Consider the following 144,179-nt stretch of genomic DNA (forward strand, 5'->3'; position numbering starts at 1 on the left):
TCACTGTGATACACGGCCACTCAAGTGTGGGTGGGACTCCGTGAGCCTTCCTGTCTCTGGGGGATTTGCATCATTAGCATGTGGGTTGAGGGGTACCACGGTGGTATTCGTTTCTGATTGCTGCTATAACAAATGACCACGAACTTAGTGGCTTAAAGCAACACAGGTTTATCACTTCATAGTTCTGGAGGTCAGAAGGCTAACATAGCTTCGCAAGGCTGTGGTCCTTCTCGAGACTCCAGGGGGAAGGTCCCTTTCTTGGCTTTTTCCAAGTTTCAGAGGCCACCAGTCAACATCTCATCACATCTGCTGTCATCACATCTGCTCCTCTGACTCGGACCCTTGCAATTACATTGGGCCTATCCAGATAATTCAGGATAATCTCCCATCGCCGGATCCTTAACTGAATCACATTGCGAAGTTCTTTTTGCCGTGTAAGGTAGCATATTTATAGGTTCTAGAGATTAGGACATGGACATTTTCAGGGGGCCGTTGTTCTGCCAATCACACTGAACGATCTACTGTGTAAGGAATCTTGATGTAATGGAAAGAGGTCTGGGGTAGGGCTCAGAAAACCAGGATTCCAGTCTGCACTGTATATAGGCTCACTATTGGACCTTGGACTGATCCTTCCCTTTCTGGGCTTTGGGTAAATATAAAATGAAGAGCTAGGCCGGATGGTCTAACTCATAGGTGCCTTTCCACCTCCACTTTCCATGATTCCCTACATAAGCTTTAGGCTTGGGGTTCTATCCAGCCTCACTTTTTATCTGCAATGTGGCCTTGCTTCCAGCCGGCAGGGTAAAGGTCACATGCCTTCTGAGGAGGCCTGGGAAGCCTGGAGCAGCTCACCCAGTGTCCACTCCTGTTCTCTTCTATCATATGGCCTCTGGGCCTTTCACCCAGAATGACTTTGAAACCCGGCTATTGATTTTCCTGTCATCTCAGGTCATACCTCCCCATTCTCCGTTTTCCTTGAAGTGGAGGTTTCAAAACCCAATTTAGGGTGGGGTGGAAGACTGCCCACATGATTTCAGGCGCTGGGCTGAAAGAGTAGCTCTTCTAGGAGGGCTGAGGCTGAAGTGCTTGGAAGGAAGTAATAAGGACGCCCTTCTATACTCGCTTCTGATAAGAGCCAGGCTGCTCTTGAATTTGTGGTTGATGGCTGTTCCAGCCATAGACTCCCAGCGGTCACTGAAAAGAGAAAGTGAGAAACCAAATGATTTTCTTTTTGCCCAAACAGGAAACCTGCTTTGTTGAAAGTGAACCAGCTGCGTGTTGGGCCTCCATATTATCTGCTAGCCAAGCAGCTGGTCTTTCCCAGCTGGTACTTTGTAACTGATCGCCTCCTCTATCTAGTCTCTCATTGATGTAATCACTTATCAGCACCTGCTTTTTCTACCGTGCATCATAGCTCGTGCATGTACTTCGAAGTCCAATGTCCATTCAGCCAATAAATGTCTGTTGGGTGGCTACTTTACATTGGGCACTTGGCTAGACACTGGGGAGAAAATGACAAGCAAAACAGATAAAGGGCCTGTCCTCAAGGAGTTTATACTAATGGAGGACACAGATGGTAATCATAACCCCACGGAATAAGAAACTACTATGCTTTTTTCATTATAATATGTCATTTACATAATTTAAAAACACGAGCAAGCAAAACTCATTTTACAAGGCTGTATACACGAGTACTTGAGAACCTGCATCAAATACACTGCAGTGCAGGCCCATGACAAAGGCTGGGGAGAGGAAAGGGAGCAGACAGCAGGGTTGAAGGACAAAGGGGAAAAAGTAAAAGTGACAAGAAATAACAAATAGAGGGGCCTTGCTTAGGCCAACAAGAGTGTGCTGTGTACTGAAGAAGGTGAATAACTTACATCTGAGATCCCGTGAAAAATGAGAAGGGGCGCCTGGGTGGCTCAGTCGGTTAAGCGTCCAACTTCAGCTCAGGTCATGATCTCACTGTCTGTGAGTTCCAGCCCCGCGTCGGGCTCTGTGCTGACAGCTTGGAACCTGGAGCCTGCTTTGGATTCTGTGCCTCCCTCTCTGTCTGCCCCTCCCCTGCTTGCTCTCTCTCTCTCTCTCTCTCTCTGAATGGATAAAGAAATTGTGGTTTATATACACAATGGAATACTACGTGGCAATGAGAAAAAATGAAATATGGCCTTTTGTAGCAACGTGGATGGAACTGGAGAGTGTGATGCTAAGTGAAATAAGCCATACAGAGAAAGACAGATACCATATGGTTTCACTCTTATGTGGATCCTGAGAAACTTAACAGGAACCCATGGGGGAGGGGAAGGAAAAAAAAAAAGAGGTTAGAGTGGGAGAGAGCCAAAGCATAAGAGACTGTTAAAAACTGAGAACAAACTGAGGGTTGATGGGGGGTGGGAGGGAGGGGAGGGTGGGTGATGGGTATTGAGGAGGGCACCTTTTGGGATGAGCACTGGGTGTTGTATGGAAACCAATTTGTCAATAAATTTCATATATATATATATAAAATAAATAAATAAATAAATAAACATTAAAAAAAATTAGAAGTCATACCTAAGAGTCTGGGCAGACCCGCAGCTCACTAGGCACCATGCAATCTGTTGGGGTGGATCACGGGGGTGGGTCATGGTTGGCGTTGGGGTGGGTGACGGGGATTGATCAGCGCTGGAAGAGTTAAATGCCATGAACAAAAAGCTGGGGAAACTATGAGACCTATTTACGAGAGAGCATGGCCTAGTTTGGGGGTTAGGAGGATGCACCTTGGAGAAAACCTCTGAGCCAAGAATTAACTGGGTGAAGGAGGGGGTGTGATGTAGACAGAGGAATCTGCTCAGATAAAGCCCCGAGGCAAGAGAAGTTGGGTCAGTTTGAGGGCCTTGGAAAAATGTGGGAGGTGAAGGGAGAGGGGAAAGAGAAACGACACACATGGGAAGGTTGGATTTACTAATGCTACACTAAATCTATGAGCAAGTAAACTTCCAGGGTCCCTGTCCAAAAAATGGGTATAGTAATACTTTCCCTGCAGAGTGGCTTTGAGGATCCGCTGAGATAAAGCATGCCAAGTTCTTAGCCCAGACCTTGGTCTATTATAATCCGGATTAAGTGGCACCAGCTATTTTTATGACTGCAAGGTGCACCGTTGCTGGGGAGGAGCTTGTGGGGGAAAAGAGGAATGAGATTTGGTGCCTGCCTTAGAACCGCTTCTCATACAGTTGAGATCAGCAAGAGCTAGTTTCGAGGTGTGTGTTGTAGACTTCCCCTGCTGACAGTGCTGGGGGCGTGAGCCCGGAGGCAGCCGCACCGACTCTGGCGGGGAGTCGGGGAAGGCTGCTTGGAGGGGGAGGCATCTACGTGCACAATCAACATGAAGCACACATAATTCTAGTCAAGTGGGAAAGCAAGGAACATCTCCGCTCCCTGGGAGCATCTGGGATGCAAAGAGAGAGACAGCTGTGTTTCTCACTCTCCCGCCGAAGAGAAGGAACTTGAAGGTGTTGCTTCTCTTATTAATCCAGCTGCGAGTGTGTTCTTAGACCAGCTGTCCTCCCCATCCTGAGACCCTGAGGAACGAGCAGCGAAGCCTCTGAACAACATCATTAAAATGCTTCCCGGGAAGAGACTCAAGCTGAGCCGGTGAGAAGCTCACAGCAGCACCACCGGTACCAAGGGATGTGAGCTCAGAACGTGAGGCGGGAGTGGCTCCTGTCTAGCTCTGTGCCGGCTTGTGGAACAGTCTCAGACGAGTCCCCTCACCCACGGGCCTAGGCTTCCTCACCTGTGAAACGAGATGATTGGCCTAGATGACCTCTTGATGACCTTTGGGCTTCTGACGGTCTGTGTTTCCAAAAGGAAACTAGGAGAAATGGCTACCCGCCTCCTTTGCTGAGATTTTGGGGACAATCTCTATGAAGAGCAAAGGAGGAAATGGATGCAATCTCCAGGTAATTCTGACTCCCTCTCAAGACTTTTGCACTGGTAAAATCTATGCATTTTCAGCCCAGGTGAATTTGGGAGCCTAAATATAAATCTGGCAAGCTCATTAACTTCTTTACTTCATTTTCCTAATCTAACCCCAGCATGGATAGTTCCAGGAAATATGTGAGTGTGAACAAGTCACTTAACCTTTTCAAGGTTTCCCGGCCTTAAAACGAAGACATCTGGGGGCGCCTGGGTGGCTCAGTCGGTTGAGCGTCCGACTTCGGCTCAGGTCATGATCTCATGGCCCACGAGTTCCAGCCCTGCATTCGGCTCTGTGCTGACAGCTCGAAACCTGGAGCCTGCTTCGGATTCTGTGTCTCCCCCCTCTCTCTCTGACCCTCCCCCACTCACGCTCTGTCTTTCTCTCTCTCAAGAATAAATAGACATTTAAAAAATTAAAAAAAAAAATGAAGACATCTGACCCAATCATCTCTGGGTCCCTTCAGCTCTCATTTTCCCTGGTTTTTTATTTATGGCTTTGACCCCTGTGCTGATCATTCATCTCCAGAACAAGTGAGACGCGGAAAAAAGCAACCCAGGTGGGCTACCGCCTCCCTCAACCTCAGCATTGTGATCCGAGTACAGTGATCTGAATACAGTGCTTGATGTACCCTTCGTAGGCCAGCAGAATAGAGAAGTGGTTATAAGCAGGGGCTCTGAGGCAAGGCAGCTTGGGGTCACATCTGGTCTCTGTCACTTGCTAGTTGTGTGGCCTTGAGCAAGTGGCAATCAAACTGAAACCTGCATGATTCTATTTAGAAAAGACTCAGTCTCCTAATCTGTAAAATGGGATTGAATATACTGCCTAATGCTTAGGAGAGTTGCTGTAAGAATTAAATACGCAGTGCTTTCCAAATTTCTATCTACTGCAGGGTAAAACAGAGTTTCCCTGCTAAATAGGCAACAGACCCTTGGCCCCAGGGTTTTGGCAAACAGGGAGCGGTGAGAATTGAGGCCAATGGAGTGTGTATTTTCTCTAAATTTAACAGTTTACTCCAGCTGACTGTAACGTGGTAGGTCTCCGTGTTGTCAGATCACATCCTTTTTCAAGAGAAACCAGAAACTTGGAATTTTATATGAAATTGCCTCATCTTAAAATAATCATGATTATTTTTCAGCACCATGCAGGTGAGATACAGGGGCGGCATGTGGCCCACAGTTTGCCAGTTTGTTACCCCCATTAAGTGCTCAATAAATGATAGGAAAACAACCCCATTTCACAGATATGGACACTGAGGCCAAGGCACAGAAAGGTGAAACGGTGGCCCCATGTTGTATGGCTGGATTATATTAGAGCCAGGGCTCTGACACAGGTCTTTTGATTCTTAATTTGGTGCCCTTTTGCCAACCACAGGAATCCTTCTAGAACCTCACAGCCTGGATGCTGAGCTGCCTGGGGATAACTGGAAGTCCCATGGGCACTCAGGCTGGAGACAAAATGTTCCCGGCTTCTCTCCCATCTCCTTTCCTGCAGTGCTCGCAGACAGCAGTGGCTTGAGACAGCACCGAGGACCTCAACCACTGTACCTGCTTGAAACATCTGTAGCCCAACGGTGGCTCAAGTCAGCAGGCGGGCGTGTGGTGGGGGAGGTAGGTGGTGGTGATTTGGAGCTTCTAGGCACCAGATTTGTCTCAGATGCTCACTTCTCACCCCAAGTCTTCCAGCTTACCCACTTTTCCTGAAATCAGAGACAGAAAGCGTCTTTTAGTTGCAAGGTGTCTTTTTAAAAAGTTTACAGATCAAAATAATCCTCAATACAAAATAATTATAAGATCTAATCTCCTTTTGTGGTTAAATACTTGAGCTTTAGGAAATTTTAAGCTAAAAATGGATGGCTTTATTTTTAATAAAGATTAGCAAATGAAAATCTACCATAATTCTTGCCAGAAAAATCTAAAGCATTTCTGTCTCTAATTGAGCTTTCAGACGCCCTTCCCCAACCTGCTTCCCCTGGGGCTTCTTCCCCCACTTTGGGGAGGCTAATGGATGTACCTATATTCCTGTCTAATATCTCCCGCTTGGGTCTCAATTCTCAACCTTCATTTCCTTCTCTTTAAATTCTAGTGCAAACCAGCTCAGCCCTCCCATCAGCATCCTAGGCTCTTCCAGTCTCTCTGCCCATCAGGAAGTCCACTCTGCTCTTTCTAAGAACCTTGTTAGGGGTGACTGGGATGTGTGTCATTGGCAAATCACTTCTGGAAACACAAGTTTCCCACTTTGGCAGGAGATGAAGCAGAGACTATCCCGCTGAGGGACCAGCATGGCTTATCAGCCTCAGTCCCAACTCTGTGCTCTCTACTGGGGTTTTCATAATTTCTTTTCCCTCAATTGCTTCCTCTCAAAGGTATTTGCATTTAAACAAGAGTTTGCTCCCCCGCTGATTATTTTCCCCCTCTTTGATTCCATTGCATAGCAGCCAGAGTTGCTGGCGTGTTGGTGTCTGGACGGGCTCCATGGCAACAGCTGGGAGTTGAATGGTGTGAACTTCACCTCCTTCCCTTTGCAGATATGGTTGGCAGAGTAGGCACACTTAGGAGAAATTTCAAGGAAGTGAAAACGGAACTATTTGTCACCTCTGGGTCTCCCGGGCCTGCATTGAAAACCTCTGGCTAGATAGCAATGGGTAAGATTTCTCAGAGAGGAGGGAAACCTCCTGGGCGATGTTTTAAAGTCAAAAGCACACAGTTCTATCTAGGGAGAATGGTGCAGGAAGCAGGAGAAACAAGGCTCCAGTTGTCTTTCCTGACACAGATCTGGAGCACAACCTTGAGCAGACAGGTGATCTCTGGTTAATTTGGGTGCTTTGCACACTGCCAGATGGGTGAGGACCCTCGGAGGCTGTACTCCAGTTCCTTGTACCCTTGGGGGGTTAGCTCACCTTACATTCAAGCAGAGGAGTTCATCAGGATAAATATACAAGCTTTGTTTGTTGTCAAGCAAAGCTGGGTCCAAAACCCACCTGCATCCCATACAAGGCTGTGACTTTAGACAAATAGTTTAACTCTTTGAAGCCTCGGCTTCCCCATGGGATAAAATGAGGTTGTTAGTGGATGAGATTGCTGTTCTCAATTCTTCACACCCCCCTTCTCCCATGTGACCTTACAATGCACACACGTACACAGGAGGGTGGTGGTGGCCTTAGTGGATGGTGCCTTAGCCATGTGACTTGCTTGGGCCAATGGAATGTTATGACTCAATGTGAGCAGAGGCTATAAATGTGCTTCTAAGGTTTGGTTTGGTTCTCACAAATATTATCTACCAGGGGAAGAACATGTACGTTATAGTGTCTGGTCAGAATAGAATGAGGGCACACATAGAACAGACTGGAACCCAGACATGAGCCTGGAGACAACCTATGACTTGCTGAGCACCTCCCAAACGGGTCTGCAGACCCATGAACTAGAAAATGAAGCTCTTTTATTATAAGCTACTGAGTTTGGAGAATAGTTTGTTATGCAGCGTTATTGTGGCCATAGCTGACTAATATAGAGAAGTTCCAACAGTGAGGATTCAAGAATAAGCATGCTTATGTTACCTGGAACATGGTGCCTCTGTGTGTCATTGCTTTGTTCAGTCTGCACCAGCCCCAGGGTAGGACTTTGACTTTATCAACTCTCCCTACCCTGGCTTCCCACCCCCACCCAAACCCAGTCCGTGACCTCAAGAAACAACATAAATTTTGCTAACATCTGGTCATCACTATCTATCTGCCCCTCAACTCTGTGCTCTCTCTGAGACCCTCCGTATCACCTTTTATTTTCCAGGCAGTTAGCTTAAGCCTGCCCCCCTCAGTCCTGTATCCTATGCCCATTGCTTAATGTTGTCTCCAGGCACACCCAAGACCATCAACAAGCAAGACTTCAGTTATCAGGACCCATCCTCTTAGCTGGCGTGGCAGACACCATCATTGCTCTGCCAATACCTCTTGGCACTCATTGTTCCCAAACCGCCACCTCTTGTACTCCTTTATGAATACACCTGCAGCTTCTTGTCCAGAGAACTTGCTCAGACTATGTGTGGGCAGGACAGAAATGCCAGGGCGTTGGCTCTGTTAGGTGATGCACAGGAATTGGTAGATAGATCACTGTTTCTTCATCACTTAGATGGGGCAACTCTGAGGTTTGTTCTACACTGTTTCTCTGAGAACCCCAGCAGGTCCGAGCACCATGTGCCTAACAGTGGTCACCCTCTCAGAACTCCCTCTGGTCTTGACTTCTTCACTTCCCTGCCTTTCTTAACCCACTCTTATCATCACTTCCTGGGACCACCTCCCAAATAAGTTACATGCACTCTGATCTCTGTTTTAGGGTCTACTTCTAGAGGAAGATGGGGGTGTGTGTGTACACACCTATGTGTGTAACTGTGTACAAATGCATAGATGATATAAAGAGCAGGTCATTATTACTCTTACTATAAATAATAGTTTTTCTTTCTTTAAATGCAATGCCAGGCAGTCAGGAAGTATTCAATCAATGGTAACCATAATGATAACGATGATAACTCTGGCAAGGGCAAAGCTCTGTGCTTTAGCTGGGGCACACTTGACATTGTTCCCCAGGAATCTTCTTGGTAGACTCTTGTTCTCTGAACACGTGAGCTCATGGATATCTGGTCTGGTCTGGTCTTAGAGTCCCTGGTCTTGTCTTAACAGTGATAATAGGGGTGCCTGGGTGGCTCAGTTGGTTAAGCATCCAACTTTGGCTCATGTCATGATCTCGTGGTTTGTGAGTTTGAGCCCCATGTCAGGCTCTGTGCTGACAGCTCAGAGCCTGGAGCCTGCTTCGGATTCTGTGTCTTCCTCTCTCTCTGACCCTCCCCTGTTCATGCTCTGTCTCTCTCTGTCTCAAAAATAAATAAATGTTTAAAAAATTTTTAAAAAAACAGTGATATTAACCCGTAACTTCTTTAAAAAAATTTTTTTTACATTTATTTATTTTTGAGAGACAGGGAGAGACAGAGCACAAGTGGGGGAGGGACAGAGAGAGAAGGAGACACAGAATCCCAAGCAGGCTCCGGGCTCTGAGCTGTCAGCACAGAGCCCGACGCGGGGCTCAAACTCACTGACCGTGAGATCATGACCTGAGCTGAAGTCGAACGCTTAACTGACTGAGCCACCCAGGTGCCCCTAATTAATTGCTATTCTAAACAAATATTAAAAATTTTTTTTCAATGTTTTTTATTTATTTTGGGACAGAGAGAGACAGAGCATGAACGGGGGAGGGGCAGAGAGAGAGGGAGACACAGAACCGGAAACAGGCTCCAGGCTCCGAGCCATCAGCCCAGAGCCCGATGCGGGGCTCGAACCCACGGACCGCGAGATCGTGACCTGGCTGAAGTCGGACGCTTAACCGACTGCGCCACCCAGGCGCCCCTAAACAAATATTTTAAAATACAATATTTTTCAAGCCAATAATTAAACAAGAGCTTCAACAGACTGTGATAAATGATACATAGAAAATAGAACAGATAGGAAGGGATCAAGAGGTACTTTTTAGACAGATGATGAGCACCAGTGGCTACAGTAGAATAGGTATCCAGGAGTTCAGGTGTTTAGCTAGAGTATGCAGATGATACATTTCATCTTGGAATCTTAAAACAACCTTGCCAGGTACCTATTTTCATTCCCCTCCTGTCCCAACGAGGAAATTGTGGCTCAGAAATCAGATTACTTGTCCTGTGTACAGAGGAAGAAACTGGAACTTGAAACTAATTGTTTGGAAGTTATTCAGACCTCATTGAGCAGCAGACCTCAAATGAGTAAGTTAGGACTCCAGATGATCACCCCATCCCACCACAACCCCCTAACTCCCATGTTGGGGTATGATTAAGCCAAGAGCCACGGATGACATCCCACCCATGTGCTCAGTGTTACCAGCCAATACATCCAGCAGGAGAAAGGCAACCCTCCCCAGTCCTTCTGACAGAGCCAGCTGGGTGCCTGGAGCAACAGACGTTGCCTGGCCCACCGTAGCAGCCAAAGATGCCAGCTGCCACCTGGCAGCCTTTGGATGATGCAGTGATTCAGGAAAGTGCCGTTGCTAACTCATTCACACCTTGCTGCATGTGGCAGCCCAGTACCACTGGGTGAGCACTTTACTTCCAGACACATTGACATGATGGGCTGGGGCTGGGCACGCTGGTTCTTGAATATATCTTAAGATGCAGGTCTTTCCACTCCTTGGGTTCTGAGCTCAGGATTCCATCGATAGAACTTTTCTGAGTTTGCCACTATGTGAAACGAGCCAGTGGTGGCTGCTGTCCAAAGCTTCCCTTCATGGGGAAACAGAGGCACAGACCAGGCAATGACTTTTTTTAATAGTCATTGCAGTCATGAGCTCTGGCTAGAACCTTCTAAGTCTTGGCCTACAACCAAGCGTTGAAGTATCTGCTATGTGCCAGGCATTGTGCTAGGTGCTGACAAGCTCACTTCTCCTGAGGAAGAGAGAAACATGTGTGATAGGATCTCCAGGGGGACCCCAAAGTAAGGAATTAACACGAAGAAGGCAGGCGAGGTGTGTGGGGTCTTGAGGGTCTAATACAAAGGAAATGCTTGAGCTTTCTTCTGCTCTTACCAGTAAAATTTGAGTTTTCCATGTGTCAAAACTCCATAAAATATTAAAAATAAAAAATCTTCAGGGGTGCCTGGGTGACTCAGTCAGTTAAGTGTCCGACTTTGGTTCAGGTCATTATCTCATGGTTCATGAGTTCGAGCCCTACATCGGGCTCTCTATTGTCAGCATAGAGCCCACTTCAGATCCTCTGTCCTCCTCTCTCTGCACCTCAGCCCCCTCTCAAAATTCACCCTCTCTCTGCACCACCCCCTTCTCTCAAAATAAATAAACATTAAAAAAAAATACTCACTTATTTACTTTCCGGTTCAGTTTTGTTTAAGTTTGAGCATTTAGTCATGAAGAAAGGAAACATTATCATCAAGGTCGGTGAGTTTTAGCAGGTCCCTAAACCTCTCTGTCCCTCAATTTCTTCAAAGGGTGCTTAGGAGGACTGAATGAGTCAAAATATATGAAGTGCTTAGAACAGGTCCCTGCATTCTGCTGTAATTCTTTCTTTCCATCCCAGAGGACACCATTACATGGAAATTGCATATGAATGAGAGACTGTAGCAATTCAGACACCTGCAATTTCCAAATCCTGCCCATGGGAGCTACAGGAGCCCCATCTGGCCTCAGTGAGCTGGGGTCTGTGGATGAAGACTATACCACAGTTAATCTGCAGCGCTGCTGTGGGGATCACTGTGGGATATCCTTTTGGTGTCTGAACATGATGCTTATTGTTTCTCAAAAGACAACTATGTGGCCTGTGGGTTTGTTGTTGTTTGCCACAGGCCAGTACTTGTCTTGTTTGCCAAAACATACATACCAATAATGCCCCCCCCCAAAAAAAAAGTCCACATTGCAAAACATTGCTATTGACAGGCAGAACACATGTTTAGGTAAAGCAGGGGATAGTAATGACCCATCACAGTCATTTTCAAAGCCTACTGAGCTGTGACTGGGCTTGGAGAGGTTCTGCAAAGAAAGGTCACCCCTAAGTGGGTCTTGGGTCTTTGATGTTTACTGGCATCTCAGCAGGGGGTGGGGCGCTGACAATGACCTGGACAGGTCAGCTCTGAGTGGAAGTTTGGCTTTCAGAACAGAGCAATAGATGGAAACTTAGAGCCCAAATCTCACTTCCGGGGAGCCTCTGGTGCATGAAAGACCCAACAAGAAGCATCTGGGGGTGGAAGGACTGACAGCCAGCTGTTCCCAGGTATTGGAAGTGGCCACTCCAAGCAAATGAGGGAAATAAGTAGCATTTGGTTGGTGCTCAGGAGACAGAATATCTCTACGTTCTCACAGCCTGGGGGAGGCAGGAGAAGCTTGGTATCTGGGATATGCCAAGCAAAAATGAGTTCAAAACTCAGTTTCAGTGCCCACTGGAGCACAGTAGACTCTGTAGCTGCTCTGTTGCTGTGTCTTCAAGGATGTCATTGTCCCTCCTTCTTCTCAGGATCTTGTTCTCCAGAGAAGTCCATCTGCCTGCAGTTACCCTCCAAAATCCTGCTTAGGACTTGCTAATTGAAGCATGCCACTATTCATAAGTCTTCAACAACTCCCCAGTGCATACAGAAGTCCAAATCCTAAGCTCGGCACCCACATTGTTTACCCTACTATGGCCCTTGTGTCCCACTACTTCCTTTGGTCCATTATTAGCCACAGCATATGTGCTCACTACAAATAAATCTGTATTTACTATCTTGGGGACTTTGCCAACAGTGTTGCTTCTGCCTGAAGGCCTTTCCTGCTCTTCCCTCATCCGAACCTCATCATTCATCTGACAAAATTTTATTTGGTGTGTCTAATATGTGCTAGACACTGTTCTAGCACTGTTCGAAATGGCGTCAGATTGCAAGAAAGGCCACAGATTCTTTCCCTCTTTCAATCCATGCCCTCTTGCTACGTACCTTTGAGTATTCTCCCATTGTGACTCTAGCCTAGGTCATGTGATTTGTTTTCGCCCATAGGATGTTTGTAAGTGCAAACCGAGGCCTGAAAAGTGCTTGAACTCTTTTTGTCTCTCTTGGAAACCTTCTGCCACCCTGTGAATGAGGCTGGGCTAGCCTGCTGGGGGCTGAGAAAACTTGAGAAACAGGGATGATGGCTCAGCTGAGACCAATAAGTCCCAGTTGACCCTTCATCTGTTCATAGATGCATGAACAAGCCCAAACTGATAACCATAGAATCTGGTGCTAAATAGTGATTATTGTAAGTTACATTTTTGGATGGATTCTTAAGCACGATGGTACCTAAAGCAGCTATCAATTGTTCTTGTCAATCTAATATCTCTTACCCTTCTGTTGATAAGATTAACCTGATTTTACACTGATAAATGACACTCTTCTCCATGTTCAGGCTATGCTACATGTTTCTGCTGAAACTAACCCACCTGTTCTCCTGACTCCAGGGACAGTCAATGTATTTCTGACCACCTGGATGGGCACATGGCTTGAATGGTCCAATAAGACTCAGATCTTGAATTTTTGTTGGAATTCTTGGAATAACAATGCTCTTTTCCCAGAAGGGTTGCTAAGTTAGGAGAATGTCACACTCAAGTCCTCACACCCAAGTTCATACAGCTCGCACAGAAGAGAGAACTGACAGATAGTAAGTCTTATAGGCATCACGTGTACCCCTGGACCAGTCTGTGCCTACATTTCCATCTCTCCGTGGGTTTTTCAGTTACACAAGATCAAAAAAAAATCCTCTATTTCTGTTTAAGCCTGTATTAATGAGATCTCTGTCATTTACATCCAAAAGTTTCTTGCTTATACACCACTCAAATGCTACCTTCTCAAGGAAACTTTCCCTTATTTCCCAGTGAGAATGGAAGTTCCTATAGACTTTTGCATAGGGTCAAGAACACCAATTTCAAATCAGACAGACCTGTCCTCAAATTCTGGGTTTGCCATTTGCTAGCTGTAGGTATCTGCCCAGACATTTAATATCTCCAAGTCTGGATGAAACAGCTACTTTAATAGTACACACCTCACAGGGTTGTTGTGAAGAATGAATGAAACTGTGTGTATAAATCACTTGGTGCACATTTAACAATGGCCATTATTATTATTTTTTTTTTAAGCAGGCTCCACACTGGGCATGGATCCCACAATCTGAAGATCAAGACCTGAGCTGAGATCAAGAGTTAGGTACTTAACCGACTGAGCCACCCAGGTGCCTCTTTTCTTCCCTCTTTTTATGCTGCGAGTCAAATTTTATTAAGGAATCACCCCTGCTCTGTGATATTGGAGGGACAGGATCTCCTCAAGCTCCAGCTGTGGGCCCTTGAATCAGGCCTGGCCAACCAGGGCACTCCATCACCCTGACAATTTGATTTGTAAATAACTTGTGAGCGATGCCAGGTCAATGGGTGTCAGTTCTGGGACTTTTGTTGGAACTATTAAGGAACAGAAGCTCTCTGTACTGGAGTGGCTATGCTAGAAGGATGAGGCCAGGAAGAGTTTGTGACCTCTGTCTTTTAAACAGGAAAAAAAAAACCCTGCCTAGGGATGATGATAATACAGAGGAAAACCAAGGTAAGAGATAGACATCTTTAAGCTGTTCTAACTAGCTGGACTTGAAGACCAATTTACCCCTGGACTTTTTAGTCACTTGAGCCAATATTTTCCCTTTTTTTACTTAAGCCAGTAAGAATTGTGTTTCTGACACTAAAAGAGTGCTAAGCAACCTCTTTCAGTTTCAGGTTTGTCCTCTGCTAAATGGGGTTTAATAATACCTCTCCCATACATATAAGGTGTTTAACACAGTTCTGGCATATTGGGCACTCCACAACTGGTAATAGTCCTTCTCTCTTTAAACTCTGGGAGTGAGGGTGACCATCCCCCTCTCTTTAAAGGCAGCAGCTCTTCCTCTGTTGGCCAGCTGGCTGGAAATTGCCCAGAAGGCCAAAGAGGGGCCAGCAGCCTTTTTTTTCCTTGATGCAAATAGCATCATTTTATCCGGGTGGCTGGAGGAGCTCAGTGGAATGTATATTTGTCCCTGGGCTCTGGTTTCTGATTGCCACCCGGGATGTACCCAGCAGGCAGCCTGCTGTATTCTAAGCACCACAGCCAGATGATAAACCTTTGATTTTTGCTCTTCTCTGCTTCTTGGGAATAATGGGTCCATAATGAATTACATCCCCAAGAATAGCTATAATTGTAACAATGCCACAGAGAGGGAGCTGGCATATCAGCCAGTCCCATGAAATGTGCCTACTTTGTTCCAATCACTCTCTTTGGAATGGGTACCAACTTTGTTTTTCCATCCCAAACTTTTAATAAGCAGTGGGCTGTCTGTGGGAAGTAGAGAATGAAAGTCATACATCTGGGAGGTTTTATTCTTCGTTTGCTTGCTTTATGCCCTGCCTGTACAATTTTCCTGGGAATTTGGTCTCAGGGAAGGAAGACTTCTGAACCCCTTCTTTCCAAATACCTTAGCTGTCACCTGGCATTGTGTCAAAGAATTAACATCTCCCTGATTGTTGGGAGATGAGGAATCATTTGTATGCTGTCCAAGGTGCTGATAAATGGTATTCTTATGGAAGTCTCAGGGGAGACATCTTGGCCCAACTCAAAGACTGCATTGTGCACAGAGAGATGGGTGGTAAAGGCTGTGTAGGAAGCCTGCAAAGGTTGGCAAAAGGGGAGGTCCTTGGCCAGCCTGAGTAATTTCCTGTCAGCATGCCTTCTTGGAATTCCATTGCTATCTTGGTCCTCTTTGAGACCCTGGGGTCTACACAGAACCATATGATGAGTAGTCAAAAAGATGATAAATATGACTCCCTAATATTCAACAGAGATTGTAGGTAAACATAAGAAGAATCAGTATTAATTATATTTAGTAGCTATAGTAACTGCATATTAGCTATGTGCCAACTATGGTATGAAGTACCTGGTATCCATTTTCTCATTTTTAAAAAAAAAAGATTTTTATTAAAATTTTTTTAACATTTATTTATTATTGAGAGACAGAGAGAGACAGAGTATGAGCATGGGAGGGGCAGAGAGAGGAGGAGACACAGAATCTGAAGCAGGCTCCAGGCTCTGAGCGGTCAGCACAGAGCCCGACGCGGGGCTCGAACTCACAAACTGTGAGATCATGATCCAAACCAAAGTTGATGCTTAACCGACTGAGCCACCCAGGTGCCCTCCAAAAAGGTTTTTATTTTTAAGTAATCTTTATACCCAATGTAGGACTCTACTCACAACCCTGAGATCAAGAGTCAAATGTTCCTCTGACTGAGCCAGCCAGGCAACCCCATTTTCACATTTGATCCTTACAACCCAATAAGTTAGGTACCATTATTTTCCCCATTTTTTTTTAGTCAAGATAACTGGAACTTAAAAGAAAGATGTATTGACCCAGGGCCAGGGCTGGTGTTCGGCCCCAGAACCCATTCTTTTAACCACCATGTTATGCCTAATGAACATGTTTAAGACCGGGTTCTAGAAGACCCAGGAAGGCCAGTCTCCAGCTCACAGGTGACTTAGAGCAAGCCACTTCTCTCATCCAGGCCTTGAATTCTCCATCTGAGTTAGTGGGTAGCTCTAAGGTTCCAATTAACCAAGTAGCCCTAAGTTAGTGGTAAAATCTCTGCCATTGGAAGCAAGCTTGAATACACCTAGCAAAGCACATGGCAGCAAAGTCACAAAAGGGGATTCACTCACTGGATGCCAATAGGCCCACATGACGTTTACAGTTCTTTTTTCTATATGAGTCTGATGCCAATATGTTCTTTCACCTATTTTCAAATCCAAAGGGCCAATATTTGTGCTCCCTGGGGCTTGGTCTTGCTGATTGCAAGGCAGCTCTAGTTGCCTGCTGCAATTTGCTACAGTGACTCAGCAGGAGGCAGGGGGAAGGCACCCATATACTCAGCCTTCCTCTTGAAGACCTCGCTTGGCTGAGCATGGGGACACTGGGTGGGAGGGCCCCAAGATAATTGCTCAAAATATATTTGTTGCTGATGCTCTCTTTGTCTTCTACAGACACCACATTTCCGCCCCCCGCCCCCCCTCAGCAGGGTTCTCACTTCATTGAATGCTGAATGCCCATTAGGGAAACTTGTCACTTTCTTATTTGTGGGAAATGTCTGACACAGAAGGGCAGGTACCACTTAAAATGTCAAGGCAGCAGTGCAGCTGGCAGGTAAATTTCTGTGTAAAAATCCACTTTCTTCCTTGGAGCAGGGAAATGATGTAAAATCCTGATTGCAGTTGGACATGAAGACTGCCCTGAGTCAGAGAGGAAGAGGCAAACAATCTCGGTAATCCCCCAGTTCTCTTCCCAGTTTATGATTCCAGTGTTGACTCCCTTGTCCTCACATTTCCAGTCTTCCTACAGGGCACCCAGTTCCCCTCCTAAGGCCCCTCTCTATATTCCCCCATTGAACCACTCCTCCTCCCTCACTACCTCTCCTCCATCTTTACTGCCATGTCTTCTTGGAACAATGTCCTGACTTATCTTCCTGCCTCTAACTTCTCTGTATGACAATCCATTCTGCATGTAGCTGCCATTTGAAGACTATTGAGCAGCAGCTTCTCCACATATAACATTTCAATAGTTTCTTAAGTATTTACAGAAAACAATTAAACCACATCTTGACCCCCCCAACCCCCAAGCTTAATACTTATTGAATGCTTGCTTACATGGTGCCAGGAACATCACCAGGCACTTCAGGCATCAACTTGTTCTTCACATCAGCCCTATGAGGTGGGTATTAATAGCTTCATATTATAGCTACGTAAACTGAGGCTGAGAAATTAAGTAACCTGCTCAAGAGCTCTCAGTTTTTAAGTGCCTGACTCAGATTTACACCAAAGTGGTCTGCAGTTTTTCTCTCTTTTGTTGTTACTATTATTAGACTTTAATTTTTAGAGTAGTTTTAGTTTATAGAAAAACTGAGTGAAAAGTGTAGAGTTCCCATATATCCCCTTATCTCCACCCCCTCCCTCAACAAGTTTCTCCTATTATTAACATCTGTATTATTGTAGTACATTGGATGAGTCAGTATTGATGCAATGTTATTAACTATAGTCCATTGTTTACATTAGGATCCACTCTTGCTCTTGTATATTCTGTGGGTTTTCACAAATGTATAATGATATGCTTCCACCATTACAATATCAAACAGGATAATTTCACTGCCCTAAAAATCCTCTGTATTCCTCTCTCCCTGCCAACTCTTGGCAACCATTGATCTTTTTACTGTCTCCAACTCTAGACCCAACTGTCTACAGACTCTCAGTAGTTTCTAGCTTCTTCGACTCCCTGGAGGGATAATGCAGGGCAGGATTCAACAAAGTCAGACCCCACTAGGACCACCATTGGCAGGAAAAAGCTTCTTCCACTGATTCAGCCTGGTTCTTATTAGACTTGTGAGTGTCTCAAAACTCTTCATCTGTTTGTCTCGGTCCACAGACTTGGCAGGTGGCTGAGTGTGGAGAGATTCTGACTGTCGGCAGTCAGAAGATTCAGCATAGGGAGCAGGTGATGGGTTGAAGCAGCAAAGGGCTGTTGGGTCAGGGACTCACTTGGGCTGTAATAAGGTAGTCCATGCTTATTGTACCTGTCTGTGGCCAGCAAATCTGTATCATGCTCTTCAGAAGAGTGTCCCCCACAACTAGATATGTAGAGCCATATTTCTGAAACTTTAATATGCCTGTGGATTTCCTGGGCATCTTGTTAAAGTGCAGATTCTAATTCAGTAGGTCTGGGAAGAGGCCTGATATTCCCCAGCATTTCTGCATTTCTAACAAGTTCCCAGGTGATGCTGAGAGTAGCAAGGATGTAGGAAACAGGAAATGAATTTATCTTGGGTGCACTGCCTGTTTTATCATTGGGCTTGCTGCCTAATTTCCTTAAAAGCTCTGATTGTTTTTTATGCTTCAAAGAAATCCTTGCATCTGGCTGAGTTCAATTCTAAATTCTACCATTAAATAGGGGCATTTTCAACCTGCAATGTGCTCAGATAAAGGCACCTGGGATGGAAAATGAGGCCAATTATTCAATAACCAGTTTTGTCTTTCAATAAATATCTGCTGAGCTCCTACAGTGTGCCAGACACGGTTCTCTTGGGACTCCCAGTCTAGCAGCCAAGGGGACGAAAACTAAGCAAACAATCAAAATAATTTTAAGTTGTGGTAAGTGCATGGAAGGATACTCACAAAGGGTTAAGCTGGAGACTGATGAGAGGGAAGGGAGTATTTTAGAATAAGTGGTTGTATTATTCTCCTACTGCTGCTGTAATCAATCAGTACAAACTCAGTGGTTGAAAAGAACACAAATGTTTCTCTTATGGAGGTCAGAAGCTCAAAATCAGTCTCACTGAGCTAAAGTCAAGGTGTCTTGGGGCAGCTTTCCTCCTGGAGGTTCTAGGGGAGAATCTGTTTCCTTGCCTTTGCCTTTGCCAGCTTCCAGAGGTCACCCAGAGTCCTTGGCTCATGACCCCGTCTTTGTATCATGACAACCTCTATGTCTGTTGTCACATCTCCTCTCTGACTCTGGCCCTCCCTCTTATAAGGCCTGCTATGATTACATCAAGTCCACTAGGATAATCCAGAATAATCTCCCTCTCTCCAGATCCTTAATCATACCTGCAAAGTCCCTTTGGCCATGTGGGCTCCAGGGATTGGGATGTGGACATCTTTGGGTGGCGGGGTTGGGGGCGGGGAGTAGATATTATTCTGCCTACCACAGGGGTCAGGAAGGTCTATCTGATTGAGGAAGTAATATTTAAGCTAAAGACTCAGCACAAATCAAACATGAGAAGCATAGAAGAATCGGCTTTCTCAGTGGGGGAAGCAGCAATATCAAAGAGCTTGAGAGGGAGAGAGCTCTTTAAGCCCAAACCCTGGAGGGAGCCCCAGTGCGGTGGAGCACAGGGGACAGACAAGATGGGGTGCAGCAGACGGAGGGCCAGGAATGTGGGACCTGTGGGCTGTGATGAGGACTTTGGAGTCTACCCCATGTGTCATTAGCAGCCATTGGAAAGCTGCAGCCAGTTTGTGATGTGATCTGTTTAGTGTCTGAAGGAGCACCTGCTACTCAGCTCCAGCTCATACTCGCCACGTGGAAATGTGCACAAAGCCCAGTGTGGCCAGGGCCTCTGACTTCTCAGGGAGAAAATGGAAATCTGGGTGTTTTCAATTACTGACAACCCATTGAAAACTTTAAAAGCACACATGCAAATGAGGTTTGGCCAAGAGCTGCCAGGCCACCATCTCTGAAGCACCTAGCTTGCTGCATGACCTGGAGTGAATGATGGAAACTTCTGGGCCTTGGGTTCCTAGTCTGTACAGTGGAGAGAATGATGGTGGCTCCTGCAGGGGGTTGTTGTGAGGATCCAGTCTGTTAATGAGCAAATCCATATAAAATACTTAGCACGGTGCCTAGAAGCATTCAGTGTGCACATATCCATGTGTGTATGTTTTTTAATTTGAGGGGATTAGAGGAAGGTTTGAAATAGATGACCTTTAAAATTGCTTCTGGCTCTGAGATTCTAAGACGATAAAAGATTCCTCATTAATCAGCCCATATATTTAATAGCAGGAGACCTGTGTTGTCTTTCCTCACTCGGATTTAATTTCCTTACCCAGTATGCATCTCACAGAATGCATGTTTTGTAAGATGACAACAGGCTCCAAGACAACTATGCCAATGGCCAAAACCATTGTGGTAAGGAACAAGCTTCCCTGTTGCTGACTATGCACAATGTTAAGGAGTTAGAGACTTCGTTAGAATTTTGAGATTAACACCTCTGGAGCTCCTGAAAATTCTCACTGTGGTTCCTTCCTTCTTTCTACTCAGGGGAGTAAAATCCGAGGAGGGGATGGGCATGTACACTTCATTGCCACTAGGTAGGTGAGCCTGAAGATTATAGGCTTTTGCTCTGCAAACGGCCTCCTCCCAGGGCCCAGGAGGTATTTTCCCACCCTCAGGGCCCTACACAGAAAAGCACAGAGTAGAGTCAGGCCAAGCCTCGTCCCAGACAAAGCTCCAGGGAGGTGTGGTTGTTACCAGGATCTAGAGGATGCCAGGGGTTTGAATTTTATCAACAAGAGCAATGCCTGCAAATGACAAATAAGTTGCACGCCTTCTCGGAATATCATCCAAGGACACTCAGCATATGCATTCACGTGTACATAGAACTTTGATTTCTTTCTTAAGCTTCAGAAGCAGCTTGGAGCTGGGAAGATAAAAAGCCATCTCTGATCACCAACACATCTCCCTCTAATTGAACATCCACAGCAGGAGACTGAGGTGACAGGGGTGGTCTGGGAGGTCCCCAGTTCTCTGAATAGCAACATTCAGTATCTCTATGGTAGGTAAAATGCTCCAACTGTGCTACTTTTCAGGAATGTATGAGGGAAATTCCCAGCACTGTATCAGCAGTAGGTATGGATTCTGACATTCTTCTTGCCCTGGGCTGGCATTCTTTTACCTTGGCCTGGTGCTCAAGGTTCTCTGTTACAGTTTTTTGTTTGTAAGCCACCAGACTGACTCAGACTCACTCAGGCTAACTCAGGCCCAAAGGGGAGCTAGTGGAAGGCTATGAGGCTGACAGAACCGAAAGAAAGGCTGAGGCCTTGGACAGGGTCAGCAGAGGCATCTCCAGGATCCAGGGCAGAGACGGACTCACTCCTTGGGGACTCCTTCTGGTGAGTTGGTGCCATGGTTTTCAGTCTCTGCATTACTTTGCTCAGGATTTAAAACCCTGAAAGATTTTGATGGTGTGGATCAGCTATCTCCTGGCTGGTGTGTGGTCCACCAGACTATATGCTATGGGGAAGCAGATTCCCCCCCTCCCCCCCACCCACCAAAATATTGCTGTACTGCTACCCTTGGACTCCAAAAGAAAGGAAGAAGGCAGGCAAGCAGAAATGGCAGTTGTCTATCACAGAGGTGCTATGGGAAGAGGTTCCAGTCCCTCCTGCTGGCCCATTCCTCATGACTCCCAACACCAAATGTCCCTTCTGCTTCACTGTATTCCCCATCTCTTCCACTTCATGTTCTGCTCTCTCTGGGATTCTCTTCCTGCCTATGCCTGCATGTTTCCCAGGCCCATGTCACCTGATGCCCCTTCATGCATCAGGGTTTGGATTGAATTACACATGGGTTAAGGAATAGGCTTCCCTGGGGAAAGGGAAAACTTACAAAGCTTAGGGCTGCCATACCCCACAGAGAGAAGTCTAATGGCCTCATAGTGAAGGTCTGACTTCAGGAGGCACCCACTGACCCCTGCACTTCTCCCATGTATGGAGCAAATGAGCAAAAAACAACCCTGGTAGAGGAACACACAGGCTGCTTGGTACCTTTAGTCCAGACATAGGATGCCAACCACTTATAGCTGCCCCAGACTTGAAATTGAGGTCCAGGGGCACCTGAGTGGCTCAGTCAGTTAAGCGTCCGACTTTGGCTCAGGTCATGATCTCACGGTTCGTGAGTTCGAGCCCCATGTGGGGCTCTGTGCTGACAGTTCGGAGTCTGGAGCCCATTTCAGATTGTGTGTTTCCCTCTGTCTGCCCTCCCCCACTTGCTCTCTCTCTCTGTCTCAAAAATAACTAAACATTAAAAAAAAATTGAGGTCCATAGAAGGATAGACCCCTCACTCCAGATGAAGGAAGCCATCAGTTCTGTGGGAAGCTGAGTTTGGGTGAACTGAGAGTGATCCTGGCCCTGCCAGCTTGTTACCAGGCAGCCCACATACCCAACTCCAGTGTCACTCCTTTCACAGCCCTTTCACTGACCCACACTCTCAACCCCCAAATCCCACAAACTAGATCTCTCTCATTTCTCTGAATTCTTTGATGGGGCTGCCTTGAGAAGTCGTCCTCTTTTTCATGTTTCTGTCTTTACTCATCTCTGCCCAGGCTCAGACCCTTGATTTGAGAGGTCCATATTCCTGCCTCCTCCACTAGACCAGGATCTCTTCAAGGACATCTCCTATAGGTCTCTTATCTTTGCATTCCAGTCACTAATGGGAAGCTTGGCTCATAGAGGCCCTTCATAGAACACAAGGCTGACAAGAGAATAAATTGCAGATTCAGCTACAAGATAGAAATCTACTTAGAGGTGAAATGAGGACAGAACATGGAAGTGGATCCCTAGAAACCCGAGGAGGTTGCATGGAAGGCCATACTACCAGGAGTGGACCAATGGGGAAAACCCTTTATGATATGGGGGTGGAGGTGATAGAGATGGTGTTAAAAACATTGATTCCTCCAACAAATATTCTTGAGCGTCCACTACATATCAGGCCCTAAGCCAAGCCAGGGAAGTCACCAGTGAATTAGACATTTAGGGCCCCCCTGATAGAGGTAATAGGATATTCTTTAACTTCCTCTAAATCCTGGGAGTGAATTTCCTTTGCTTCACTAAATCCTTAATATTTCAAGATAAGCGGGGTCCTCTAGATTTACTGGTGCGTGGCATTGAATCAGAGGAAAAACTGTACCAAAACATCCCCATATTTCTTAAGAATTAAAAAAAAAAATCCCCATATGTTCACATGGTCACATGGAAGTTGAGTCAGAGTTACCCTGCTTAAGCCAGTTGTTATGCCAGAGACACAACAGGGGGTGGCATTGTTTTGACAAACTTAAAAGGCTTCAAAACCCAAATGGCTTAAGTGTAACATGCTGTCTCTGTGAGCTGTCACTCAGAAATTGCTCCAACTATTGATCCTGCAAGAGTGAGGACAGATCAAGGTAAGGAGAGGTCTGGCTTTCAAGTTCATGTTTCTCTTACTCACTAGCTCTGGCCCTGGAGAGGAATGGGAGAGAGAAGGGACTGGTTTATTTTGAAAACCTTGATTTAATCACAAGGAATAAACCTTAGAGATTACAAAGCCCAGGGCCCTCATTCTATGCATATTATGGGTAAGGAACCTTATTAATGACTGCCCTAATCACGTCATTGGCTCAGTTCCCCACACATCTCCACCTTATTCACCCACTGGGATTAAGAAGTCCCAAAGGAGGGGAACATCTCCTTTTCCTACCGGGTCACTGACATATAGTGGTGAGAACTGAAGGCACACATCTGTCAAAACAATTCAGTCAGTTTAGGAATATTGGTTCTTATTTGACAAATCCATGTCAAAGTCACAGCTGTTTGAATGAGACCAAGAACTACAGTTGATTTAAAAACCTAGGCTGATTCCTTATATCTCAGGCCCAGTACCTACTCCTCTGGAATAGCTTTCTCTGTCCCATCAGCCAGAATTTGGCACTTCCTGCATATACCAACCCCATGAATACTTCTGGAAAAGCACCCCATGCATACTTCCGAAGCAATTGTAGTTGCACGCTGTGTCTATTGCTTGTTAGTCCAACTCTTTGAGAAAAAGAGACTATCTTATTCTCTTCATTCTCAAAGAGATAGACTCATAAGCATTTAGTAACTGTCTCGTGAGTTAAGCAGCAAACACTGATTATCACATGCACCCCCATATTAGAGCAGCTATGAGACAAAGTGATGGAAGTATCAGGGGTCAGGTGGGGGAGTTCAGAGGGCCAGAAGGAAAGAGGGCCACAGAAAAGAGAACAAGAAAGAGAAGCAGACAAGGAAAGAGAGGAGTGGAAGGTAACACTGCAGGAAGAAGACACAAACTTAGAAGGAGCTCAGTGGCTCTGAGTACGATTCCAGGAAAACATTGATCAGACCCTGCTGTTCCCTGGAGTTTGTTGCTGAGAGTGGATTCCTGTTATCGCTTCTCTCTGAAGTGCTAATTAGAAGATTAGCCATCGTTCAGAGCTCTTTAGCCACTCTTTATCTTCCACAGCCCCAATCTGAAGGGGAGGATTTCAGGGGAACTAATTTTCTGTACTGATGCCCAAAAGCCAGAATACTACTACAGGAGCTGGATGAAACCAGATTTGGCTCCTTCAGGTGGCTCACGGGGGTTTTCTTTGTTTCTCTGGTTGAAGAGCAAGACCCCTGCATCTACTCTGATCATCCATAGAACTGGATTTCATTCTCTCTGCTCAACCACATCTGTTGCAAAAAGAGAGATACAGAAAGGCCGAGGATGAGAAAGGGAGTTTTGGGTCTGCATCTCCAATTTATTGGACTTTTACCATGTGCCAGGCACTGTGCTCAGCAAATTACATGCATTGTCTTGCTTAATCCTCATCTTTGAAGTAGGCATTTTCATTAATCCCATTCACAGATGAGACAACTGAAGCCAAGAATAAATGGCTTGCCAAACATCAGATACCTGGTTCCCATTAGAGCCCATATTTGAGACCAAGATGGTCTGACTCTAAAACCCATTCCTTTTACCGTGATGCTGCTGAACTACCACCCACTGGGGGGCACAGAGTCACTAGTGAGTTTTGCATGATGATGATGGTGATGACACATGGTTGCTAAATGGTTATTATTGAGAATCAATTTTGTGCCCAGCACTGTACTAAGTGATTCAATAGTTCTATTGACAACCTCCCAACAACCTGATGAGGCTGGCTTTGAGGTTTATTTGTAGATGATAAACTTAAGGCCCAAAGAGACTCAACCAAGGGACTTATCCAAGGTTGCCTATTGAGTTGTGTGGTAGCAGAGCTCAAAATGGAGACAAAGTCTATCTGACTCTAAAGATGATGCTGCAACTCTGAAGAGTTAAACCAGAGGATTTCTTCACTGACTGGAGTTCACTCTGATTCACAAAACTTTCCTGGAGGAAGGGATCTCTAGTGTTCTTTTAGTTCATCCCTCTGCCTTTCGGCAGTTAAGTCATTTATTGTCTCCTTTTTTTGGGTCTTTTTTAAAATTTAATTTAGTTTTTTAAATTTACATTCAATTTAGTTAGCATATAGCACAACAATGATTTCAGGAGTGGATTCCTGAGTGCCCCTTACCCATTTAGCCCATCTCCCCTCGCATGATCCCTCCAATAACCCTCTGTTTGTCCTCCATATTTAAGAGTCTCTTATGTTTTGTTCCCCTCCCTGTTTTTCTATTATTTTTGAATCTTAAAGTCCTCATATGAGTGAAGTCATATTATACTTGTCTTACTCTCACTGACTAACTTTGCTTAGCATAATACCCTGTAGTTCCATCCATGTAGTTACAAAAAAAGATTTCATTCTTTTTGATTGCCAAGTAATACTTCATTGTGTGTGTGTGTGTGTGTGTGTGTGTGTATATACCACATCTTCTTATCTTCTTTATGCATTCATCCATCGATGGACATTTGGGCTCTTTCCATACTTTGGCTATTATTGATAGTGCTGCTATAAACATTAGGGTGCATGTGTCCCTTTAAAACAGCATACCTATATCCCTTGGATAAATACCTAGTAGTGCAATTGCTGGGTCACAGGGTAGTTCTATTTTTAGTTTGTTGAGGAACCTCCATAGTGTTTTCCAGAGTGGCTGCACCAGCTTGCATTCCCACCAACAATGTAAAAGAGACCCTCTTTCTCTGCATCCTCACCAACATCTGTTGTTGCCTGAGTTGTTAATGTTAGCCATTCTGACAGGTGTAATGTGGTACCTCATTGTGGTTTTGATTTGTATTTCCCTGATGATGAGTGATGTTGAGCATTTTTTCATGTGTGGGTTGGCCATCTGGATGTCTTCTTTGGAGAAGTGTCTATTCATGTCTTTTGCCCATTTCTTCACTGGATTATTTGTTTTTTGGGTGTTGAGTTTGATAAGTTCTTTACAGATTTTGGATACTAACCCTTTATCTGATATGTCATTTGCAAATATCTTCTCCCATTCTGTTGGTTGCCTTTTAGTTTTGCTGATTGTTTTCTTTGCTGTGCAGAAGCTTTTTATTTTGATGAAGTCCCAATACTTCATTTTTGCTTTTGTTTCCCTTGCCTCCAGAGATGTGTTATGTAAGAAGTTGCTGTGGCCAAGGTCAGAGAGGTTTTTGCCTGCTTTCTCCTCGAGGATTTTGATAGCTTCCTGTCTTATGTTTAGGTCTTTCATCCATTTTGAGTTTATTTTGTGTATGGTGTAAAAAAGTGGTCCAGGTTCATTTTTCTGCATGTCGCTGTCCAGTTTTCCCAGCACCACTTTCTGAAGAGACTGTTTTTATTCCATTGGATACTCTTTCCTGCTTTGTCAAAGATTAGTTGGCCATACATTTGTGGGTCGATTTCTGGGTTCTCTATTCTGTTCCATTGATCTGAGTGTCTGTTTTTGTGCCAATATTATTGTCTACTTTTGATAGTTGCAATGGGGTCAGGGACTTTTAAGGGGCTCCTTCAAGGTCACACAGCTTGGATGTTCAGAAATGTGTTTCCATCATCTCAAGTCCACCTATGGTGGTTGGGTAATTAAGAGTTGTCTGCTCTTGGGGCGTCGGTTAAGCATCTGACTCTTGGTTTCAGTTCAGGTCATGATCTCATAGTTCATGAGTTTGAACCCTGCATCAGTCTCTGTGCTGACAGTGTGGAGCCTGCTTGGGATTCTCTCTCTCCCTCTCTGTCCCTCCCAGACTCATAGTATCTCAAACAAACAAAAAAACAAAGGGAAAGAAAGAAAAAAAAGGTTGTCTGCTTCATCTTCCCATGCTCTCTTGGCCTTTCTCCATTTCATTTTCCCACCTAATGCCCAGTGTCCTTTTGATGGTGGTGGGGTCCTAGGCCTGTTAATACTGCCTTACTGTCTTTCTTGAATACCTTTCTCTCACTAGAATTTATCTCTTTGTGTCCCTCCTGACCCTGTCAGGTGGCTAAAGTCAATTTGATCAAACTCATTTGCACTAAAGCATTAATGGCTTATTACAGTGATCTTTCTGGGTAAATGCTGCATTTTCAAATACCTCATCTAAATCCTGGCCCAATGCTGGACACAGGCAGGCCAAGAGATATTTGGGTGAGGTGTTCTTTCTGATTAGGCAAAGCACTTGACCTACACATGAAGGCAAGTCTTTCCAGCATTTACCAGTTCAGAGAGGTCTTTCCCCATAAAGCTTCAGTTGCCTTAATCTGCAAAATGGGGATGGGGAATTTTGCCTGGAAGGAAGTTGTTGGGTTTGCTGCTCTCTTGCAGCATTAAGATCAGTCTAATTCCAGAAATCAAATCTGGGGAGGTGGCGGCTGTCAGGCAGCCAGCAAAATTAATGAGAAAATTGGAGTAAACACAATGTGTGTTTCATCGACTGAGGTTGGGAGAAGGTGACTGGGTGCCAGTCTGCAGAGTCGGGCTCTCCGGGGTGTATATACTCAGTATATGTGCCTCTCTGGAGATGCTGTGTGCTTGAAGCTAATGAATTCAAAGGCACGAATGAGGGTTTAGAAAAGAATGCCTCTACCTGGAAAGCTTCTGGAGAACCTTTCATTTACTTGAATCACGTCTTAGATCTGCCCTCTGTGATCAAACTAATGAGGAGTAGCACACACAATAAAGCCCCTCGGTGTGGGATAAAAAAGCCTTCATGCTCAATAGGAATTGCAAGAGAGGAAAAGCAATAAGTGATTGAAGAGCTTCTGTGATTCACTGCCTGGCACAAGCTTTACAAAGCAAGGTTTCTTTTCTCTGCATTGGTGGCTGCGAACATCAGGAACGGGAGAAAGTTGCTCTTTGATTGAATCTCTTGTAATGAGGAGATTCTTTTATAAAGGACGTACACAGGAGGAGCGGCCATTTCCTGACAATCCCCTGGCTTTAATTGATCAAATATTTTTTTATTCTCTGCTTATTCCTTTGAGGGAAAATTGCTTGGCAGAAAACAGGTACAAAATGGGTGATGGGGACCTAGTCCATGAGTCTCGTGCTCCAAAAGTGGGAGCTGAGAGTGAGGAACAAGTGTAGACAAGATAAGAGGGGCACAGATTGTCTTAGTGACTGCAGGGGGTTTCGTGACCTAGAAGGTGAATTAAAAGGGCACGAATTACCTATTAATCTTCATTATCAAGGAATCACAGCACAGTGCAAGATTGCATATGCGATGCCCACAGGGGAAAATGAGTAATATAAATAAGTAAATTGGGCTGTGTTTAGGAAAGTCAACAGGACAAGCCTAAGACAAACAGTACTTACCCTCAGTGTCTGGAATTAATAGGGAGTGGCAGGGACCATGGTGAACTGCAAAGCAAGCTGGCTGTTACCTCTGGAAAGTAGTTGAAAGCATAATCTATTCAATCAGAAACACTTGGATTAGAATTCCAGTTCTCTCTCTTCTTGGTTTTGTGACCATGGGCAAATTATTTAACCTCATAAAGTGAAAATAGGGGGTTAAAAAGCAGCATGAGAAGGACAATCCCTGTACTGGTCGGTTTAGGCTCAGAAGGTATTGTAATAAACAGCCATTGTGATGGATTCAATTGTGTCCCTCCAAATTCATATGTGGAAGCCCTAATCCCAGTACCTCAAAATGTAACCTTATTTAGAAGTAGGAATTTTACGGGGCACCTGGGTGGCTCAGCCCATTAAACGTCTGACTTAGGCTCAGGTCATGATCTCATGGCTTGTGAGTTCGAGCCCTGTGTTGGGCTCTGTGCTAACAGCTCAGAGTCTGAGCCTGCTTCGAATTCTGTGTCTCCCTCTCTCTCTGCCCCTCCCCCACTTGTGCTCTGTCTCTGTGTCTCTCTCTCAAAGATAAATAAACATTACAATTTTTTTTAAAAAGTAGGAACATCACATATATAATGAGTTAAAATGAGGTCATTAGTGTAGGCCCTAATCAAATATGACTGGTGTCCATATTGAAAGGGGGAGGGGTGCCTGGGTGGCTCAGTTAGTTGATCCTCTATTTCTTGATATCGGCTCAGGTCATGATCCCAGGGTCGTGGGATTGAGCCCCACGTCAAGCTCTGTGCTGAGCGTGGAGGCTGCTCGGGATTCTCTCTCTCTCTTCCTCTGCCCTTCCTTCTCTCTTCTCTCTCTCTCTCTCTCTCTCTCTCTCTCTCTCTCTTTCTCTCTCAAATTAAAAAAAATAAAATAAAAGGGGGAAATTTGGACACAGACATGCACACCAGAAGGATGCCAGGTGAAGATGGGGGCAGAGACCAGGGTGACGCTTCTACAAGCTGAGGAATGCCGAAGATTGGTAGTAAGTCACCAGAGTGTAGCAGAGAAACACGGAACAAATTCTCCTTCATAGCCCTCAGAAGGGACCAAACCTTGCTCACATCCTGACATCTTGATCTTGGACTCTAATCTCCAGAGCTGTGAGACAATATGTTTCTAGTGTAAAGCCACTGGTTTGCATAGATAGTTGGGTACAGTAGCCCTAGAAAATGAATACATCCACTGAATCCCGATGGCTTAGGACAACAGGTTACATCCTGTATAGGCTGCATGCCCATTTTGGATTGACAGAGGGCTCTGCTCTCATAACCTTTCAAGTACCCCAGGCTGATGGAGTAACCACCATCTCAACGTGAAGCTTCGGGGCTCACCTTATAGGGCAAGAGGGCATGGAAAGTAGAATGTCAGCTCTTAAATACACTGCTCGTGCTTCCAATCAAGTCATATGACCCTGCCTAATATTGAGGGGGAAGGGAGGTCTAATTGTACCATGAATCTGGAAGGAAAAGAGAACTGAGAGTGCTCTGAAAAAGAATCTGGTGAGAGGCAGGGTAGCAGGATGGGATGAGAAGGGACCAAACAAAAGTGTGATTTCAGACTCCATCAAAGTCTCATCTGTGAGGATCCCTGGAGTGTAGATTACACCTTACAGTTGGCCCTGATTTGAGGCAAGAGAGCCGGGTTTTCATGCTCCTGCCCTCATCAGTTGTTGGCTCTCAGGCACTTCCGGTGCTCTGCGAGCCAGGGCAGAGCACATCCAGCAGCCCAAGGAAAGGCCTCTGGAGTAAGCCATGGGGGTGAGTCACTGGAAGTTGGCTGAGGGATCACAGAAATGGTAAAAGGGATACGAGGGGCTCTGGGTGGAGCGCGGGCAGTGACGACTACTACTGATGGCGGCTCCTTGAAAATGGAGGCTCTGGCCCGTCAGACAACTTGAGCTGCAGAGACTGCATACAGACAACGTGGCTCTTAACCTGCTCCCTGCTGGCACCAGTGGGAGGCACCCAGGTGGCTTTTGGAGATAGCTCCATCAGCTGTCATTGGGAAGGGCTGGCGGAAGGTCTCAAATCTACATGAATGGCCGGGGGGAAATGTGCATTGTATTGACCATGTAGGATACCCAATGAGGAATGGAAAACAACAGTGTTGTTGAGTGGGGTCCGTGTCCTTATAAAGATGGACGGGGGCGGGAGGGGGGCAATTCCCCTTGACTCCTCTTGCTGTCATCTCCCTGGAATCTGCCTGCCTGCTTCTCTCTTTCTCCCTTTCCCCTTCTAAGTGCTAGAAGGCAAAAAGGCAGAGTTTTCCTGACACCTGCATGAGAAGAAGCACAGGAATAAGACTTGTGGCGTTACACTTGGGTTCAAATCCTGGCTCTGTCACTTACTAACTGAGTGAATTAATCTCCCAGAAGTTCAGGTTCCTTACATACAATATTTTTTAACATGTATTTATTTTTGAGAGAGAGAGCAACAGAGCACAGGCAGGGTGGGTGTGGGGGTGGCAGGGAGAGAGGGAGACACAGAATCTGAAGCAGGCTCCAGGCTCTGAGCTGTCAGTACAGAGCCCAACTCGGGGCTCGAACCCACGAACTGTGAAGTCATGACCTGAGCCGAAGTTGGATGCTTAACTGACTGAGCCACCCAGGCTCCTTACGTATAAAATAGGAAGCAAATACCTTTACTGATTAGGATTGCATTGAAATTGGAGGGGACTTTCAGAGTCTTAATTTCTTTGTCCATACACTAAATTATAATACAATTCATGATAAATGATGCTGGTGCTAAGAACCCCTGCCTCTCAGGATTGATGTGGGGGTTAAAGAACTAAATACAGCAGATTTTTAGCACAGTGTACTGCAGATGGGTTAAAGTACCAGGCCCATCCTGACTGCCTAGCACTCTTAAGTCTTCTTAGAGTTAAGAATGATCTTTCCAGTCTAGCCACTCCTGGTCAGGTTATTTTTCATTTAAGCTTGGAGCCCACTTGAAGTGCTGCATTGTGTATTTTCTAATAAAAATCCTTCTCTTTTCCTTCCAGCCCTCGTGAGCTTATGACCACAGGTGTCTCTGGGTAAACAGACACAGGCCTGTCCAGAGGGAGAGAAACCCCATCAGGCCCGGCCTGCTGGGCCCAGGGGGAGGAATAACTACAGACGAGAAAATGTCAAGGAGCTTCTCTTTCTCTTGGTAAATGCCCTGGACCAACCTGGACCTGTTTAATTTTGAGGCCAGAAGCACAAATTGAATCCTGCACCTTATGCATTTGTCTCCTCACCTTTTCCTGCAGGAATCTAGATGGGGATTAATAGGCTCACTCTAAGAGCAGAAGACGCAGGAGTGCCATCGAGTCCTTTGTGTTTACAGGGTTTGAAAGGATGGATCTAATTTAAGTCTAATTTAATCTTGGCTCTGTGAAAGTACGGTAAATTCCAAGCCGGGAAGAATAAACTGGAATGCCATAGAATGTTAGAGGTAATTTAAGTCAACTCCCTCACTCAGTAGATAAGGAACCCCAGGCCCGGGGTGGAGGGGAGGGGGCCCTGATGTGTCCACAGCCACATATCAAGCTGCTGCTGGCTGGAACTGGGGCCAGGCTGCCTGAGTCCTGGGCCAGTGCTCTGAACTGTCATTCATTTCTGTGCTGTTGTCATGATTTTGTCATATTTGCATGCCATCTGCACCTTTATTAACATGGTTTCTTTAATAGCTGAAAGGACTTTATTTTTTATCCCTAAACAAATTTATTTTGAAAGGAAACTGCTGTGAAGGGAGACCAAGGATCGTTGGCCACAAATAGAAGGCGACTGTAAAAATAAGTGCCAAGAAACGAAGCAATATTGTTAAATTTTAGCAAGGTATGTGAAGAGACCACCCACTCTCTCTGTTGAAAGGGAGATTCATAATGTTAATGAGAATTTTAAAATGAGAGCTTAAAAGGGAATAGCTTTCTTACCAGGGAAGAGGATGTTTTTAAGTGTGTTTGCGGACCAAGTCACATTGTCTCTCATCTCATGAGGGGCTAAATTGATCAGGAAATAAAGTAGGTGTGAAAGTTTCTAAGGGTTCAAATCCCCACTGTGCCATTTACCAGCTACACAGCCTTGAGCAAGTTACTTAACTGCCTTCTGCCTCAGTTTCCTCACTCATAAAATGGGAATAGTAGTGTGTGTGGACCATGGGATTGTTGCAAGTATTAAATTAGTATGTACAAGGTCCTCAGAACGGTACTTGGCACAGGGCAAGCACACAATAGTCTCAGGTATTATTGTAATTACCGTTATTAAAATGGAGATGGTATTTACTCTATGGCAGGATTGCAAACTTTCTTTGAAGGGTCACATAGAAAATATTTTAGTCTTTGTGGTCTATGTGGTCTCAGCTGCGACTACTCAACTCTGCCCTAGTATCTAGCAAGCGGCCACAAGCAGTACATCAACAAATGCGTGAGGCTATGTTCCAATAAAACTCTGTTTACAAAATAGGCTGTGGGCTGGATTTGGCCTGCAGGCTATAGTGTGGGATAGAGGCTGATGGGTATGGAAGACAAAAAGCCAAATGCTTTGTGGGCTATTTTGAATAAAATCTGCACCCATGTGAGGTAGCACCGTACCTCATACCTTTGCCCAAATCCCAAACTTTGGAAGTCACTCTCAGACACCTCAAATTTAGTTTCTATTCTTACTACCTGCCACCATCTTAACCATCCCCCAAACGGCCATGGGCCTGAGCAGCTCCTGAACTTGAGGTGGTCGGCGTTAAAAGCATGGCCTTGGGAGTCAGGATGACTTGGGTTTGTCACTCACCCTGCAAGGTGGTCATTTTCTTCCTGCATGTGAGGACGTTGCACTCAGCTGGGTGGAGTCATCTGCCCACTTTCCTGCAGCCAATCAGTTGACATCAATTCCACAAGCCTGAAATTTGACTCTAATCCAGAAACCTCAGGGCCAGGGTTTTCTGGACACTTTTCTAGTCTCCATGATAAAGGTGGGGAGGGCTTGAGAAGGATTGATATTGAGTTGGAAATGATGCTATGGCTTGGGTCACCAGACACCCCAGGAGAAAGGAGGGTGTTGTGCTCAGAGACCTTAAGAGAAGGTGGAAAGCCCGCTGGGCTGATCTGCTCTGTCTTTCAATGGTGACCCGTAACTGTGTACCTGGGGAGGTTTTCCCACCTCCTTGTGCCTCACTTGCCCCCAGTGTAATAATAAGAAACAGCATTTATTGAGTTCATACACAGGGCACCGTCCTTTCCAACACTTTATCTCATTTTCTCCTCACAACAACGCTGAGAATTTCAGCCCGGTGGCACTGATGAGTTAGGCGAGGCTCCAAAAGCTCATTTGAATTGCCCAGGGTCGCAGAGCTAGAAGTAGCCCCGCTGGGATTTGACTGCTGGTGTCTCTGGTTACAAGTTTTTTTCAGTGCAAAATATTCCTTAGAGGAGTCTATATCCTCTCTGAGGTGAGTCCACAAATGAGGAGGACGCACATGGACGTTTTAGAATTCTAGAAACAGAGCTAACGCATGTTGCACTCACTATGTTCTTGGCACTATGCAAGACTAGTCCTTCCAAATGACCCTATGAACCGGGGGCTAATAGTATCCTCTTTCAGCACATTTGGAAACCGAGGCTCATAGACTTTAAGTAACTTGTCCAAAGTCGCTCAGCTACTAAGAAACATGCTGTGGTTTGAATCCAGGTCAAACTCACTCCCAAACCCATGTTCTTTAAGAGTTTATTGTCCAGGCCAGAACACTTTTGAAAGTGAGTGTTAATAATTATGCCAGGACAGAGGCAGAAACAGGGATGTGTGGTCATCCCAGCTCTTGACCTCTTGGTTCTCCCCATGCCTCAGGACCACCGTAAATGAATCATCATGACACAAAGAAGAATCTACTACAGCCGGCAGCGCCACCATTCTTATTAACAATTAATACTTCTATTGATCTCAGGAAGCATTTTAGGAAAGAGGTAAAGTCCTGTGGAAGTGAGGCATTTGGGATTGGGTACTTAAGATTTTCAGGAAGGGGTGGTTTTAATTGCTTCTGGAGTTGCTACATCACTGAACAGCTGGGACCAACTCCCCACTTTCATTCCGACTCTGACTGCAGGCAGGCACCTGGTGAAAAGGATAGGTGGGTTAAAAGACTGCTCCAAGGAAATGGAGACTAATGACTTTAAATTTGGTATGATAAGAAGACCACGGAATTTCTTAGATCCAGAAAAGAGACCAGATCATTATCAGGCTATTGCTTGAAACCACACGGGCCTCTAACTCAAGGTGATTATCACATGGGGGTAAGGCTGGTGGCTGTCTCCTCTGGACACCTGGAGGCATGCTGGGGGGGAACTGTCTGCATCAGAATTTCCCTAATTGAACCATAAGGGCCTTATCCCTTTGGGTAGAAGTTTCATTCTTCTAGCAGATCAGTTTAAAAATATCCATAGAACCATTTGAGTTCATTATCAGTCATAAACATGGTGGAATTTATTACACAGCAGATTTTCCTTTAAAATTTTACAGGTGGCTGGGATGTAGGAAAGGTAAGTTGTGGTAGAGAAATGGATAGAGGGGAAGCTTCAGGACATGGGTTTTTGCCTGAGGAGTTTATCTTAGTGTGAGGCTCCTCGCAGCCAGGAAGAAGCAAAACAGGCTCTGGGGCCTAAGTGCTGAGGAGGAGACCGCAACGGGAGGGTTAAGTCCACCTCTGCTGCCTTGACCACGCTGGAGAGAATGGTGAGGTCATGGGAGTCAAAGTGGTACAAGGCAAAGAGGCTGGGGTGCTGTGGCGGCTCTACTAACGTGAGACTCCAGGCAAGTTAATCATCCTGTGACGCCTCATCTACCAAGCATGAAGCTTGGCTGAAAATGAAATAATCTCCGAGGGCCTGTGCAGCTCTAATACTGGATGGGGTTCTAGACTTTGTCACTAAGCGTGCCTAAGTAGGTGCCTTAGAGCTAAGAGGCATTTGATTGGAGTGCAGTTGTGACTCAAGCCAGTGTTCTCCCTCCACACTGTCCCTTCTCCTCACTTTAATTCTCTTGGTGACCAAGGGTGCTTTAAACCTATCCTGGTCCCATTTCTTCTCTTTGATTTCTGGAGAGGGGACGGGGAGGGAGGTCCAGTAAGAACGGAGGGTGACTGGGCAAAGGTTTCTGCTGGAATCCACTCCTAGGGTCCCACCCTGGGGGCATCAGAAATTGCCTAAGAGAGAGCTGAGAAAAGTAGTCAAGAAAAGTAGTCAAGACTACCAACTACCGCAAAGATAAATCGTATATGGACATGGCCCAAGGACTGACCACAAAGTGTAAGAGAACACGTTGGACAATGTCAACTAAGATTTAGCTTCTCAGTGCTTTGGTTTTTTTTTTTTTTTCCCCCATCTTTAATGAGTAATCAGGGTGGACTGTTAATATTAAATGGACATCTACTCTGACAGGAGCTGGCTTGGTATGTTATGTATTATCTCATTTAGTCCTTACAAGAACCCTGCAAGGGAAATATTATCTTCATTTTACACAGGAAGAAACAACAGCTGAGAGAAGATAAATCATTTGCCCAAGTTTATACAGCTCAGGGGCAGCAAAGCTGGGAACACACCAGGTCTGTCTGACCCTAAGGCCCAAGGTTGGGCCCCTACCTAATGCTACCATTTTAGGAAGGAGCCAGATTTCACTATCCCTCTAGCTTACTCAACAGGCTTTAGTGCAGGAGGAGGGGGAAGAGGGCAGACTGCCTGGGTCCAAATTTCATTTATTAGCCTGTTACTTGGGGCAAGTTACTTAACTTCTCTGAGCCTTAGCTTTTTTACCTAGACTGGAGGGATTAGAATAGCCCTCATCTCAGAGATGTGTTATAAGGATGAAATGAAAGTATGAAATGAATTTATAGGCCCATAGCAAAGGCTCCATAATTTTAGCCATTATTTTAATTCATGTTATTCTTTTTTAAAAATTTATTTTATTTATTTTGAGAGAGACAGAGACAGTGTGAGTGGAGGAGGGGCACAGAGAGAGAGAGAGAGAGAGAGAGAGAGAGAGAATCAATCCCAAGCAGGCTCCATGCTGCCAGCACAGAGCCTGATGTGGGGCTCAAACCCACAAAGACCTGGGATCATGACCTGAGCTGAAACCAAGAGTCGGATGCTTAACCGACTGAGCCACCCAGGTGCCCCTGATTCATGTTATTCTTAAACGGTACACAAATCAAACTGTGGCTTCCTTGAATTCTACAGATGGGTGGGTCTTCTGATAAATCCTGGCTGTTCTCAAGTGCCATTTGTGAAAGCTAAGAAGTCAGTCCCACCAGCGTCAGAAAACCCGACCTGACATGCGGATGGTTTACAAGGAGCTTTCACAGGATTTCATCAGCACAATCCACCCTCAAGGTAGGGAACACAGACATGCTGACCACTCTTGGCAGGTAAGATGAGTCACACAGCTAGAGGTGGGACAAGAGGCCTTTTTTTTGGATTGGTTTGTTTTTAATTCCCAAACCCAGAGCTTTAATCTACTGAGTCGTAGAGAATGAAAATGGATTCTCTTGGAGCCTTCAGGTGTCTGTAGGTGCACGTGGAAAGATAGATGGCTACATTAATGAGGAATGAGGAAAGAGGGGGCCCTGGGACATCCCAGATTTAGAAAAGAAAGGGATGTATTCAAGCTAGGCTCCTCACTTAACCCCTCTGGAATTCTTGGAAATTTGGTGTCTGGGCTTGCACTTGGAGTGACTACTCCACTCGATCTAATTCCCACCCTGGGCTGTGTCTACCCGGACCAGACTAAAGCCCCTCCCTCAGCCCTTCCCCAGGAGCTGGTGACTATCAACCCCCACTGGGGGCTTGTGGAAATGCGCACACCCTGATGTTTTCCCTTCCAAAAGCTTACTGGGGACTGGTTGCAGCTGATCTCCAGGAGCGGCCTGCCTTGGTGTTGGGCACTCGGGTTTAGGAGATAATAATGTTTCCATGTCTCAGCTGGGCCTGCTTGGCCACCCAGGTGCCTGTCTGCTGTCTTCCACTCAGGACTCTGTTATTAGAAGGGCGGGCTGTGGGAGGAGGGGCAGCTGCTGGCCTTCCTGTCCCTCCTGCAACCCAACAGCGGCCTCTCGTGTCCATCAACAGAACTGCAGGCACTCTTGTCTCGCTTCCTTCCTGGGTTTTCTTCAGTCTTTCTGATTATATTTATTGAGACCTACTGTGTCAGCCATGGTTCTAGACACTGCGGACACACCAGGGAACCAAGCAAAATCTTTTGTTCGTTACACTTTAACGTATCCGTTGGGGAGGCAGAAAATATACATACACGTATGTGCATATAGATGCTGGATGTTCAGAACTATGGAAAAATTAAGCAGGGAAGAAGGATCCTGAAGGGGAGCAGGGGAGCACTTTTCAATAAGGTGGTCAGGAAAGCCTCACTGATAAGGTGGCATCTAAGAAGGACTTGAGAGAGAGATGGGGTGGGGCATCCTGGTGGATGAAACAGCAGGAATGAAAATCCTTGAATGAGGGGGCTCCCTGCCTATTTCAGGGACAAGGAGGCCAGTGGGTTGGAACAGACTGAGTAAGAGAAAAGCAGCAGTCAATACTGTCTGAGAGGCTGTGGGGCCAGATCGGGTGAGGGTTGGGTCCCAGCCTAGCTTCAGTGTCAAGTGGAGGCTTATTAGAGATGCAAATTCCCGGGCCCTGACCCAGCCGTGCGTAGCCAAGAGCTCTGTGAGGGGGTTCCAGCGGTCCATGTTTTCTCACAAGCCTTCCGGTGGAGTCTGATGCTGCTGCCTCTTTGAAACACTGACTGTAGACCTTAGAGGCCATTGCTTTGTCAGCGTGGGCAGAGAGAGACTCTGAAGCAGGCTCCAGGCTCTGAGCTGTCAGCACAGAGCCAGATGCGGTGTTTGAACTCATGAGCTGTGATATCATGGCCTAAGTGGAAGTCCGATGCTTAACCGACTGAGCCACCCAAGCGCCCTGATTTTGAATGTGTGAAGTGTGAGATGTCTATTTGAGAGCCAAATGGAGATGGCTGGGCTGGACATCCAAGTTTATGATCCATCAGGGATAGATAACGTTTAAAGCCATACAGCTAGGTGAGACTTAGGGAGAGTATAGATAAAACAGAGAAGGTTGAGGAAGACCTAGAGGGACTCTGATGTAGGAAGGAAGGAAGTAGGAAGAGAACCCAGGAACCCCAGTGAGAAAATATTTCAAGAAGGAGAGCAAGGTCAATGGTCACAAGCTGCTGACCGTCCTACAGGATGAAGACTGAGCATTGGCTGCTGGACTTAACAGCATCTAGGTCATGGGGGTCATAGCAACTGGGAACAATGTCAGTGGAGGGGCTGGGAGAGGGTGAAGGCCTGTTTGTAAAATGGGAAGAGAGGAATTGGAGACAGAGGATAAGCAAGTCTTTTGCAAGATTTTGCTGTAAAGGGAGGGTGTCAGAGGAGAACAGGGTCAAGAAAGCCCCCCCCCTTTTAATATGAGAGAAATAACAATATATTTCTACCTTTGTTAGGAAAGATCTTCTAGCACGGGGAGAAATTAATAGATATTTTAATAACAATGAAAGTTTATTAAGCACAGTTTCATGCTCCTCGCACTGTGTTTAATGTTACACATGAATTATTTCCCATACAACATTTCCTCCTTGCCGCAATCCTAGAGAAGGTGCTGCTATTACCTCCAATTTATAGACAACAGAGCTTGAGTGCTGAAAAATGAACTAATGAACAGCCAATGCGATGGGAGACATCCTCGAGTCACCTCCAGAACTCAAGCTCTTTACTCCTGCCTGGCAAACCTAGCTGTCAGGCTCCCTGCACGTGGGACACCCTTGCAAATGCTTCAGAATTTTTGGTGCTCAACTAGAAGAGATGAAATGACTCAGAACTGCCCCAAAGAAACCCACAATCAATTAAAAGTCATCATGACGATAGCAGTATTGTAAAGTTTCCCTGCCTACAACCGAAAGAAAAGCTTCTGGATATCTTGCTCTTCGCTCTGTCATTCCCAACACAAGATTGCTGTTGCACAGAACTGCGTATTGCCTGGAACATCCTGGGTGTTCAGTCTGGCTGTGTGCATCCTGTTGCACTGTCTGCAAGACATAGTCTCTTTGATTCCTTTAAACATGCTCCCTTCCTTTGCTACTGGCCTTGATACTCAGATGTCTTCCCTGCCTCTTTCTCTTAGAGGGCCCCCCTCTGCACAACCGCTTTAGGATGCATGACCGGTCCAGCTCAGTATCTGCTGGTGGACATTGCTCTAACAGTCTGTATCCTTGGTAGAAGTAAAAGGAAATTGCTGAATAGTTTCCCCCCAAACTTCACATCCACCCCGAACCTTAGAATGTGACCTTATTTGGAAATGGGTCTTTGCAGGTAGAATGGCAAAGTTACAGATGAGTCATATTGGATTGGTGGGGCAGGGTGGTGGTGGGGCTACTCCAATGACTGTTGTCCTTGTAAGAGAGAACAGAGACACAAGACAGACCCTCAGAGAGGATACCATGTGACTATGGAGTTAGAGATTGGAGTGACGGACACAGCCACAAGTCCAGGAACACCAAGGATTTCTGGCAACAACAGAAGCCCAGAAGAGGCAAGGAAAGGTCCCTCTGTAGAGTCTTCAGAGAGAGCATGGTTCTGCTGTCACCCTGATTTCAGATTTCTAGCTTCCTGAGCTGTGAGAGGATAAACTCCTATTGTGCTAAAGCACCATTTTTCTGGTAATGGGTTATGGCAGCCCGAGAAAACTAATCAAGTACCCATTGGTCAGAATTTGGTAGCACAGCTGTGAGGTAATGTAGGTCAGTCAGTTTATTTTAAAGATGTGGAAGGTAAAGCCCAAGAAGGGCAAGGGGTTTGTCCAAGATCACACGGCTACTGAATTTCAGGCCCCGTGTCTGTTTGGTTCACACTGCATCCTCTGTAACCTGGAACACTGCCTGGTACCTAATAGGGTACAAATGTTGATTTGTTGAATGAATGAATGAATGAATGAATGAGTCCCTGGATCAGGGTTCCTTCAAATCATGTTCTCGTGACTTGCTAAGCTTAAAACCAACACTACTTTTTCTAAATTGGCAATTCCTTTTCTCCCAGTGTTCAGAATAACACCTATCAGCTATGGATTGATTTTTGTTGTTGAAAATATCAAGGTTTCTTGGAGAACTAGTCAGAGAAAATTTCTAATATTGAACCATAATGCTTTGTAGGTTTCCCTTTACTACCTAAAAAGGACTTTCCTGTTCTACCAGACATTCCTCTTAAATAAGGGCCCAAGTATCCTAAAAACAGTGCCATCTAAAATTTACTAATATTGTACCAACCCATTGAGTCTAGTTATATTTAGCCTAAGGCCTTGGGGATAAATTCTTGACTGGTTGTTCACAAGGATAAAGGCAATATGACTGATAGCCTCCATCTAAGGTAACCATGCTATGTCAGATATTTGTTAAGGACTTTGCTATGTTATTACCTATCTTCACAATAAAGATTAATGATACCTTTCAAGGTATTGATTGTACCTATGTTGTCCCATAAGACAGCCACTTCATGGAAGGAGCTCTTTTTGGAGGTATGGCATCAGCAGTGACAAGCTTATGGCTTTGTGAACATATAGGAGGATGCTATTCTGTGTTTTAAAACTCCTGAGAACTTATTTTACAGATAAAGTCCCTCAAGTGTGCAAAGATATATGTCCAGAGATATTTGTTACAAATATGTTATAAGAGCAAAAGCTTGGAAAAAACTAAGATTCCCATCAACAAGGAGTGGTTAAAGGGTAAATTACATTAATATAATACCAGAGTCATTTAAAAGAATGAGGCAGATCGATAGGTATTGCTACGGAAAAATGTCCGAGATATAGGGTCTGAACAGTTCCATTTGTGCATGGTTCTATTTTGGTAAGATAAACACAATGATATAAAATACAGATAGGAAGGAAGATGATAAAGAACTCTATAATCTTACTTGCGTAAACAAAAGACAATTATGTAGAATAGAAAGGGAGGAAGGGATAGAAAGGAAGGAAGGAAGGGATAACGTTTCTGGAAGGGTGTATAATATACTGCTAATATATGGGGAGTATTACCAGGAAGCAGGGTGTGGGAAACAAAGAAAAGATACTTTTTTTTTTAACTAAAAGGCTTCTATACTGTTCATATTTTAAAATAATATGCATGCATTAAACTTATCATTTAAACCACAGTTATTTGAAAATAATAAGAAAAATAGACAGTGTGTGACTTGTTATTAACACCCTCGGGGTCTGCAAAGAGAGCATGAAGAAACCAAGCAAGCAGATTTCTGCACTGATGCTCAGAAATGAAGACAACATTGGCTCTTAGCAGAATTTATACTGCTACATACAAGCTCAGGTTAATAACATGCTCAGAATAGATAGACCAGGGATAGCAGCACAGCATACATGCGAAACAGAGTCGGCCAAGCTGTTAGAGGAAAGATATTCCAGAGCACAAATGTTGGACAGATGGATGGTGCAAGATGCTTCCCAAAATGTTACTAAGTCTCAAAAGGATCCAGAAAAGTATAACATGTAGCATGAGTTCTTAATTCATAAGAGGTCTCTTTTTTTTTTTTCCAGAAGGAAGCACTCACACCCAAATTCTTTCTCCTGTTTTATTGGGCTAATGAGTGAGCCATCCGGTATTAAGCTATTAAGAGTGATCTTAATATTTACTGACTGCTTTCTGTGTGCCAGGCGTTTTAGCCATCACAGCCATTCCTTGAGGCAGGGTTTTCACAAATAGGTAAAGTGATGCCCAAAGGAGTTGAGTAACTTAAGGTCACTTGGTGAGTAGGTGGTGGGGACCCCTTTGGACCTCCTGCCCTCTAAGTTTTGTGCATCTCAGCATTCCCGTGGATGGAGGGCATCATCTTATTCTGGAGGAGAGGAAACTAAGGTCCATAGTAGGGAACAGAATTCCCCAAGGCCAGGGTACAGGTAGAGGCTGAGACAGGCCTGGACTCAGGTGTTTATTCCCAGCGCATGTTCATCCATCATCACAAACTTCTCCTTAGGCCTTAGGTAGATAGCAGATATTTCAGACAACGTTGAACGGAATTCAACTGGTCTCTTACATGAACGATATTTTAATAGGCTTCCAACAATGAGGTTCCTTTCTGAAACTTGCACCTTCCAAACCTGAATATCTACCTCTCGATTTTTGCACTATACCTATGACCCTGAACACTAACTGCTAATTCCATAGTTTGTGGAAGGTGGATTAACGGGGCACCACGCTATTTTAACTTCGTCTGAACCAAAAATATGTGTGAAAGCACAAATGGGTTTAGTGGTTACTTAATTTTCTTATAACACATATTTTGAAGGGTAATGTTGACCAGGTTTAAAAACACTTAATTTGTTTTTAGAAGGAAGACTCGAATTCCTAGCCTGGGCCTGTAGGACTCTCTCTGCAGCATTATCAGGAGCGATGCTGGTGTTCTTTTGTCTGCTCAAATGCACTTTGGCTCTCACCATTCACAGCCCCTACACCTGTTTCCCCATCTTCCAGCAACACTCTTGCCCTGAGCAGCTTCTTTGTAGGAATCCCCTTAAAGACCCTTTCTTTGGGGGGGGGGGTGCTTTCTAAGCACCAGGGGAAGAGTTTGAGACTCCTGTCCTACTTGAACTTACTTGATCACCGTCATCTTCCCCATCAGACTGTGGGCTCTGGGAAGGCAGGGACCACATTTATCTTGTTTATCACCCTGTGGGGATAGTCCCCAGTAACCAAGTTGCTGGTGCTAGATGTTGATTAAATCAGTGACAGAAGAGACAAAACCCTTGCAATACAAGAGATCTCAGAAAGCATAATAGTTCTACATTTCTGTGATTTTGGAGTATATCACTATTTTATATCCAAATATAATAATATAAGCTTATAATGATGTCCCCAAGTTAGTGACAAAAAAGGCTCTGTTTAGTGTGCTTACTGGAGAAAGTGGCACTGAAATTCATTTGAAGACTATTTCCATTAAAACAGTCAAATTGGAAAAACTCTTCTTACAATGGGAGCATTAACTATCTTAAAAAAAACCAAAACACTTAGCAAAATACCTATTGATGCCAGATAAACAAAGTATTACTCTACTTTGAATTAATGTAAGCTGTATTTATGAATTTTTATATTACAAATGGGTACATTTCATTTTCCCCCATCTTACGCAGTCCCCAGGAGGTTCACGGGTAATAAAACAAATGAATTACTTTCTCCATTAGGCTGTCATTGCCACGTTCAAATGGCTCCTTGCCCATACACTCCAACATTTTTCTCATAATAAGTGGTAAGGCCTTCAGCTTTCTCATTTATCTTAACCACCTCCTTTGTGTTTTAGGAGAGACAAGTAGTATAATACCTTCAATCTATATCTGGGAAGGAGGTAAGTTGAGTCAAAGATGCCAAATGATTTAACTTCACATAATCATTCAGTATTCACTCATCCATCTTTATCAAGGATGCAACAAATATTTAGTGATTGCCAACTTGGTGCCAAGCTCTGTTTTAGTTGCTGGAAATATGATAGGAAAGAATATACGTAAGGTCCCCGTTTTCATGTAATGGAAACTCTAGATGGAGGAAATAGATGATAGACAAGTAAACAAAGAAATGAAAAAAATTAATACCAAATAGTGCTGTAGACTGAATGTTTGTATCCTCCAAAATTCATGTGTTGAAAACCTACCCCCTAACGTGATCATACTAGAAGGTATAGCTTAGGGGAGATGATTAGGTCGTGAAAGTGAAGCCGTCATGAATGGAATTAGTACCCTTATAAAAGAGGCCCCAGAGAGGTCTGTCACCCCTTTCCACCTCGTAAGGACACCGCAAGAAGGCAACCATCTGTAAACAAGAAAGTGTGTTCTCACCAGACACCCAATCTGCTGGCACCTTGATCGCAGACTTCCCAGCCCCCAGAACTGTGAGAATTCCTGTTGTCTAATCCACCCAGATTATGGTATTCTAAGACAAACAATGATAAACACTGTGATGAAAATGAGAGTTATGTAACCCCAACTCTAACCCTAGCCCTGGGTGCACCTACTGTTACGGGGTCAGGGAGACCTCTCTGAAATGGGGACAAATGAGCTGAGATCTGAATACCAAGAAGAAGCCAGTGAAGGGACCATGTGGGGGAAGATCATTGTAGGTGGAAGGAACAACAGGATCAGAGGTTTGAGGTGGGAGCAAGCTTCGTGTGTTTGAGCAAGGAGGTCAGGATGGATGGGGTGTAATGAGTGAGTTGGAAAGTAGTAAGTGCTCAGCCCAGACGCATAGGAAAGACCTACCTCATACCAGGTCTATAGGCCATGGTAAGGAGTTTGGATTCTTTTCTAGAATTTTCTTCTAGTGATGGGAAACACAGTAAAATATAAGCAGAGGATGACATGGTGTAATTTATGCTTTTGAAAGCTCATTCTGGTTGCAGTGTGGAGAATGAATGGCCTGGGGAAAAGAGTAGAAGCAGGGAGTTCAGAGGGGCCCCAAATAGCACAGGCCAGAGTTGATAGTGTCTTGCACTAGGATGGTGTCAATGGAAGTAGAAAGTAGTGGGTGGATCGGATATATGTTTTCTGAAGTGACACAACAGAACTTGCTGATCTACTGGATATGAAGAGTAAGGCAAATTGAGTCAAGGATGACACAGGTTTTTGGCTTGAGCAAATGAGTAGATGGTGCCATTTGCTGAGAGAAGATGGTGGGGGTAGAAACTGATGTGTTCTTTTGTTATCAGGGCAGGGAATCAAAAAATCTGTTTTGAGCATATTAATTTTGAGATGCCTTTTAGAGATGCCTGGCCAAGTGGAGATGCCAAGTAGGGGGGTGTTAGATCCATGAGTCTGGAAGAGAGCATTGAGAGCTGAAAATAACCATTTGGGAGTCACCAGTGTGAAGATGGCATTTAAAACTTTGAAAGTGGGTGATGCCACCAAGAAGTGTTGGAGAAGGGGCAGGCACACCTCCCAAGCCCTCATCCCTGAGTCCCAAGCTGAACAATGGTCATGGTCAAACACCATAACACAAGAGTTTCACCCCTCCTGTTGCATTAAATTAAACATTTACTGTCTCTCCTACATGAAAGGTGTTACCCTAGGGAATAGGGGCTACAAAGATTGGTGACTAATACATGATGCCATCTCTCAAGTTGCTCACAAACTGGCAAGGAAAGAGTAACTATAATATAAAGGGAAGGATATGTTAGCGTATCTCTAAGGGAGTGGAAGGGTCCTTAAATGATAAAGGAGACAGATTGGGAGCAGATCACGGAGGGTCAAGAAATTGGATTTGTTTTCTGCTTAGATGATAGGACATCAGTAAAGATTTCTGAGTTCCACGATCATATTAATCCATTTCCTTCCCATCCTTGACTCCTTCACCCTTCTGCTTCTAGCCCAAATCTCACCCCAACCACCAAGTGCTGCCTGTCCTCCACTACCACTGACTTTTCGTCTTTAGCTCTTTTGCATTTCTTACCTGGTGCTAATCCATTTAGCAATTGATGACACACTCTCTTTCTGGTGGTTTATTGTAGAAACATCTGACCTTTCTACTGATCTTTAAATTCCTTCTCAATGGGATCTGTGACTTAGATCCATAGTTTCTTGCTCAGGGATAGGAACATAGTAAGTCCTCAATCAATGCCTATTTTTTTAAGTGTCACTTCTTTAGGGAATTCTTCTCTGACCTCTGATTAGATCAGGCTTCTCAGTTCTAGGCTCTCATGGAATCGTTTGCTAGCACACTTCCCAGTTTTTAATTATATACCCTATGTGTAACTATTTGAATAGTTTCTGTCTTCCCATGGGCTGAACTTCCCAAGAGCAGGGATCGTCTCTGATTTTGTTTATGGTAGTGTCCCTACTTTGTGTGCAACAAACATTTGTTGAAAAATTGAAGAGGCATGGCCTTTTGTGCCCAAGGGGTCACGGAGTTTGAGTAGAGTAGCCTCAGGCTTGGTCCAACTGTCTGCCTGCAGTTTCTGAAAGAGCAGAGATTCACAGAGCAAAACTGCTGCACAGAGGGAGTTTCTACTGATGAACTTCCCTTCTGCTTAGGGACAAACTATTTCCCAGGGGGTGCCTCTTCTATTGGAAGGAGGCCCCTCGAAGGCTGATGTATCATCACTTAGGGCACTTGAGTCCTGCTCTTGCACGGCTGAGCAGGAGGCAAAGCAGAGTTCCCAACTGTCAGGAAGAATAAGCATGCTGGCAGTGGCCACATATCTTCCAGGCAGATGGAGCGACATATGTATATTTACATATATATTTCCTAATCAATAGGTTCCAGCGAAAACATGAAAACTCAAGAACATGATTGGAATTTAAGGAACCCTGAAGGAGTTTGATTCCTTAAAGAAAATTAGCACAGTCGTTTTTTTGTTTGTTTTTGTTTTTGTTTTGTTTTGTTTTTAGCTGCAGATGACTTCAGGACAAAATAGTGCTATTGAATGATCAAACATTTCTCCCTAAATATGTAAAATCTCCTCTTCCAAATTAGGTACTTCTAGCATTTCTTCATTAAAAAATGCATTTCTGGGACCAGCCAAAACAGGCTTTGAAATCTAATCATATTTCTGGCCCCTGCCTTCTTCTTCTCTCTCTCACCTCACCAGCCACACAGGCCGGCCTATTTCTTCTCTTTCTCTAATAGGCCAACCTTGTTCCCTAGGACCTTTGTCCTTGCTTGTTCCTTTAGCTGGAATGCCTCTTCCACTAACCTTTGAATGTCTGGATCCTCATCAGTTGGGTCCCAGCCCAATGCCTTCTTTGGAGAGGGTTCTCGGACTCTGATTAAAGATACCACTTGCCAGTCACTATCATTGTGGTGTCTCTGGCCCCTGGAGGCGCTTGCAAATAGCAGGTAGTTTCAGTTAACATGTTAATGAATAACTAGATTAAGACAATTATGCCTCAGTAGAATCTTATAACTTGTCTGCCTGCCATTTGAGCCGTGTGTATTGGAGACAATATAAGTGATGGCTTGAAAGTTTAGACTAAGATTTACTGCTTCTGATTCTTGCTTTGTTGATGCATGTGAATATCTTCAAGGAACATGGCTTGCAACTTTATCCACTACAGAACCACATCTTGTTCCTGTAATTCATGGAAAGGTGACCTTGCCGCACATTACCAGCTGCCTACAGCTTCCATTCTTACCCTCCTTTCTTAGTAATAGAACCCTTTAAGGCAATGTATCCAGTTAAAAAAAAATACACATATGCATCTCCCCAGGTTTTCTGACAGTTATGACAGGTAGCCATGTAGTCCAGATCTGGAAGCTGAGTAACAGGAGTCAGGTGAGGAGGCTTCAGGAAAGCTGTCATCTTGATAAAAAGGTAGACTCACTGCTATGTGTCTTTGCCCTTTGCCCTTCTAACCTTCCCCCCTGCCTGCAATATAGACATGTTACTGAAGGTGAAGGAGCTGTCCTGTGTAGCAGGTGTTGTCAGTGTTCCATCCATAACCCCTTGACACTCACCATTCCTATATTCAACAGGATATTAGGTCTTTGCTCAAGTTCTTTGCCTCCTGAAAGCTCCTGTGACTCTACTGAGGGCTTTTGCTGGTTATAGGATCATGCCAGCCTGTGTGTGGCAGGTTGAAAGTGCCAGTTAGTGAACTTGGGAATAGCCCTCAATGACAGGTAGGAGCTGGTGCATACATATCTGAGCTTCTTGGCTTTCAGGTCGGAGCTTTGAGGCATGAACTACATACACTGGGGGCAGACAGAACTCCCTGAAGTCCCCAGTGGGACTTAACACCACTTGCCCAAATCAGTAACCCACTCAATGCACCCTGGATTGGCTTTCTTTTCCCTGTCTCACTTCCCTACTCTCCTACCTTCTTGGGATCACCTTCCAAATAAACTACTTGCAGATGAATCCTGGTCTGAGGCCCTCCTGGGAACCCAACCCAAGACATCTTATGACCATGTGGATGAAAGCCACATGCTAAGGGTGAAGAGGAATCTAAAACTAGCCTGAGTCCTTAGTGCTGGACTTGAGCCTTGGAATGACTTCGTCTGGACTTGTTATTTGAGAATAATAAACCTCTTATTTGGGTAAGCCACCACAACTGGTTTTCTATGGCATGCAGCCACATGTTAACTGTGACTGAGAGAGAACTGGAGGAATTTTTAGTTGAGTCTAAATGTAACCAGTCATGGCTACTAACAAGGCTGACACTCTGGATGCATGATTATTGGCCCCTTACACTCTATGGCAGGTTACAGCTAGCACAGTGTTTGCTTACATGTTGCTTTATTTAATCCTCATGTTAATTTTGTGAGCTAGGTATTGACAACTCCAATTCTTAAGTCCAGAGAGGCCAAATCACATTGTTACATGGCTAGTGGTGGTATCAGGACTCTAAGTCCAGTGACCTTTTGCCATGGGGAGGTAGGAACTAGGTTTTCATCCTAAGAGTGACAGATCTGTGGTATTTAGGTAGTGAGTCGACCTTTACCTGTTCCCTTTGCCTGTCTCCTGAGATCCTGTGCTTTTCTGTCATCACCTTTCACTCCCATGGGACTGCGGGCATTTGCCTATACCAGAGGTACCCCTCCCACGTGCCAAATCTCACCAGACCTTACATATTAATCATGTTTTCCAAAACGTGCTAAACCCTCTTTAGGTCTTTGCTCAAGCTCTTGTCTTTGTCAGGAATGCTTTATCTCAGAAGTGAACAATTGCTACAGTTGGTCTGGTAACTGCATCTTCATGTAACTGTGGGCAAGACACCCATCTCAATATGGCCCATAGTATCAAAAACATGTAGATGCATATTAAGTATTTGTAAAATTAAAATGCAGAGCCATGGTAGAATCCAAGTTGAATTCATTTTGACTCCTGTTTAAAATCATTAACATCAAGTTCCATCACACATAAAAATGAAGATCATGATAGAAGATTTCAGACAAATGAAATAACAGTCCGTTGAACATTTAATAAATTATATTCAAGCATGACTTTTTTTAAAGAAAGGACAAAATTATAATGTAAGTATTTATTAAAATGGTGACCATTCAAACATCATCTGAACCATACGAAATAATATGCACTTTTATGAAATGTTGAGAACATTGAGAAGCTAGGAGTTTATGTATAAACATGAGCATTTTCAAAATTCCCGACTTACATGAGAAAAGGCTGTGTTCTCTTACTGGTGACTCAGGAATTATGATATACTTGTGTGAGAAGTGCTGGTGTGTGGAGACAAGGCTAGCACCCATGACCGGCTGTGCTCTGGAAAACAAGCATGCCATGCTCCCGTGACACTCTGGGACAAGGGAGACAGAGTCTGATCTAGGGTGAAACTACATGCAGGGAGGACATGGAGAGGACTGCACCAGGGGTTCACTGAGGCTGGAGGACCACACAGAAAGCAGCGTGCTTTGACTTCAAAATGCATGCTAAGCGAGGCAAAGAAGCCAGGAACCTTTTCACCATTCCAGATCAGCAACTCCTAAGGTATTTATATCAAGGTAATTGGTAGTAAATATAAGTGCTCACTGGTTCTGAATCAAGAGTTTAACTATCAAAACAGATTCAACTTTGAGGATAGGCTAAAACTCAACGGGGGTATCAACTCAAAAGATGCCTGTCTGGTTTCAGCTGGCAAAGAATCTATAAAAATGTTGACATATCTATTTTTGGTAAATTTATTTCACAAAGCCATCCTGTCATTTCATAAGGACAATAAGGTAAGTCACAATACAAAATTTATAAATGAGATGAGAGAACTATTTAAATACATTTGCTGAGTAAAGACATTTTCACTAACCATAAAATCCAGTGAAACAAAAGATTAATTACACCACAGTTGTTGTCAAAAGACTTAGACTGTAGTTTAAGTTCAAAAGGTTAAGGATTTTATAAAAACAGAACATGAGACTATTAATTATATATGAAGAGTATTTGATTAGATACAGAAAATATTAATGTGTCGTTTTCTTCCTCTTGGAAGCTAGCTTTAGAAAGTAAGACCAACTCCAATTAAATTCTGACTGCTGTTAATTCTTTACCACTGGCACCATAATCTGGAATATCCAAAGTGATCCAATTACTTTGGCCACCAAATTAAATCACCACTGTGTTTCTAAAATAATCTAACCAGAACAAACTGGAGTAGCCTATACCTAATTGTTATACAGTATTTGTGTAAACATATCGATTTTTTTCATTATTTGTTATATTTTTCCAAAGTCCTGTTTCCCAGGGCTGTGACCATTAAATATGTCTATGGTTCCAGACACTCATGTCCATCATGAGAACAGGTGGTGGGATAAATCCATTCTCTTTTTTAACATGAGTCTAGATGACTGCAAAGTCGCTATACTGGGATGGGGCTGGAGGTACTATCTGAAGATTGGAGGGATGTTCAGGGAACAGACCTCAGACAAGGGACTTTTAGCATTTTTAATTTCTCAAAAGAAACAGCCTGGGAAGGCAAAAAGTGTTCTATAATCTAGAGTACAGTGAGGAGCCCTTGCTCTCACAGCCAAATGTATGAAAACAGCATTCCTTAAAGACATGCAGGTTTACGAGCCAAGGCAAGCTTTGGCTAAATGATTGGTAGCTTTTGTTTGGCTCTGGAGGTTTCCATGGAAACAGCCTGAGAGACAGAAAAGGCAGCATTATCATCTTTATCCATAATGCCATCTGATAAAACTACACATTGATTCATTCACGCTATCCAGAAGAGATGTATTACTTCCGATAAGCCCGGACAAAGGGAGGTATGAGTTCTATCTGGTTACGCTCTCTATCTCTTCGCTTTCCTCCATACGAAACCTTAAATTAAAATCCTGATAAAAACCTCCTCTGAACATTTCCCTCAGGAACCTCTAGTTCAAGGAATGCTTCGATAATCAGAAGCCAAATGAAGACACATGAAGCACCAAATGGAGCTCCACAGCCAAGTTCTTAAAAATCATATGACACCAAGCTTCCTGTAGCTGAGGAAATTATTCTGAAGAGTATTTACAATTCTATTGTATCAGGCCTCAGCCAGGCAAGAAATACGGTCTTAAGTGTTCATTATACACAGCTGAATCAGGTGGCCCCATCCATAATTTTTCTCCCTCTTTATATCTAGATCATTTGTGTGTTTGTATATATCTATACACTGGTACCTATATCTATGTCTACATATTTAATATACTCACAGATACCACACACCATTATCTAATCTTATTTCAGGTTAGTGCTTCTCAGAAAGACCACAAAAGCAGTCCTAGCTCAGAATTCTGTATCTGAAATACACAAAAATAAAAACATCAACAATATTAAAAAACAAACCAAACAAGGAGGCATGCAGCCTTTAGCACCATATTTACGATCAAGGAGGGCAAGAGTGTTGACAGAAGTCTCAAGAGGAACCCAGCTCTGAGTTTCCCCCTGGAATGGGATCCCAAATACAGAACCCTATTACAGAGTCCAGAACTTTCAAAAATGGAAAGCCTGAGAAATTCTATGAACAGAAATGTCAAAATCCATGATTTACCAGAAATAGAGGATAGGTGATCTGATGTTGTTCCTTATTCTAAAAGCACTGAAGACATTATTCCTTAAGAACAAATTGCTCACTTTTGGAGATCAGTTGGGAAATCACTGCCAGCTCAATAAACTAAATGCTGCTTCGATAAGTTAAAAAGACATGCTACACTCCCCAAAAGGACCAATGTACTCATGGAAAGTAGTTTATTAATGAGCAGTTAGCTCCCTAATATCTGTGTAATACAGACATGGGTGACACTAAAGAGATTCAACCTAGCACATACAATTGCACACTCCACATGGTGAAATATCTGAAAAACACCCAGACCTCTATGCGCCATGGCATCGGTGTGGGAATCTAAATCACAAAATAAAGTCTGAGCTTGGTCCTTTCCATAAAAAGGACTTAAAGTCTAGGGAAGGGTTTATTTAGAGATGTGCTGATAATTCTGTTGGTTTAAAGGGGACAGGTAAGAAGTTACAAATGACTTTAGATACCTAATGCAAATCCCTCGTCTTATTGGTGGGAAAACTGAGGCCTCAAGATAAGTGTCAGCCCTAACCGCTGGATGAAGCATGACCAGAAGAGAAGCCATGGAACTTTTAGTGTGGTACTTTCTCCATTTTGTTTCTCTCTCAGGCTCCTTTAAATCTTAACACGTGTCACTTAATCAAGCTCCAGAAACATGACTAAGAAATAGATATGAAAAACACAGAAAATTTTACAAAGATTTTGGCAATAGTTCACATTCTGATGTGCTTAATATTAACAAGAGGGAAAACCCCAGTCATCTTTTGGTAAAAATGTTACTTCCTGCATGAAACAAGTTCCTCTTGTGAGAGCAGTTTTCGTAGGTACTGGGATAGCTCACAGCTGATGGCTTTCATATGTCCCATCTTTGGAGTAAGAGTTCAATTCGGCAGATCCTGTATCATCAGGTGGGCTGAAATGACTGCTATCTTGGGAATCTGTATCAATACTTTTGGTTTCTGACTGAAGGTGGACAGAAACCTGAACTGCTATTTCCTGGCCTTGTTCATTCAGAGAACCGTCATCCGAGTCTCCTCCCGGTGAATTACTCCGGCCCATCTCTGGGTTAATGACATAGATGCCACCTTGAGCGTTCAAGGCAGGTCTCTCTTTAATTCTTTCTCCCATGTCATCAGGGTCGTCCACTCGCACGGCCTCGAACATCTCCTCAACGAAGGCCCGACAGTTTAGAATAAGGGGCGGAAGAGGGACGCTTCTTGCCAGCTCTTCGATATAACGGGCAAACTCCATGGTCTTAAATTGTGTGACTTTGGCGAGCTCCAGAGTTTTGGCTGACGTGATGATGGGGATGCGCTTTGCAATCTCAAAGGCCTTCTGCAGCTTCTCGGCCCCTTCAGTTCTGAAGAATTCGTTGATGGCCTTCTCTGTCTTACGAAGATGGCTGCTCATCATGCACAGCCGTGTGACGTTCAAGATGAGGGTGATGGTAAAGGCAATGAGGCAAACAACCATGTAGTAGACACTCATGTCTCCTGAGGTGAAGATAACGCGCAGGGTGACGGAGTAGGAGGCACGAATTGGAGAGGCAGTGAAACACGTGTAGAGCCCTCGGTCATCGAAGGCTACGCTGGTGATATTCAGGAAGTTATCAGAAACCAACCATTTTCCACCTGATAACCCAACAGACACAAAAAAATTACAGCATAAAGAATATTACTGCTAAATATGCCGACCACCTTACCAATACTCCGTCTCTTCATGAGAGTGCCTTAACTCAAGTCTTCTATTAGGTTCTGCTACTTGTATACATCACGTAAGAAAGGGCAGACTTTTATGTCCACAGTAGGAATTTAAACAGCCCGGAACTTAAAAAAGGGAATCAAAGTCTTCCTTCCTGACATGAATGGCACATCAATTAGTAAGCACTCTGGATTATGCCCATTTTTATTGTCATCAAAATTTATCTGAATTCTACAGTTACATTTAGGAGCCATCACTACACTAACATAAAAAAAAAGAGAAATATGTAGCTATGAATATATTCATTATTCCACAAGCTGCTGTTCTACGAACTTGGGAGCTATGAGAAGGATATCCTATGAATCCAAAGTATGATGAAGTACATACACTCCATTCATCAGCCACTGTACTACGACCACAATGTAAACTCTCCAGCTTACTTGCTGATAATAGCTCAAGATTTATGAACCTTATACTAGACTGACATGCTCTTTAAACTCCTCTCACTAGAGATTCATAAAACTTAATAAAATTTTCCAGGGCTGTTACTGAAAGCATCAATGATAGATGCTGGTGGTTTTCAAAGTAAAGGCAAAACAGGAAAATGAAACTGCCATTCCACTCGGCTGGTCTCCTGCTAACCTAGGCTTTGTTTATGCATTCAGGCTGTAATGATCACACTGACTGAATAATTCAAATCTCACACGCGTTTGGTCTGGATCCTAGAGCCAAAGGAAATAACAGTCTAGACGAATGGGTCCATATGTGAAACCCTAAATCATGTTCAAAATACACATTCTGGGCACCACTCTAGAGATCCCGATTCAATAGATCTACATTCTTCAGAAGCTGATTAAAAATGTTCTAACAGTTCAAACTCTTCAATCCCTTGGTGGCCAGTTATTCAGTTTATAGAAAGGTAAAATGTTTAGCGTAGACTTTAAAAGAAAACACCATCTGTCTCTTCTTCCATTTTCCATTCTAATATGAATAAGCAAATATCCTTTATATTCCAAGAGGTGAGAGTAGCTTTCTAGCAAAAAAGACAAGAAGGGCCTTTTCTGAAAGTGTAGCTTGTGAGTATCGCAGAATTTAATCTTTATCCCATTGATTTTCATGGTGATTTCTTTTTGAGGTACTTTAATGCAAGTAGTCTTTAAAAAGATCTTTCCAGCAGAATACCAGTTAAGGAAATAGTGCTCTAAGATGTGTTCACAGGTTTACTAACAGTACAATCAAATAAAAACCTGTCAAAAATGACACCTTGGTCGATTATGCTGTTTGGGCGATTTTTAAGACTGAGAGGCAAAAAATACAAGAGAAGTTCTCCTGTTTTCAAATAAATTAAGGTATAGCATGAAAAAAATTGAGCTGGAAGGGCTTACAGAGCTCCTCCTCAGTGCCCTTCTAATTCTCAGAGGGACTTTAAGTTTTATGCACAGAGCTATAATCTTAAAAAAAAAAACACCCTGGATTTTCTCTAAAATATTTAGTAACTCATTTCCAAACAAAATTTTAAAATTTATGACAAACTTACTTAAGCTTAGCCAACCCCCTTCCTGTTGTATGCACATAGGGCTACCACACTGTATTGTGCACAATACAGTCTAGGTCAACGGGGTTGTGCGGTGCGTAGCCTGTACAGCTGTCTACAGCAGCCCTGATGTAGTCTACCTTCAATGAATAAGGAAACCAGCTCAGCAAAAGGAGAGACAATAGCTCCTTGTCATCAAGTGAACACCTTAAAAAAAAATTTTTTTTAATGTTTATTTATTTATGAGAGTGTGCACAAGTGAGCATGAGCGGGGGAGGGGCAGAGAGAGAGGGAGACGCAGAATCTGAGGCAGGTTCCAAGGTCTGAGCTATCAGCACAGAGCCGGATGTGGGGCTCGAACTCATGAACTATGAGATCATGACCTGAACCAAGTCGGACGCTCAACTAACTGAGCCACCCACGTGCTCCACATGTGAACACCTTTTAAATTTACAACTATTCTTTCTTCTTCTGGTTAAGCAATTATAATTATTTTGCTTTCTCTAATACCTATCAGAAATACTCCAGGCCTTCCAAAAGTTTTAACTATTCCCTTGGCACCTCATCATTGAGCTTTCTTTGTGGAACATGTCATACAACCAAGAAGACAGAAGTAACAGGAAATGAGTAACCTTGATTAGTTACCTCTGCCTCTGCCGTCCAGTTGCTGTCCTTTTGAGTTGTACCAACGGACATCTTCATAGTGGTCGACTGTGAGAAGACACTCAATTGAAACACTAGTTCCCTCTTTGGCTATGATAACATCGTCTCCTGAGTGGGAACCTGCTGAGAGTTCAAAGCTTGGAGGAAATGATGAATTGAAAGAGCTATGATTTGCTCCCAGTGGGGCCATTTGGTTGAAGCCTACATCTTCCAAAACAAAAGCTGCTGGCACAATAACACTCGCCACTAAAGTGAATAAACAACAATGTGGCTTCATGGAAAAATGGGAGAAAATCCTGTTTAGATTTGGAGAACTCAAAAGCTTCTATACTATAACAAGAGCACGGTGGGTAATTTATGGCTTGGTATTGGAGTTTTCCAAAAAAGTGGGAGATTCCGCTGTATTTTGAAATCTTCAAGATTAAAAGATGTGAGTGGAGACCAACCTAAAAGAAAGCCAGATATAAAGTTTAGCCAACAAAGACTCACAACAGGGTGAAATTCTATGTTCTAGAAAAGAAGAGATATGAAATTGATTAGAATGATTGGCACTGACATCAGAGAGCAAAACAGAAAGAACACCCACCTAAAAATCTCAGAGAGATAGTAGAAAAAAGCACTGAATTAGGAAATGGCAGGCAGACCTAGATTCTGGTCCTAGCTTTGCTACTAACAAGCAATAAGACCTTGGCAAGTAGTATTCTCCCTCAGCCGTTTTCTCATCCGTCAAATCAAAGACTAGATGAGACCTCTCTAAAGACTCTTCTAGTTCTGAAAGGCTGTGATTCTATTTCACTCTGACAAATCTCAGGCAACAGGGAGCCAATGAAAGCTAAAATATTTAGCTTAATGATCTTTTATTTCAACCTGCGTCATTACCATCTGTTGTTATATCAATAATGTAAATCAACTGGTACATTATAATCATGAGCCTGGAGCTCAAAATTTGAGCAATCCAAGTACATAAAGTATTAGCTTTAAATAATGCAGGGATACTTAAGGTAGTTTTTTCGTTTGTTTTAATATTAGAAAGAAAACCGTACTACTACATACACAGTTAATGACTTCTGAGGCTTTAGGATCTCCCTCTTGAGCAAGAATGTTAGACAAAAGAATTTTCCATTAATAGTTTCTTTGATATCAAGAGACAAAATACAGCATATTTAACAGTTTGTGAGAATACGAAGTTTTAGCTCAAAGTCTGCCAAATAAGCTAAGGGAGGAATTGACATCTTAAATATCTACTTGGTAGAAATGCAAATATAAAGTACAGGGAAAGATTGCCAGACAAACAAAATACCATGAACAAAGAACAAAATATCCCAGTCTAAGAGTTTATGTGATTATGATCATCTTCCTGTTAATCTGGTTCCTCCTTTAAATCAATGACTCTCAAAGAAAAATTTCAACTTCTATTTCTTTAAAAGACAGGATGAAATGCCTAGCTTTATTTCTTACAAAGGCCCCAAATAATTAGTTTTGGAAATGACTCCCCTTTATACTTACACAAAGGCTGCTTGATCACAGAACATAAAAAGCAATGGATCATTGTATTTAGCCATTAAACTCCTCAAAGTCTGAATCATAGTAAGTTGTAAATGTCATTTAATTTTCATTAGCCCTTGAAAGGTTGGCTGAATAATAATAATTTTCTAAATCTTGCTATATCTTTAACATTTAAGAACGGACTATTTAGAGTAAAACGAAGGACTTCAGACTTTGCTATACATAGATTGAACACATGTGTTTACTTCTATTTCCTTCCCAAACCCAAGTAAAATGACACTAAAGGAAACACCTTGGGCATTGGAGGGGATTTTGGAAATTATGTGATTTAATCCATTCATGTCAGTGACATGCTCCTTTAGGCTATCCTATATGTTAGCAGGAGAATCCTGTTCTCTAGTGGGACAGAGTGGTGAGTAGAAACAATGGAAATCACATTTACTGAGTGACTGTCATAAGCCAGGCACTGTGCTGGGCCCTGACGTGTGAGCTCCCAAGCTCTTTTTCAGTACAATACATACAACAACCAGTGGACATGATTTTTGTCCTTTATTCTAGATGATGGGTTCTCAATGGTGATAGGAAACGACTGTGCTGAAAAAGTGCTCCAGTCTTCCCTAGGATTGTCATCAAGAGTTCCTGTGGCTGCATCCAAGTCAGCATTTTCCCAATTTCATTCCTTTCTTCTACTGGCCATTTCCAAAATGGTTTTTTTTTTCAACATCAGTATACAAAATTATTATTATTATTTATGCTTTTTCTTTAAGTCAACTCATTATTTTGCTTTCATACATTTTTTTAATTATTTTTTAAATTTTTTATTTAAATTCTAGTTACTATATGGTGTAATAATGGCTTCAGGAGTAGAACCCAGTGATTCAGCACTAACATATAACACCCAGTGCTCATCCCAACAAGTGCCCTCCTTAATGCCCATCACACATTTAGCCCATCCCCCCACCCAACACCCCTCCAGCAACCCTGTTTGTTCTTTGTATTTAAGAGTCTCTTATGGTTTGCTTCCCTCTGTTTTTATCTTATTTTTCCTTCCCTTCTCCTATGCTCATCTGTTTTGTTTCTTAAATCCTGCATATGATTAAATCATTTATTTTAAAAGGAGAGTCTATATCACATCTGTAAATAAAAGTAACTGTACACATAAACGTGATGAAAACAAAGCAGTGTTATTAACTGCTGTCTGCTAAAGGCTCTGAGCCAGAGGGCTCCTCTCTTTGTCAGGAAAAACAAAACAAATAAAACACCCACAACTCCACTTCATTCTAATACTACCTCATTTCTTATCCAGCCATCCTCCTCCTCTTTCCCACTGGTTCCACCACTGAGTTCAGAACCACAATTTTAGACTAGAGGTATACATTTTCATCTATTCTCTTGCATCCATGGAGCACTTTCTATGTATTACAGACACCACCTCTGACTTCATGGAGCTCAGTCTGGCAGGGGACATAGACACTAATTACATACAAAATATGGTAAATGTTGCCCAAGAGAAAGTACAGGATGCTACAGAAGTACCCAATGTGGGGAGCTAACCTTGTCACGGAAAGCCTTCTTGAGAAAGTGAGGTGTGCAACAGTACGTGAGGGATAAATAGGGATTGTGAATGGAAGAGAAGTGTCCTAGTAAAGGGAAAGGGAAAAAGCAGAGGGATCACTGGTTAGGAGGTGTTCAGGAGAAAGAGCTACAGGTGGTGTAATGAGAAAGGGTGGACAGTGTGCTGGGTCAGCTTCCTGATTCGGGAAGCAGTCTGGGCCAACAGCAAAACTGGAGGTGGACTTTGGGAACTGGAATAGGAGCCTGAAGTGAGTGAAGAAGACCAGTGTCCAAGATGAAGGGATCAAATAGCCTGGAAGCTCAAGAGTGGGGTAGATCACCGGTAGGAAAGGTCATGTCCGCCCAGGATCAAGGCAGCTAGAGTAGAAGACACTGGAACCAGAAGAAAATGGATTCCCTCTCCCTACTGAGATGCAGCAACTTTGGAAGAATAAATAGCCTCTATATGGAGGGCTGTGGGGCAAGCGGTGTCCTGGCAGTGTTATTGCTGCGTGGAATCCCTTCATGCAGCTTCCCTGGGTCTCCTCTCCAGTGCTGGCTCTCCATTCCACATGAATCCAGAGTATGCCTGGACGCAGGGTGGCTTTCCCCCAAGCCCCTGTAGCTCTCACCATTACACTACTCACCGGCTTTGGTATGTGCTGCTTGTATTGCTAGGGAGTCCACCCCATCTCACCTATGATTCAGTTCCTTAAGCAAAGGACTATATTTTTATTGCTATACCTTAAAACTAGCACATGTTCAATAAATATTTACTCATGGAGATTAGTTTAAATTTGATAGTGCGCGATGTATCTTTGTAAATTGAAGAATGTTATGCAACAGGGATAATTATTCAAACTGACGTGCATTTACTAGCACTTATTATATTCTGAGACGGCCGATACTAACAATGTCCAGACTACTTGAGAGGCATAGAGCCTAAAGGCAGTCCTTAGGTCAACCCCAACTCCCAAAGTCTTCATCGCCATCTTGTCCTAGGAGATAACAGTAGGGATAAAAGATTATAAGCCCACAGTATCTAAGCCAGGTTGACTACTAATATCCACAGAGCTTGTTAAAAATATAGATTCCTGGGTCCCGCCCCAGACCTAGTAAGAACCTCTGGACTTGGAACTTGGAATTTATGGTGTCTAATTAGCTCCCTGGATGATCTTGAGGCAGAGGATCCATGGACTGGCATCCAGAGACTAGGACTACACTTCCTTATTTCCTCTACGACAGCATTGCCTAATGGTGCTGCAGGCTGTTTGAACACTTCCAATAAGAGAGAACTATTACTCACTTTCTATTCTGGACTTAGGTTACCCTGGATCAACATAATTGCAGGCTTCTGAGAAAGGCAGGATAACAGAGAGAAGTTCAGAGAACAGTCTCTAGAGCCAGATTTCCTGGATTTGAATCCTGATGGACTCTAACCAGCCCTGCAACTTTTGTAAATGACCTAATCTCTCTGTGCCCCAGTGCCCTCATCTTTAAAACAGGGAAAATAATAGTACCTGTTCTTATTGGACTATTGTGAGGCTTGAAGAAAATAGTATATATAAAGCAGAGTCTGGTAGTAGCAATTACTAAATAACCTCTAGTTAATTTTTTTTAAGTTTATTTATTTATTTTGAGAGTTAGACAGTGTGCAAGTGGGCAGGGCAGAGAAAGAGGAAGAATCCTAAACAGGCTCCATGCTGTCAGCACAGAGCCCCATGCTGGGCTTGAACTCAGGAAACTGCGAGATCAGGACCTGAGCCGAAATCAAGAGTCAGACGCTTAACCATCTGGAGCTACCCAGGCGCCCCTCTAGTTATTATTACCGATTGTCCTTTCAGATACTGTGCTAAAATCTACAGCTGATGGTAAAATCATTGTTTAAGATAAATGAAACACTTCTACTCAGAATACTATGCAACCATTTAAAAATCTTGGAGAGGTGGGGCGCCTGAGTGGCTCAGCCTGTTGAGTGTCCCTCTGTTTTCTGCTCACGTCATGATCCTGCAGTTCGTGAGTTTGAGCCCCACAAGGGGCTCAATGCTGTCAGCCTGTCAGCGCAGAGCCCACTTTGGCCCTCTGTCCTCCTCTCTGCCCCTCCCCCACTTACGCTCTCCCAAAAATAAATAAATATTAGAAAAAATAAAAAAAAATAAAAATGTTGGAGAGGGGAAACATTATTATGTAATTTCAATCTGTAACTTTAAATTTCACATTTTTCTTCTGCTCATGGCAAATACTATTCTGCAATAATATGGCTCAAACAGGCACTGTAAACTGAACTTGGAGTCCAGCCAAGATACATTACATTGTTTTTATGCACTCTGAGTTTGTGGCCAAGAATCTTGGTTGTGATGTGCCTAGCTTACCCTTCCCTTTTGTGAGACCTGCCTCTATGTTCTGGGGCCCTGGAGGAAGTCAACCCTTCGGCTGACTAACTAACGAGAAGCTTTGATCTTGGAATTTAGAATTGAGACACAGTGGCCGGGTTAGGGCCAATGTGAGGAAGAGAAGGGGTTGAGGCAGTCCAGTTTGGGCCACATACAAAGAAAAGCAGAGAGACAGGACAACAGGGATGGAGAAAGAGAGAGATGGGGGAGTGGGGGGTGGGGGGTAGTGGAGGGGGAGGGGAAGGAGAGCAGAGGGGAAGAGAAAGAGACTGACTGAAGTGCTGCTCTGGCTTCTGACAAAATTCTGCTTCCTTCCTCCAATGTGACTTTTTTTTTTTTTTTTAAAGAAATAAACATCTTTATTCAGTTTCTTTCAAAATTAAATCCACAAAAATTAAGACTGAGTGTAAAAACAAGAAAGGAAATGGAGAAATGGTTAAGTAGGAGAAAAAAGATTAAATTCAGCAAAAGTGATTAAAGTGTGGCTGTGGCTACCTGGTAATCCTCATTGTGGATTTCCACCTCCTCTCCTCTTTGTACACCTGAGTGCAGTGCTCCAGCTGCCCATGTGGCCACGATTTATGGTTCTGTTCTCTACAGACACAACCATTTGCCTTTACTAGAAGTTTCAAGAAACCTACAAGACAGGGTTTAGAAAAACACTATGAACACCCTTAAACTGCCCTTAGGTCAAAGTCTAAGATGGCAGAAGTAGCCTGGTACGCTGATTTTGTGCCAGGAGAGCAATATGTCTGGTCAATAAAGGCAGACTCAGCCCAGGCACTTCGTGCTCCTACCATGGACATCCCGAACACAAAGTACTTCTAGTCTGAGCTACTAAAAGACACAACCCATTTGCAAATAAGATGCTGTTGAGCAGCTGGGAGAGAAAAAAGTAGCAAAGGTATGGATGGGTCCAAGACGGTGACAGAAGCAGAAAAAAGAGTAAAGGAACAAATCACCCTTAGGATCAGAATAACTCTTCATATTAAATTTCCTTTTACTTGTGTCAGAATCAGTCTGCTACTTTCAACAAAAATTACATTGACTATGACCATGCTACTCATTCTGGTGCATTTTCAAACAGCTAAATCACAGGCCCATCATGTGCAAGATGAAATACTGGGTACTGCAAGGGATGTCCAGGAATTTACGAACTAGTTTTGGGACTTCCCATAATAATATCATACTTGCTATTTCATTTTTTTTTAATTAAAATTTTTTTTTTAATGTTTATTGGGGGGGGAGGGGCAGAGAGAGAGGGAGACACAGAATCCGAAGCAAGTTCCAGGCCCTGAGCTGTCAGCACAGAGGCCGACGTGGGGCTCAAACTCATGAACCTGTGAGACCATGACCTGAGCTTAAGTCGGAGGCTTAACTGACTGAGCCACCCAGGTGCCCATGTCTACTATTTCTTAATGCTGCAGCTGACATTTGGAGGCTAAGAGGAAAGAGTTCAAAAAGGAAAATCAAAGTGTCACCTTCTTACAGTTAAAAAGGCCTATGCTATGCTTGTGGGTGAAGTCACTTGGTAGAATGTTTTATTACCTTCCTTCAGCATTAGTAAGAATAATAGAAAAGTGATACTCAAATTTAATCTAACTCCTTTTTCATCTTTTAGATACAGTAAAATATCAGCTTTTCTAGGATCATGAATAATCAGAAATTTAGATGATTTTACCTGACAGAACCATTCTCAATATGGCTATATCATAAGAAAGAAAAGAAAAGAAAAGAAAAGAAAAGAAAAGAAAAGAAAGCGTTTAAGCTGTCATGACTAACAGATTGCCTTGTTGCTGTTTCTGCCAGCTTCTGAGAGAAGAAATATTTCCATCCTGCTCCAATTCTCAACAGGAGTAAATAGGGAAGTAATGTGGCTGATTTCCGTTCTCGTGGCTCAATATTAAGTTGGCTGAAGAAACTGCTATTTGTACAAATAGTTCTGAGATAACACAAAGCAGGGAAACACTGATGCCCAGATGGTATTGATTTTAAGTATACGGAGATATTAATGCTTTATTCTCCATAATTAAATGTGCTCTAGCTTGTATTTACAGCTCATCCACTCTTCTCTGCCTGCACTGTTACACTGGAAAAATGGAGAAGTTCCCCATGCCTGGCACACAATGGTCAAAGTGGCATTCCAAATTGGCAAGGGGGAGAAAAAGCAAATGAAGAATAGATTTTTAGCACTCTTCCATCCTTTGCAAAAAACAAACATAAAAAACAGAGATCTGAACCATAGAAAGGTTAGTAATATTCAAACAGAAATCACCATGGTGAGGGTCATTTTCTGAAAAGTTCCTAATTCAAATGGCCCTTATGCTCCCAAGGATATCTTAGTGCCATCACACACCTCATAGCTAGCATTTGGGCACTCAGCTCAAACTTCAGCGTATTTTCTGGCCCACTGAAAAACACCGTCCTCTGTACTTATTGGAGCTTTGCTTTAAACCCACAATTATTTTCTGTAACTGTGACTTACATCCTTCTGCCGTAAGCATTTGCTGGGCTACTGGATGCAAATGACAAAGATCAATGTCAGGGGCCTAGATTTACGATCTCCTTACCCAATTTTTTTTTTCTATAGTCCAAAAAATCAAAGTCCATATAACTAAAATAGAACTTCTCATTCTCGCCCTTACATCTACTTGTGCAGTGTATACCCATTTTAGATGATAGCCACACAATATAATCCTTTCATTTTTGCAAGATCAAAGTTATAAGATCATCATGGCTCCTTGGTAGGAAGCATGGACTGACCTGCCTGATCTTATCCCTGGATGAAGCCATGGCTTGAGAGGCCTTAGTTTTCACATCTACAAGGTTATTTTAAGAGTAATGACCTCATACAGTAGTTGTGAACGAATGTGGGTATATTATAAATACATGCCATTGATATTATTTTTCCACTTCCTAGGCGTTTTTCAATTAAATCATACGGTGTCCCACCCAAGGTCACAGTCCTTTTACCTTACCTGGGTACCACACTATTCTTTTAATTTCTAAATGGGTCTCATTAACTCCAACCCTACCCCAAACACTGCTCCTCTCAGAACTGGTCCTGAACACACATCCAAGAAAGTCAAGATGATTTAAAAATCTATTGATTTTCCACTGCCCAAGAGATAAACTTCAAATGTTGGTCAGGCATCCGTAATTCTCCAGGAAGTTTCAGGAGGCAGAATAGAAGTTGCTGGATGGAGCCCAATAGTGCCTGTGTGCAGAATAATTGTTTGCTGAAGGAATGAATGGATCTAGAAGTCTGTTTTTTAGTTACACCTCTGTCACCAATCAGCTATGATCTATAGTGGTCTGTTTCCTCATCTAGAGGCTGATTATCACTATCATTCCCTTCTTTGCTTAAATCCTATTATCTTCCCAGCTTCTTGTCATGGCTCAAAGCCTTAACTATACTTGTTTTACTCTCCAACGTCTCCAAATAACTTTTTATTTTAAAGGTCTGGTTCTATATTGTTAAAGATTCCTATGTATTTTTTCTTTTTGATACTGTTGTAAATAAAATTGTTTTCTTAATGTAAAAAAAAAAAAAAGTTCTGGTTCTAATTGTCCCCTTTGCTTAAAATTTCCTGCCCCTCCTCAACAATATCTTCCTGCAGAAATTCCACCCTCTACAGTATCCGACTCCAATTTCACCTTATTCAAGAAGCCCTCTCACTTAAATTGTCGCCATTACCCTCTTAATTTTGGATGAATTCTTTTGCTCTGTAAGTCACCTACACACTGAGAGTATTCAATTGTAAGACTTATCAGTTTCCTTCTTCTATCAGATATGTATCTATCCAAAAGACTGTAAGCTTAAAGATGAGAGTCTAAAAACTTTCTCAGCCTTTGACATAGGATGGGATTCAACATTTTGAATTCCGATGCCCGATCAACTTGGCGGTCAGGAAGGTACTTGCTACAAATTTCGTAGTGACTTTCCAGAGTCCTAGACTTACGTTAAGTGACTTACTAAGTCACTTTTCCGTATGTACACCCCCAATTCCATGCAATTGCTATTGCCACAGAAAATCAGAGGAAACTACCTATTTTACACTTCTTTGGTTTTGTTTTTTTGTTTGTTTTTTGGTCTCAGACTCTGGGAAGCATTAATGGAGATTTTTGAAGATATGGAAATACAGCTTTTAAAATCTTAGTGGGGGAAACACTCTAGAGTGGATTTGGTCTTTAACTGGTTTTCCCAAACTGCGTTGAGAACTTACATCAACTTAATCTGTGGTGCTTGTTAAAGATGAAGATTTGTTGGTCCCACTCAGATTTACTGATTTGGCATCTCTAAGGGCAAGGCCTGAGCATCTGCTTTTTTTTTTTTTTCAATGTTTTTTATTTATTTTTGGGACAGAGAGAGACAGAGCATGAACAGGGGAGGGACAGAGAGAGAGGGAGACACAGCATCGGAAACAGGCTCCAGGCTCCGAGCCATCAGCCCAGAGCCTGACGCGGGGCTCGAACTCCCGGACCGTGAGATCGTGACCTGGCCGAAGTCGGACGCTTAACCGACTGCGCCACCCAGGCGCCCCTGAGCATCTGCTTTTTAATGTGCATGTAGTTTTAATGACTTACAAATCAAGCCCATATTTCCTTTGATTGTCCTAACAATATTGCAATCCAGTGATTCTCAAAGTGTGGTACAAGGGCCTCTGGGGTACCTAAAACTTCTCCAAAATGATTTTCATAATAATACTAGGATCTTATTTCCCTTTACATTCTCATTCTCATCCAATATGGTGCAATTGTCCAGAGGCTACATGATGAGTGCTATGACAAAAGAATGAACGCAGAAGGAGATATGAGAATCTAGCTATCTTCTATGAAGATATTAAAAAGAGCTGTAAAAATGTAAAGCAATGGCATTCTTAATGATTTTTTGTTTTGGAAAATATTGTTCATAGAAATACTATTTATTTTAACACATAACACATTTTTTTAAATATACTTTTGCGAGTTGTCTTGATATCTAAAACGGTGAATATTGATAGATACAACACACACAAACTCCTTGTTCTTAGTAAGTTTTAAAAGTGTAAAGGGATCCTGAGACCAGAAAGTTTGAAAGCTGCTGCTAAAATTATCAGTGGCAGCATTTAAAAATTTTTTTTAAATGTTTGTTCATTTTTTGAGAGAGAGAGTGCATGGGTGAGGAAAGGGCAGAGAGAGAGAGAGAGAGAGAGAGAGAGAGACAGAGACAGAGACAGACAGAGAGACAGAGAACCCCAATCAGCTCCAGGCTCTGAGCTGTCAGCACAGAGTTCGACGTGGGGCTTGAACCCACAGACTGAGATCATGACCTGAGCCAAAGTCGGCTGCTTAACCAACTGAGCCACCCAGGCGGCCCCCACCACTTTTTTTTTGGCAGCAACATTTTAAGTATAAGATTAAAGACATGGTTAAGTGACTTACCAATTCACTTTCGTACTTAAACCCCAAATTCCATGCAATTTCTACTGCCACAGAAAATCAGAGGAAACTACCTATTTTATCCTTCTATGGGTTTTTTGTTTGTTTTTTTGGAATAGGCATTTTTAACAAGCTACCAGGTGATAGCAATGCCCTTAAGTTTAAAGAACTACCATCAAAAGCAAAGGAATCTGAATGGTTTCAGGAAGTGACAATTATTATATATGGACATTGAGATGTTAATTCTGAAGGCAACAAGATGGAAGCTGGAAGACGGGTTGTTAAAAAGACCACATCCCTTCACCTTTCTGGGACTTAATTTTTCACATCTATACAATGAAGGTGTCTATAATGCTTTTCTGGCTTTTAGTCCCAGTTTCATGCATCCTCCCTGCTCAAAGACAACGGAAGAGATGTATCTTTCTGATGGTCAGTTATAATCTTAAAGTCATAAATCAGAGCATATCACTCTTCTGCATAGAAACCTTCAATTGTTTCCAAATGTTCTCCAAATAAAAGTCAAACTCCTTGTACTGGCTCATAGACACTACAAGATTTGGCTCATTCAAGTCTCTGGCCTCATTTTCCTTCCTCTTTTTGGGCCCGTAACAGTAGCCTTTTTTCTTTTCCTTGACCTTGCTAAGTTTGTTACCACTATAAGGCCTTTGCACTTGCTATTCCTTCTGCCTCAAATGCTCTCGAGATCTTCATAAGGATTACTCCCTTTGTTCCATCACATTATGCTGTTTAATTTTCTTTAAAGTACTCACAACCATCTTTCTATTTACTATTTTAGACATGAGTGTTGCTTGTTGACTTGTTTAAGGTCGGCCTCGCTCCAGAATGTCAACTACTAGGGCGCAGGGCCATAGTCGGCTTGAAATCCAGTGTGTCCCAGGCCCCCAGGGTGGTACCTGGCAGGTAGCTTATGCTCAGTAAACATACGGTGGCTGAACTCCCGCAGCTCAGGCCTGGCGTTCAAAAGGACGGCGGACATCCTATCCCCCTTCACGTCGGACCCCGACCCACCGGCTCAAACCCATGCCTCAGCACCTCCAGTACCTCCGTCGCACGACCCCGACCGAGCCTTCACTTACCAGACTGGCACTCAGCTTGTTCCTGCCCGAGCGGTGGCTTGACCCGGAAGTGCTCTCAAGCAGGCGGGACCAACTCCGCGCTGAGAGACTACTTCCGGGGCAGCAGGAGCAGCTTTTCGGCAGCCGTGGTCCGGGTGAGGGTGGCTGGGGAGTGGGTGTGGGTTTCTAGGGAGAAGGCAGGCGGGGTGCGGGGGTTGGGGGTTCGCGGCCGGGCGGTCTAGGTGGCTGGGTAGGGGCAGGAGGTGGCCTGGGGCTGGGCGGCCGGCCCCCCCACGGCTGGACGCGGAGCCTATAAAGCGCTTTGGTTGTTGAAGCGCTACGTTTGTGTGCGGAACTCTTCGTCGTTTTCAGCGTCGGAGAAGTTGGGAGTGCTTGTTGATCCCAGAGCTCCGGTTTGGGATCTGGTCTTTTGTGTGCGAACAAGTGAGGACGTCTGCTGTCTGTCCGTCTAGAGAAAGCTGTGTTAATAATGCCAGTAATGACACAACCACCGCCTCCGTCCTAATAGCAACAGTTACCTATGTGCCAGTCTCTGTTCCGAGAGCCCTTCGCGTACCCCGTGTGGAGGAACCTTTGTAGGAACCCTGCCAGGCAGGTGTTGTAGCTTGTGTTACTGTTGAGGAAACGGAGACGCAGCTAGCAAGGTGAACTGACTTTGTCGCAGTTCCCCCCCCCCCCCCCCCCCAAAGTTGGAAGAAAGTCTAATTCCGGAGCCCGTACTTGTAGCTGCTAAGCTAAACCCTTTCCATTTTGGTAACTGTGCGGCTGGAAGTTTCCAGGGAAAATGGGGAGAGGTATATATCTATATATGTGTACATGTAAATGTGTACATTTATATTTTTAAGAAATATGAGTCAGCCATTTAATTTTACTTGCAATGTTTCAGCTCTTGGAGTCTTTTCACTCCGCTTGAAAATAACACATTATAGGATGTTTGGAAAACTTACAAAAACATTAAATAGTGCAGTGCCGTATACCTGAAATTTATTCCCCCCTCTCTTTCCTGTTAGAGTATGAATCCATTAAGAACAGGGATAGCACAGCTATTCTAATAATGAAAGCGATGGTAATGATAATGTGAACAGCCAGCGCCTTTCCACCTAGCCAAATGTCTAGCAAATTCTAGGTGCTCATTAAGTCGTTGTGGCACAAGTGAAAGAATAGAGATAACCAGTATTTAATGTTTTGAACTATGTCTTTCCAGTCTTTTATAAAATCATATAAATTACTTATGTAATATGTTATATATACTGTATAGTAGTTGCCCCTTATCTGCAGGTGCCCTGTTCCAGGATGTGAGATAATAAAATGCCTGTGTGGTGAGGTGAGGTGAGGTGAAGGATGCAGGCACAGTGATGTAGCTAGCATTAGGCTACTATTGACCTCCTGACAACTCAGAAGGAGGAGCATTTGCTTCCAGACAGTGGTTGACCGCAGGTAACTGAAACCTCAGATAAGGGGGACGACTGTGTATGGTATACTATTTAAAAAACATATATTGTTATATGTTGTACCTTGGAAAAAGCATAAGGAAAGTGAAATGAATAGTGTAAAAAAGGTACATATTTAGGTACACAAAGCATTGAATTTTATGCAGCAAGTGTGGCATCTTTCCTGTTAGGCTCTTGGAGTAAATGGGGTAGAAACCGTTTTCTAAATTAATTCTCAGTCTCCAAAGCTTGGTACATAGTAGGTACTCAAAAAATGTTTGCAAGTGAACGAATGGTTATTTCAGAGTGGGCTTGTATGTGTGTGGGTAGTTGCATCTGAATTTTTTTTCTGTGTGTTTTGGGAATGTGTAATATATGTATATCATATACCCATATGATCTAGGCTCCATGGTGTTGTATAAATCTACCTTTCTAGCCTTATGCCTTTCCATCATTCTCCATGCTATATTAACTACTTTTTTTGTCCATGTTCCATGTCCATTCCGTTCACACTTCGTCCTGTGTGTTGTTTCCACACCCTTGAATTTTCTCATTGACAGCTTCATCTGTCACAATCCCAAGTGCTCTTTAAGGGAAGCGCTGCAAGCTCAGACGCCTACAGGGTCTAATCAGGTAACAAATGAGTCAAGTAGATTTAGGTGGAGATTGTAGGGAACTAGATAACATTTTGACTAAGAGGCTCAGCAACTCTTTGGCTTGAGCTAATTATTACCATGTCAAAAGTGGGCCCGGTGCTACCAGATATTTCAACTTTAAGGGAAGTTGAAAATCTATATTCATATATATATATCATATCTGATTTTTAAGTGTTAGCAATTAGTAGTACAAATGTTTAAACACTGTGCAGGCCAAATAAAAACATTTATAGGCTGGGTTTAGCAGTCATTCCAGTTTGTGGTAGAATACTACCACTATTCTATGCTTATTTCAGATACTTCGTACATGAATCATATTGTCTGATTCCAGCAGACTTTTTTTTCTCTGTTCTTTTAGTATTTTATGTGTATCTCCATTATAGTGCTGTTTCCAAGCTGCCTTAGTTCTTAGTATGTGTGTCTTTTCTAGCACATTAGAAATGTTTTGATGGCTTGGGTTGCGTCTAATTCTCTATTAGTAAATACTGGTATAAAACAAATACCTATATATGCCTAAGGCTTTGGTATGTGTATAAGTATGTACTTGTGAGATACATTGATTTCTCCTCTGGGAATATTTGGCTATCTTGGAAACCAGCATCTGCTTTTTGTAAAAATACCAGTAGCATCTTGGCTTTAATTGCCAAAGAGATGTACTTATGAAAGGGACTGAATTGGTTAACATTGCTATTCAAGAGCTGATTTGATTTAGATGCTGTCTGATGGCTTAAATTTCATCATTTTATCTCTCAGAAGTTTAAGTAGAAATAGTTAATACTAAGAGTTTTGAGTGACAGTCAATAAAAGGAAAAATTGATACATTGGATGTCATTGAAATGAAAAACATTTGCTCTGTGGAAGACCCTGCGAGGAAGATGAAAAAATAAGCTACAGGCTGGGACAAAATATTTGCAAACCACATGTCTGACAAGGGACTTGAATCTATAATACATAAAGAGCTCTCAAAACTCAACAGTAAAAAAAAAAAAAATCGAATTAGAAAATGAGCAAAAGATACAAATAGGTATTTCACTGAAGAGGCTATCCAGATGGCAAGTAAGCACATGAAGAGACGTTCTAAATCATTAGCCTTTAGAGGCATGCAGCTTAAAGCCACAGTGAGATTATTATTACACACCTATCAGAATGGCTCAAACAAAGATAAACTGCCAAATGCTGGTGAGAATGCTAAGAAACTTGGATCACTCACACATCACTGGTGGTAATGTAAAACGGTACAGCTACTCTGGGAAAGAGTGGCAGTTCTTATAAAACTGAACAAGTACTTAACGTATGATCCAGCAGTTGTTCCTTGGTCATTTATTTCAGAGAAATGAAAGCTTATGTTCCCGCAAAAAGCTGAACGTTGATGTTCGTAGCCGTTTTATTTGTAATAGACCCAAACTGGGAATAGCCCAGGTATCCTTTGATGGGTAAATGGTTAAGCAAACTGAAATACATCCATACCGAGGAATACTACTCAGCAAAAAAGGGAAGAAACTATTGACACAGTAACTTGATGGATTTTGGGGGACTTAGGCTGAGTGAAAACAATCTCCAAAGGTTACATACGGAATTAATCCATTTATATCACATCTTGTGTAGAGAGGGAGAACAGATCAGTGGTTGCTATGGGTTGGTGAGGGTGGGGTGGAATGTGTCTAAGAAATGATAACCTATGGGGCGCCTGCGTGGCTCAGTCGGTTAAACGTCTGACTCTTGATTTCGGCTCAGATCATGATCTCGCAATTCGAGGTTTCGAGCTCTGCGTTGGGCTCTGTGCTGACAGTGTAGAACCTGCTTGGGATTGTGTCTCTCCCCTTGCTCTCTGCCCCTCCTCTACTTGCTTGCTCTCTCTAAGTATATAAACAGTAAAAAATGGATAACTTGGGATCCTTGTGATTGAACTGTTCTGTATCCTGAGTGTGGTGATGGTCACACAAATCTGTACATATGATAAAATTTCATAGAACTGAATACACATACACGAGTGTCTATAAAACTGATGAAATTTGAATATGGTCAGTGGGTTGTATCAGTTTCCTGGTTGTCATATTACACTGTGGTTACACAAGTTGTTGCCATTGGAAAAACCTGGGTGGAGGATATTCAGATCTGTCTGTATTTTTTATACCTGCATGTGACTATGATAATCTCAAGATAAAAAGCTTAAATAACTTACACCAAAAAACCCTATAGAATTAATTTTTCCTTTGGCTTTTATTTTAGCAGGCAATGATCTAGTCATGTCGGATAAAAATGATATTGAAACTCCAGTGGTAACTGAAGCAACCTCCATCCTTGAAGATGAGAAGTATGAGCCAGCCAAGAGTTCTGAGTCTGCTGACCAAAGTGTTGAGCCAGAGGATAAATCGGAACCTGTAGTTTTCACTCGGAAAAGACCAGAATCCAAACCTTCCATCGATCTTGAGACTTCAGAAGTTCTCCCTGTTGAGGCATCACAGGCTGCAGGCAAAGTAAAGTGTTTATTAAAACATTGGAATTAAAAGTTTGGGTTAATGGGGCACCTGGGTGGCTCAGTCGGTTAAGCGTCTGACTTCAGCTCAGGTCATGATCTCACAGTTCGTGGGTTCGAGCCCTGCGTCAGGCTTGTGCTGATAACTCAGAGCCTGGAGCCTGCTTCCGATTCTGTGTCTCCCTCTCTCTCTGCCCCTCCCCTGCTCGTGCTCTGCCTCTCTCTATCTCAAAAATAAACATTAAAAAAAATAAAAGTTTGGGCTGAAAGGGATGTGGAATCAAAACCAACTTAAGATTACCTATTTCTTTTCTTTGAAAGCCATAAAACACAATTTTCTCAGTTTTATAAATACCTTTAGGAGTAGTTGCCTTTGCTACATGGTGCTTAAATGCAGGTAATATACATCTGTCAACCAAGCAATACATTTTTTTTTTTTTTTTTTTTTTTTTTTGAGAGAGAGGGGAGCACACATGTGCACAGCGGGGAGGGGTAGAGGGACAGGGAGAGAGAATCTTGAACAGGCTGCATGCCCAGTGTGGAGCCCAATGTGGGGCTCCATTTCAGGACCATAAGATCATGACCTGAGCCGAAATCAAGAAGTTGGACACTCAACTGACTAAGCCTTCCTCATTTTGCCACCAAGCAATGTGATTGTTTAGCTAAATGTTATGTATTTGTTCATCTGTATGTTGGGCTAATAATTAGATACCTTGCCTATATACTCTCTTATTCTCTACTTTTCCATTTTCTTTTGCCTTTTGTTTTTCTGCCTACTGGGAAGAATAGGAGACTGTTTGCAAAGATGTACCTCAGACTGGATGGGGATATTGGGGCAGCTGGGGCAAATCCTTACTCTCTTCAGCCTCAGCTACAGTAGCTACAGTAGGTAAGGTCATCCATCATTTTATTAATTTTTGCGTGTGTTTTGCTATAGATCTGTGTTAAAAATGACTTTATTGATAATTCCTCTTCCATCTTTAGTTAAGGGCTTTGTAGTTTAAAAATTGGTCAGGAAGGATAGGCTGGTTTATAGTACACCCAGAGTTTGCAGCAGCCTTTTCTCATTAGCATTCTTTACTTAGTTTTTCATTGACCAAGAATTGTTAATATGAAACTATCTGTGGTGGTACTGAATCAAGTTTGTCGTTTTGTTTTGTTTGTTTGTTTGGTAAGATTACACTCCCAAACATTAGTTACGTATGGTCAAAATAGCGTGTCTATGGCTATGGTGATTTTAACCATCTGCAGGTTTGTTTCTTCAGTTTTGGTGACTAATAGTAAGTAGTATTCAGGCATAAAAATGTTACCATTTTTCTCATTAGGCCAGGGTATTTCAAATGTCATTGAGAAGGCAGAGACTTCTCTTGGAATTCCTAGTCCCAGTGAAATTTCAACGGAAGTCCAGTGTGCAACAGGTCAGTATGTGGAAACATTAAGACCTAGAACCATGGGTCAAAATAGAACAGTTGAGCTTGTTCTTTGGTATATATTTATTGAGTGTCTGATATTCAGGGCATCATGGGACTGGTGAGAAAGGGGATTGGACTTTGACTAACAGGTCTGTGTTCTTTAACCACTTTGCTGACATGGGATGATATTTTATATGTCAAAGGATGGTTACAAACATTAAATAAGGCCATGAGTGTAGAATATAAAAGTTGCTTAGTGCTGTTTTTGGCACAGTTGAGTATGACCCCAAGAAGAGTTAGCTGAGTTGGACCCTGTTGTGGCACAAAAAATATTTTAATGTGTTTCGTTTGGGGATTTTTTTTTTTGTGTTTGAATATTTATGAGGGTGAAATTTAATTTTGGACACCTGTTTTGATCATTGTACTCTCACTTAAGCCACAAAGGGAAGAATTTTGAACCAGGGATCAAGATGGCCTAGGACAAGAAAATAGAAAACTTTTCAGGCCCTAATACTGCTTTCTCCATCTCTCAGGGGCTTTATTGTCTCCCACTCTTCTCTTTGATCATCTCATTTTTTTCTCCCAAATATGCATACTTTTCTAGGACAAAATTTAAAATATGCCATATTTTAGAAAGTTAGATTTATGGATTTTATGATTTATTTGTATGACTAATTAAATGTAAATTAGATGTGGATATATAATTTACATCTTTATAAGAGTAAAGTTTACTCTTTTTAAGTATACAGTTTATGTGTTTTGATGAACATACAGTCCTGTTTACACAATATACTTGCAGTCCACTGTGATATACAGTATAGAATATTTCCTTAATCTGTATAGATAATCAAAATATAAGAATATTTTCATCACTACCGAAAAGACTCCTCATGGCCCTTTGTGGTACTCCCATCACTTACTCTTGTTTTTGACAACTACTAATCTGTTTTCTGCCTAAAGTTTGACCTTGTCCAGAAGATCATACACATGGAATCATACAGTATATAGTGTGTTATGACATATATCAGTAGTTTGTTCAAAAGACTAGATTTTATTTTTTAAATGAAATGAAGATGAAGAAAAGCCATGTTAGCTTTCATTTAAAAATGAGTAGTTTAAAATAATAAAACAAAAAGGGCTAAGGCTATCCTGTGTGTAGGAAGCAGGATCTAATTTTTAAAGTCTCATACATGCTGATAAAGAAAAACTATTTATAGACCATCCCTTCTTGTTTACACATCCCCTTCCTCTTGTAGGACAGACAAATGCCAAAGACAATGCAAACTCCTCCCCGTTGACTGGGCCATTTGGTGTATTCTCAACCATCTCTACTGCTGTTCAGACCACAGTGAGTAAAATGCCTGGTGGACTCCACCTCTCTGAACACAGGGAGTTTCTGTCTCTTTCTCCCTCTTTTTCTTGAAAAGCCATGAGGATTGATTACTCTTAAATGAGTCCAAATTGCTGAAGATCAATTACTTTGATCTTAGAGATAGAGTGGAGCTACTTGGAAACTTTCTTTAAAGAAGTAAAGGACAGAGCAGAGGATGAAGAATAATAGAGAGACAATGTACATAATATTTTATGACTATGAATTCTGAGATTGGTGGCCTAGAAACTCTGCTTTACAAAAATATTCTTCCCGTAATTGAGTAACTGTAGACGATTAGAAACATTTTTTAAAGGATTTTATCGGAAACTTAATGTCTTTCTTACATGAGAATAGATAACTAGTACTTAATTTTAACTTCTTATTGAAGTAAAACATGTAGAAAAGTGGAATCCTAAGTGCTCAGTTGAATTTTCACAGCATGAACGCAGACTAAGGAACAACATGATGGTGCATTGTATGTTCCCCTTGTGCCCTCTCCTCACCATCTTTGATTTTTCCTTTGGCCCATGGTGACCACAATCCTGACTTCTACCATCACAGATTAATTTTGCCTGCTTTTAAACTTTACATAAATGGAATCATACAGTATAGACTCTGTTGTACTTGGTTTCTTTCACTCAACATTATGTTTGTGTGATTTCTTCATCGTGTAGTTTGTATGGTGTATTCCGTTTTCTTTGCTGTATTCCATTATGTGACTGTACAGCATTTATTTATTCCATGGTTGGTGAGTATTGTGGTTGTTTCCAGTTTTTAGCTTTTACAAATAGTACTGCCATGGACATTTTGCACGTCTTTTGATGAACCTCTGTACACATTTGTGTTGAGTACTGACAAACAGCTGGCCACAGTGGTTGTATCTGTTTACATTCCCACATGCAGTAGATGATTGTTTTCGTTACTCCATATTCTTGACAGTGCTTGGTATTGTTAGCCACTATTTTATATAATCAAACCATGCAGATGTCTTTTGTCAGTATTCTTGCAATGAAGTTGCATGTGTTTCCTAGGGAAAGAGCGTAATCAGTGGGGGTTTGGATGCCTTAGAATTCATTGGGAAAAAGACAATGGATGTAATAGCAGAAGGGGATCCTGGATTTAAAAGAACGAAGGGTCTGATGAACCGGAATTCTACACTGTCTCAGGTACCATTTGTCTTTACCTGTGTATTTAATGTGTCTGTTTTGATCTGTATTTTTTGCCTGTAGTAGACCTTGTTAGTATTTCTTTCCTTTTGAAAACTTTTCAATGATATGTTCATTAAGGCTTTTTTTTGGGTGAGGGGATGAGAGCTCTAATGGTTATAAAAATGCCCAGTTCTTTTTTCCCTACTCTTTATTTTCTGCAGGAGCCTCTTGTCACTGCAGTAGAAGATGACAAGCCCTTTCAGAGCTGTTGAGTAGATTAATATTTAAAGCACTTTCAAAGAAACACCTGGTTCCTTGGGTGTTATTTACCCTGTCCAGATTCGAATTGTGTGTGATCATTTTTTTTTTCCCAGCAGCTCCTTAGCCGATCAGATTTGAATTGCAGTGCCAGGAAGGAAAGGGCAGTGTTCTGTATGGTTCCCGTCTCAGCTCTGCTTCCCCCAGCTCTTGGAGCTCACCCTTGAGCTCTCATTACTTGCTGCAGTGTAATCCTCCATCTATTTGCCAGGTTTTACGAGAGGCAAAGGAGAAAGAAGAGCTATGGACCTCCAATGAGGTTGCCTTGGAAACAGACAAGAAAACTCATTATGGGCTACTCTTTGATGAATTTCAAGGCCTTTCGCATCTGGAAGCTCTGGAGATGCTTTCCCGAGAAAGTGAGATGAAGGTAATTCCAAACCCCACATTTCAAATGGTTGGTCTCCAAGCAAAGGAGTGCTGCATAGCTGCGTCTCTTTTTGCACAGTTGGAAGATGAAATGTATTTCACATGGAGGCTTGAGACTCTTTGAAAATACTATACCAACACAGACAAACAAACAATGTTTGAACTAACCGCTACAAATAGAATGAGTCAAGTGTTACTTTTCAAAATTTAAACAAAAGGAAGACAGATTAACAAAGAAGTTTTAATAGCACATCTGTTACTTTTCCTTTGCCTTGGTCTTTTTCTTTTTTTTGGTAGTCTCTCTGGCTTAAGCTGCCAATAGGATATGGTTACCTGTTAGTTTTTAATTGATTCAAGACTGTTTCATTTCCCCCTAATTTATCAGCCATTGTTAAACACTAATAATTTCCAGATGTTTCTGGCTTATATTATTTTGGAAGTATAAATTCTCCCTACCTTTATGTAATGACTAGCCTCTTGTATTATTCTTAAGGAATAGTTTGTATCAGCTGGTGTATCATAATTTTTATTTTAATTTGGCCTCTTCTCCACTTGAAAATGTTTTTATTTTTCTTTTGTAGTCTCACAACTTTTTATTTTATATCCATTCAGGTGAAATCTATTCTTAATTCTCTGAGTGGAGAAGAATTAGAGACTCTAAAACATGAGTTGGAGCAACTCAAGGAAGCATGTTCCCTAGCAGAGTTCTGTGAGGAAGAGGAAGAAGAGAAAAAAGGTAATATGAAAATCCAGCATTTGAGTGGAAAGCATGTAGCATGTTTATATGCAGTGTATTGCTCTTGAAATATATTATTTTCTCTCCAGTTATACTAGCCTGACTTTACTTTTTTGCTGCCTTGCCCCTGACCAGGCGTTGATACGAGCAGTCGGCCTTATGTGCATATTTTTGTCCCACTCCCCCTCTGCTCTGCCCTTGACCCCCAAGATCGTTGTGGCTTCTCCAGGTCTAATCTTGTAGCTCACATCTCTGCCTGCTTTTTTGTTTAGAGAGTTTCCCTTGTTAGATTTGTGCCTCAGTCTGGCTGGTCATCCCTATGAGTTTTATATCCCTAGATACTGCTTCTGTGCCTCTCTGACTCCTGTGATCCCTGTCCTCATCTTGAATTCAGGCATGTAGGTTGGGAGTTATCCAAAATGCAGGTGATAATTTGTCTTTTTATTTTCAAAAGTTTTTTTGTGTGTGTGCCATATTTTTAATATCTGCATATTCTCCAAAGTTTAAGTGTAGTAGCTACTCATTTTTGCAAAATTATCAGGAAACAAGTTTGTTTACGTAAAGCCTAATCTCTAGTCAACAGAATCTTAACCTTTGAGAGTTTTATTTTAAAGATTAGATGGAAATGTTTCTAATATGTCTTACATGCTACTTTTTTAGTAGAATCTAATGAGTGTAGGTTTTTGCCTCCCTGCCCCCCCTTTTCCTTTTAATGAAGCAATCAGTTAACAAATATTAAAAGTGAATAGAAAAATTCCCTCAGGGTCCATCAAGACACATGGGCCAATCACCCATGTGGTAGATTAAATCAGTGCTTTGGAGAGTGTGGTCTGCAGAATCTTGGGTCTCTAAGATCTCTTCAGGGAATCCATGAGTCAAAACTCGGCATGATAAATTTGACAATAAATTTCATATTAAAAAAAATAAAATAAAATGATTAAAAAAACCCTGCATACTAATACCAAGATGTTATTTTCTTTTCTGTTTAAAAAATGTATCATTTTGACATTTGCACTGATGGTGCAAAAGCAGTGGTGGGTAAAATTACTGGCTTCTTAACATAAATCAAGACAGTGGCACCGAACTGTACTAATACTGTATTTTCACCACCATGCATTCACTGCCAGTTTCCTTTAATCTTGTTCTCATGTAGCAATTGTTAATCTTATTAAGTCTTGACCCTTGAATATATTACTTTTCGTATTTTGTGTGATACATACTGAAGTCTCAAGGAAAAGCACTGGTATTGTTTAAGTTGTAAGCTGAAGTAGCTGTTTTTTTCATGGAACACCTTTTTTTTTTTTTTTTAAATATTGCAGTAAAAAAAAAAAGATTGCAGTCACAGACTGTTCAGAGTAGGATGTACTTAAAACAACATATCACCACAGATTAAGTGTAAAAGCAGACAAAAGAATCCAGTTGTCTTCAAGCTAGGCATCAAAGAGATTTGTAGAGATATAAAACAGTGGCATTCATCTCACTAAAAGTTTTCTTTTTTGGAAAATACAGTTTTTCTTAAAAATTATGTCAACAAGTAGTGGGTTTATTGTTGTTATTTTTAAACAATTGATAAGTATTTCAAACAATTTAATTTTAATTTTTAATATGATAAATGTTGAGATCTATAACTTACATTATAAAAAACTCTTTGGAGTTATCAACAAGTTTTGAGTGTAAAGGGATCCTGAGACCAAAATGTTTTTGAGAACTGCTATATTAAATTATCTAAACTGCTTTGCTTTTGGAAATGTCTCTGTTACTTTTTAGAATTGTGTGCATCTTTATTTTCTTCTGAATGTCCATCTTTTAATTCTCTTCATTATCAGTGAGCTTGTATTTCTAATATCCTTTGAATCTCATTTTCAGGTTTTTTTTTTAACATTTGGTTTTGAGAGAGAGAGAGAGCACACGTGCACATGCATGCACACACAAGCTGGGGAGGGGCAGAGAGAGGGAGATAGAGGATCTGAAGCAGGCTCCACGCTGTGAGCACAGGGCCCAATGCAGGGCTCGAACTCACAAACCGTGAGATCGTGACCTGAGCTGAAATCAAGAGTTGGCTACTTAACTGACTGAGCCACCCAGGCACCCCTGAATCTCATTTTCTGTGTCTAATCTGGTGGAAAACCGTTAACTAGCCATATTCAAGCTGTGTACTGAAAGCAGGGCACTTTGAGTGAGAGTCTTAGGGTCTTTCTTTTGAGAGAAGGAAGTAAAGTGGAATGCATGATTTTATACTGAGTGCCTTTTTCTTTTTTGTTCCCATTTGTGTTCTGCACTGCATTCTAAGAAGTCGAATTGGCTGGTTATATAACCTCTTACTATACACTCTATGTAAAGATACTGGTCCTGATATGAAATGGCTCTTGAATATAAGTTTTTAAATCTTACCTGCAGCATTGAGAATTCAGTATAGAATGGTGGGTTTATAAAGGATGGGTTTTGGAGTTAGATCTGGGTTCAAATTCAAGATCTGCTGTTTCCTAAGCCGTGTGACCTTGGAGAATTACTTAACACTGAACTTCTGTTTTATCAGCTATAAGAGGATGCTAATTCCTCTCAGCTTGTTATAAGGCCTAATGAAATATTTAATATATGACACATAGTAAGCACTCAATAAATGGTGGCTGCAATTTTCATGATTAGGATGGCATAAGTAAATAGATGAAGGTCTATACTTAGCAGGAAACCCCTAAATTAAACTTGATTTACTTAAGTTGCTCTGTTGTTCTCAACTAAGCTCTAGAGTGACAATCCCCAGTTATTTATAAACTTAATTTATTTTTACATAGTACCATTAACAGTATTTGTTCAATTTAGTCAACATCTGGCTTTGCATAATAATCAGAAAACCTGATCTTTAAATACCATTCTGAGGGCTCTAATGGAGTTTCTGAACAGATGGATTTGTATCTATGACTTTTTTTTCCCCTACCTGTTTGCCAGAGATCAGGACTCTGAAAAGAAAGCAGTGTAGTGCTATTCCCAACAGCTTTCTCCAGTGATTTTGGATGAAAATGCAACACTGTCCTTGGTATTTAATTACAGCTCAATGAAGATGTTAAAAACAACAACAACAACAAAACCAAAATGGTGGTAGCGGAGGGGAGAGAAAAACACAGAATCTGGTTCTGGTGACATTGGTCATTTTCATTTTCTGTCAGCATCCTTAGCTCTTGCCCCTCTGTCTTATGCATCTGATCCCTTTGCCTCAGTAGGAGAAGACCCCAGCCTCTCCAGGGTCCCTCCAGAGCACTAGCCCTGCCTCCTTCCCATCCTCCCACTTTTATTCTAATGCAGCAACTACTTTTTATACTCAGGTCTGTAGGGAGTACATGACAGGATCTCCAAATGTTTGTTTATTTTTGAGAGAGAGAGAGAATGAATGTGAATGGGGGAGGGACAGAGAAAGAGGGAGACACAGAATCTGAAACAGGCTCCGGGGCCTGAACTGTCAGCAAGGAGCCCGTTGTGGGACTCGAACCCACAAACAGAGATCATGACCTGATCTGACACTTAACAAACTGAGCCACCCAGGCGCCTGTCCAAACATTTTTTATGTATTTATTTTTTATCGGTAATCTCTACACCCATTGTGGGGCTCGAACTCATGACCCTGAGATCAAGTCACATGCTCTACCCACTGAGGCAGCCAGGTGCCACCTCCAAATGTTTTTTGATCAACACTTAGTAAGCAGTAAGTTTTTTTGAGCACTTAGAACTAATGTATGCATATTTGATGATTATAAATTATACACATGTAATACTGTAATAACATATTTACATTTTAAAGTATACCCTCAAATAGAATTAAAAAAAAATGAGACAAATATCTATAAATAAAAGTTCTGTTTTCCCCCTGTACTCCAATTGGATTATTTCTTGAACCCCTTGAGATACATGCATCCTAGCATGGATTCAGAATCCTCTCTTGCTCCCAAATAATTTAGGAGCATTGCTAGGAAAACAAAATGCCTGTCAGACTTTAGGTTTTTAGATAGTAGGATTTGATTAGGAGTTGTGTAGAGGACTTACATAGGTTACAGCTGTAATATTTAGTGAGATCAACTTTCCTCAAACCATAGTGTACCTGGGATCACCAGACAATTTGCATTTTCTGCCTTGAACACCAAGAAGACAAAAGGATAGCAGATGGAGATAAAAGAACCAAGATGGAATTTTTTTTCTAAGGGTTTTGGGGAGAAAACAGGTATGAAGAAATAATGATTTGCCCTAGTAAACCATGAACTGGTGACTAAGAAACACTTCTGTAGATTGTAAGTGCTAAAAGATTTCTATAAATAAGAGTTCTCCCCACATTGTGTGGTTACAAGAAGCTTTGGTCTGAGAAAATGAAGTAGGATTTAGATGAGTAGAGCAGAAAATAGCATTTCCTGCCATTTGGATGTGTTGTTTTTCTGTTTTTTTTTTGTTTTGTTTTGTTTTGTTTTTTATATATCTTACGTATTTGCTCGTATGTTTCTCAAATATAAGTATTACGTGTTCCCCATCATATCTTACCAGGCTTATTTAACCAACAGCTTTGTTACCATCCTTCCAACATTCTGGAATCCCTTTCCTCTTCCCTTTCTTCTTATCCATCATTATTTCTTACGTGGACCCTGGATTATTACCTCAGCTTTTCTGCCTTCCTTCTTATTCCCACCTCCACCCGGGAGCCAAAGTGGATCTTTCTAAAATTTAAATCGGACATAATCTGTGTCTGTTTAAAATCATTCAATGTCTCCTCACTCCCTCAGTAAAAAGTTTGATTTCCTCTCCATAGGTTTTAAGGCCCTCTTTTGCCTAGATCCTACTTAACTTTCTAGCTTCACTCTTATCTCTCTTCTCTCTCTTCTCTCTCTGAAATTAAGACTCTCCCAGATATATTAAACGTGTGGTCATGATCTTTGTATTTGTTTTTGCTACCTGAAACTCTTCTTTTTCTCCTGGCTAAATTGTACCCATTTTTTATGTCCTGACTTGAAGTCCACTGTCTTTGAAGCACATGCATGGTACCTGCTTAGTACTCTGCTTTCACCTGTTCTCATTCATACTTCTGGAATAGAACAGAGAGCACTGGATTTGAACTGGGGTGGGAAGGCCAAGGTTTGACTCTTAGTATTTGCTATTAGGAGAAATAACCCCTCCAAGTCTTAGTTTCTTTATCTCTAAAATGGGATGATGACCCTCTTTACAAGCCCATTGGGAGAATTTGTTGGTGCATGTAGAAGGATTCTGTAAGCACCAAAGCACCGTGCTCATGTAAATTGCTGTTGCTATTCCTGGTGCTGCTGCGGCTCCTCCCTTGCCTCTCCTCTGCCTCCCCCTTTCCGCCCATCTCTGTCAGTCTTTCTGCAGGGTTTTACATGGCTCTGTGTTTTTCTTTGTTTGTTTATTTGTTTAGGGGATGAAGACTTTACCAAAGAGATAACAGAGCTATTTTCCCAGCTTCATGTCTCCTCCAAACCTGAGAAGCTTACCAGGGTAAGTTATGCTTGGTGATTTTCACTTTTTTTACTTGTGTCAATTTAATGGATAAAGAATGTAAGGTTATAACTTTCTGGCAAGGATGTCACCAAATTGGGACCTGTATTCTGAGTTCTGTGCCTTCTGCCTGCCTCCTGCTCTCACAGGTTAACATGCAAATTTCACATCTGCCCTGCCTGCCCCCCACATCTGCCATCCTCACCTGTTTTCATTTGGAACGCTTGCTTATTTGAAAGCTCAAATCAGGTCACAGTGTTGGCAGTACGCACCGGCCTTCGTGATACCAGTGGGTTCGCCTTTATGGAGGCCTCACTGTTGTCAGGGCTCTGAGTGATCCAAGGATGATGGAATGTGGCCTCTGCCCTTATAGGGCTGGATGGAAGGTAATGATTTCCCAGAGCCCAGTGACCAGTTAGCATGTGAAAATGAGCCTCCCGTGGCCTATGCCTGGGTCTTTGATGGTGATGCCTGAGCTGTTTTTACACGTATGAAACATGGAGGGCCTTTAGTCAAAGTGGGTAGGGAGCGCCTGTTTCCAGAGCAGTACTCATAGAGCATACTTGCCAGTCCAGCTCATGGGACACTATCCACTTGGTCTCGGGCTGCTTGCCATCTCTTCACCCACCTCTCCCAATCTCCAGAAACATCTCTGGACCAGGTAGCAGCAGATGCACATTGCTTCCTGGCCAGGATAGCCACCACAGTCACCTGCATACCGTAGGGTAAAGAATGTGATGCTTGATTTTGTTATCTCACTCTCCTTGCCCAGTGAAAAGGCTGCACTCCCCAAGCTATGCAGTCACCCGCCAGGCAGCTCATCTTCCTCATCTCCACTACAGCGCTTGACTATAGCACTTTTTAGCTTGTATCATAGTGTTTTTTTTTTGAGTTGGAAATAATATCAAACTTAGAGAAAAGTTGCATAAATAATGCAAAGAAATTCATATGTCTTTTATGCAAATACGCCTATTATTAACATATATATATATACACACATATATATATAATTTATACATTTAATCATTCGTGTTTGAGCATTTGTTCTCTTGTTACCTCTCGCTCTCCTCCCCCCCCCCGCCCCCCGTCCTTTCCCTTTCTTTACATACACATGCACCACATGCACATACACACGTTGTTATTATTGGGACTATTTTGGGGAATAAATTGCAAACATGATAGACCTTTACTCATAAATATTTCAATATGTATCTGCTAAGAATATGGATATTCCTGTAGGTAACCGTAGAAATTATCACCTGCAGTAAATTTAACATCGATAAGATATTTTTATTTAATCTCCTGTCCACATTCTGGTTTGGCAATTGGCCCAACAATGTCCTTCATATCCTATTTTTCCCTCTAACGTTGAAGCCAGAACATAATCACGAATTGTATTTAGTTGTCATACACTTTGAGTCTCTTAATCTGTGGTAGTTCCTCACTTTTCTTTGTCTTTTGTGATGAGAAATAAAAACCGCTTTCCCCCGTATAAAAACGGAGTATTCCTGATTTGGGGTTTGTCTGATGTTTTCTTATGATTAAAGTCATGTTATGCATTCCCAGGCAAGAGACTTAGTAAGCAGTTTTATATCCTTCCTAGACTACACAATGTCCATCTTCCCCTTAAAATGATGTGTTGTCTGATTTCTCACTGTATGGTTACGAATTTTTTACTGCTAATAAACTTTCTGTGGGTAGACATTTTAAGACCAACAAATATCCTGCTGTTCATCATAATGTCCTTCCAGATTTAGCATCTATCCATGATTCTTGCTGCACCAGTGTTTACTGTGATGGTTGCAAAATGATGATTTCTCTTAACCCCAACACTTGCTCCTTATTTATCAGTTGGCTTTTGGCATTCTACTATAGTTAAGAGCTCTTCCTTCTTCTATTTATTTATTATCTATTTGTTATTTAATATCTCATGGAATTCTGTTTTTTCCCTTTGGTTTATAGTTCATTACTGTCCTTAATTATTTTGGGATTCAAATTGACCTTCAAACTGACTCTTGTGTGACATGCACTTACCATTTTTTGGAGTATTTCCTTATTTTCTGGCATAACGATATTCTGGACTCCTCTTGTACCTTCTGTACTCTAGCCCTGGAATCAGCCATTTCTTCAGGGAGCCATAGCTCCTTTTTAGTATTACAGGCTAAGACATGGGTGCTAGGTGTGCTCATTGATATTGGGGTATCTTTGCCTCCAGGTCCTGTGGGCAGAGCTAGGAAATATACTTAATACACACACCCCCATATTTGCACATGTGCACACATACATATGCTAGAGATCGTGAATTTATGCTGGTAACTCCAGTTTCAGTCTGTCCCTACAGGAGTCTTCCTTGCCTTTCCTCATTACAGATTTGTATCTCCCATCTTCCACAATAATAACCCTGTCTCCCGACATTAGCACATTCCCTTATTTCCTCAATTCTATAATGCATCTGAAATAGTTTCATTGCTTTGCCCATGCCTACCTACTATAAAGCTAACCTATGAAAAGAATTTATGATTTATTTGCTTTCCCCCTACATTAAATATTTGAATATATAGAGGCTTATGCTTCTAAAAGTCAAAACTAAACAATTCCTATCCACTCCCTTTTCCTTTCTAATACTAACTTTCTTGTTTTCTGGCATATCCTTCTTGTGTTTCTATTTTTAGATAAGTAGATAGATTTTGAAGATAAGCAGATCTATTTTCTTCTTATATAAAAGTTAACACACTGTCTATGTTCTTGAGCACTTTGCTTTATTCACTTAACCTTATACATATGTATTTTTATAAATTTATCACAGGTTATTTTTGATTTTTTTTTTAATGCGTGTATCTTACTTCCCATCCTAAACCTTAAATTTCTTCAAAGCTGGATCTGTGCTTTATTGGTCCTTAAAATCCCAGATCTACTGTCTCTTTGTGGTGTTGAGCAAGTTGTTTAACCTCTCTATGCCTTGATTCCTTTAGCTGTGAGATAGGGTGATGTGGGGTTCTTTTGAGGATTTAATGTGTTAATGCATACAAAGGTCTTGGGAAGTCCCTGGCTCATAGTAAATGCTCACCATTGATGGTCCTATCTATAGAAGCTAGCCCAATATATTTAGGTGTTTGATAAATATACATATGTTAAGTAAACTTTATATTGCTAAGTGTTGGAGAAATACTAATGAAAAAGACCTAGTTTCTGTGCTCAAGGAGATCGTAATAATAAATAAACGATTTTAAAAAGGCAAGTAATCCTTATCTATTTGGTAGTTGTAGTCATTCTCTGCAAGTTGTGTTCACATTGTTTACATTTCCTGTGTTGAGTCATAAGATATAGAGTAGTTAAGGAGCAGGACCTGATTATTCCCAAGGATTTAATGGGAGGCTGTGTGATGTAGGGGAAAAGCAATGAAGCAGGAGTCTGAGAAAACAGGTCTGATTCTTACTCTGATGCATGTGATGTGGGCAAATCCCATTTCTTTTCTAGGCCTTTTCTCCCCGCTGGCCCCCCCCCCGCCCCCCCCCCCCCCAGCTGATGAAAACTAAGTGGTTGGAGAAGCTAAGCTCAAAGGTGTCTTTAAAAATTTTTTTTTTAATGTTTATTTATTTTTGAGAGAGAGATAGAGTGTGAGTGGGGGAGGGTCAGAGAGAGAGGGAGACACAGAATCTGAAGCAGGCTCCAGGCTCTGAGCTATTAGCACAGAGCCTGATGCAGGGCTTGAACCCATGAACTGTGAGATCATGACCTGAGCTGAAGTTGGATGCTTAACTGACTGAGCCACCAGGCACCCCTCAAAGGTGTCTTTTAATTCCTAAGTCTCCAGGTCTCACCAATGGGAAGTTCCAGACTGAATTCTGGGTGTGAGGCCTGGGTAGTGTTGCCCAGTTTTCAAAAGGTATGATAAATTACCTTGAGTTGGCACAGTAGTTCATAATGACTTCACTTAGTGTATTTATTATAAGAAAGATCATTTTGAGTATGTTTTATGCCTACTAAAATATCTCCTTCAAGTATATTACATTTATGGTATCAGTTTTCTTTTGCATGGCCTTATGTCTCCCCATTTTTCTTTTTTTAATTTGAGATAAACCAATCCCTGGTTTTTCTCTCATTTTCTCTCTTCAAAAGCTTTGCAGAGAATTTCACATACTATGTAGACTGTTAGTCAACTGTTAGGATTCTTTCCAGCTTCATCTCTCACTATTCTCTTCTATAAAAATCTCACCACTCCAGCCTCTTCTCCCATGCTTCTCCCATATTGGTCTTCATTCTGTTCCTTGAGTACACCCACCTGATTTCCCTCTGCTTACAACTCTTGTCTAAATATTTGCATGGCTGACTCCTTTTAAACTTTAGATTTCAACTCAAATATCACTCCTCAGAGACCCCTCCTGACCACCCAAACCAAGTCTGCCTTCTGCTCATCCAGTCCACACTCTCCGTCTCTACATTTTATTTTCTTCACTTATTTGTTTCCTTATTAATTGTCTTTCTGCACTAAAGAAGAGCAGGGCCATGGTTTATATAGGTACTTCCAGCACCTGGACAATGTGTAGTAAATATTTGTAATGAATGAACTAATTAATAAATGTACCCTCTGCTCTGGTCCTACTAGTTGCTTCACAGTTTTCTCAGCATACTTTGAGTTTTCTGTTTCCAGCCTTTTATATAGTTAATTCTTTTTTTTTTATTTTATTTAATTTGAGAGGCTAATGTAGTTAAAGATCAGAGCCAAATTATTCCTGAGGGTTTTTGTGAGAGTTCCTGTGGTAGGAGGAAGAACCTTGAGATGAATGTCTGGGTACATAGGTTCTGCTGTAGCTTATTCACGTTGGAGCCTCGGGTGTAGCCCCATCTATTGATCCTTAAACCCTCAACCCCAGTGCTATATTTGTAAGAAAACCTGTGATTCTCACTTCTTAGCTGGAATGGCTCTCCTAGTCTTCTCTGAATTCGTATTGCCTGGTTACAGCTCTGAGAACACATTCTGTCTATATAAAGTTTCTCAAGTGGATGTCTTCATTTAATGACAATAAACCTTTTCTTAGAAGTCGGGACAGTCTCAGTGGCAAATGACAGAAACTCAAGTCAGACTGGCTTAAGAACAAAGCGGCACTCATTAGCTCAAGAACTAGAAAATTAAGAGCTTCAGGCATGGCTCTCTATCCAGGAACCCCACCTACTACCCCCAACCCAATCCCCACACCAATCTCTTGACTCTGCTTTCTTCTGTTACAGCTTTATTCATAGAGAATCTTTTCCACATGGTGGTAGGATGACTACTGGCAACATCAGGGTGACTTTTTTCCAGTTGAGTAACTCTAGCAGGAGGAGGGCCTCCCTTCCCTAGTAGTTTCATCAGATGTCCTGATGCTGATGCCCATTGACCTGGGTTGGGTCACTTTTTGAAACATCATGAAGTAATCCCTGTATGGAAGGGGGATTAACATTCTAGTAACTAAATCTGAATTGTTTGCCAACCCTTGGAGCCAGAGGATGGAAGCAACCCTACCCAAACCACATGAACTAAGAAAAATCTAGAACCCACTACCAAAAGAAAAGAGATAGGGATGCTGGCTAGGTAAAAACAGTAGCTGCCCTCCATAGCATGCCAGGCACAGGGTGTGCAAATCCAAACAAGACAGTCTGTAGCTATCCTATGGTAATGTTGTTCATGTATAGGAGATAGACACATTTAATTTCAGTGTCTTTGGTAAATACTAAGTTGAAGGGGTGCTCAGGGGACCATGGACATACAGGGAAGGGTTGTTTACATGCCTTGTCTCCTGGAAGGTCTTTGAAAGTTACTTGGAAGAGACAATGTCTGGGTGGATGATTGAAAGAAAACTAAGAGCTGCCTTTATTTAGAAAAAAGAAAAGGGCGGGGAAGGGCATTGTAGCCTAAGGGAATAGCATGAATGAAGAACAGGCATTTATAGGCCATTATTATCAGATCTTAAAGTGGAAAATGGTAAGAGATGAGGCTGGAGAAGTAGGTAGGGACTAGGTCATGGGTACTTCTTCAGTCATGTAAAAGACCATCATCTGGTTGAAGGGAAGCCATTGAAGGGAAGAGGAATGATCAGCCTACAAAATATCTTGATATGTATGTCCAGCAGGCAGTTGGGATACATTGTTTTCAGGAGAGGTGAGTGCTGGAAATAAGGATTTAGGAGCCAGCAGCAGGTAGGGAATACTTAAAATTACAGAGACAGGATGGGCTGAGGGAAGAGGGAGTGTGGTGAGGCTAGTAGAGAGCCAGGCTAGAACCCCAGGTAATGCTGGTGTTTAAAAGGCTGAAAAGAGTATCAATACATACAGAAGCCTGAGGAGGAATGCCCATAAGGGTGGGGGGAGAACTGGAAGAAGGCGGTATTTTGGAAGTCAAAGAAAACTAAAAACAACTCAAAGGCCCATCATCAGAGAATGGTATATGTATAAAATTATGGCATATGTATAAAATGAGCTACTACATAGCAAGAAATAAGAATGAGCTACTGATATTTGCAACAACATGGATAAACCTAACAGACACTATATTGGGCATAAGAAGCCAGAAACCTAACAGACACTATATTGGGCATAAGAAGCCAGACACAAATTAGAATGGACTTAAAGTTTCATTTGTGTGCATTTTAAAGGCAGGTAAAATTAGTTGAGACAGTGAGACAGAAGACTGGGTTACCTTTGGGCAAGGGAAGTGTGACTTGGTTTGAGCAGTATTTTTTTATTTTATTTTATTTTTTAAATTTACATCCAAATTACTTAGCATATAGTGCAACAATGATTTCAGGAGTAGATTTCTTAGTGCCCCTTACCCATTTAGCCCATCCCCCCTTCCACCACCCCTCCAGCAACCCTCTGTTTGTTCTCCATATTTATGAGTCTCTTATGCTTTGTCTCCCTCACTGTTTTTATATTCTTTTTGTTTTACTTCCCTTATGTTCATCTGTTTTGTCTCTTAAAGTCCTCATATGAGTGAAGTCATATGATTTTTGTCTTTCTCTGACTAATTTCACGTAGCATCATACCCTCCAGTTCCATCCATGTAGTTGCAAATGGCAAGATTTCATTCTTTTTGACTGCTGAGTAATGCTCCATTGTACATACATATCCCACATCTTCTTTATCCATTCATCCATCAATGGACATTTGGGCTCTTTCCATACTTGGGCTATTGTTGATAGTGCTGCTATAAACATGGGGGTGCACGTGTCCCTTCGAAACAGCACACCTGTATCCCGTGGATAAATGCCTAGTAGTGCAATTGCTGGGTGGTAGGGTAGTTCTATTTTTAGTTTTTTGAGGAACCTTCATACTGTTTTCCAGAGTGGGTGCACCAGCTTGCGTTCCCAGGTTTGAGCAGTATTGACTAGGAAGGGGCAGGGGGGCACCCTTTATACTGATGGGAATGTTCTGTATCTTGATCTGGGTCAGTTACAAAGGCATATAGATGTGTAAACATTTCTTGAGTTGTGCTCTGAAGATTTGTGCACTTTATGTAAGTTATGCCTTAGTTTTAAAAAAGGCAGAAGGGTTAGAGAAGCTCAAGAAGGGGAGTGAGTGGATGGCCGTGTTAAGTGTTGTAAAGAGAAGTGGTAAGGTAAGTAGATGGATGTACGGTAAGTGTGTGTTCGGGTGAGACTGACTTACATGATGCTAACGTGTTCCTGGTAGGTGCACAATATGTATGATAACCTTTTGGTGAGCTGAATTGAATTGTTGATGGGCAGTAATCGTCTTCTTGTTTAGGCAAGAAATAATGCCTATGAATGGATGAGTGCATCTCTGGCCAAGCCATTAGAAGAGAAGGAAGAAGGAGAAAAACAGTTGGAAACAGAAAAAACTGAGCAAATCAGTAAAAATTCAATAGAGGTACTAAAGCAACTAAGCCTTTTTTTTTGAAATGGTTTTGAGATGTGAGTATTACAATCAGGGGCGTAGGCACCTTCTGTTTTTTTGTACCACTGTCTGTAATGTCAACCTTGTAACCCAAGGTTATAGCAACCTTGTTCCAGACTGTAGGGTGAAAGGAGTGAAGAAAAAGAGACTAAGGGTGTTTGTGTGTTGTATCATGAAGAAAGTTCCCAGAAACTGCTACAAGACACTTTTTATCTAAATCTTTTGGCTCAAACTTAGTTATGTGGACACACCCGACTTTAGGGGAACTTCTGTTTCTGCAGTTATGAGCCCAGCTGGAAAATGACATCACTACTGTGGTAGAAGAGGAGGTGTATTGAAGGGCAGCCATTGTCTCTGTTGCTTTCACGATCTGGAATCCTCCAGTATGCGAGAAACAAGGAATTCTTCATTTCCTCCGGGATAAAAACAATAATAACAATGCTTTGTTTTGCTTTTCTTTTCAGGATATCCATGCATTTGCTATCCGGAGCCTAGCAGAATTGACTGCCTGCTCAATTGAACTGTTTCACAAAACAGCGGCTCTGGTTCTGCATGGCCAGAAGCAGGAAGTGACAGCCTTAGAAAGGAGCAGAGCCCTTTCCCAGTAAGTGTAAAGAGTATCCCTGTAAATGATGCACATTAGTTCAAGAGTTTTCTCAGCCTCTTTTTACTCTCAGCCTCAGAGTTTTAAGAAACTTTCCTCTCAAGAAGATGCCATTCACATTGTACCATTCACATGTTAGAGGTTTGTTCATTTTGGGTTTTAGTTATTAAGTAGTCAGAAGTGTTGTTTCTTTTCATGGAGCCATAAGTCTACATTATAAATTTTTTTATTAACCGCCTGGTTGTTTTATTAATTCTTTTTTATTAATTGGTAATCTGAAAACTAGTTCTCAGGTTATTGGTTTTAATAAAAGTAGAATTTTACATAAGTAAAAATAGAGAGTAGTTCTACGAACCTTAGTTCTTAATAATGGTGATATTTGTTAATGAGTGCAAATTTTGTGCCAGGTACCATGCTAAGGGACTTACATGTATCACTTCTAATTTTTACAACTCTGAAGGTAAATGATTAGTCCAGCTTTAAAAAAATGAGGAAACACAGACTCAAGAGAAATGTGATAATCTGTCCAGGTTGTGCAGACTGGGATTTAATCCCACATCAGGCTAAGTCCCCAAACCCCCCTTTCCCTCTGTCTTGCTGATTTTGAATAAAATTTCAAAAATATTATAAAGTAGATAGTCATAAGGGACAAAAAAAAAAGACCTACTGCTTTCTGCTTTCTAAATAAATCTAATTAATGAGAATGTAATTGGGAAAAATTGTGTGGGAGTGTCTAATGTGTTAGGGTTGGGAGGGGCCCTTGATGTTTTCCAGACCTCCTCTTTACCTGCAACTTCACCACCCCTCCACAACATCCCACAGAGGGGGCTGGTTTTGTCTTCACCATCCTTAGGATGAGGGACTCAACCCCAAAGTAGCCTGTTCTTTGGAAAAGTGGCTCTTTCCACTTTCCATTTATACATCTGTGTTTATACGTATACCTACGCATATATATGTACCTGTACAGGAGGGGTGTGTGTGTGTATGTGTATAAGCATACACATATATATAGTTTCCCTGTTAATTATCAAGTGAGTTAGAATCCATGGAAACTGGGCTTTTGCTTGTGTACTGATATATCCCCAGTGCTTAGAATAGTACCTGGTACATAGAAGACTTCCAGTAAATATCTGTTGAATGTATGAATACATACTTACTTTACCTACGTTTGTAAATGGAATGTAGGATTTTTAAGTACTGTCTTATCTCCTGAAAATGTACTTTAGTTATTTCCTTTAACTTGGAAGTCTAGTACTTTCTAGAGGACTTTGCAGTAAAATGTTTTTCCAGGGACTGAACCTCCTCTTCCTGTAACATGAATGTCTGCTCAAATGGGTCCGCAGATGCATTAGGTAGTTGATGAAGACATATTTACTCCCTTAAAAAAAAAAAGCTTTCTCCTTTCACATTTACTACCAAGAGTGATTTGTTTTCTTCCAACAGTTGTTAAATATAGCTTATTTTTAAAAAAGAGAGAAAGAAAAACAAAAAGAGGAGCCCTCCTGACTTGCCTCACTTCTTTCCTAGGATGACAGTTGTACTGTGTAAGGAGTTGTCTTCTCTGTCTAAAGAGTTCACCACCTGCCTAACAACTGCCGGGGTAAGAATTCATGCCTGTTCTTGCGCTGATGTCTGTTCTGTGGGGTGTTTTTTAGAGAGTTTCACTGAGGTAATTTCATACCATAACATTTTCCCATTTCAAGTATACCATCCAATGGTTTTTTAGTATATTCACAGAGTTGTCCAACCATAACCATATCTAATTTTAGACCATTTTCATCATCCCCCAGAAAACCTCCCGCCAGTGGCAGTCATGCCAATTCCCTTTCCCTCCACACTCTCCTAGCCCTGAGCAACACTCACCTATTTTCTGTCTGTAGATTTGCCTATTCTGGACATTTAATCTAAATGGGATGTACAATATGTGATATTTTGTGTCTGTTGTCTTTCAGTTAGCATAATGTTTTTGAGGTTCATTCACATTGTAGTATGTATCAGTACTTATTTTTATTACCAAATAATGTATTTTAGGGATCTGTACCACATTTTATTTTTCTGTTTATCAATTCTTAGACATTTGGACTGTGTCTAGTTTTCAGCTATAATGAATAATGTTGCTACAAACAGGCATGTGTGTTTTCATAGTAGGAGTGGAATTGGTGGATCATGTAGGTGACGTGGGCCTTGGAAGAACTGCCAAACTGTTTTACAAAGTGACTGTACCATGTAACATTCTTGCCGGCAATGTATGAAAGTTCCAATTTCCTAAATCCTCATCAGCACTTGCTATTGTCTGTTTTTTTTTGTTTTTGTTTTTTTGTTTTTTTTTAATTAGCCATCCTAGTAGTAGGTATGAAGTGGTATCTCGTTATGGCTTTTATTTGCATTTTCCTGGTGGCTAATGATGTTGAACATCTTTTTACTTACTGTTGGCCATTTGTATGTCCTCTTTAGAGAAATAGCTTTTCTAGTTTTGCCTCCTTTTAAATTGGGTTCTTTATTTCATTATTAGTTATCTTTTTGTCATTTATTTATTATTTGCCTTTTTACTATTTACCATTTATTATTGAGTTGTAGGAATGCTTTATATATTCTGGGTACAATTTCATTATCAGATACCTGATATGCATGTATTTTCTCCCAGTCCATAGGTTGTTTTTTCACTTAATCTTGATAGTGTCTCTGCACAAAAGTTTTTTTTTTAAAAATTTTTTTTTTTTTTTTAACGTTTTATTTATTTTTGAGACAGAGAGAGACAGAGCATGAACGGGGGAGGGGCAGAGAGAGAAGGAGACACAGAATCGGAAACAGGCTCCAGGCTCTGAGCCATCAGCCCAGAGCCCGACGCGGGGCTCGAACCCACGGACCGCGAGATCGTGACCTGGCTGAAGTCGGACGCTTAACCGACTGCGCCACCCAGGCGCCCCATGCACAAAAGTTTTTAATATTGACTTGTCATTGTTCTCTTTTATGACTTGTACTTTTGGTATTGTCTCTAATGAATTATTGCCTAACCCAAGATCATGATTTACTCCTACGTTTTCTTCTAAGAGTTTTGTTGTAGCTCTTACCCTTAAGTCTATGATCCATTTTGAGTTGATTTTTTATGTAGGGTATGAGGTAGGGGTACAACTTTATTCTTTTGCATGTGCATATCCAGTTTGCCCAGCATCATTTGTTGAAAAGTTTTTCCTCATTGAATTGTCTTTGCCCTTTTGTCCAAAATCAATTAGCCATTGATATACGGGTTTATTTCTGGACTCTCATTTCTATTATTGATTTTATTTGTGTGTATCCTTACGCCATTGGCATATTGTCTGGATTACTATAGCTTTGTAGTAAGTTTTGAAATCAAGAAGTGTAAATCTTCCAATGTGGTTCTTCTTTTTCCAGATCTTTTGTCTTTTTGGAACCCTGTGCATTTCTTCTGTGAATTTTAGGATCAGCTTGTCTATGTCTAACTGATTTTTACACCTTGTTTTTGTGTTCTTTTTATGGAGTCTGCAGTATATTTTATGCTGCCCTCTGAGACCTGTGCTGGAAATTTAGACCTTGATAAAATAAAAACTGCACAGTGACTACTGGTTTTAAGGAGCAGCGCCGTACTTAGACTATGGTAGTCCTCATATTCTGCGGTTGCCAGCCGGGAGCAGAGTTGTAATTAAAACAGCTAAAGTTCTTTTTTTTTTTTTTTTTCTTTGAGGAATTGTAAAAATGTACTTAAGGTGTGTAAACTATGGAACATGATTCAGAAATCAGTAATCATGAATTAGGATAGAATCAAGGGCATTTTAAATGAGCAGATAAAAATCACTTTGTAGTAAAACCAAGTTCATAGATACAGAGAACAGGTTGGTGGTTGCCAGAGGTGGGGGAGTTGAGGATGGCTGAAATGGGTGTAGGGGATTTAAAGGTATAAATTTCCAGTTACAAATAAGTCATGGGGATGTAATGTACAGCATAGTGACTGGTTAATAATTTTGTATTGCATATTTGAAAGTTGCTAAGAGAATAGATCTTAAAACTTGTCCTCACAAAAAATTTTTGTAACTGTATGGTGACAAATGCTAATTAGGCTTATTGTGGTGATCGTTTTGTAGTATATGTAGATAGCAAATCATCTTGTACACCTGAAACTCATATGGTATTGTATGCCACTTATACCTCAATTTAAAAAAAATCCCTTAGTAGTAAGTATTTAAGGGTCAATGTGGCAGCAATTTCTGGGCCCTTAAACTTATTTTAGTTAAGAGCATAGCCCAAATTAATTTTTCTTAGTCTATGAGTTTAGATTATTCCTGTAAGGGATAATCCTGGGATTATCTCTTTTCCCCTTAATATAGTCTTTTTTTTTTTTTTTTTTTTCAACATTTATTTATTTTTGGGACAGAGAGAGACAGAGCATGAACGGGGGAGGGGCAGAGAGAGAGGGAGACACAGAATCGGAAACAGGCTCCAGGCTCTGAGCCATCAGCCCAGAGCCCGACGCGGGGCTCGAACTCACGGAGCGCGAGATCGTGACCTGGCTGAAGTCGGACGCTTAACCGACTGCGCCACCCAGGCGCCCCCCCTTAATATTGTCTTTAATAGAGCTTCTGGGATTCTTGAAGTTAATCGTGGGAGCTGGCTGAATCTTTCCATGTGTTTCATAAAGATACTTTAACCCAGCGAGTCAAATATAAGGTGCTAGCACATGCGAATATTAAATTTGCATTAGTTATTTCCATGTTTTACAGACGCCCATCTTAAAAACCATTGAGTATTTTGAGCGCATGTTACATATGCATATCTGCATATTTTGTTTTAAATTTGTTCTAAAGTTTTCTGGTCACATGTTTCATCATTTCTACCCTTTCTTCCAAAATGAAGATACTTTTTAAAGTCAATAAAAAACTACAAAGGAGTAAACTCTCAATTGGATGGCACGGGAAGATATAAAGGAAATTAAAAACAAATTTTTTTTCTAATGTTTATTTATTTTTGAGAGAGAGAAAGAGACAGAGCACGACCGGGAGAGGGGCAGAGAGAGAGGGAGACACAGAATCCGAAGCAGGCTCCAGGCTCTGAGCTGTCAGCCCAGAGTCGGATGTGGGGCTCGAATTCATGAACCGTAAGAGATCATGACATGAGCTGAAGTCGGATACTTAACTGACTGAGCCATCCAGGAGCTCCTTTAATTTTTTTTAATGCTTACTTATTTTTGAAAGAGAGACAGTGCATGAGTGCAGGAGGGGCACAGAGAGAGGGAGACACACGATCTGAAGCAGGCTCCAGGCTCTGAGCTGTCATTGCAGAGCACCATGCGGGGTTTGACCCCACAGACTGTGAGATCGTGACCTGAGTCGAATTTGGACACTTAACCCAGCCACCCAGGTGTCCCTAAAGAAGGAAATTAAAAGCACTTTTAGAGATGATATTTTGCTCTTTCTCAGTCCAGACATTTTCTATACTTATGTTATGGGTGTGTATGTATACGTGTGTGTGTAATTTTCAAAGTGGGATCACAGTCTGCCTACTGTGTATATATATGTGTATATATATATATATATATATATATATATATATATCTTTTAATTTGCTGTGCTCACTTAATACTGTATCCTTTATTCTAGGTCCAAGAAAAGGCAGACATCCTTAATCCCCTAATCACTGCTGTATTTCTAGAGGTTAGTAGTAATTATGTGTAAGTCTCTAACTTTTAGGGCATTATGTATTATTAATCCACTCTTCTTAAGTCTTTATTTTTTGGCATTTTTGTTTTTTTCACCAGATTGGTAGTTTAGCCATGTTGATACAGATATGACCAAAATGGTGTTGATACAGATAGGACCAAATGCCTATCCCTGTTCATTATTTACAAAGCATAAAGATGAAGCTGCTGTGTAAAGTTCAAGGAAGCAGTAGCCTGTCATTATTTAGTTTATCCATTGGCAGTTGATGGACAATCCTTAGTAACAAAACACCTTCTCTGGACCAGTGGGGTAAACTTGAAGGGCTGAAAATTGCAAACAGGCAAACACTGCTTCTCAAAGGACTAACATTTATACAGGGGAGATTTGTTACAAAACAAAACATTTTGTTGTGTCGTTTCCTTGCCAAGAAATTTGCCTTGTTTTGTCAAAGGTACCTGTGTTCACATAATCCTCATCAGTCTATTCGATTTAAGGAGGTGGGTGGTTTAAGTCCCCTGGGAAGGGGTTTGTCAGAAGATCACATGATCGATTATTGCCTGCTTGTGTGACACTTTCTGTATTCCATGTGTTAAAAACTCTATTTTGTAAATGGTGCCAACAATTTAGACATTTGATGATCTGTTTAAAATGTATTTATGTAAGTTGGGGGAGATAATTGGTTAGGTTTTAATCATGTATTGAAAATAATTTTTAACTACTAGACTGTTACTTCTTTAGTTTTAAATTCTTTTAAAATTATCACTCAGGAAATGCTTTTTAATTCCTTAACTACACAGCTTTTCTTGAATATCAGAGTAATTATTCTGCTCACTTAGTTGTTTTTTTTTTTTAAAGTTTGTGATTTAGTAGATGGGAGAGTGGTATAGGTGAGAAGTTTGCAAACCAGGAGTCTGGTCCAGGATCTTTCCTGATTTGCTGTATGACCTTGGACCAGGCATTTACCTTCTTGACAGTCTTCTTATCTTTATGTGCATTGTAAGAGATTTAACTAGATGATCTCTGGGGTCTATTTTGGTTGGAAAATTTGGCAGCAAATGTCACATTAAAGTTTAAATAGGAGTACATGCTATTGATAAATCCAAAAAAAGGTAAACTCATTTGATGGGTGTTCCTTATTGCTATTTGGACTTGATTGTTCTTGTTTACACATTTGAAACACTCTTGTCCTTGAAATTATGCGTCTTTATCTTAATGTGATGAAGTCTCTATTATTCTGGAAGATCAGAACTTGTCAGATACAAGTGAAGTCTGGCAAACTCTGAGCATGGTGATTCTGTAATGCTTCTCATAAATATGTCTCTTGTACTAGATGGAAATATATCTACACTGTATCATCTTTAAAAGCAGTTTCAAACTGAACAAATAGGAACATTTTTTTCCTATTTGTAGTACCTATCTTGTATTCATTAATTGTGTTGAGTCCACGAAAGAAGAGCTGTCATAATGGACTGGAAATCTGATTGGTGTAATATTCAAAGCCTTGTAAAATCCACTGAGGGATTGACTAAAATGCTGTGACAGAATCTGCCCAGTTAGTAAAGGAATAAATAAGCTTCAAATGCCGAATTGAGCAGGATGTCAAAAAACAGCTACCATTTCTGATGGACAAGTTGGACAGAAATGCTAACATTGTTTTTTGGTACTGTCATATCCTAAGACCTAGATCGTTCTTTCTTCTGTGGCTTTTATTAACGTGGTTAGTTTGTGCTTTTATTTGTCAGGCTACACATTCACTTAAATTGTAAAAGTGAATCTGTTTTCTTGTTGTCTTTTGGTATATTTTCCCTTTTAAGCGACTGTGCTATTTATTTATTTATTTATTTATTTATTTATTTATTTATTTTTCAATCTTGACAGGCATCAAACAGTGCTTCCTATATTCAGGATGCCTTTCAGCTGCTCTTACCTGTGCTGGAGATCTCTCTCATTGAGAACAAGACCGAATTACCAGAGGCATGAGCTGCAGGCTCAGGACCTTCGTCAGAACGTTGAAGAACAGAGAAGACTCAACCCAAAACTTGTAATGGCCAAGAATGCCACTCTCTCTTGGGTACCCCTGAAAAAGCGAAAGAGAAAGGATTATTTTTAGTGTATAGGACTTTGGCAGAAAAGCAAGTATTCAAAGGTTTGCTGCCTTCCCTGCTTGGCTGAAGTATTCAGGTCTTCACACTGCTCTTCCGAGCTGTTACAATTATTAAATTATTTGAAAATAAACTTTTATAGAAAGTTTAAGAATGATAGCTCTAGATAAAGGTTAATGGAATATTCAGGCAAAAATATTGGTCTTTCTTGGACATGATGCGAAACACTAATAGTTTTGTCATGGTTATATATGATTTTGCAGCCCACGGATATAATTGGTTTGAAGCAAGAGAAAGAACAATTTAGTATTCTAGAATTCATGTGCTCGATCTATTAATGCCATGTCCTTTCTCCTTTCTATAATAAAATCTGTGGCTTTGAGAAAACGGTATATAGAAACTGTAATGATCACCTTTAATTGCCTAAATTCTTGGAATTTGTTAGGAAGTTTCACGTGCTCTTGAATTCTCAGTAGGTATTTGGTACTGAGGAAATGTACTTGAAGCCACATGAATTAACTACAGCAAAGTGCCCTTTGGCTTCAAATTGTTCTCCTACCCTGAGGTGACAGGCTTCAGTTATAATTGAGCCCCACTCGCCTGGGTTCCAGACCAATAAGTGCACCTTAGAGAAACAGTTTCGTGTTTGCAGGGATCGGTATTCCGAGTCCCTCCAGGATGTTTCTCACGCACACGTTATGTGCAGGAGAAATTCTGTAATGCCAGCTCCAAAGGAGTATGGAAGTTCTTTCAGTAATGGGGTTTTCATTATTTGAACATTGCTGAAGGGGACTATACAGTCCCATAGAGATGATGTTCATTTATAACAGGATTTAACCTGTACGACACAATTTGGTTTTCTTTAATCTTTTTTGTTTTGTTTTAATGTGTTCCTTAGCATGTTTATAAATACAGCTTTTATCCTTCAGATCTTAAGCCTTCTTTTGCTCTCTTCAACAATGTAAGAGGCTAATACGGTGTTATCTTCCTAAAAGTTATTTGGTGTCCACTCTTTTTAAAAAAGAAGTCTCCAGCTTTGTGGTTGGAGGTAATTTTTCTGAGTGCTACTGCTCATCTTCTAAAACCTTTAAATAAAATAACTGTGTTGGTCAGTCATTTCACTTTTCCATACATGAGCCCCAGTATCTTTTTCAAACCAAAGAAATAGCAAAGCAAAGCTCTTATTAGCGCTTGATCTAATTAGAGTTGACTGATCTCAACACTGTTTCTGTATAATCGCTGTATTTGGGGGTAGGAGGCAGGTTGTAAGTGAGGAGGAAATAGACTTGAGCTAAAAAGTTACACCAACAGCACTAAGATTTTACTGTGCTTATATTCTGTTCTAACATGATCAGAAAAGTTTTTGAACATTCCTTTTTTTAGATAAATTTCACCCTTCCCAAATGTAATGCTGAAATTTCAGAAAAACAAAACAAAAAACAGTTGCCTGCAGCTAATAAAGCTGGTGTTCCCAGTCCTGGTTTGTTGCCTCAAGCCCAGTTGCTGTGTCTGAACCTGGATCCTCTGAGTAGGGTATTCCTTGAGCGAGGTTTAGGAAATGGCCACACTGCCAACCACCCATCCGTACTCTTGTACAATGGCAGTTTACAGTTTTTACTTCCCAGTCTAGAAACCTAGCTAAGGATTTTCTTTCAAGAAGAGAGATACAGATACGGGGGACAGAGCAGTGACTCTTTGTATGTGCATATCCTGATTTTGACCAGTTTTAGATTAGACCTTCCAAAAGGCAGATGTGACTATTTGCCTCTTTTTTCTTACTTATCCCTTTCATCAGCTTCCCCCACCCACCCAAATGTTTTTTAATGGATTTAGGGGACCATCGGTGAAACAGTGATGAAAGGACCAATTAATTCTGAGTAACAATTGCCTTTCACCTGAAATATAATGAGAAAGAATGAAAGTTCATTGATTGAGTACAGACAGAAAAATAAGAGCATAAAAATTCATTGGCAGGTGAAAAGGTAAATTCAGGGGATACTTTGGAACCTATTGGATTATGGGGATGATTATTGGATGGTGTGTGCTTCATTATTCTGTGATGATACGTAGTCTCTTGGTGCTATTTCTTTTAAGTTCTTTGGTGTCTAAGGTTCACTGCTGTGTCTTTATATGTGCTATGCTCCCTCCTTCCCAATTCACTGAACACCGATGTGTAGTTATTACTGGGGTAAAGTGCTTCTTTTCCTAGTATTGGGATCTTTAAAGTCTAGGATTAAAAGAGACTTCATTAATTTGGTCCAAAAGAAATGAAACGTCTACCAACCAATTCTTGTTTTTTCTTTATATAATACCTTGCAGATGTGTTAACGATAAGTTATATTTACCTTACTTGCTGTTGATAGTTTTTGGTTTTTTTTTCAAGGCAGAGATAACCTAGATTGACGGGCTTCTGAAGTCTGAAACTGTAATCATATGGCTGGCATTCACAGAAGTCTGAAGTCAGTGTTGATGCACAAATGTGGATTTTCTAGTCCTACAGTCAGGGAACAAGTCTTGTCTGTCCTACCCCGAATGAGGACCCTCTCCTTTGTACTTGTTTTTAATCTAAATTTCTATTTGAAAGAGAGATGTTTTATAAGTAGTTGCTATTGATGTCCTCATTTGAGAGAGATAGACATCTTTTGTATTTTTAGATGTAGTCTGAATTTTAAAGGTGGGACTATTCCTCAGGTTGGAAAAACCCAGATCAAAATCGTGGGTAAAATTATACCCACAGGGGGCACCCAGCATGGTATTTCACAAATGTCAAAGATTGAAATCTCTTACTATGTCTTACCGACATAACACGATGTTCATTTTCATAAAAGACTTAAAATGAAGTGTTTGAGAAACAAAGTTCTAAAAACAACAAACCTTAATGTGTCATCAGGGTGTGTGGCTAATGTGAGAATTTTGAAAACCTGCCCAGTAATATCATTTTGCACCTAATACTCTGTGAGTACCGTGCACTCATTTCCCCATTTTACTTGCAGCCCATCCTTGATTGTTATTATGTCATCTGGCCAAACCCCAAAGTCCCTTCATGTCTGTCGCTTCCCCGATCAGCTCTTTAGGAAATATTTTTTTAACAATTGAAGTATTCTCTGAACTCATCGGTCTTAGAAGCTTACACTGGTACCACTGTCGGAGCAAAATCTCTGCCTTTTAGCTGCGGAGCTCTTCAGGAAAGGAAGTGGGGCCATTGCTCTGTTGTAATGAATTCTGGCTGAGTTGGGTGGACTTATCTCAAATCTAGTTGTAATTGTTGGGTCTTCAGCTTTGCAGATGTTTGCCAGATGCATCCATCGAAACTCTCAAATTGCTCCTTTTGGTGGCTCGTGTTTTAAGGGGCCAGTTTCTGCCATTTACATAACTATAGAATGGTCTATTGTTCGTCAACTATGAGTACTTAGAAAGAGGAAACCAATGTGTGGAGCAGCTTGAGTACCAGACACCATGGAATATACTTTTGCTTGTAATTCTCACAACTGCTATGCCCGGGGTAGGCCACTGGCACCCTAGTTTATGGGCCTGCGGGATGGTGTAGAAGTTAGGAGCAAGACAGACTCCATCAAACATGGACCTCAGCTCCCTCATGTTCCAGCCTGTGGTCATGAACAGGTGACTTTAATCCCTTAAACTGCAGTTCTGTCATCTGTAGTCGATCTCAAACAGCACTTGTATTCTAAAGTCGCTGACAGGATTAAATAAATGATCTGGATACAGTGCTTCGGAAAGTGCCTGCCACATGGCAATACCAGCCGAACGCACATTAGCAGGACCCTGTTCTGAACGTTTTACTTGTACTAATTGAATCTGCACAACAGCTCCACGAGCTAGGCACTGCTGGCATGCCCATTTACGGATGAGAAGGCCGAGGCACAGAGGTTAACTAACTTACCTGTGATCACATAGTCAACAAGTGGTAGAGTCAGGCGTCAAACCCCGGGCAGCTTGGCCCCAGAGTTCCATTTTCAACTGGGGCGCCACACAGTCACCGTGACCTGCCAGCACAGAAAACCTTTAACAGAGATTTAGCTGCTTCACTATAATGGTTAGGAAACAGACTCAGAGGGTTAAGTGACCTGCTCAGGATGTGGCAACTACGAATGACAGCGCCTGCAGGGTGAGCCCAGGTTGTTTGGCTCCCAAACTCAGGTTTGTTCTATTTTATTTTTTTAAGGGGAAAGGCTTGGAGGTGCCTGTCTAGTGAGAAATACCTGGGGCGGGCATCTGGGCACATTATCTAATGCCCACCAGGAGTTGGCACGGAAAGGATAGTGTGCTGACAAGTCATGTTTGCCACAGCAAGAACAGAGATCGCCATGAAGTCAGAGCATCTGTATCAATTAGTGATCAAAAAAGGAGAGAGGAGTATACGGATGGTCATGGCAGTCTGATTTTGTAACAGCCCCAAACTGGGAACTGTGCAGATCTCCTTCAGTGGGTGGATGCTTAAATGGTGGTATGTCCATACCACAGATAACTACTCAATAATTAAAAGGAATAAATTATTGATGCATGCAAGAACTTGGGTGAATCTTGAGGGAATTATGCTGAGTAAAAATAATCCCCAAAGGTTACATTCTGTATGTTCCATGTATATAACATTGAAATAAATTTGTAGAAATGGAGACCCAATTAATAATTGCTGTGAAGTTAGGAATGGAGATGAGGGAGGAGATAGGTAGGTGTGGCTTTAAAAGGGCAACAGAATCATATGACTTCACTCATGAGGACTTTAAGAGACAAAACAGATGAACATAAGGGAAGGGAAACAAAAATAATATAAAAACAGGGAGGGGGACAAAACAGACTCAAATATGGAGAACAAACTGAGGGTTACTGGAGGGGTGGTGGGAGGGGGGATGGGCTAAATGGGTAAGGGGCACTAAGGAATCTACTCCGGAAATCATTGTTGCACTATATGCTAATTTGGATATAAAATTAAAAAAAATAAAAATAAAAGGGTAACAGAAGGGATCCTTGTGGTGATGGAGTACCTTGACTGTGGTGGACACAGACCTACTTGTGATGAAGTATACAGAATTACACACGAGTACAAGGAAAACAGGAGTCTGAGTGAGATAGGTGGATTGTATCATTGTCAATATTTTGGTTGTAAAATTTAGTTTTGCAAGATGTTACCATTGGGGGAAATTGGGTGGATGATCCACAGGATCTGTCATAATTGCATATACATCTACAATGATCTCAGTAGCTATTTCAATTAAAAAAAAAAAAAAAAAAGGAGGGAGAGGGCTTTGGGTCCAGGGAGCTGAAGAGTGAAAAAAGTCTGGATTTAACAAAGCTCTAGGGCACCTCTCTCTCACGTGAGCATCCCTATCACAGGCACTCCACTCAAAGCAGGGATGGTGGCAGATGTGGTTCTGTCAGGCTCCTCTCAATAGGCAGGCACTTTGGTAGCAGGTGTCAGGATGTATTGAAGTCCAAAGTGGGAGAGAGAACTAAGATCCAACATGAGAGAAAATATACAATAGCAACCAATCACAAATAAATGCTGCTGAGTTTTTCTTCTGCATTTTGTAATTCTTCGGGATCAGAGGAGACCTTTGGGGTGGTTCTTGGTTTTCGTAAGATTAGGGTTTGCATGGCTTAAGACGGGGGCTGCTCAAATGGAATTGGGATGGGGGAACATTGCCACCTAGTGTTGGTGGGCCCCTCAATCGTCAGTGGCCGTTTAAAATCCACTTCCGTTTGTGATCCTTCCTCTGCTCATTTCCCCTGAGAAGGCAGAACAGCAAAGCATTTTAAGAGCCAGGGCGAGGCTCTGGAGTCAGCCAACCTCTGTTCAAATCCCCTCACCGCCTCTTCCTGGATGGTGGAAGTGACCTGCAGAGCTGGCCAACCTCTCTGCACCTCGCTTTCACGATCTGTAAAACGGGGCTGGCACCTGCCTCACGGAGTTGGGTCAGGTAAAGTCCTCATGTGCTTGGCACAGAGCCTGGCCACAGCAATCACTCCATACATGTCAGTTCTGAGGATTGTGACTCTGAGATGTCAGAGGATATTATGAGGCTCCAAAAGCTTTCTGACACTCTGCAAGCCAGATTTGTTTCTGTCTTCATGGTGAGACTCTGGGGCCTCTCATAGGCTGAGAGCAGAAAAACTGGGCTTTTTGCCTTAGTCCTTTGGCGTCTCTTTTTGAGTCTCTGTTTCCTCACCCACAAAATGGGAGTAAGTAATTACATCCGCCTCTGTTTGCCTCATGGCATCTTCTACATGTGTTAGGATAATGTATATGATTGCACTTTAAGGAGAATAGGCACCATAAGGCCTAGAATGTTGAAAGATATTCTGGAGTAAAAACTTACTACTCTGAGACTGTGTAATGTAAATAGTGTCTATCTTGCAGAGTGAGGATTGATGTGGAACACAGTCTGGCATCTCCTCCCTCTCTACCGCCTCCCCTTCCCCCCCAGGGCTGTCCTCACCATGGTCACATGTCCTAGCTACAGAATCCTAAGTTTCTGGTCTGGGAGTGTGAGACCCAACAGCAGGAAAGGAATGTAGTCGAAGGGGGAGATAAACCCCATGACCAGCTTCATTCTAGCCCCTCCCCCCAGCCAGTTTGAACCTGTCAGATTCTGCTTGTTTCCTTCATCCTGGAGTCAAAGCTATGGGCTGGGTTTAATTTCCCCACCGCACCCGCATCCCCTTTGTGACTAATGAGCTCTGCTTAGAGAGTTACTTTCGAGAATGGCAGGAAGGGGTCTGGGATCCTGAACAGCTTGGAGGCCTGGTGATATTCCTCTGCGTAGTTGGTTTCTCTTGGGGCTCTTTCTAGCTACAACCCCACAGAAGGCATGATTGCTCACATTTCCAGTGCCCAGTGCCTATAATACGTCAGCTCTTGCATAGACAAGTCAACAGTATAGTAAAAGGAGACAACCGCTGGCCTGTCCTCTCCAATCAATACAGGTAAAGTCCGATGCTGTCTGCGGATAACTGTAAGATGGGGCATTTGAGGTCTGAGGGAGTCAAGAGGAGTGTCCAATCAGCTGGTAGGTGACTCTAATCAAATGTTCTCCCTGTGGGTCTTTTCTGGGGCTGCTCAGGTTCTCGAGAGAGTGGCACCCCTCTTCCCAGTGGATCAGGTAGGCACCTCTCAGCTGACAGAGGAGATATTTCCTAATCCTCTCTAAGGCCTTCTCCATGCAGGGGAGAGGCTGACCCTGGTGTGAGTCGTAATAGCCCTGATCGTGATTGGAGGGCGTCTGGAGCTACTACTCTGGAGGGAATACCCTGACTGTGCACTCACCTGACTTCCTGTAGCACAGTGTTGAGACCACAGACTTGGGGGGTCAAATTGATCCGAGTTCAGTTTCTGCCGAAGCCACTTCCAGCTGTGTCACCTTGGGCATCGTACCTTTTAAGCCCAACTTCCCTGCCTGTAAAAAGGGTTAAAATAAGCACATTCCTTGTTGGGATGTTTTGAGTTTACTCAGGATGGGCTATTCGATTTGCAAAATGAAAACGCAGGGTTCCTTCTTCAAAAAGCAAGAATAAAGCTTATCTGCTTCCCCCACAGTCCCTCTCTTGGCCTGTTGCAGTGTTCTTTATTTGCTTTTGAATGTTGTGCTTCCTCAGGCACAGGGGTACTTTCCGGGTAAGTGCAGATCCTTACAGGTGCCCAGGGTCCCACCCCGAGGGTGAGTGTAAGCCAAGGCTCCAAGCCCCCAACACATATTTCACTGTCCTATCAGACTTTACTTACTAAAGCTAAGTTCAAGGGAAAATCATTGGGCATTTCAAGGTGGTGACCACAGAGCTTTAAACCCCCAAATGTAGGCCCTTCTGAGTGTGGGCCTTATGTGACTGTATCGGTGGCAGGTCCTGAATCTGGCCCTGAACCCGCTTGTGAGCATTTAGCACAGCCTCTAGCCCGTAGGAAGGACTCAGCACACGGTCAGTAGAAAAAGCCCTAGCTTTGCTCACCGGTCACCTCAGGAACCCCACAGCTCAAGCCTTCACTTGAGCTTTGCATCTGCAACCTGGCTAATGGGAGAGTCAGGGAAGGTGTTAGGATCCCCTTCATAGCAAGGGGGAAACCGAGGCCCAGAGAAGAGATAGGACTTGGCTATGTTCACCCTCTAATTGTTTTCAGAGTCAGACGCGAGTGATAATTTCTAGACTCTCAACCAGTGCTGAGCATCTCAAGTTCAGTGTCCATGCTGGGCTTCCTTACGTTACCTGGCGTACACAGCTACTGCCCGTGCAACCCCTGCCCCAGGCCCCAGCACAGCTTCCTGAACCTGCTCAATACCAATCTCCTCCAGAAAGCCTTCCCTGCCAAAGACCACCCCATAGGACTTTTTCTTTCATGTGCACACTCGTCCAAAATTCAATCACATGGATTATAGTTTTATTTTCTGTGCTTTTAAAGTTACCAAACATGATGAGCATATTTCTGGCTTATGAAATATTTTTCAACCTTATTTATAATAGCTCCATAATATTTCATTTTAGGGAAGTGCCATAATTTATGGGACCAATCCACTATTATTGGACACTCAGGTTATGTCTAATTATTTGTCAGTTTCTGAAAGGTGATGTGTCTAGTTCTAAACAGGACAATCATCGTACCTGGATCATGGGTCATTGTGACGATTAAATAAATACGGGAATAGCATTTAAGAAATGAAACAAATCAGTACTATATATGTGTCACTAATGTTCTATTATTTGGATAATGCTACAGTTGCTACCATTTTATGCACATCTTTGAACTTGTAAGTGATAATTTCCTAGAAGGTGCATCACTGAGTCTGAAGGGAGAGCATTTCAGGGCTGGCATGGAAGGTGTCCACAATTTATGGAGGGTGTCCCCTGCAGCTGGCAGGGAGAACAAGGGGATGGAGGGATGGTGGCATTGAGCCCCCGGCTTTGGCTGGAAACATTTGTCATGAACTGACTGTGGTGCCTGACGACATGTAGACAAACAGTCCACTTCAGAGCTGAAAACAGAAAGGTCCACAAACCCGTAGGGAGGGACCCAGAAAAGCTCTGCCAGCCCGGCAGAGAAAGAGAAGTCTGCCCTCCAGCTCCAGAACATTAAGTGAATATTTTCCTGTGTTCTCTTCCTTGGTTCCTGCGATGACTAAGGAATTTGGGCCTTGGGTGCAAGGGAGTTGAGATGAAATTGGATGGGATAACTGGGTCTTAAATCACCAGGGATCTGTGATAACAGGCTGTCACTTCAGGTCAGCACTGGGCAGAGGAGCAAGGGAGGATTAACAGCTGTCTTTGTGGTCTGCCCGCCCCCAGATATCTCCTGTCAACTGTCTTCCATCATGGGTTTCTGACTTTGTAACTTAAGAGTAATTGTCAGGGTCCCAGGGTAGCTCAGTCGGTTAAGCGTCTGACTCATGATTTCAGCTTAGGTCATGATCTCATGGTTTATGGGATCGAGCTGACAGCACAGACCCTGCTTGGGATTCTCTCTCTTCCTCTCTCTCTGTCCCTCCCGCACTGTTGTGTGCGCACGCTCTCTCTCTCTCTCTCTCAAAATAAATTAATACATTAAAAAAAATAAAAAGGTAGATTCCTAATTAGCCACACTCACAGTTTAATTCTGTGGGTGTCTTGAGTGGAATCTGCCTCTTTAAGAATCCCCTCCCTTCCCACCCCAGATCATTCATGCTTATTCAGGGAAGCTACACTTGGAGGAACTCTGTTCTATAATATCCCTAGCAAGTTGGTTGCCTCTAGTGTTGAGGAGCTCACCACCTGAGGAGATAGCCGGTTCCATTTTAGAACAGCTCTAACTGTAAGAAAGTTCTGCTCTGTGGATCTGGAATCTGAATCTGTATAAATTCCAGCCACTGGATTACCCACCAGGGCTATGAAGAGGAAGTCCAATTCCTCCCGCCTTTGATGGGCAGTTGGACTTGATAATTCTGTGACCATCAGAGTCTGTGAGTCAAGGTTGCGTTGGCAGGGAACACCTATGTCTCTGAGTTGGCTGGGCTTTTGGAAACTCCTGTCTCCTTCTTGGTGGGGTGGATGCCCCCTTACGTTGAAATGGTTTTCAAACCAGAAGGCAGACTTCCTGGGGAGCAGGAAGGGCGTCGTTGGACCAGTCAAGGGGTTGTGACAATGAGTTCTTGTGGTCATGGAGTGGGAGGTGGGGGGGCGGAGCAGAAGCCTGGCCGGACATCGTGCTTGGAGACCTGGCTCCCATCAGCTCTGCCTCTAGCCCCCCGGCAGAATCTGAGCAAGTCCTTGTCTCCCCCATTCCTGGCGGCGGGGGGGGGGGCACAGTTTTTGCATCTGCACAGCCACCCTTTCCAGGCTTCACATCCTGGGGTCCCATTTTCAAAGCCTGGCTTGCTCTGATCTGGACTCCTCTTTGCTACTCCGGCAAGTTTTCTGGTGGGGGCAGCAGGAGGGGGGTGGTCCGCGTTCTGAGGAGAGAATCACTAGACCAAGGCTGAGAAGGGGCACATCTGGCTCATCCAGCAGCATGGCTGTCATTGGTGCAGGGCAGGAATGGAGTCGGAAGCTTGGAGGCGTGGGCCATAGCAGCTGTTGTCCCTGCTCTGCTATAGGTGTCTGGGGCCATGGGTCCCTGGGGCCTGTGCTGTGGGCCTTGCTGAGGGAAACAAGGAAGGTCTGTGGATTGTCAAAGGGTCCCTCCTCTGCACCCATCCCGGGTCTCCTCCTTCTTTAGTCAGGAGACACCTGAGGTTTGAGGCAAAGAGAAGGCTATGCGTGCGAGCACTGACTCTCTGTGGGTTCTTGGGACATTCCTCTCACTTCCCTGGGCTTCTGTTTCCTCATCTGTCCAATGGGCTAACAGCGCCGACCTCCCAGGGCTGATGTGTGCCTCATAGAGGACAGCGGCCCTACCTAAACACGCTCTGTAAACTGTAACATGCCAGGAAGAGGCGACCTGCTGTTACTTGTTTGTTCTCAGGTTGGTGTGACAGAAGCCAGAAATCTCATCAAGATGGTTTCTGTCCTAAAGTGTGAGTTCCTGGGCTTCTGCGGACATGGGCTTTTCCCTTTGTACCCGGGCACCTTGTTGAGGAGGCCATGACCGGGGGTGTGATGGGAAAAGGGGCCAGCTCAGCAGGAAACTCCCCCCAGAGTTGCCAGAGAGGTCTGATCAGTGTTTACAGAGAAAGAAAATATCTCACAGGAAACCTGCAGGAACCGACCGACGATACTGGGGCGAGAGGCCACGCCAGCTGTGGGCAGAGATGGCCACTGGGGAGCTTACACATGGGGGTTGTAGAAGCTGGAAAACACGTGCTCTTTCATGCCTTATGCACATACCTCCCACGTGGCCACTCATCATTACCCACACCAGGCGTCACGCATCACTTCCCACAGCCCACACAAGCCCCAAAGGCTGACCCCAGCCTATGTCGTGCTTAGTAGAGGCTCCAGGTCTTTCCTGGAGGGCCACCATCCAATGTTGATGGGGGAAGCTAGGATATTTCCTTCATTGATAGTCATGCCCTACTTGCTTGGGGAAGGACTCTGAACCAGAATGATGCAATCCCAGATTCTACTGCCCTCATGGCACTGACTTTCTGATATATTTTTAGAGGTGCCCTTTCCTTCTCTGGACCTCAGCCTCCTCTGTAAAATGGGTCCATAATCTCTTCCCTACCAGTTCCGAAAATGGCAGTAGGGTCCAAGTGGAAGAATGGATGTGAACGTGATTTCCATAATGCCTGGGGAGCTTGAGAAAGCTGGAAAAGCTTTGCCATGTCCTCTTTGCTGGCCTTTGCTGTACCAGGTTGTATTTGTTCCCCAGCACACCCCATGGCTCATCTTGTTTGGTGCCCTATGCATATTCCACACCTAGCTGAGGGGATGGAGGAGGGGGAGGTCCTCTGAGGGCAGTGAGAGCTCTAGACAATGTGGAGCCCCACAGTGACATCGTGTCTCTCTGACAGGAGGGCGAAGGCAGTGAGTGTGACAGCAACAGTGATGAAGACCATACAAATGCCTGTCAGAGGCACCAACCAGACTATGGTCTTGGACTCAAGCACCGAAAGCACCAGGAGAACTGAGTCCTGAAGGGGAAGGGACTTGTCAGAGGTCACACTGAGAATCAAAGCAGAACAGGGTTGGTCTTCAAGGCTGCTGAATCCCAGAGCAGAAATGAACTCTGGGGAGGCTCTGACTGAGGGCTGATGTCATCTCAGGGTGGCAGAGGCAGTGCCCAACATCAGGCAGGTGTCAGAGCAGGGCCAGACCTCAGCCAGGGTCTTTTGACTCCTAGTACAGTGCTCCCCCCTACTGACCTAAGCAGCCTGAGTTCCTGGCCTTGAGCCCCAGGCAATATGGAGACAAGGAAAGAAAGTGACTCCTCTGTCTCCAGAAGGAACTTTCAGGTCTTTCTGTGAAGCAGAAGCCAGAGAATCCTCCATGGGAAGGCGGGGATTAACGCGGGCTGTGAGGAGACAGGAAGTTCTCTGGCTGGGTCCTGAAAAATGTGCAAGAGAGGGTCAGAGGCATGGAGGGATGAGAGTGCCTCCCCGGGAGTGGAGAGGGATATGGAAAGAGGGACTAGCAATTGAATTCTAGAGAAATTCAAGGTGTGAAGAAGCAGGGTCTGAGGTCAGGGCTTGGGACCCCTATGACCAGCCTGGGAGCTCCCCCGTGCTCTGGCCACACAGCCCCTGCCACCTCCCTTCTGTCTTGTCTCCTTGGCGAGATCTGACTTCTCCTGTCACACAGAACCAGGAGGTGATCACCGTGAAAATGAAGAAATGCTTCAATCAACCGCAGAAACTGGCTGACAAGGGACCCAGGAGCTGGAACCCAGGAGAGATGGGAGGGAGGGTGGTGGGAGGAGCCTCGGTGAAGGCGGAATGTCACAAAATGGAACTGCCCTCTTACACTAGTAGAGCCTTTCGTGTTCGTCTTTGTCATCTCATTTAGGTCATTTTTGACATAAGCGTCCTCACAGCAATAAGACCCTCGTATTTCCTGAGCATCTGCCATACCAAGTCACGGTGCTCATTTATTTAATGCAACCCTGCAAACAACCCAATAGGTCTCTAGCATCATCACTGCAAATTACCGACGAGGACCCAGGTCTAGAGAGTTTATGAATCTTGCAGAGAGTAAACATAGCGGTGGGGTAAGTAGGGTGGGGATCTTGGACCGTGTGGCCCGTGCACACGCGGAACACATGAAAGCCCCGCCCTCACCCACTTAAAGGCTCACTGAATCTCCCTCAGGGTGCTCCTCAGCCCCATCAACCTAACCAGGTGAGCTGTAACTAGATCAGGGCATCCTGGAACGAACTCGGCTTGAGCGGAGTCCTGAGGCATAAGCAGGGAGGAGAGTGGAATAGAAGGGGGCTTGCTGGCCCCAGGGGCAGGAGATGGGGTTTGGTTTCCAGCCTGAACACGGAGCACATCTCTTACCACCTCTGGGGTTTAGTTTCTGCCCCTCTAGCCCCGGAAACAAAAACTCACAAAGTAAGTTTCAGTTTCCAGGGTATTTGGCTCCATCTTCTGGTCAGTTCTTATCACTGCAGCTTTTTGCAGTGTTACTCTCCACCGTGGACCGCAGGTAATTTTGAGGCTTCTGGGAAACTTCTGGTCGCCGTGGGAGTTGGGGGGGGGGGGCAGGGTGGTGGTGGTGGTGGGGCAGAGCCAGAGCTGACTAAAAATCCATGTGGTCTCTGAGCTGCATTGGCTCTCTGCTGCTAGTAGATCAGTGGAGACTCAAGGAAGAGCCCGTGAGGGGGAAGCCCCAAATGCCAGACTAGGATGGGACATTAGAGACCATAGAGTCTAACCCCACCAAAGTACAGAAGGGGAAACTAAGGTCCGGGGAGAAGCAGGGACCCACTCCAGGCCACACGCATAGGCTCCAGATCTTCCAAATTCCCTGGCCTCTCCTCTGCCCCTCTGCCCAGTTGCCTCCCCTTTCTCCAAGGTGTCCATCCTAGTGGGTCACTTCTCCCCTTGCCTCTGAGACAGAACCATCTGCTTAATAAGTCACTGCTCTGTCCACCTGCTGCCATAACAGCCCACCCTTTCCTGGTCCTAGCTCCAGCCCTGATGCAGTGGGGTGGTCCCTACACCTCTCAAAGCCAGGACTTTCCTGAAGGAACGGAGACTTGGAAGGAAGAAGGAGGTAGAGACATGCACTGTCCTCCAGCCCTGCCTCTCTCCCAGGCCAGCCTTCTGAACCTCAGTTTCTCCATTTGATACACAACAAATCAGCCCTACAAGGTGGCTGAGAAGATTAAATGGACAGGTTGTGTGAAGGTGCATTGTGAATTCTTGAACCCTCTATTAACGTAGTAAATTTCCAGATGTGTCTGGGTCCCCCTCAAGCCGCATAGGTTCCCACATGTTTGCCTGGCACCCAGTGAGTCCACAGGCTGAGGGAGATGCATGGAGAGCTAGAGAAATTTGAAAGTTGTTGATGCAAAAGCAGGACTTGATCTTCCAGCACTGATTGGGGAGGACCCGAGGAGGCCGTTCTTCTCATCCTCTGGCTTTGGAATCTGGGGTCTCTTGGCAGAGTCTAGAGGTGAACTCCCTCCTCCTGCCCAGATCCCACTCATTTCTGGAAGATGAGTGAGCTCAAGTCCAAGAGAATATCTTGGAGGCACTCCTACTGACCCAGAATCCAGCCTTTAAAAGCCCAGGAGGTGTAATGGGGGAGGCAGAGGAGCATCAGTTTGCTCTGTGTCTTCTCTTCCCTTGTTTGGACATCAGATCCATGGCCTCTAGTGTACATGAATAAGGCCCAGAGAAGCAGCTTGAAGAGGCTGTAACCCTTCCCTGCTTGGGTCTTGGGCTCCCAGGGCAGTCTTGATTCTGTTTGAACTTCTGAGTGTTGGAGAAACAGGAGGTGAGAGGGGTGGTTGGGATCATCCATAACAGCTTGGCCTTTCTTGTATGGTCCCAAAGCTGCGGGGTCACCGCCTTTCCTGGGAAGCCCTGTTCCTCCTGAGGCAGCTCTTTGAAGAATTGCCCTCAGTGTCTTCAGAAGGTGGTGTTGAGACTGCTTGCATCAGAGTCACCCGGGGTGAGTTGTTGAATCAGACCATGTGGGATGGGCCTGGGAATCTGAATCTACAACAGCGTCTGCAAGTGAGGCTGATGCTCGGAAACCATTGGTCCACTTCTGTTGCACTGGGATCGACACCCCCCCCCCTCACCCCCTGCCCTGGGGACAGTTCCACCAACTGTTTCTGAAAGGATGTGTTTTTCTCTTTTCTCAGTATTCTGCTCCTTCGCCACTTCTTAGGTTCTCTCTGGTCTCCGTGCCTGTTTTGTAAACAGAACATCATAGAATTTTTGGGCTACAAGTGTTCACAACAGAATACCTCCTCCAATTCCTCATTTTATAGAATGGGGTGTTTGAGACCCAGAGAGGGGAGTGTCTGGCTGCAGGCCACACTGCTGTTCCATGAGAGCTAGGAGAAGATACAATGCCATGACTCCTACTGAGTACTCTTCCCATGGTGCAGTTCTGTTCTGCTCTAAAAGCTGCCCTATAGGATGAATGCCCATCCCAGGCCCCTTCTTAGATGAAATCACCATACTGTCATCACATGGCTCTCCCTGGCCAAACTGATGGGACCAGGAGTAGTCATCTGACCTCATTCTTTCTCTCAAAAGAACGTTGTTGCTGAGGTCCACTGATGCTATTAAGCACTGGGGCTAAGAGGTCAAATAGATTCCGGAGTTGGGAGGGCAATTTGTGTACCATGCATGCTGAGAAGCCAGCAGAGAGGGATGACCGACAGAGAGAGATGTGGGAGATTGTGCAATGAGAGAGACACTCAAAGAGGGAGATTGGAATAAAGGACACAGAGAGACAGATACACCCGGAGGTAACATATACACATACATACACAGAAATGTGAGAGACAGAGGGATAGAAATGCAGGAGACGCATAGACATAGAGGGAGAGTGGGATAGAAATTGGAGAAAGAGAGAGAGAGAGAGAGAGAGAGAGAGAGAGAGATGTTTAAAGATACAGAGATACAGAGATAATGAAAGAGAAAAAGGGAGACAGTGATAGCGCCCCTGCCCTGGCACTGGGTATTCCCTCACTTTTTCCCAAGGTCCAACTTGACCTCCTTGCCCTTGTCTTCCCAGAGATATCACTGAATTTTTCCCCCAGCCACCTCTACACTTGAGCGAACTTCAATGGGTCCCTGCTTCTTGCAAGAACCGGTTCCCAGCGAAGCCTGGAGGAGGATTTGGGGAGGGGGGAGGGGGCCCGCAGACCTGCCTGAGAAACACGTTGCAAGCTGGGGAAGCAAGCGCTCCTTTCTGCTCAACAGACCATCTGTCACTTCTAGTTACCTCCAGGACCTGGAGATGACTCTATTCCTCAGCAAACATCAACAGAGCTGCCAGCTCCCTGTGGTTGGCCGGTCTCTGGCTGGTGGAGCGGACTCCCTGCTCACCCGGAGCCGAGTTAATGAGGCCCTGGCTGTGATCGCTGGTACCTCCAGGCCTGCGTTCACATGATGTTCTTCCCTTGCTGGGACTGTCCCTGCCGACCTCTGCTCAGGCCAAGCCCCACGGTTCCCCTCCTTCAGGATGCCGTCCTAATGACCGACCCTGCAGCGCACACAGATCCTTTCCTTTCTAAACTTTCTTAGTACCTATTGTCTCTCTTTTGTCCTTTCGTGCATATGTCATGTGCTTATGTCACCTAAGAGGCTATTACGCTAAGTTATAAGTCCATGAAGCTTGCCGTGAGAGAGGAAAAGGAAATCACTAAATCCATATTGCTTCAGGTAACAAGAGCTCTTCGTGATGTAGAATGCTATTTGGGTTCTGGGAATCTTCCAGGTGCTATTCTAAGTGCTCATTATCTAGCAGCTCATTTGGTCTTCACGGCCTCATACAGAGCAGGAACGTGGGTGCAGGAAAGTTGTCTCATGCTAGAGGTCATGTCTATGGTCAGACAAAGGACAAAGAAGATTTTGTGGCAGATTCCTTCCCCTCCCACTCGGCTGGCCAATGCCTAACTGTCCACCATTGGAAGTTTGTCCTGTTATCTTAAGGCTGTGAACCCATAAAATCAGGATTTTTTTTTGGCAGAAGGAAAGCTGAGGAAGAATGAAGGAAGGCCTCCCAGACCATCCTAAATGACCTCCTTGAGCCAGAACATTTGCATGACCAGCACCCTTACGTTTTCTAAGTGCATCCTTCTAAGTGCTAGTTCCTTGGGATATTAAATACGATTTACTTAAAAAAAAAAAAGGGTTAAGTATGGAAAGCCTCAGGTTAAACAGTTGTCTGTGCAGCATGACTTCTCAGAGCCTTAACATGCTGGGGAGCACTGAGCATCTAGAAGAAGAGGAATGTGCTGTACTCACTAAACAAATTTGACCAATCGGTTCTCAAATCAGGCTTCCAAGGACACTTCTTTGAGTAACACTGCCCGTATCCACTGCATAACCATATCACCACTGACCCCAGTTACTCGTATTTTTACTGCTTCCTGTGGACATATAACTGGCTGCTTTTCATTTGCGTTTGGTGGCCTTGCCTGCCAGTACTTTCTCAGGTAGACAAGATAGACTGGCCCATATGGCCCACCTTTTCCTTCTTCCAGGATTTTAGGGTGCCCCGTCACTAAGGAGCTGCATTTACAGGGTCAGGAGCATGGAACAGCCAGCTCTCTTAGTCCCAGGTCCTTGCTTGGCCTCGCTCACTTATCCACTCACTCGCTCAACATTTTGGAAGATGTTTCTAGCACCTCCCCGGTGCCAGGCTCTGGAGGGTTCCCTGGGGGAATCAGAATGTGCCCTGGTGTAGGGTCTGTTTGGGTGGATCACATGGGCACACAGGGAAGGGGACAATGGGCAGAGGGACTGCAGAGGAGGGACAGTTTATGTTCAGCTGGGGGCAGAGTGCTGTGGTCATAGAGATGGGCCCTGAACGGTGACAAGAAGTGACAGGTGGCGCTTGTGGTTGAGAGTGGGCAGAACTATTGGGGCAGTGGCAGAAGATCAGGCCCTGACAGGTGCCCGGACCCCCTTCACCACTCTCTCACTGCCTGCACAGGGGCTGCTCTGACCATCAGGATCCCAGGCTGGCAGGTGCCCTCCCTCCGTGGCTGACCCTCAGCGAACTTGGGAGGGAGGAAGCATTTGTGCCCGGGACTCCAGGGGGCAGGGGCTGTGTTTGTCCTGTTCTCACTGTACCCCCAACACCTGCAGGGGGACCCCCAGACCTTCGCTCCCTCTTCTGAGCCCTTGTCTTCCCACTCTGCGTTCTGTGTGCCCGGGACCTTGTTTTGGCACCTGTCCATGAATCTACCGAAGAATGAGCCACTCTCGAAGCAGGTTTATTTTCAGATGGAGCTCCTGGAAAGCAAAGGAACTTTTGAAAGTTCACGAGTGATTCTTCACGGACTCCAGTTGTGGAATGTCAGAGTCAACTGAGAATTGAGAGGGGCTGAATGGTGGCAGGTCCGGCACTGTGACAAAGGGCCAGGGCAGGAGCTGAGGGAGCCTTTGATGTCAGTATTTCTAAGTAATGTGGTAAATAATCTGTCACTTGTGTATTAGAAAACACACAGATTCTGGAATCCAGCTTTCTGCCCGTCGCAGTCCCACCTCGGACTGTGTGCCTTCGTCAGGATTTAGAGACTTTGGTTCCTTCCCCATAGAATGGTGCTATTGTCTGTCAAAAGGGATTATTGCATTAAATGAGACAAGGCTCGACGAAGTCCTGCGTTCGTTAACCGACTGCTGTCACACAAGGGAAATGACCCCCCTGTGGGTCAATCTGAGACTGGTTTCCGCACCTGTGAGACGGCCATACCACCAGTTCGTGCCCCACAGGGAGGCTTCAGAACACGCGGGGGAATGTGTGTACATGAGCACAGTGTGCAGTGCTTGGCATACATGCTCATTCCATGGCTGGCGTTTCTGACCCCGCTGCCCTGGTCCACACCAAGCCGGCACTATTTCTCAGGGCGGGGATTAGGCAAGGCTTCATGGACCAGGTGGGAGTTGAGCTGGGCTTTGAAGGACAGGAGCATTTTCACAAATATGCAAGAGTGGGCCCGAGATTGGATGGGGTGGAGGGGGGTTGGGGCCAGAGAAGAACATGTGTTGAGGCTCGAGATTTGCTCAGGAGTCAGAGAGGAGGCCATCTTGTTTCTTTCTTTCTTTCTTTTTTAATTTGTTTATTTTTTAAAATTTACATCCAAATTAGCCTATAGTGCAACAATGATTTCCGGAGCAGATTCCTTAGTGCCCCTTACCCATTTAGCCCATCCCCCCTCCCACCACCCCTCCAGCAACTCTCAGTTTGTTCTCCATATTTATGAGTCTCTTCTGTTTTGTCCCCCTCCCTGTTTTTATATTATTTTTGTTTCCCTTCCCTTATGTTCATCTGTTTTGTCTCTTAAAGTCCTCATATGAGTGAAGTCATATGTTATTTGTCTTTCTCTAACTTATTTCACTTAGCATAATACCCTCCAGTTCCATCCACATAGTTGCAAATGGCAAGATTTCATTCTTTTTGATTGCCAAGTAATACTCCATTGTATATATATATCCCACATCTTCTTTATCCATTCATCCATCGATGGACATTTGGGCTCTTTCCATACTTTGGCTATTGTTGGTCGTGCTGCTATAAACATGGGGGTGCATGTGTCCCTTCGAAACAGCACACCTGTATCCCTTGGATAAATGCCTAGTAGTGCAATTGCTGGGTCGTAGGGTAGCTCTATTTTTAGTTTTTTGAGGACGGCCATCTGGTTCCTTGGGGAAGCCAGAGGGAGACAGATCTGCAAGAATAAGGCAGGGCTCTGGAGTCATAAAAGGTAGAGCCGGAGGGGCCACAGGGGTCACCCGGCCCACTCTCTTACCTGCAGTGGGAGTACAAACATGTGACTTGGTGGCAATGAGAGCCTTGGTGGTCTGAGGCTCTGCTGTGTGTTCTTGAGTAAATTCTATATCATCTCTGAGCTGGATTTCTCTTCTGTGTCATGAAAATACTAATTCTTGCCCTGCCTACTGAAGGGGAGCTGAATATGCCACTCCCAATTATACACCTTTGGCCTCTGGATTACCTTGAATTAGAATTATTTGAGAAACAGCCAGTACAATAAGGATTCTCTAACCCTCCTCTGTCCCTCTGAAGGCAGGAACTAAATTTCCCAAGTTAAAGCTAATCTCCCAGTACCAGGAGGAGGAGAGACCTCCTCACTGCCAGAGATAGGGAATTCAGGGCTGCGGAGGCTGTATAAACAAACCTTGTTATTTCCTCACTAATTTAATACCTCAAGCCCAACCTTCTCTGCCTTGCGAATTCTTCAAAAATTTATTGTTTCTTTGTGTAAAAGGTATAAACGCTGCCTGCTTTGGGCACTTCTCTGAGTCTCCTATTTTCTCTTTTTTGAAAAAAAATTTTTTTAAATGTTTATTTATTTTTGAGACAGAGAGAGAGTGTGAGCAGGGGAGAGGCAGAGTGAGAGAGGGAGACACAGAATCTGAAACAGGCTCCAGGCACTGAGCTGTCAGCACAGAGCCCGATGCGGGGCCGAACCCACGAACTGTGAGATCATGACCTGAGAGGAAGGACACTTAACCGACTGAGCCACCCAGGCGCCCCCTGAGTCTCCTATTTTCAGTCAGGCTCTGTCTGGTTCCTATGAAATTAAATTTGTTTCTCTCCTGTCAGTCTGTCTTATGTCAATTTAATTATTAGACCAGCCAAAGCACCTAGAAGGGAAGAAGGAAAAGTTTTCCTCCCTTACACTATGTTGTAGTTGTCCTGAGGCTTTTGTGAGCCTGGGGGTTAAAGATCATCTCCCTACGCAGGGGGAAAGGGATCTTTTCATGCAAATCTCCTTTCCTGCCAACAGGTGGCAGTGCTGGACTGAGTACGTGTTAAAAGGCGGGAGAAGCTAGTTGGACGACTGTGATCTTTCATTTTCCTCAACCAGTTTTATAGGCTCTTCCCCTCCCTCCTGCTAGCCATCCTAGGCGGTTAGATTTGCAGTTGCTGAACCGGTTCTGTTTGTTCAGTTCTGAGCTCCGGGGCTGGGACGCCCCAGGAATGTCAAGTCTCCCAGAACCGCAGTCTGGTGGCTGGCTGGAAGCCTGTAGGTTGGTTCTTGATGCCCTTAGGTGCTTCCCATGCATGACCTGGTTGGGGCTTCCCTACTCCCCAAACCCTCTCCAGGTTAGGTGCGATCGTTCCACCCACTTGTTCAGAAGAGAAGATTGGAGCTCTGAGAGGCTAAGGTGCTTGAATCTAGAAGTTTCTGGCCATAGACCTGTGCACGTAACATTATCATCTCATTCATATAACCCTTTAACCATTGTTATCTCATCTCTACTGGCAGGGAAACTGATGTCTGGAGAAGGAAGGAATTCCCTCTTGGGAATGGGAGGAAGTGTTGGGAGGAGGCTCCCAGGCTTCTCAGAATTTGGGGCAGCTACCTCATGCCCTGGAGCAGCAGGGAATCTTCAGGAAGCGTCCCTCCTTTCCCGGCTCCAGGCACAGGGCCATTGGTGTGTGCTGTGCTCAGGGCCAGGCTAGCGTGGCTGGGAGTGTGACAGTGTGTGTAGGGCAGGAACTCTGTCTGTCCTGTTACCATGCGGACCCAGCTCCTCGCATGGTCCGGTAGAGAGCTGGCACCCAATTAATACTTATGGAGGAAATGGACATTCTTCTTCTTCATCTTCTTAAGCTCTCTTCCTTGGTTGTTCAGCCAGCAGGCATTCCGCATCCTCGGGATCCTCTAACCTTGCTGGGGACAAACTTTGAGCTGCTTAGCACAGACTGTCTGCTTGTTCTTCAGCATTCCAGGTCGGTCCTTTATCTGTCCTGCCTCCACTCCAGATGGAAAGACCCTAGGGGACAGCGTCTTATGTTCCTGTGCATGCTTCGTGGTGTTTATCTCAGGGTTGAATATAAAATAAGCTCTATATGAACACAACAGTCTACCGTTTTATCCAAGCAGTTGTGAAATAGAAAATAAGCCCAAAGAAGAAAATTAAAATCATCCCCATGATAATAGCATCCTTTTCTTCAATGATATTGAATGGAATTGAGTTTTCCCCTTTCTCCTTTTATTATGCAAGAAATACGTATTTATTGTACAAACGTAAAGAATACAGAGAAGCAAAAACATTTTAATTCACTGGAAATACCACTTCGTAAGGCTGTCGACAATTCCATTAGCAATGATAATGGCAATAGCCACCTCCGTGTGCTCGCAGCTCTACGTAATTTTTTAAGAACTTTATTGAGGTATAATTTATATACCATAAAATCCCCTTGTTTTAATGATTAACGAATCATTTTAATGCAAAGATTTTTACTAAATCTACAGGGTTGTGCAACGATCGGTATAGTTCAGTTTTAGATTTCCATTGCCCCTGTAAAATCCCTCGGGCCCATTGACGGTTAATCTCCAGCCCCAGGCAACCCTAATCTATCTGCCATCTGCACAGTTTTGCCTTTTCTGGACATTTCATATAAATGGGAGAATACTCTAGGTGATCTTTTGTGTTTGATTCATACACTGGTGATGGTAGGCACAGCTTCTCATTTCCCGGCGAGGAAACTGAGTCTTTGCGGGGGTAGGTGATTTACTGAAAGTGGCCACCTGGGGAGTAAGTGGAGGGAGTAGCCTGGATTCAAAGGAGGTTTCCATCATCCTTCACCACCTTGTCATTGTGACACGGCTTTTCATGTCCCGGCCTCTGCAACTACTTGTTTATGTGTGTGTGTGTGTGTGTGTGTGTGTGTGTGTGTGTTTCTCCCAACGGGACTGCATTTTATGTATTCTTCTGCCGCTTTCTTTTCACTTAATAGGGGACTGTGGGCCTGTTTCCATGGGGTTAAGTATACATCTACAATAGCCACAGCAGATTCTTGACAAGTACAGCGCAGCATTTAAGGCTTTGGGGGTCTCACTGTCCCGACGTCAATACCAATTCTGCCATTTACCAGCCATGTGACTTTGGAAAATTTACTTAATCGCTGTGTGCCTCAGTTTCTTTGTCTGGAAAAGGGAAATGGTAGTGTTGACCTCACCGGGCTGCTGTGAGGCTATGAGCTGATACAGGCAAAGCAGCTGGCCCCCAGGCACGGCTCAGCCAGCGCCAGTGTGTTTGCTGGCAGCTGTGGATGAACCGACAAACCCCCTGCTTTTGCACGTCGGTCTCATCTTGGAAGCCGGCATCCAGGATGGGGCGTCTCTGCACTTGGCTGACCAGCTGGAGAGGGTCACGCTGTCCGTGTCGTCTCCCCCACAGCTGGAATCTCGCCCAGCTCTCTGTGGATTAGTGGAAGAAGGGCCTGATGGGGTCCGCAGGTTGACAGCCTTTTTCTGGCTGGAAGTCCCTTCCTGGGGAGTTTGGGAACTGAGCTCCAGGGCGGGGCAGAATGCTGGAATCGGCCCCAGGCTACAAGGGCGCAAAGGACCCCAGGTTCGTGGGACCGGAAATGGGCTTGGCTCCCCACCCCAGCCCGCTGGGGGCTGAGGCTCTGGTGTGGGTTCTGCTTGCAGGCATCCTGGAGCCAGAACGCAGTTCCGGCGCCGTCAGTCAGCCTGCGATTAGTGAGATGGAGGCACACAAGCTGGTTTACAGATTGTGGGTGGGAGGACGGGATGTGGTGGGAAGTAGCTCACCGACTCCAGGGGCGGGGGTGGCATTTGTCTCTGCTCCCTGGTGCTCTGGCAACAGAGGCTGCTGGGTACTCACAGGGGGCTGGCGGCCTTTGAGAAACCCTGCCAGGGCCCGAACCTTTCGCTCTGTCGGGTCAGAGGTAGGGCCACCAGCGTGCCCTCTGGGCGGCAGGGTCAGCAAGGCTGGAGCCGGAACACTGGGCGCATCTCGGGGGGGGGGGGTGCAGCGTGCAGCTGAGGAGAGGCGCGAGGAAGGTCAGGCCTGACCTTGGGTGTGGGGTGGGGACCGGGAGCCGGGCGAGGGGCGCGAACCCCAGAGGGGAGCTCAGGCTGCAGTGGATGGAACTCAACCACAGGGACTCCGAGGAGAGATCTGGGCAACCTGCGGGTGCCTCTGGCAGTGCGTGGAAGCTGATGCAAACAGTCTGATGAGTTTCGGTGGAAATTCAACTCTGGCTTTTCTTGGTCGACTAGAGTCTCAGCAGCACAGCTATCTTCCTGCAAGGCAGCGCCCCACCTGGGGCTACACAGCAGCTGCCTCCTTTGGGTGGGACATCCACTTTCCAGTCGGATATAGTCATCCAGCCCGGAAGCCAGTCCCATAGCTATTCGCCCACCTATGCAGTGTGGGTTTTAATTCTTTTTTTCTGAGTTTGTGACCTTTGGCTTGGCAGTGCTGTGCTCAAGGTCTGGTTCCCTACTTAGGGTGGTCAGAAGGCCCCAGAGGTGGTGACGCCATGCTGAGACCCGAAGGCCCAGCCTGCTTTATGATGAGAGCTCCAGGAAGAGGGTACAGTAAGTGCAAAGGCCCTGAGGCAGGGAAGAGCTTCCTGTTCTCTTGGTACTCGTGGAATGGAGTGCTCAAGACAGACTACACATTGGGAAGAGGAAAGAGAATATGTTGCAACCAGCAGGAAAGATATCCCTGCTGGGGCAACCAAGAATAGCCCACTGTGGATGGCCAACAGAGGATAGAGCTCTGAGAGGGTGAATGATCGGGGCAGCCAAGAGCTCCCAGGGCATTTCTGCTCTGAGGCTGACCTGGTCCTCGGGGATAATGGAAATTGCTGGGTGCTGCCCACACCTGTTTCTAACCATAAAGGAAATTTCTACACTCCCCTCTCAAGGGAGCTCTCAGTAAATTGTCCTCATTCAGTGGAGTCTGAGCCTCCTTCACCCGTTCTCATCTGGACTCAGGAGGGGCAGGTGGGGGGTTCTCCTGGGCTGGGACCTCACATCAGGGCAGGGGCTGGGATGCCTTCCAGCCTTAGGGCTGGGAGGGCAGATCCTACAGAGCTCACTCCTCCACAGCCTGACAGATCTCAGGAGGCTGCCCACCCGGTGAGCCAACAGATTCAGGGCATTGGGTCTGAGGGTCTGGTGGAGGGAAAGGAACACTGAGGAGCTACCTTTTGGAGTCCCTTTTGGACTCTCTGACAGTGGGGAGAAGGTGCCTCAGCTAACCCCTATGTCTGTGTGGCTCCCTCCCCTGAGCCCCGAAGAGGCAGCTGGGCTCAGTCCTGCTGGGTGAGAAGCAGGGTCCGGAGCCGGCCGGGGGCTGTGCTGCAGGAGGACTTACTGTCCTTCGGGGGCCCCTCTGAGCTTTGGGAGCTTCTCAGAACCTCAGGGAACACAGAGGCCTTTCTGTTCCGTTTTAAACACAATTTTGTTTTTTCTAATTATGAAAGAAATGAGTGTTAATTGCAGAAAAGATGCTCAAGAATGCAGAGCAAAATGATCACCACCAAGGGTATGCTATGGAGATTTTAGGACATGTTCCTCTGGATGTGTTCTCTGCGCTCACACAGTGTGACATGGGCAGTGGGGGCTGGGGAAGACGAGGGACACCCGGACCTGGATGACCTGGATTCACACCCTCATTGTGTTGCTTGTGAGCGGCATGGCCTTCAGGGAGCTGCTTGGCTTCTTTGTGCCTCAGTTTCCTGCCCTGGAAAATGAGACTGGGGGCACTGCCTTCCTTATGAGTTGGTACAGACCACACCATTTTGTGACCTGTTTCTTTTCATGTTGTTCCTCCAGTCAGTGTGGGTTCCGTTCCACAAACCTGTCATGGAAGAAGGGGCAGATTCGCTCTAGAGATCAAATGTTTCTTCACTCTGTGCATCCCCTCTGCCTTCCTGGTGGGATCTCACTAGAACGGGCCTGGAGTTAGTGACAGCCTAGTCTCAGGGCCTATGCACGCGCCATGATGTGAGCTCAGTGCCACTTGTGCGGGGCGCCTGCTGCAGGTTCTTTGTCAGGTTGGGGAGGGGCAGGGGCTGCCTCTTGGGCAGAGCCCCCTGGGACAGGCCACTGCCCTTCCCCTGAGGACCACCATCTGCCTCGGGTGCAGTCTGGGGATGGACCCAGAGAGGGCGGAGGGGCAAACCGTTCCCTCAGACTTTCTCAGGCCTGTCTCTTCCTTCAAGTCTTTCTCTCCCCATCCGTAGCGTCTCCCTTTCCCCTGAAAATTGCCCCAGTGAATTTAGAATTTAGAACCAAAACCCAGAAAGGAGTTCGCCGCGTAACACAAATCTCCCCTGAGGCCAATGAGCACGGGTCCCGGGTTGTACGGAAGGAAAATGCAACAGCCTCCGTTCTCCCTGATTCTTCTACGCAGTGACAACAAACACCGATGAATATCTCAACTTACTATTACACTGTGACTGTTTTCTAAATGCCATTATGAATTCTTTTCCAGGATAAACTTCATTAGCTGCAGGAGGTCCCAATGCATAGATATTTCCGGTTTTCTCAGGCTTTCCTATTGCATGTAACTAGAATAAACTTTCTTATGCCTACATTGCAGATGGATCTCTGATGTTTTCTCAGAGTTACTGGAGGTGGGATGACTGGGTGAGAGGGTCTAGGTTTAAAAATATATGTAGGGGCGCCTGGGTGGCTCAGTCAGTTAAGCGCCTGACTTTGGCTCAGGTCATGATCTCACAGCTCGTGAGTCTGAGGCTCACGGGTTCGAGCCCCGCGTCGGGCTCTGTGCTGACAGCTCAGAGTCTGGGGCCTGCTTCAGATTCTGTGTCTCCTTCTCTCTCTGCCCCTCCCCTGCTCACGCTTTCTTTCTCTCTCAAAAATAAACATTAGAAAAATATATATGTGTTTTATTTGTTTAATTTTTTTCATTGTGCTAAGAACAGGTAACGTGAGCTCTACTCTCCTAACAAATGTTTAAGGGTACGTATGGTGGTTAACTATTGGTCCAGTGTTGTACAGCTGATCTCTGGAACTGTTCATCTTGCAGAACTGAAACTTTCTGACCTACGGAGCAATACCTCCCATGTCCCCATCCCTTCAGTCCCTCCTCTGACCAAAGTATTTGGTCTTTTTTGTCCTCCAGACTGTTGTGCAAATTCCAGGTCAATCAGCAATACATCAGAATCCTAAGTTCTTCTCGTGGACAGGAGGGGATTTTTGATTGGCTCCAGGGTCTGCACCAGGGCTCTTTTGGGCACAGCCGTTTCTTTCTGTGGGTTCCCTGAATGCTTCGTGGAGCCCAGCAGTAAAATCCTCCTGGGCACGTAGCCCCCGCGGAACATGCCTCCTTTCCTGGATGGCTTTCTCTGACGAACTACCAGGAGCTCATCTCACTTGGGTCTAGCGATGGGGAACAGACACACATTAGGTCCCTAGGAATGGATGCTGCTGGCACAGCTCTGGGCTGGTTTCCTAGCCAGGGGAGAGGCTCTTGAAGGCTGCGCACGGATGCATAGGAGCCCGTGTCCATGCACGCACCACAGACTTTCCTGGTGAGGCTGGCAGAGGATGGGTGACAGGGATTGACATGGCAAAGATCTCTGGAACATCCTAGCAGTGCTGTGGGTCTTGTGGAAGAGACAGTATTTGCGAGAGGCAGAAGTGGACAGAGGTTGAGTTGGTCCCAAGAGACGAGAAGCCTGAAGGACAGAGGCTGGAGGGAGGGGTCCACGCTCTCTGATATCAGCGAGTCTAATGTCATGGGTGGCAGTCCCCAGGGGGCTCCTCACTTTCACTTTCAGTGGGTCCGTCACAGGCTGACGCCATGGGGTTCCGATGGTCAGTTTGGGGCTTTCTGGGAAGAGGGGAGGCTCTCTGAAAAACAGATTCTCATTCCTTCATTCTTAGAATTAGGTGGCTTCTTCTCTTCCAACAGTTTTTTTCTTCCCCCGTGGTTGCTTCCAAATGCCTATTTTCAAAGTGTGTGTGGAATTTTCATTTGTCTGTGGCAAACTGAGAAAGAAAAAAAAAAACAAGACTGACGTGAATTTTTAACAAGGCTAGATTTACTTAATTTAAGGACTCTCCTTTATTCTGAGGCGATGACCTTCCTTTCAGTGTTAATGTGTTCTTTCTTTTATGAAATGATAATGGAAGTAAATGGCATTTTCTTTCACTCTCCTCACTTAGCAATTTAAAAAGCTGGAAGTTCAAAAAAATAAAAAATAAAAAGCTGCAAGTTCTATGTGGATACCTTTCCATACGTGCCCTCCCCACCCCGCTTTGCATTGGTGTGTGAATTTAGTCAATAAAAATCCAAACATGTAGGGTCCACTGGATAAGTCCTCTCAAGAGTGAAAGTAGCCCATGGTTTTATTTGTCATAATGTTTGTTTCTATCCAACAAACTTTTTTTTTTTTGACAAATATCAAGAGCCCACTCTGTGCCAGGCGTGGTACTGGGAGCTATAGTGGTGAGCCTGGCTGGTGGTGGGGTGGGTCCCACTTGGCCAAGCTTCCCAAGGCCTTGACCTGCCCGTGGTAGACTGCAATGCCTCCCCAATGTCAAATCTCTGGAACCTGTGAAGGGAACTTCGTTTATAATCACTGTGACTAAGTTTGGATTTTGAGAGGAGGCATTTATCCTGGATTATCCAGTGCATCCTAAAAGCAATCACATGTATCCTTTTCAGATTATCAGCACCTTGACTTTGGATTTCTGGCCTCCAGGGCTGTGGAAGCAAAAAATTCTGTTCTTTTCAGCAACCAAGTTTGTGGTAATTTGTTATTGCTGGAAATAAATGTGCCTCCAAGCAAATCAAGGAGAGAGGCTACCCAGGGTAAATTGCTAGGATTCGGCTGTTGAGAGGGGGTCGGGACCAACTACGTTGCTTATCAATACAAATCCTGTGTGAGGAGTGTCCTTGCCGGGAACCTGCAGATCTTTTTCATCCTGGCTTAGGCTGCCCCCTCATGGCCTTGCTGCCCACTCTGCTCCACATGACTATGTACCTGCCCATAGCAAGTAGCATCAGAGCGTCAGGTGAGATTGACTCCCAACACAGGTGCATGCCATAATTATTTTATTTCTCTAAAATAAGTTGAATCTGCTGCAAGGTTTCAGTTTTCTGGGTGGCAGGAAATTCAATTTCAGTCGTCCCTGGGGTTCTTCCTTGTCTCTGAGCATGGGGAAATGTCTGAGGTGTTGTGCATTTGCTGGCTGGCTCAAAACTTGTTTCCACACCGTTGTAGCAGATACCTTCCTTGTTCAAGTCTATGCGACCTTGCAGGCAGAGGGCTCTGTACCGTCTGTGCCAAACTGGTCCTTGGAAGTCACACACAGCGACTGCACACAGCCTCTTAAGATGTGCCCTTTTGATTTCCTCCAAGGCAACCCCTTTGATTTCCCAGCAAGAGGCTGGAGGCACCTATAGACTTCTGTCCTTCATTCCCTCAGCCCTGGGGGAATTTACTATTGAGTCCCCCTCTGTTTTCAACTCTCAGACTCCCCCCTCTCCCTTCGTCTCTGTAACAATCCAGAGGAATCCCCTGAATTGTGTCCCGCCCCCCGCCCCCCCAACAAACATGCAGGTTGAAACTGTATTTGAAATACGTGTGACTGTATTTGGAGGTGGGGCCTTCAAGGAGGTAATCAAGGCTAGATGAGGTCAGAAGGGTGAGATTTTAAGTGGATAGGACTGGCGTCCTTCGAAACACCAAGGATGTGTGTGCACGGAGAAGAGGCCATGAAGGCAGCTATCAGCAAACCCCGAGGTGAGGACTTACCAGAAACCAGCCCTTGAACTCAGAACCTTCTGAACGTAAGAAAGTGAGTTTTTTTTTTTTTTGTTTAAGCACCCCAGTCTGTGGTATTTTGTTTTGTTTTCTTTTAATGTTTGTTTGTTTTTGAGAGAGGGAGAGACAGGGTGTGAACAGGGGAGGGGCAGAGAGAGAAGGAGACACAGAATCCGAAGCAGGGTCCAGACTCCGAGCTGTCAGCACAGAGCCCGACATGGGGCTCGAACCCATGAGCCGCGAGATCATGACCTGAGCTGAAGTCGGACGCTTAACCCACTGAGCCACCCAGGCGCCCCTGTGGTATTTTGTTATGGCAGCCCAGAGTCATTCTTCTGGTGACTTCCCTGATCTTTTTATCCCCAAACACCCAAGGCTCCCAGGAAAGGGAGTATGCATTGAGATCCTCAATTGGCGATGTTCAGGGATAGGCATCTTGTAGCCTATGGCACAAGAGCACCCAGACATAGCTAATTCATCCTCCTGCCATTAGCCCTAGTTCTGTTTGCAAACAGATATCCTGGGTCTGACTGCGTGCTGTCCGACGTGCTCCCTTAAAGACATGGCATGCCCAGAGCCTCCAGCTCCCAGGTGGTGCTCTTCAAGCCCTGACATGACTGGGCAGGAGAGGCCCATGTGCTGTTAAAGCCCCAGCAGTGAGAAGGAGGAGATACAGAATTTTTCATGTCAGTGTTTCCCAAAATATAACTCTATGTACATCGGTAGTACATAGAACGAGTTCTGTGGTGTCAGATGAGGGGAATGTTGGGTTAAGCTATGTTAAACTTTAAGGGGGAGTCCACATATGAAGCATTTCCCAAACCTCTGGGACCCCTGAACTGTCCTTTCACCCAGCATCTGGTAGGATTAGTGTTTGGCGGATCCCCTTTTGCAAACTGCTCATACTCATTGGAGAATTATGAAATGTGAGATCTGGAAAGGACTCCTGAGGTTATATGGTCTGAAGCTCTGGGGTTTAAATTTGGGGAAACTGAGGCCCAGCGTGATGAAGTGACTTGCCCGGGCTGTCGGTGGAAGAGCCAGGGTTAGATCTCAGGTCTCCTGATTCCCAGCTTGGTGTTATGGGAGGCCCCTTGTTGGAAAATGCTGGCTCCTGGGAAACTCAGCTAGGCACTCAGCCTTGATCTGACTCCTACTCAGGGGCAGTGCTGGCTTTAGTGGGGCCTAATTCTGACAATGAATGGCCTGGGAAGGTACTCAGCATCTTACCTATTTTCTTAAAAGGAAGAAAAACATTTTGCATTTGATAAATCAAATACGAATATATTTTATCCAGCACATTTTCTGTAAGATTGAGGGCCTCAGGGAAATTTAATCCTATGTTTCTGATTCAACTTCATTTGAACTCATCTATTTTCCTTCTCTACTTCATTTTCCTGGCCCTGCCTCTCTGAGCTTTCCTCTGAGCTCTCTTACTTCAGAAACAAGACATTCTATTTGCACAGTTGGAAAGGTTCCCTACCCCCATTTATCATGCCTCCCCACCCCAACCCCCCAAAAAACAGCCTAGAAATTCATAAGTACCTTTCAAAATGGAGAGAGCATGCCAGAGGACTGCAGAGAATCAAAAAGTGGGATAACAGAGTGGAAGTGATTAATGGCCCAGAAAAATCCAGGCCCAGGAAGGTCTAGAATGATTCAACCTGAAAAAGAAGTCAAGGGGCGATTTACCAGTCTTTGCAGAAAAGTAATGATTTCGAAGTCCAGGACCAGTTCTTCTAAGAACAGAAAAGGAGGAAAGGACCTGAAGCTGCAGCATGAAGGAATTAAGTTAGACATATGGAAGGATTTCTTGATTGAGATGGTCTTGAACACACCAGAGTGGAGATAGAGAATTTACACAGAGGCCCATAAGGTGGTGGAAAGATCATAGGCTTTGAAGGCAGAGGTTCTATGTCTGGTTCTGCTACTTTTGAGGTATGGAACCTTGGGTCAGGTACTGATCTTGAGATCCTGTGTCTCTACCTGAAGAGGTGGAGGTGATATGCCCACCTGACAGCATTGTCAGGAGAACTAGATAATGTATGCCATGTTCTTGGCTCACAGGAAAGCCTCAAAGCTGGTGGTGTTTAATATGATGATGATCCTGATGATTATGACAAGTGATCAGTAATCACTGGTTCTCCTTCTCTTACCTTTATGCTCTCAGTGGGGGTAAAGCCCTATGCTTGTGAATTACTCATAAACCAAGGAAGTGCCATGGCTACCTGGGGTGCTTGGAAAGAACTACTATGCTCCTCGGGAACTCTTGGGCACCGATTCTACTTTTCGCCTTCACCGGTGAAGATATGGCCCCACTGATGCTGAGATTGTTTCAAAGACCCAGAGGGCCTAACATCTAGAAATATTCCCTCGTGTGCACAGCATATTTGAGTAAATTCTTCCTGAATGGTGATGGAGACTGTAGTGCAATAAGACTTTAATATAGCTAAAACAGGTTTTTCAGATCAGGGAAGATTCTGGCATTGGTGGAGAAAGACATGGGTACCTGAGGGTCCTCCTTTAGGGGTCATTTGGGGGTCATTTGGAAGATGCTGCACTGTGTGGCCACTTTCCTTTGGCTTAAGTTTCTGATTGATGTTAGCAAGTATTCAGAAGTGTTCAGTAGGTGTCACTGTGTGGGGTCTTCCAGCCAATAAACAGCCCACGTGAAAAATGTTGTCCCAATTAGCTAGAGAGCTTTGCAAGGTAAAGGCCAAGGTGAGGCACAGGCCGTATAGACTGAAATAGAGAAGGATAAAATCAGCATGGCCAGAGCAAGCAAAGCAAGCTTCTGAAGGAGTGGGACTCATATCTAAGCCATACAAACACTGATAGTTCTTAGAGAGGCAGGGTGGTGGGTGAGAGGCCATTCAGGTAGGGAGACAGGCTGGACCAAGGTTTGAGGCTGGGGATGAACCACTGGCCAGGAATGAGCGTGTGGGTACCATTGGGGAGAGGAGTAAGAAATGAGGCAGGTCAGAGGGTTGAGAGCCACTTGTTGAGTCTTTGGGAGCCATTTGAGCTTGATATCCTTCCAATGAGGAACCAGGGAGAGTTTTTGACCAGAGAGCGACATGACAAATTGGGCATGACTATATATGATGAATAATATTTAAGTGCTGAGTAGAAAATCTACCAAACCTAGAGAAGAAAACTGGGGGGGGGAAGGGGGATTCAACTATAAAAAGAATCTGTGTTCATGGTTCAACATGTAGAAAATACAGAAAAGTGTAAGAAAAAAATTAGTCTGAGTTCTACTACTCACAGATAATTTGTTGTAATTTTTCTTTTTATTTTACTTAGTTTTTGCATATATATATTTACATAAAACTCTTTATAAATGTAATATCTAATGTCTTACAGTATTCTAAGATAGACCAAAGTATTCCCTGGTTGGTAGATTTTTATTTTGTTTTAAAATTTCTATTTATAATAAATGTGATTTGGTAAACATTTTGTGTGGGGGAGATATATGTATATGTTTAGATTTGTTTGTTTTAAATACTACCCAAGGTAGAAATATTGCATCAGAGTATATGAATAAATTAGAGAATTAAATGAACGATTTTTGGAAAATATTGCAAAATTGCTTTCTGAAAGGGTGATACTACTTTACATGTCTGTTAACAGTGTCTGATTGTATTTGTTTAAGTAACTCTAGCCTGCACTGTGTATTCTAAATTAAAAAAAAATTGCTAACATGAAAGGTGTAAATACTTTAATTTTCATCTCTTTGATTCCTTGTAAAGCTGAATATTTTTCAATATGTTTGTATGCTCTGCTCTTTAAACTTCTTCTATAAATTTCTCACTAACATCCTTTGGCCAACTATTTCTATTGAAGTTATAGTATTTTCTCTTCTTTTTTTAAAAAAAATAATGTTTTAGAGTTTATTTATTTATTTTGGGAGATAGAGCAGGGGAGGGGGCAAAGAGAGAAGAAGAGAGAGGATCCCAAGCAGGCTCCACGCTGCCAGCCCAGAGCCTGACATGGGGCTCAAACCGATGAAGTGTGAGATCGCTACCTGAGCTGAAACCAAGAGTTGGACGCTTGACTGACTGAGCCACACAGGCTACCCTATAGTATTTTCTTATTATTGAATGAGCTCTTTATGATGATTTTTAATAGCTATTTTTTCTGTTAAAAAGGTTTCTCTGAAAAATATCGGAAAATGAAGATACATGTTTAAAAAAGAAAGTAAATATCAATTATAATCTAACCAATCAGAGATTAATATTGATATTGTGGTGAATATCCACACAGGTTTTTCTCTCCTGATCATATATGTGTATATATATGTGTGTGTATATGTGTATATATATATATATATATATATATATATATGCATATAAGTAGGGATATATGTCAAAAATGAGAAAAACAGGGCCACAATTTCCATATTATTTTGTAACTGCTTTGTTTCATACAGCAGGTTACAGACATCTTTCCCATGCTAGTAAATGTAATATAGACTTATCATCATTAAAATTTGGGTAGTATTGCATTGCATAGATATATAACTTGTTTATTTGATCAATATCCAATTGATATATTGAAATATTGAAATATTGATTTTTTTCTATAGTAAAAACATTTACAATGAATATATTATAGTTGTAAGTAAGTGCCACTGCCCTATCTTCTGGAATAATTCTAAGTGGAATTTTTGGGTCACAGAGTGAAAATATTTGTTTTGATATATATTGCCAAACCATTCTCTGTGACATGTTAATAATACTCCCTGTCCACTGTGGGGTACTTCTCACCATAGCACTAATGCTGAATATTACTGTTCTTTTACAACTTTGCCAATTTGGTAGGTGAAAAATAAGTGTATTTACCTTTTATTGTTGTTGTTGTTGTTCTTAGAGGGATCAAGAGACTTAATTTACCAACAGGCCATTTTATATTTCCTTGTCCATATGTGGTCCAGTTTTCTTCTGGGATGTTTATACTGAGATGTTTATCTTTTTCTATGAACTCCATATACTTTTCTTTTTTATATAGTCAGTTATATCAGTTTTTCCCTATAAATCCCTTATTTTTTTCTGATTTTCTAATTAGATCTCAGAAGGTAGTTTTTGAATTACTTTTTTGATATCTGGGAAGAACATGGCTCTGTTGAAAGATGGAGGAAGGCTGATAATTTGGAGATAGCGATAGAAACAGTTGTGCTGTACATGGAGCATAATTAAGATTATGAATCTTTCCTGATTTCTAGTTGTTGTTATTTAAAGTGGCACCTCAATTCTCATGGATGTGGAAATCATCTTTTCATCTGTGTTTCTTCATTTCATATATTCAGTGGGTCATCTTCCTCCACTTCTTCCTTTGAAACATATCTTGGGTTTGAACTTTCCTTTCTCCCCCCCCACCCCCATATCATCTGAGTCTGGATTACTGTCACATTGTGTGTGTGTGTGTGTGTGTGTGTGTGTGCCCTTATACTGCTCTAGGAGGGCAGATTTTTAGCCATCTTATTGACTACTGTATCCCAGCACCCAGAACAGACCCTGAAACTAAGTAGGTGCTCAACTGATACAATTTTCAATGAACAGATGGATTAGTAGAGAAGAGTGGGTGGTTAGCTGCTTTGCCCATCAGAGACTGCCTCTCAGAAAGAAATCAGTCTGTTACCATCTATCAATGTGATCATCCATTCCTTATTTTTTAAAGATTTTACTTAAATTCCAGTTAGTTAACATACAGTATAATACTAGTTTCAGGTGTACCATATAGAAATTCAACAGTTTTGTACATCACTTGGTGCTCATCACAACAAGTGCGCTCCTTAATCCCCACCACCTATTTTTTAATACATCTTCCCTACCCACTCCCCCTTTGGCAACCATCAGTTCTCTATAGTTAAGGGTCTGTTTCTTCGCCCCTCTCTCTCTCTCTTTTTCCCCTTTGCTCATCTGTTTATTAAATTCAACATATGAGTGAAGTCTTCTGGTGTTTGTCTTTCTCTGACTTATTTTATTTAACATAATTCTCTCTAGCCCCATCCATGTTGTTACAAATGGCAAGATTTAATTTCTTTTTTATGGTTGAGTAATATTCCAGTGTGTGTGTGTGTGTGTGTGTGTGTGTGTGTGTGTGTGTATGTGTGTGTACCACATCTTCTTTATTCAACAGCCGATGGATACTTGGGCTATTTCTATAATTTGACTATTGTAAATAATGCTGCTATAAACATCCAGGTGCATGTATCTCTTTGAATAAGTGTTTTTAAAATTATATTAGAGAGAGTGTGTGCAAGTAGGGGAGGGGGGGGTGGGAGAGAGAGGGAATCTTAAGCAGGCTCCATGCTCAGTGTGGAGACTGACATGGGGCTCCATACCACAACTCTGGGATCATGACCTGAGTTAAATCAAGAGTTAGGCACTCAACTGACTGAGCAACCCAGGTGTCCCTGAATTAGTATTTTTATATTCTTTGGGTAAATACCTACTAGTACAATTTCTGAATCATAGGGTAGTTCTATTTTTTAACTTTTTGAGAAACTCCTCTCTCTTTTTTTTGAGAAACTCCTTACTGTTTTCCAGAATGGTTGGACCAGTTTGCATTCCCAACAACAGTGCAAGGGGGTTCCCCTTTCTCCACATCCTTGCCAGCACCTGTTGTTTCTTATGTTGCTGATTTTTGCAAATGACATATCTGATAAAGGGTTAGTATCCAAATTGTATAAAGAATGTATAAAACTCCACATCCAAAAAATGAATACTTGAGTTAAAATGGGCAAAAAAATATGAATAGACATTTTCCCATGAAGACATACAGATGGCCAACAGTCACATGAAAAGATGCTCAACATCACTGATCATTGGGGAAATACAAATCAAAACTATAATAAGGTATCTCCCCGCACCTATCAGAATGGCTAAAATCAACAACACAATTACTATCCATTCTTTATTCATAAGTACCTGAGATCTCTTGTGAAAAGGGATAGTTTAAAAAAATAAATAATTTGAGGGCTTTCCAAATTTTTTCTTGTGGTTGACTTCAAGTTTCATAGCATTGTGATCTGAAAATATGCATGGTATGATCTTGACCTTTTTGCACCTGTGGGGTCTGATTTGTGACCAAGTATGTGATCTATTCTGGAGAATGTTCTATGTACATTTGAGAGGAATGTGCATTCTGCTGTTTTAGGGTGAAATTTCTGAATATATCTGTTAAGTCCATCTGGTCCAGTGTGTCATTCAAAGCCATTGTTTCCTTGTCAATTTTCTGCTTAGATGATCTGTCCGTTGTTGTAAATGGTGTATTATAGTCACCACTATTATTGTTTTACTATCAATGAATTTCTTCATGTTTGTGATTAATTGATTTATATATTTGGGTGTTTCAGGTTGGGGCATAAATATTTACATTTGTTAGATTCTTGATGGATAGACTCCTTAATTATGATATAATGCCCTTCTTCATCTCGTGTTATAGTCTTTGTTTTGAAATCTAGTTTGTCTGATAGAAGTATGGCTACTCTGGCTTTCTTTTGACCACATGATAGATGATTCTCCATCCCCTCACTTTCGATCTGCAGGTGTCTTTAGGTCTAAAATGAGTCTCTTATAGGCAGAATATAGATGAATCTTGTTTTTTTTAATTTTAATGTTTATTTATTTTTGAGAGAGAGAGAGAGACAGAGTGTGAACAGAAGAGGGGCAGAGAGGGAGGGAGATATAGAACCTGAAGTTGGATCCAGGCTCTGAGCTGTCAGCACAGAGCCCAATGCAGGGCTTGAACTCACAGACTGTGAGATCATGACTTGAGCTGAAGTAAGACGCTTAAGTGACTGAGCCATCCAGGCACCCTGAATCTTGTTTTTTAATCAGTTCTGATACACTATTTCTTTTTATTAGAGCATTAAGTCCATTTACATTCAGAGTGATTATTGAAAGGCATGAATTTAGTGCCATTTTGTTACCTGTAGAATTGGTGTTTCTGGTGATGTTCTCTAGTCTTTAGTAGTCTTTGCTACTTTGGTCGTCTTAATTTTTTCTCCACCCAGAAAGTCCCCCTTAAAATTTCTTGCAGGGTTGGTTTAGTAGACCCACAGCTAATATCATCCTTAATGGGGAAAAACTGAGAGCTTTCCCCTTGAGCTCAGGAGCATGATAGGGATGTCCACTCTCACCACTATTCTTCAACATAGTACTAGAAGTCCTAGCCTCAGAAATCAGACAACAGTAAGAAATAAAAGGCATACCAATTGGCAAGGAAGAAGTCAAACTTTCACTCTTCATAGATGACATGACAATCTATGTGCAAAATCTGAAAGACTTTACCAGAAAACTTCTAGAACTGATACATGAATTCAGCAAAGTCACAGGATATAAAATCAATCTACACAGATCAGTTGCATTTCTATATACCAATAATGAAGCAGCAGAAAGAGAAATCAAGGAATCTATCCCATTTACAATTGCACCAAAACCCATAACATACCTAGGAACAAACCTAACCAACAAGGTAAAAGATCCATTTGCTGAAAGCTATAGAAAGCTTATGAAAGAAACTGAAGAAGATGCAAAGAAATGGAAAAACATTTCATGCTCATGGATTGGAAGAAAAATATTGTTAAAATGTCTATATTACCCAAAGCAATCTACATAGTCAACGAAATTCCAACCAATATTGCACTGGCATTCTTCTCAGAGCTAGAACAACGGTCCTAAAATTTTTATGGAACCACAAGAGACCCCGAATAGCTAAAGTAATGTTGAAAAAAAACCCACCAAAGCTGGAGGCACCACAATCCTGGACTTTAGTCTGTATATAAAGTTGTAGCCATCAAGATAGTATGGTACTGGCACAAAAACAGACACTCAGATCAATGGAACAGAATAGAGAACCCAGAAATGGATTCACAAATGTATGGCCAATTAACCTTCAACAAAGCAGGAAAGAATATCCAATGGAAAAAAGGTAGTCTCTCCAGAAAACGGTAATGGGAAAACCAGACAGTGACATGTAGGAGAATGAAACTGGACCACTTTCTTATACCATATACAAAAATAAATTCAAAATGAATGAAAGACCCAAATGTAAGACAGGAAACAGTCAAAATCCTAGAGGGGAAAACAGTCAGCAACCTCTTTGACCTTGGCTACAGCAACTTCTTACTAGACATGTCTCTGGAGGCAATGCAAACAAAAGCAAAAATTAACTATTGGGACCTCATCAAGATAAAAAAGTTTCTGCACAATGAAGGAAACAATCAGCAAAACTAAAAGGCAACTGATGGAATGGGAGAAGATGTTTGCAAATGACATATTGAATAAAGGGTTAGTATCCAAAATCTCTTAAGAACTTATCAAACTCAACACTCAAAAAACAAATAAACCAGGGAAGAAATCAGCAGAAGACATGAATAGACACTTTTCCAAAGAGGACGTCCAGGTGGCTAACAAATACACGATGCTCAACATCACTCATTATCAGGGAAATACGAATCAAAACCACAATGAGATACCACTTTACACCTGTCAGAATGACTAAAATGAACAACTCAGGAAACAACATATGTTGGCGAGGATGTGGAGAAAGGGGAACACTTTTGCACTGTTGGTGGGAGTGCAAACTGGTGCAGTCACTTTGGAAAACAGTATGGAGGTCCCTCAAAAAATTAAAAATAGAACTATGCTACAGTCCAGCAATTGAACTACTAGGTATTTATCCAAAGGATACAGAAGTGCTGGAAGGGACACATGCACCCCAGTGTTTATAGCAGCACTATTGACAATAACCAAATTATGGAAAGAGCCCAAATGTCCATCAACTGATGAATGGATAAAGAAGATGTGGTATATACATAGAATGGAATATTACTCAGTGATCAAAAATAATGAAATCTTGCCATTTGCAGCAATGTGGATGGAACTAGAGTGTATTATGCTAAGCGAAACAAGTCAGTCAGAGAAAGACAAATATCATATGATTTCACTCATACGTGGAATTTAAGAAACAAAAGAGATGAACATAGGGGAAGGGAAGGAAAGATAAGAGAAAAACAGAGAGGGAGGCAAACACTAAGAGACTCTTAAATACAGAAAAGAAACTGAGTGTTGCTGGAGTGAGGTGGGTAGGGGAATGGGCTAAATGGGTGTTGGATATTAAGGAGGATACTTGTTGGGATGGGAGCTGGATGTTATATGTAAGTGATGAATCACTTGGTTCTGTTCCTGAACAAATACTATACTGTATGTTAACTAACTTAAATTTAAATAATAAAAGAAGATCTGCTATTTAAACCTTGTGCCCCACTAGTAAAGGAATGAATTGCAGTATTATCTTGGCCTCTGTGAGTAGAACTTGAATTAAATCAAGTAGAAGGCGGAACTCACTGTGGGTGATGTTTATGGAAATCATAGGCAGATATACAGCTGGACCCTAGGAAGGGGTTTAGAATGAAGAAAATGAGACTTTTGGTCTTTGGACTTGTTTCCCTTTCTGAATGTCTGCTCTTACCTATATATAATTTTTTGTTAACAGTGAAAGACATTTTCCTCTTTTTCTTGGACTACAGGGATGCTAGTTTATAGCCATGTCAAAGCTCCTGAATTTGTATCTCCTCTATTCAAGAGACTTGCCTAAACTAGAATCTCTCAATTCCATTTCCAACAGAAAAGGGCCATGCATCTGTGACTTGGGGACAGAGTCATGGTGTATAAGCATGGCTTGTAGGGGCCCATGGCCTGAGGAGTAGTTAAGGGGATGCTGGGGAACTTTGCAGACAGTGTGAAGAGATGCATAGTTGCTATCATAAACCAGGCCGTAGGCTGGTTAGAACAGGCTAGCTTTGTCAGCCAAACTCTATTGAGCTTTCTCCCTTGGAATAGCCTATCTGGATTCAATCCATTTTGGTCAGGATTTCACAAGAATATCCAGAAGAGGGGAAAAAAATTGTAGTACTAATGGAACACCAAGGAAATGGGACTATAGGGGAAAGTGTGGAACGATTTTAACACACAAACTTTGGGATTAGTGGTAGATTTATTAAGAACACAGTTCTCTACTGTTTACCTTACTTATTCTCTCTCCAGCTAGGGTTGCCAGATTTAACTGGTATGTGAGGTTATGTATGTACCATGCAATATTTAAGACATACTTATACTAAAAAAGTCTTCATTGTTTTGTTTGACATTATAATTTAACTAGATGTCCCGTATTTTATCTGGAGATCCTAACCTCAACACTATTAGTTATAATTGGAGAGGAAGGTTTGAGTACATTGAAATATATTAATCATATTTTTTTTAATTCAAATCTTTTGGCACCTTGTGATTAAACTAATGTGTTTGGGGCATTAAATTATAAATCATTTGATGCATATTCCTGGAAGGCAGAGCCGAGGGCAATGCAAAAAAGAGATACACCCATGGGGTAAACATTAGAACTGGGGCTAATCATTTCAACGTTCCTTTTTCTATCATACAAACTAAACAAAACAACCCTCAGAAACCCCATTCAGTTGTGTTTAGATTTTTAATATTAGAGATTTATTCCTTTGGCAAAAATTTCCTACATCTTGATAAGATGAATATCTACTTAGAAAGAACAGCAACAAGGCTCACCAGGCATTTTATACCTTATCAGAGTCTTATGATGAATAAGTGGTATAGTTCCAATTACTTTGTCCTCTACCCAAAACCTAGTCAAAACTAGTTGCTCCCCCTTCTACATTCCCACAGGTTTGTTTGTTTATTCATTCTACAAGTCTTTGTGGAGTACCTATCATTTATTTACCCGGCATTTTTGCTAGCTACTAAGAAGCAAGCGATGTCCAGAACATCTCTGTTCTCACCTACCAGAATTCTCAGCACTATATTATGGGTGTGTTCTCCCTGCCTACCCATAGGCTAGGGGCTCCTCAAGTCTATACCCTTGGCTGCTAGCATAGCATCTCACACAATTGTCAAATGGATACCTGATGCTTGAAGGGTTCTAGAGGGAAAAGTTCCAGAAAGTGTGGCTGATAGGCTGAAGATACCTTGGCTTCATTCATGATCTCCTGATAGGCTGGCTATTTCCAGAGGGTTGGCTCCCAATCAATCACACATGTCTGAAACGTTCCAAGATGATGTGGGGCTTTTTTGCACATAGGTGGACTAGTGCTGGGCACAGCAGTGTTGGGAGAGGGGCACAGAAGTGAAGCATAGAGTCTCCAAGGGAAAAAAAAAAAAACCATTACATTTAATGCAAGGTATGGACCACTGTTTCCGCTAGACCTGCAGCTGTCTCAGAAAGTGTCTGGGGACTCAGACATGACTTGGAGTAGCATTTCAGCAAGTATTACATTTGATATAATATAGGAAAAGGCAATTCACTTTTTCTGAAGGTGTTGATGGCTGCTCTTATTTCCAAGGAGAGTTCTCTACACTCATGACAGTTTGACTCCTTCCCTCCGAGTGCTCCCTCCTTCATCAAAGCAGTATAAACTTCCCAAGCTACAGGGAACCTTGGACATCAGAAAGGCTACCCCTTTTATTTAGCTGACCAGGGTAAACGGGTTTGGAGAGGTGAAGTTACTTGTGTGAGGCCACATAGGAAATTCATCTTTTGATTCCTAGTCTAGTACTTCATAGTCTCCATAAATGGTTTACAAACTTTTATATTATTTTTTACAACAGTCTTTTCACAAAATCAATTTGATGAGGGATAAATATGTACACACCCATATCCATACACACATACACATTCATACACACACACATAGTTAAGGGTGGAGTTGCTCTGATTAAAGTAGGGGTGATGACCAGCTCTACCATCCTGGTTTTCCTTTCACCCCCTTTGAAGCCTCCAATGGACCATGAGGTGTGAGGAAGGATAGCCACTACACTCTCCCACATTGTATCCTGACTTTGACCCTGAAGTTTTTTTCATAAGAAATCAAATAGATTTCTGATCATAATCATTCTAACGTGTGAGAAGATGCTAGATTTGCTCCATTTTGTCTCTAATGCAGCACAGAAATCTGGTGCGGGGGTGAAATTACAGACAGCCAGGAAGATGCCTAATACAGTTTGGGAACCAAGAAACTGATGGGAAAAACTGTCATCCCCCAGCCAAGCTGAAGGATGGAGATAACATGATCAGCATCTCTGCACCCACCCACTGCTTTTCAGTAGGAACACAATCTAGTTTCCTTCCTCTGTGTTTTGTGTTTCTACACTCAGATTTATGATAGATAGAATCATCAAGTGCATTTTAACATAACAAGATTTCCCCCCAAAGGTAAATACCCAATACAGCTATTTCTACCTCTTGTTAGTGATAAGGAAGATGGAGGAAGACACAAGACGCCTGCAATGATGAAAGCTTTTAGAGGATTTTTCCCGTGAGTGTGGGACACAGCACTATTTGTTGGATGATTACATCTCTGGACAGACTCTTTTATCATTCATAGATGGAGGCAGAAACTTCTTTTTTTATTCACAATTCCCTAGATCCTGTCTAACCTAACAAAGATGGTGGCTTTCCTTCACTTCAGAATTGAACTTTTTAGTCTTTTAAAAAAGACATTTTTAATAGATGATTATCAGTATAATAGAATCAGAAGTAGGATACTCTTTGGAAGACACTGTTTATGACTTCCCAGCTCCAAGCCTTTGCTATCAAGCTAACAGATGGGCCCATCTTATTTTTCAATCTTCCCCTGGGGTTGGTATCTGAAGTATTTTTCGGGTTATTAAAGATATTTACATGTTTAAAGGGACTGTACCTCTAGCTAAAATGCAAAAACCACTTGGGTATAAGCATAGAAAATCTCTTGTTTCTGAGATAGAGAGCTATCAGCACCATTCAAGAAATTTTTGCATTTGGATTTTCCCTTTGTCCTTGCAGTTATTCTCAGATGATGCCAAGAATTTTTAGGCAGTCACCTTAAAAAATAAAAACAATCATCTTTTAAATACCCTAAACCCCAATGCTAAAGCAAGAGCTGCGGTAGACTACCAGAGATTTCCCCCCCCCCCCCCCCCCCCCCCGCCAATCCCTGGGCCATAGTACCCTTGTGTCTTTTTGATTTAAGGGCAATTTTCTTTTAACATATGATACATATTCGCAGTTCTAACCTCATGGCCAAAGAAAAAATATATTTGCAAATGTTCCTTGAAGTAGAGGTGAGTTGTACATTTTATGTTCTGAATGACAAAAAGAGAGTATTTTATTACAAGGAAAGAAACTCTAGTAATAGCAAATTCTACCCTATTTAACATCAATAGAACTTGTGTGCAATAAATAATGAAATAGGAACATCCTGAAGATCAGTTCATTCAATTGCTAGCATTTGGTAATTGTGTTTCTTCTCACTGCTACAACCCTGCAAACATTGTCTATCTCCCTTACCCCTGCTGGAAGGCTCAGTTCTGCCTGACCCACTGCAGATAGCCCAAGTGAACATTCAGATTTGACATTTTTGCTATACCAGGTCACTGGTGTGGATAGGACCTCTGGAAATACTGAGTCGCTCAGTGAGGACCTTGTGATCTCTGTCCACGTGTCCCAGCAGAGCAGCCACATTCTCTGGAAGTTCTGTCATCTCCCTTGTGTGACCATTGAAATAATTGGTACCTTTCCAGCCCTCCACAGACTTCTGGGCTGAGGGCATCATATCTCCAAGCTCCTTATATCGTGGCAGAAGTAAGTCCAGCTTTTTGTCCAACCTTTTGTGACTGTTTTGTTTTTCCTACATCCCTTTCCAAAGTGAGCACCTTTTCTCCATTCTCATTCTCATCATGGACCTGGTGGTTGCAGGAAGTTTTTTCTGCTTGTGCAAGAAAAGGCTAATAAACAATACTGTCCCTAGGTCTGCTTACAAGATTGACCTGTGGCTGGTGTCTGAAAAGTTGGATTTTGAGAGGTTCCCATAATTTCCTAAATGATTCTCTCACTGTGCCTAAACT

General features: G+C 43.1%; 2 protein-coding genes across 7 annotated transcripts; one reads left to right on the forward strand and one right to left on the reverse strand.

Moving 5' to 3' along the window:
- Nucleotides 1–49,545: 49,545 nt before the first annotated feature.
- On the reverse strand, nucleotides 49,546–68,003 carry MFAP3 (microfibril associated protein 3). 5 transcript variants are annotated; one of them, XM_030328777.2, is made up of 3 exons: nucleotides 67,953–68,003; nucleotides 55,964–56,427; nucleotides 49,546–53,714 (listed from the first exon to the last, which is right to left on the reverse strand). In XM_030328777.2, exons 2-3 carry the CDS (start codon nucleotides 56,256–56,258, stop codon nucleotides 52,921–52,923), a joined length of 1,089 nt encoding a protein of 362 aa, XP_030184637.1. In that variant the 5' UTR covers nucleotides 56,259–56,427; nucleotides 67,953–68,003; the 3' UTR covers nucleotides 49,546–52,920. The 5 variants fall into 5 exon arrangements, with proteins under 5 accessions (XP_030184637.1, XP_030184679.1, XP_030184646.1 ...); XM_030328819.1 differs by lacking the exon at nucleotides 67,953–68,003 and adding an exon at nucleotides 67,918–67,941; XM_030328786.1 differs by lacking the exon at nucleotides 67,953–68,003 and adding an exon at nucleotides 61,930–62,632.
- A 30-nt stretch (nucleotides 68,004–68,033) lies between these two features.
- FAM114A2 (family with sequence similarity 114 member A2) lies at nucleotides 68,034–101,976 on the forward strand. Of its 2 annotated transcripts, none has more exons than XM_030328753.1 (14): nucleotides 68,034–68,086; nucleotides 72,271–72,515; nucleotides 73,304–73,403; nucleotides 73,840–73,932; nucleotides 75,183–75,274; nucleotides 76,330–76,464; nucleotides 76,976–77,134; nucleotides 77,746–77,869; nucleotides 83,277–83,356; nucleotides 91,100–91,222; nucleotides 91,714–91,853; nucleotides 93,381–93,453; nucleotides 97,466–97,519; nucleotides 99,404–101,976. In XM_030328753.1, the coding sequence occupies exons 2-14, from the start codon at nucleotides 72,285–72,287 to the stop codon at nucleotides 99,503–99,505; spliced, it is 1,506 nt and encodes a 501-aa protein (XP_030184613.1). In that variant the 5' UTR covers nucleotides 68,034–68,086; nucleotides 72,271–72,284; the 3' UTR covers nucleotides 99,506–101,976. The 2 variants fall into 2 exon arrangements, with proteins under 2 accessions (XP_030184613.1, XP_030184623.1); XM_030328763.1 differs by lacking the exon at nucleotides 68,034–68,086 and adding an exon at nucleotides 69,311–69,389.
- The last annotated feature ends 42,203 nt before the right edge of the window (nucleotides 101,977–144,179 follow it).

Source organism: Lynx canadensis, chromosome A1 (genome assembly GCF_007474595.2).
Source record: "Lynx canadensis isolate LIC74 chromosome A1, mLynCan4.pri.v2, whole genome shotgun sequence".
NCBI classification, from domain to species: domain Eukaryota; kingdom Metazoa; phylum Chordata; class Mammalia; order Carnivora; family Felidae; genus Lynx; species Lynx canadensis.

What these genes read in the sequence shown, in the direction of transcription:
- MFAP3 (XM_030328777.2), bottom strand. Translation starts at nt 56,258, where the DNA reads ATGAAGCCACATTGTTGTTTATTCACTTTAGTGGCGAGTGTTATTGTG. An exon ending in ACTGGACGGCAGAGGCAGAG is followed by an intron (nt 53,715 to 55,963) that starts GTAACTAATCAA and finishes TTGGGTTATCAG; the next exon opens with GTGGAAAATGGTTGGTTTCT.
- FAM114A2 (XM_030328753.1), top strand. Translation starts at nt 72,285, where the DNA reads ATGTCGGATAAAAATGATATTGAAACTCCAGTGGTAACTGAAGCAACC. An exon ending in AGGAGCAGAGCCCTTTCCCA is followed by an intron (nt 91,854 to 93,380) that starts GTAAGTGTAAAG and finishes CTTCTTTCCTAG; the next exon opens with GATGACAGTTGTACTGTGTA. An exon ending in CCTGCCTAACAACTGCCGGG is followed by an intron (nt 93,454 to 97,465) that starts GTAAGAATTCAT and finishes CCTTTATTCTAG; the next exon opens with GTCCAAGAAAAGGCAGACAT.